This window comes from Natator depressus, chromosome 1 (assembly GCF_965152275.1).
Source record: "Natator depressus isolate rNatDep1 chromosome 1, rNatDep2.hap1, whole genome shotgun sequence".
Lineage (NCBI taxonomy): Eukaryota > Metazoa > Chordata > Testudines > Cheloniidae > Natator > Natator depressus.
This window is the reverse complement of record NC_134234.1, coordinates 284500770-284644948: the sequence shown is the minus strand read 5'-3', so window position 1 is coordinate 284644948 and position 144179 is coordinate 284500770. Positions and strand designations below refer to the sequence as shown.

At 42.9% G+C, this 144179-nt stretch overlaps 1 protein-coding gene and 2 long non-coding RNA genes across 3 annotated transcripts in view; all 3 read left to right on the top strand.

Moving 5' to 3' along the window:
• The first annotated feature begins 55471 nt into the window (after positions 1-55471).
• On the top strand, positions 55472-106934 carry CAND1 (cullin associated and neddylation dissociated 1). The gene is made up of 15 exons (XM_074942090.1): positions 55472-55689; positions 59918-60061; positions 81629-81783; positions 89634-89757; positions 90252-90508; positions 90587-90692; positions 91677-91822; positions 94247-94539; positions 95723-95864; positions 96815-98308; positions 99300-99395; positions 102898-103067; positions 103159-103323; positions 103631-103738; positions 105980-106934. The coding sequence occupies exons 1-15, from the start codon at positions 55622-55624 to the stop codon at positions 106202-106204; spliced, it is 3693 nt and encodes a 1230-aa protein (XP_074798191.1). The 5' UTR covers positions 55472-55621; the 3' UTR covers positions 106205-106934.
• A 2061-nt stretch (positions 106935-108995) lies between these two features.
• LOC141986791 (uncharacterized) lies at positions 108996-125366 on the top strand. The gene is made up of 3 exons (XR_012639366.1): positions 108996-109190; positions 114342-114407; positions 124924-125366. It is a non-coding gene; the product is annotated as an uncharacterized LOC141986791 (long non-coding RNA).
• A 17580-nt stretch (positions 125367-142946) lies between these two features.
• LOC141986787 (uncharacterized) overlaps positions 142947-144179 on the top strand; it is a 5576-nt gene continuing 4343 nt past the window's right edge. Inside the window, exon 1 of the long non-coding RNA XR_012639363.1 lies at positions 142947-143004. This is a non-coding gene — a long non-coding RNA (uncharacterized LOC141986787). The remainder of the gene's footprint in view (positions 143005-144179) is intronic.

The following is a 144179-nucleotide window of genomic DNA, read 5'->3' as shown; positions in this document are numbered from 1 at the left end:
CCCCCAATTTGTGTCCTGGATGACATAAAGATGTATGATAGAGGATTGGATGCAACAAACAGAAAAGTGGCAGAGTGGTGACATTTAGCCAATGCCCATTGTGATTTTGTGGCTGTGCAAATGGTTACTTAGTCGACCTCTTTGCTGAGATGCCACATAAATCCACAAAAAAATGTCAATTTTCCAGCAATCTTCCACTCCTCTGCATGTCTGCCTGCCAGTCCTTCTCCACACGAAGAGGTGTCTTCCATAACCGGGAGAGTTCAGTGGATTTTCTTCACCTGCTCTGTTCAGTGAGTTTCTTTTACCTGCATCTGCCCTTTCAATAATAGAGTGGGAAGCAACAAAAGATTCAACCCACTAAGGACAACAGCAAAGACAAGAGTGACCTGTTCTATCAGGCCTTCTCTAAGAGGCAGAGTGGGCAAAAGCAATGAAAGGGATCACTTACGGGAGCAGATAGAGAATGAAGGAAGGAAGTGGTTGCTCTCCAGGGTTCCTAAATTATACAGGAGTGGAGTTACTCTTGTGGCGATTACTCACAGTGTATGCTGTGGACCTTCTCTTGCTACTCAGTCCCGAAGTAAAATTTTCAGATCTATGCAGCTGACAAGGGTGCCTGCCTTGTGACAATCTAAACCCTGCAAGAGTGGACCCTTGCTCCTGTGCAGGTTAGGAAATGCGAAAAGGGAAAGGTCACTGCCATGTGGAACTACTAATCTTTAGAGATCTCTGCTCCTTTTCATTTTGGAAACTGTAGTATGTAGTTCGTCATGTTGCTGTATTCTCAACTTGTCTCTCCAACCAGACCAAACAGAATCCCCTCCCAAAGAGCTCCCAAACCCCAGAGGAGAAATATTCCAGTATTACTATTCCAATAAATAACCTGCAGTGGTTAGAGTAGTATGCTTTTAGAATTAATTCAATATAACTGAAAGTTATAAAATAATTTTGTAATCAATTAGAACCAGTGCATAATGTGGCATGGCTCTGCTGGATAAATCAGCGGACTTTGACATATAATGTAGTCCTAATGTGCTTCACAGTACTAGGGGCTTTGAATTTAGCTGTGCATCTTTTTAATTCTACAATGTGGTGTTGACCTTTCTCTCCCTTGCATTTTTGCTAATGCTTCCAACACAAAGGGAGGAGTCAGTAAAAGAAATTGCCATTGTAAACAGAATTAGAAAAAAGAGTTAAGTACATAGAAGAAAGAAGATATATAAGATACACATGCTGGCTAGATAGATAGACTTTAATGGCCCACGTGAGCTCCATCCTTCCAAACTGTTGCTATTTCTCTTTACAAAATATGTGTATTGATTTTCTAACTGAATATATACAATGATGTGATTAATATCAATTCTGCACATCTATTTATACATAAGCCTCCACAATAGCTAGGATTTATAGTTTTATAAGGATGCAAAATAGAAACAGCGAAAACAATTCTTCCAAACCACCTTACAATATCAACAAAATGAAGTGATCTGTAAGTATATTAACCTAAGGGCAGCCATATGTTAACCAAAACTCTGATAAAAGGAGTACTTGTGGCACGTTAGAGACTAACAAATTTGTTAGTCTCTAAGGTGCCACAAGTCCTCCTTTTCTTTTTGCGGATACAGACTAACACGGCTGCTACTCTGAAACTCTGATGTCTCCTTCACATAAAGAAATCAGAATGAATAAGCAACAATGATGGCTTAGTAGGCTTTTATTCAGTGTTAGATGGCTTTTGGATGATTCTTCTAACTGGAAAGATAACAAATTAATTGTACAGAAGGGCATAGTGGGAAAGGAGTAGAGTATTTAATAGGAAGGCAAACTAATTAAGTTGGTAACAATTATAGTAGTAGGCCTCTCAAGCTGTGATCTAATCAGATATCACAACCTAAGCAGGATTGGGCTGCATCAGTATTTGGATGAGAAAACCCAGATGCTGCAGGAAGTAGTGTTGATGATTCAGAAAGTGTCAATCTGACTCATTAATAAAGCAATACCAAGAATGATTATAGGACACACTATGGTGCTTAGATGTATTGGCTTTCAGATGAGATGTAAAACTAACAATTCTGGTGTCTTATGGTCATTAAAAATCCTATGCCACTTTTTCTTAAAGTTGAACTGTCAACTTGTTGCCCTAATGCCTAACTCAGTTTCAGTCTGGGTACTTACATTCTACCTATCTACATCCCCGCTGTAGTTTCAAGTAAATATGTTACTTTTCACTCCCGGGCCTAAACATTCATGTTGTATTCCTGAGAGACGTTAAACAGGCGCTGTGTTGCTTCTCAGAGGTGGTTACACTTTAGTGCCTAGCACAGTGATTCGTATACAAATGCCCAAACCTGCTCACCTAAATAGGCCCATTGCAGTTGATAGGACTGTGAGAAAGCACGTAGATTTTGGCCTGTGGTTTGTGCAATCAGGATGAAATGCACCCAAACAGAGATTGAACACTAGGCCTATGGACCATGTATGTCCCATGTAAACCTTGTATTGACTTGAATGTTGCGTAGGCTTTGGACATGTGCCCAGTGCTGGATTTAGTGTTAGTGGGGCCCTGTGCGCAGCTTCATTTTCAGGGCCCCGACCTGGGGACCCAGCCAAGAAAAAGAACATTGTCTCTTATCTCCCCCCGGTTTTTCATTCTTTTTTTCTTCATCCTCCTCCTATATTATAAATAATGGGAAGTAAATGAAATAAAGTGAGATACCTTGATCGGGGCAGGGGGTTGGGGTGAAGGAGGGAGTGCAGGCGGTGGGCTCTGGGAGGAAGTTTGGATACAGGGTGTGGACTCTGGGCTGGGGCAGGGGTGCGGAAGGGGAGCAAGGGGGCAGTGCTTACCTCAGGCAGAGGGGCTCCCAAAGTGACCGACACACACCCCCCTGGAAGCAGCCCCTAGGTGAGGGGGAGCCAGGGGGTCTCCACGCGCTGCTGCCCACAGGCGCTGCCCCCACAGCTCCCATTGGCCACAGTTCCCAGGCAATGGGAGCTGCAGAGTCGGCACTTGGGGTGGGAGCAGCATGCGGAAACCCCGCCCCCAGGGGCTGCAGGGACATGCCGGCTACTTCTGGGAGCGAAGTGGCGTGGAGGGAGGGAGGCAGAGCGGGTAGGGAACCACCTTAGCCCTGCTGCTGGCACGTTTCTGCGGGCCCCTTGAGGGGAGGGGGGCAATGGGTCTCTGTGCACTGCCTAGGGTGGGGGCAGTGTGCAGAGCTGCCTCCCCCTCTCCCAGAGCGCGTAGAGACATGCCACCAGCCAGCTGTTTCTGGGAGTGGCGTGGGGCCACGGGCCACGGCATGCAGGTAGCCTGCCTGCCTGAGCCCTGCTGCGCTGCCGGCCGGGACTCGGGGGCTGGTTGTCAGATATTTGTCCGGCATTTTGGGGGGCCCCCCGTGTCATTGGGGGCCCTGTGCCACCGCACGGTTTGTTTCATGCTCAATCCCCTCCTGCCACTGTCACTTCAGAGTCCACTTGTTCAACTTTTGCAGTCGTCGTCATATCCCCACAACTTGTCAAGTGATCAGATAATTCAGATGTTTCCTTGCCCATACTTTCTGATGAATGTCCTCTATTCAATACTTCAAGCTTATTAAAATAAGATGACAAACTGTCTTTTTGCTTAGCTTCATCTTCTTGCCTTGCCTTAATTTTTTGGTGTTTTTGACTGCCAGACTGTCACGGACTCACAGATTGTGCTCACTCTTGGCCCCGTGCGGTCCGTGGTGGGGTGCCCCTTTCAGTGAGACAGCCCTTCTCCTGGGGGTCCACTTTCTCTCAAGGTTAATCCCCTCCACCTCCTGGAGCCGCACCTCTGTGAGCCTTAGCACACCTGTTTCTCGCCGTGGGCCCCCTCAGGGAGTCCACTCACTCTGGACCACCGGGGCCTCCACCCCACAAAGGGGATGATGCAACCCTGTTCTCTAGACCAGAGTGACTCTCAGCCAGCATAAAACAGGAGGGTTTACTGAGCGCTGAACACAGCACAGGAAACTCTCAGGGCCTCAGGCCTGGCCTCCCTCAGCACAGCACATCCAAGTCTCCCCTGCATCCAGGTGGCTCTGCCAGCTCCCTCCCTCCATCCATCCCAGAGCCCGGCTGCTTCCCAGCTGGGCATCTGATATCACCGGCCCCAAGCCCCGCCTCTGTCCATTGTCTTATCTCCAGGTAAACAGGGTCGTAAACAGGGTCGCCTAGGCCTCCTCTCCTCTCTTTGCAGCCCACTGTCTTCCCACTGGCTGTGACTCCTGAGCTGGGCCTCCAGGTCACAAGTCGCTGGGGTCTCCATTCTCCACGCCAGTGGTTGGGGTCCCAAGTTCCCTCGCCGCTCCTCTGTAACAACAAACTCCCTCTCCCATCACCTTGTTAAATCCATAGCACTTAGGGAAACTGAGTCCCACCCCCTCTGCATGCAAACCATAGGAAAACCAAGAAAATCCCCCATAGGAAACAAGGAAAAACAAGAAACTCCCCCACTTCGTCACACAGACTCATAGGGTCACTTCATTATTGCTAAAAAACTGACCTCGATTTTAGGCAGATTAAAAATGTCTGAAAGAGCAGGGGCGTAGCCATGGGTGGGCCGTGGACCACCCAGTTAGGTTTAATGCCAGTGGTGCTGGAACATTTTTAATAGTGGGGGTGCTGAAATCCAGACCCCTGTCCAACCCAGGCATGGGTCCAGACCTGGGCGTGGGCTGTGGGGTGGCAGCCGGGACCATAGACACGGGAACTAGGGATGTGGGCAGGGCTGCCGACAGAATTGCTGGGCCCCTGGGCAAGGTGGGGGGGCCTCAGGCAGAAAGGGTGGGGCTCGGGGGTCAGCCTCCTGCAGCCAGCCCTTCAGCGCTGCCCGGGCTGCGCTTCCCGAGGCTCCGGCAGTGATTTAAAGGGGTCAGCGCTCCAGCCACTGCTACAGTAGTGGCAGTGTTGGCTGGGAGTCCCAGGCCCTTTTTAATCACTGGGCCCCGGGGCAGCTGCCCCTTTTGCCCGCCCTAGGTGTGGCCACATTTGATGCAGGGCTCCGCTGCTGTCCGCGCCACTTATGTTAAAACATATTGTTAGGAGCACAGAAGCACCCAGGGTCCTGGGGAGACAGGGAGGTGCCCAAGCCCAGCCATGGGGACTGCAATGTGGCCCTGGCAGCTAAGGGTGATCGCAGCCGCCTGCTTTGCAAGGACCCAGCGGCCAGGAGAGGCGAGCAGAGATCAGCGCGCGGAGGCAGCAGGGTGCTCAGGTGGCCGCTGATGGAGCCGTGCCCCACCCATCACCGTCAGGTGGGTGTTCAGCCCATGCAGGTCTCTGCCCACTTCTACGGCCCGGCCAGCAGGGTGGCAGCAGAGCCCACAGAGCCCTGGGCATGGGGTGGCAGCCGGGACCCCAGGCGCCCTGGAGGCAGCGTACAAGCGGAGCCGCCATGGGGCTGGAGAAGGACACAGGAGGCACCAAGATCTTCATGGCCGAGCAAGGCTTTGGGTGCCCCGGGGAGGCAGCTGGGACACTGGGTGTGGGGAGGCAACCAGGACCCTGGGCATGGGGCAGAAGCGGAGCCCAAAGAGCCCGGGTGCGAGGTAGCAGCGGAGCCCTGCATAAAGCATGGGGGTACTGCAGCACACCCCACAGCCCTAGTTGCTGCTCCTACATTTTGGGGGCCCCTGTCATTGAGGGCCCAGTGCCGCAGCATCATATGTTTCGGGGTAAATCTGCTCCTGGATGTGCCTCTGCATAGGGGTGAATTTCACTCTCAGATTGTAAAGCACAGTAAAGATACCACTTAGATAAAAATCTCTATACAACTGTAAGATTATTAACATCATAGAAAAAACGGCACCGATATCTAAAGAGACCAATTAGCAATGTAAATACATTTAGAGACTCAAAGTTTTCATGAAGGAACATGTTGTGGAAAGTAGACTGAAAGTATTAGGCTCATGGTGTAGCATAATACATTATTACATTAGAGCAAAGGTAATAATTCATTCTACATCTGGGAGATAATGTACTGGAGGGCAATAAATGGACCACATCAGTCAAGACTGTCATATGAAGTATAGAATTATAATAACCACGTCTATGCTGGGCGATGGCGCCTTCCAGGAAATAGCAATGCGCTAGTTAGCAAAAGAAGCATAGACTTGAATTGAAGTGGGAATATTTGTTTAAAACAAATAACAAAAAAAGTCATGATAGTTGAGTGAATGTGATTAAATCAGGCTGTAGCGTATCTACAATGACTTCATTAAACAACCAGAGTATATGCTAGAGTAAAGCTTCATACATTTTTAGCCACGTGGAATCCGTCCTGTGTTGAATGTATGTATTATTAAACAGGGCGTCACTCAGATGATATGCTGCAAAGAAATGCGTAAGCCTGTGTTTTGAATTCTATGATATGTTCTCATTGAAACACCAGGATATTTTAAACTCAAAAAGATGAATCTCAAAGCTGTTCTTCACCAATTTCTTTGTAACTAAGTTGTATAAAAGGAAAATTGTGATAAATTCTCAAGAGTCTAAAATAAAAGGTATATAGGTGCCTCACTCACACTGATTTCAATGGAAATCAGGTGCCTAAATACATGTAAAAGTCTGGGCCACTGTTGCAAGATGTTCAGGGTGACAGAGTTTGGTTTTTTTTTTTTTGTTTTTTTTTCTTTTACAGTTTTTCCTGACCATCAAAAGATTTAAATATGATAGAAAGGAAGTTTTATCTTGGAATGGATTTGAAAAGCTTAGCAAAAATCCTCAAACAGTTGCTTGACTTGGGATGGGATGATTCTATTATTTGTAGACATACTGGATGCTAAGCATTTAAGGATGCAGATTTGCCTGGTACTGATTCCTAATTCAGTATATATACTAAAGTGTATATGAAAGATACAATCCTTGGGTCTGGCTGAACTATACTTAGTGCAGGGCTTGAGAGGGGTAGGGAAAGAACACTCAAACATTACTGTGTGCCACCCTTATGCCCCCACCAGTCCCCTGGGACCAGTCTTCCTCAGCGCTGCTCCAGCTTGCAACTGCTGGTAACAAATCTGACTAGGTAGGGATTTATTCATGCCAGATTTCAGAGTAACAGCCGTGTTAGTCTGTATTCGTAAAAAGAAAAAAGAAAAGGAGTACTTGTGGCACCTTAGAGACTAACCAGTTTATTTGAGCATGAGCTTTCGTGAGCTGTTAGCAGCAGGACAGTGGGGTGGGAGGAAGTTTTGTTTCATGGTCTCTGTGTGTATATAATGTCTTCTGCAGTTTCCACGATATGCTATGCATCCGATGAAGTGAGCTGTAGCTCACGAAAGCTCATGCTCAAATAAACTGGTTAGTCTCTAAGGTGCCACAAGTACTCCTTTTCTTTTTTCTTTTTATTCATGCCAGAGTAACACTCAGATGCCCAGGTAGGGCAGCTTTATGTCCTCTTTGCATTGCCAGAGCAATGGCTAAGAGGTTAGCGTGCTCTGAATGCTATTCATGTCACCAAACTCCATCACTTCACTGTTACCTTCTCCTCCCACCCATTTGTTAGTTTTTCACCACCTCTTATCTCTCATCATATGCTTAAGCTGCTGGTCTGTGGGCCCCCAATTCCCAAAAATACCACTGCAATACAAATAATAATAATGTTGTGGTGCAAAGGGGCCATATGGGAGCCAAGATGAGACTCCGTGTCTTCAGCACATAAATATTTCAGAGTCTAAGTCTTTAGTCACTGAGCTAAGAGTTCAACATTTAAAGTCCCTAATCCTGCAACGTGCTGAGCATCTCCTAAAGTAAGTGAGAGTGGGGGGCATTCAACATGTCTCACAATAAAACCCATAGTCTTTAACTTCTCAGTTGTTTCATGTTCTGAAGACATCAGCAGGTATACACTTCTCCTCTCCCTTGTTCTCACTTCCCCCCAGCCTTGTGGCAGCTAGAAGATGTGGGGTTGGAAAGACCTTAAGGTAGAAGGGGGGCAGCAGGGATTCTAGACAGATGGAGGGAGTTACCTGTGATGGGACCGCAGGTTTCTAAAATGGCTAGCTGCTCCAGTGCTGTAATGGCTAACTGGTCCAGTGCTGAAGTCTGTATGTTTGGAAGACTAGAATAATAAAGATGTGCATAAACATTTACATATGTAAAGTGTGAAGGTCATCAACATGTTTCTCTCTCTCTCCCATTCTGTCTTCTCTGTAGCCACCCAAACTTGTGGAAGACAACCAGAGTGGAGAGGGTAGGGGTCTCAACGTAAAAGTCTGAGAGAGGTAAGAGAGATTTGGATAGTTTCAGGAAGCTGTGGGAAAACGGTGCCAAAAACAGTTCAAGCACTTCACAGCATCTGGGTTTAGTATCAAAAAATACATCTTTCCATTTGATGTATAAATAGAGATATTGACAAGATGCTGGCCTTCATAGGGATATGAATTTCATATGTAGAATCATCCCTTTCCCCCATTAGTTAATGTGATATTTTCTCCATGTAGTAAATCCAGAGCAATATAGAACTAAGGCTCCATTGCTATTTCCTTACGTCAGCCTACTGACCAGATAAGAGTTTCTTTCCATATTGTACATTTCATTCCATATAGAAATTCTGCAAAGAACCAAGGGATTATAAGGGTGATAATTTTCCTTTTCCGCTATTTTGAGTTGGAGGTGTGAGATTTGTTTGAACCTAATCACAAAAGAAAAATTGGATTTAAGAGACAGAATTGTTTGATCTAGCCTGGAGCCTAAATAAGAAATTTTAAATTCAGGAAGTGATAAATACCTTTTAATTAACTCCTGCTGGTTCATGATTTTTTAAAAAATCATATAAGAATCTCTTAATAAAGATTTGTATAGGAAAACAGGGCTTCTGTTCAAACAAAAATAAAGATGTCTGAGGCTGAGAGATATATTCACTTTGGTTACTTGTGTATGTGACACAGACTAAGTAAGGGCAACAATTCCAATTTTGATAGATCCTCTATCACATAACAGTAATTCAGATTGGAAATCACTTACAGAGAGTGAGAAAGTGAGAAACAAATATCTACCAAAGTTGAATCTGAAGGGTAGTTAGACTGGAGAATAGTTTGACTACCCTCAGGAAGCGTGACTTCACATTTATATTAAATAAACACAACTTTGATTTGCTAGAATTAATTTTGAAACCAAATAAGCAAACATATTATTTTTGATGATGCAAAAGTGGGTAGCATGGGTGGTAAATGAATGATGATGATCACATATAATTAAAGCTTATTAGAAAGCAAATAGCTAATCCATTAAGTGCCGCATTTGCTTGTTTAAATTTCTCTTATTTCAATTAAAAGATTAAAGATACATTTTAAAAAGCTTTTCTCATTAAACAATTCTATTTATCTTTAGGAAAACTAAATAACTAAAAATCAAACAAAAACACAACCATTTTTTCATAGATACAAGTAATTAAAATGTTCCATACAGCCACAAATTTGTGTGGGGGTTTTGTTCAAAAAGGGACAGTGTCAGGTTTTCAGCTAATCCCCATACAATAAGCAATAACTCTATGCATCTATTTTACATAAAAACCAAACACAAAAGGCAAGTTGACAATTCCAAATATAAAATTATATTATTTAACAACTCAGGTGAGCACTTATTCTTTTTTTCCCCTTTACATTTTCAGTAATATATTCGCAGGCCATAAAAGAGCTCTGATTATAACAAAAATTTCTTGACTATCTTATGTTCTTATAAGCAAACTCAGTTACCTGTTAGCAGCTAGTTCAACATACAGGTGCACTGCAGTTATATCTCTTAGATACTACCCTGGAGCTTTTAACCCCTTATTTATGCACTTCCTAATATACACCATTACATACACTCAATCTTTTTCAGGGAGCTGAATTGCCATGGAAAGATAGATCAATGGATGCTATTTAATCAAGAGAGAGGCACAGAAGAATCTTTATCAGTCAAAACAGAGGCCAAAGAAGAATCATAAAAAGCACAGCTCCAGTTAATTGTCTCATCATTGACATTAATCTTGTGCACAATACAACACATTAATTTCCATTTAACTCTTTCAAATGCTTTTGTACTTACAAGTAGCAAGAAAAAGAAAGGCTAGTATGATGCCTAAACCATTCTTATGACTCTAAATTAGATACTGTATTTCATTTTTACTAAAAAGAAGAAAAATGACTGGAATACAATGACTTAAGGAAGAGGATATGAAGTTTTATTCTAACATTTTACAAAAAAATCCTAGAATTTGGCCCAGATCCACAAAGAAACGTAGGCACAGAAACTCCAGATTTAGGCACTTAAATATTGGGTACAGGTGCCTATGTCCCAGTTTTGGCTTCACTGTGGTCCACAAAACTCTCTCCAAACCCTGTAGGTGTCCAGAGTGAGCACCTTCAGCTGAGCCTGAGGACAAGTCAGCCCAACCACCAAGCGTATTAATGAGTGCAACTGTATTGCAGTATTGAGTCAGATTGCTTGATTGGCCAGCCCACCTGATTGGCCTGCTTTTAAGCTCAATGGCAGCAAACTGCTGGCTGCTCAAAGCTTTGGCTTGTAGCTATGGTTGCTTTTGTTCCTGTTCTGCATGAGTGCTGGTCTTGATTCAGCCTTGTTCCTGACTCTGGTTCCCACTCCTGGCTCTGGTTTCTGGCCCCCTTAGCCTGGTTCTATTCATTGAGCGGTTCTGTCCCCCTGACAGCAGGTGCCCAAACTCACTCAGGGCCTAAGTTCCTGCTTCACTCTACTGTCCAAACACTATCTCCCAGATAATTCATAACCTGGGGAAAGATAAGCATTCATCCACCTAAGTTGCAAGTGGGGCCTGATCTGCTAGCTGTGCTCATAGGCTACCTATCAGGTCATGTCCTATTCAAAATCTGGCCAGAACAGATAACTTATAGTCCAGTGGTTAGAGCACTCACCTGGGATGTGGGAGATGCTGTGTGAGGGGGAAGAAGGGTTTTCAACAGGGGTCACATGCACTGCTTGGGAAAGTGCTCTAACCACTGGGCTATGGGATATTCTGATCTGAGGCTCCCTCACTCTCTCCTGTTGAAGTTGTTCCGCTGTGGATACATACTTAGTCACTGGGCCAGAGAGACAGACAAAATGACTCTGTAGACTAGTGCTTAGGACATGCACCTGGGAATCTGAAGGCCACTCCTACTGCTCCATCCATTCATTCATTCACTTTCCACAGTGGAACAGGCTTGACAGGAGAGACTGAGAAAGCCACAAATCAGACTATCCTATAGCTTTGTGGTTAGAGCATGTGCCTCAGAAAGGGAAGAACCCTGTTCAAATCCTTATTCCCGCCTCAAGTAGAAAGGGGTGAATTGAATCTGGTTTTCCATGTTGCAAGTGAGTGCGCTAACTCCTGGGCTTAGAGTGATAAGGTGAGCAGCTCCTCCAGCTGGTTTGTGTGGGGCAAGGGAGACACCTTGCTCACTTCCCCAACAAATGCCTTATGCCCTGGAGGGTAAAGCTGCATGGCAATAAAAGACCCATCGTTGGACTGGGTCAGTTGACTTGGGTTTGTGAGGTGCCAGCTGTAGGTCTAAAAATCACAGTGTAGACATTCAGGCCTGGGCTCTGAGACCTACCCACCTTGTGGGGCCTCGGAGCCCAGGCTTCAGCCCAAGCCTGGATGTCTACACTGCAATTTTTAGACCTGCAGCCTAAGCCCTATGAGCCCAAGTCATCCGACCCAGGCTCTGAAACTGAGTGCCATGTGTTTTTTATTGCAGCATAGTTGTACACTTAGCTGCCTGACTCCAAGGGGCAGGTTCCGGTTCCTGGATCGCTAAACTGAGATAGGCACATCCTTGCAGCAGGGACTGAGTTCTCTCCATCCGTGAGAGGGGTGGGACTTAGCATACACCCCTCTCATTGGCATCTCCCATTGGTCAGCTTAGGCTGCTAGCTTTGCACATTTTTGTGGATAATATTCTAAAACACCTCCCTCTCCCCATTCATTATATAGGGAGCCTAGATGCCTAACACAGAATTTGCAGACTGTGGTGTTGTTCCAGTGATTTTCTATGTGCCTATAAGTTAGGCATTACAACACTTAAGTCCCTTTGTGGATCTAGGCTTTAGTACTTAACAGAGCGTTGGTGCGCTATCCAGCACCATCCTTAGGTCAGTTCTAATTCAGAGCCTTACTCTTAGCCCAAAGATTGTTTAGTTTATGAAGAGAACACCTGTAGCCAGAATTATCTGAACTAAAACCATTTCCTCCTAAAATGCTCTTATTGGGCCCAGTTCACTGTTGCACTGCAATTTGTGTAGTCATTTATACCAAAGCAAAGTGGATGTACCATTGTGATCTGTATTGACTTTTGACAGGCATTAATGATCCCACATGCTAGAAGTAGTGGGGGATCAAGCTTCAGAATGTTATTTAAACTACTTACTGAAAGAAATGGCTAGTAATGTTGAGCCTTTCCTTGATTATCTTTGTCATAAATATAAAGGGAAGGGTAACCACCTTTCTGTATACAGTGCTAAAAAATCCCTCCTGGCCAGAGGCAAAACCCTTTCACCTGTAAAGGGTTAAGAAGCCTTACAACTCCTGTAAAGATAGTAAGTAATCTAGCTAGAAAATGCATTAGATTTTCTTTTGTTTAATGGCTTGTAAAATAAACTGTGCTGGAGGGAATGTATATTCTTGTTTTTGTGTCTTTTTGTAACTTAAGGTTTTGCCTAGAGGGATTCTCTATGTTTTGAATCTGATTACCCTGTAAGGTATTTACCATCCTGATTTTACAGAGGTGATTCTTTTACCTTTTCTTTAATTAAAATTCTTCTTTTAAGAACCTGATTGATTTTTCATTGTTCTTAAGATCCAAGGGTTTGGGTCTGTGTTCACCTGCACCAATTGGTGAGGATTCTTATCAAGCCTTCCCCAGGAAAGGGGGTGTAGGGCTTGGGGGGATATTTTGGGGGAAGATGTCTCCAAGTGGTCTCTTTCCCTGTTCTTTGTTTAAAACGCTTGGTGTGGCAGCATAGGGTTCAAGGACAAGGCAAAGTTTGTACCTTGGGGAAGTTTTTAACCTAAGCTGGTAAGAATAAACTTAGGGGGTCTTTCATACAGGTCCCCACATCTGTACCCTAGAGTTCAGAGTGGGGAAGGAACCTTGACAATCTTACAGTGAGGATTTAAAGTATTCAACCTCCATCTCATGCTTGGTCCACCAGGGCAAAGCTAAGTAAGTCAAGATTCACCTTATGAGTACGAGTACTTGTGGCACCTTAGACACTAACCAATTTATTTGAGCATGAGCTTTCGTGAGCTACAGCTCACTTCATAGCTCATGCTCAAATAAATTGGTTAGTCTCTAAGGTGCCACAAGTACTCCTTTTCTTTTTGCGAATACAGACTAACACGGCTGTTACTCTGAAACCTGTCCTTATGAGTAGGATAATCAGATAACAAATTGGACCAACTGTTTGATCAGTCATTCCACAAACTTAATAGATTCCATTCTGGAATAGGTTTTATGCATGGCATGTGTGAGTAATACATATGCAATGGCCCTGGGGAGAAGAGTCCCTTTAGATATCTGTCAGAAGCTGAGCTATCTCAGATATAAATCTATTCATAGCTTCAGATGACCAGCAGTGTGCAGTAAAAAGAATAATCCTCTCCAAAGAGAAGGTTTAAACTACTGTACAACATAAATCAACTTTTGTGATAAAAGTCAGCAGCCATTTTTAAGGTTCATAATCTTAGAAGAAAATAAAGGAAACTCCTATAAATAAGTACTTTAAAAAGTCTAATGACATGTTAGAAAAGGTACTAAGTTATCAGAAAGAATTAATGTGTTATTATCAAAGTATTAATTGTGGATCTCTGTTTTACTTTCCATGCATATTTTGGAGGGGGACCTGATGGCTCAGAGTATTGGTAATGGATTGGGGAGATTTTAACTATCACTTTAACCCCATCAAGTGTTACTAATAACCAAAGGCTACTAACATCTAACAGCTGTTCAGTGACCTATGTGAAATGAGCTTGGTGGCCTCCATCCACTGTCTGTAGGAAAGTCCCCTCCTCCCCCCAGCACATATTTGATACTAAGGCTTGGTCTACACTACCAATTTATGTAGGTACAACTACATCACTCGGGGTGTGGTTATACTGACCTGGTGTAGACAGCGCTATGTTGACAGGAAGGCCTCTCCAATCGACATAGCTACCACCTCATGGGGAACTGGAATATCTACACCAATGGGAGAAGCTCTCCCATCAGCATAGGTAGAATCTTCACTAAGTGCAACAGTGGAGCAGCTACACCACTGTAGCGCTGTACATGTGGATAAGCCCTAACTACTAATCTTATTGGCAATCTTGGCAGTGAAATCAAGGATTCAGTGGGCCACAGTGAACTATCCTCTCACCCCTCCAGAACAGTCTTGAGGCACATTGGAAGACAGCAGAGGAAAGCTCACACTCTTACTGCCTGCTGTGTCTGTTCTGTGGATAAACAAAAGCTTTTAGTCACCAGGGCTGTTAGTGCACCATCTTTCATCAGCACTAAAATTCACACACAACCATTTCATGGAATGTGTACCATGTGTTTTACAACCCCATGACTGGAACTGTCTGACTCTTATGTGAACAGAGGACAGTCTCCATTTTAATTTAAGGTGTGTGTATGTGTCACTTTTTAAAATAAGCATGAAAAATGTCATCACTGTCTCCCAATATTAACTGTCTTTAAAATGCAATCTTTGATGCGTTACCAAATGGATCTACTATGATAAAGGGTTTCCCTTTTCTCTTTCACAGTCTCACACTTCCCAGGCTGGCAGATGCTCAGCATACTGCAGAGGCTGCACTCAGCCACTAGAAGAAGGGAACTGCTTCATATTACTCAATAGCAACCCCTTCAGCTGATTTAAAGCTTTTGTTAAATAAACTGTGATCACTAACCCGCAAGCCTATGTTAACTAACTCATACTCTCATTCTGAATGTCCTACAGGTCTTGGTGTGAAATATCTTTAGTATTGCACAATAGGAGTTTTCTGAATGGCTGCTAATAGTGTTATAATTGTTATAATAATAGATTATTATTATTATTATTATTATCTTACAGCAGTGCCTAGAAATCCCATGAGATCAGGGCCCACTGCATTAGGTACTAAAAGACAGTCAGTCCTTACCACAAAGACCTTACAATCTGAATAGACAAGACAAAGGATGGGAAAAAGGGAGTACTATTATTAGCCTGGTTTAAGTGTGTCAGTATTTTCCCATGAAATACACATGTATTACTTTTCCTCTTTCTAAGTTAATTTCCATTTCATAAGTACAAGATAGTCCCATACTCACTGAGTTTCATATTGCATCCTGGTAAACCAAGTTCACTGAGAGATGCATTCAGGCCCTGATTCAAGAAACAATCCCTATTCAGGACAGACCAGTGGGACTTAAATTTAAGTGTTGTGCTGAGCATGGATGGATTAGCAAATGCTTTAGTGCAGTGGTTCTCAAACTACGGCTGCCGCTTGTTCAGGGAAAGCCCCTGGCGGGGCTGGGCCAGTTTGTTTACCTGCCGCATCTGCAGGTTCGGCCGATCGCAGCTCCCACTGGCCGCGATTTGCTGCTCCAGGCCAATGGGGGCTGCAGGAAGGGCAGCCAGCACATCCCTCGGCCCATGCCACTTCCCGCAGCCCCCATTGGCCTGGAGCAGTGAACCGCGGCCAGTGGGAGCCGCGATTGGTCGAACCTGCGGACGCGGCAGGTAAACAAACCGGCTCGGCCCACCAGGGGCTTTTCCTGAACAAGTGGCGGCCCTAGTTTGAGAACCACTGCTTTAGAGCTTTCCTGAACTGGGGCTTTACTAACTATGGTCTGGCTGTCAGAAGTACTGAAAGACAAGTGGGGGTGAGGTAATATCTTTTACTGGACCAACTTCTGTTGGTGAAGAGAAGTTTCTGAGCTCCACAGAGCTCTTCTTCAGAACACACACAAACCCCATCTAAGTCCATGGGACTAAAGGTGCTCATCACCTTGGAAATCTGGCTATATATTATTCGCTACCCAGAAATGTATTCAGATTTGTAGGCCTGCTAGCTACTGTAATTTCACATAAACCATAAGTGTGCAGTCAGAGTAAGTCTGTTATGTAAGCGAAAGCCATTGAAAGTGTGTAACTGCTGGCCTCTGGTATCACTGAGGGAAGGACAAGTGTCTTGATTAGCAAAGATTTGTTCTTGTACTGATATTTCAACAGTGCTGGAGAAAAGGGAGGAAATACAGGTCATCCACAAGTGCTGTGATTTCCAGCAAACCTGTATTTATACAATGCTTCAGATTCTGTGATTGTCGTGGCAGTTTCCCTCCCTCTCTCTTGAGGTCTGATTCTACAACCCTGATTTACAGTGACTTCAATGAAAATACTCACAAGAATAGATGCTGCTCAGCAGACACAGAGCTGCAAGGCCTGGCTCTTTGTATTGAACATCTGGTGTGCCGCCGCTGCTCGCCTCCCACTCAGTTGTGTTATAATCTGCTGACATTCCAGTTTGAACCGATGGGCAACAAGCATAGGCTTCTTTGAATACTACAGTAAAGCTCAGAACACCTGAAACTATATATGCACAAGGAAGAGCCTCTGCCGGAGGGTCTAAACTTTAAAGCAGTTGGAAAAGCCATGATAAATCCCAGCACAGGATTTTTTGCTTGCATCTCATTTCCAATGGAACAATACTTTCTTGCCAAGACATATTCCACTTCTTTTATTTTCCCATGACACTTCCTGCACCATTCAGCCTCTCCGTTCTTCCTCAAATCCTGCCTTACATGTGCTTCTTTTGCTTTCCCTTTCATAGATTCATAGATATTAAGGTCAGAAGGGACCATTATGATCATCTAGTCTGACCTCCTGCACAATGCAGGCCACAGAATCTCAACCACCCACTCCTGCGAAAAACCTCTCACTTATGTCTGAGCTATTAAAGTCCTCAAATTGTGGTTTAAAGACTTCAAGGAGCAGAGAATCCTCCAGCAAGTGACCCGTGCCCCATGCTACAGAGGAAGGAGAAAAACCTCCAGGGCCTCTTCCAATCTGCCCTGGAGGAAAATTCCTTCCCTACCCCAAATATGGCGATCAGCTAAACCCTGAGCATATGGGCAAGATCACTGATCTCCTCTCCAGCATGTATCTCACCACTTGTAGACTGTAATCTCCATTTAATACAGTAATTTTGTCTTCCTGCATTTTGGTAAGGACTGTGCATGCTTATGTTGCTATATAAATAATTCATAATAAACATTCCCAAAGAGGACCATTCCATTTATCTTAAGTGGTCCTCAAGGAAGGGGATGAAATAACAGATTATTCCTTTACAAAGAATCCTTTACACTTTTTTTCTTCACTGTAAGAACACTGAGCATGTTGGCAGTAGAGCACTGTGCTTGAATTGAAGAATCTGTGAAAGGGATAGTGCACTTGCAATTTTGTGGGTTCAAAATTATGGATTGGATTGAGGCCCCTTTAAAACCGTGGCCATAAATGTTGCTTCTGATCAGCTAGGAAATTTTACTGAACATAAACTCAAAGATAATTTTCCATCAAGAGCTGAGAACACTGCTAATATCATGCTTCTACAGAATGTTTGGTACTTAAAAGGCCAGTAATTACATTTTTATACAAAAATCAAAACTGGAAGAGCCAAGAAGATCATTGATTCAAAAGGATGAGCTTTACAGACAGGTTTTAATAATTTGTTGCTTCCTAAAAAGTCAAAATTGATCTCTTTACAACAATCCTGATACTGGCTATTAACAGAGTATAACTGATCATTCCAAATTTAAAAGTCAAAACCAAATACTGACATTTTAAAAAATTGCAACAACAAAAAATATATATAGTCAAGTGACTTACTAGCTACTGTCCATTTTGTGGTTGACATTTAAAATAGTATACCTCTCTGCCAATAGAGGAGAATCCAATTATACTGAACTTTAGGCTAGAAATGACATAATACTCTGATGGAAAACTTTATAAAGATGATAGTCACACTAAGAAATACATTAGAACATGTTGTGCCAAGTATATAGTGACCTTATTATGTTTATATTACTAGAGAAAACCTGCTTACTTGTTTGTAAGGCTTTTTGATATTTTAAAATAATCAACTCAGAGTACATGGTATTCATGAGTATGTTATATACTGTTTCTTCCTATAGTGATCAATGCTTTATGTTTCTGCTGAATCCATCTGGTCTTGGCTCTGCAGTATAAGTGATGAGTCCATGCTTTCTTCTTTGGGTTGTCAGCTATACACATTTTAAATACGGAAACCTAATTATGGTCCCTAAAGGCATGAAGCTTCTTTAGGTCCTGTATGTTTGCAATTAGTAGTTGCTGAAACTCCTAAAATGCTATTAGTCACACACTTGCTTAGCTTATCAGCATCCCTTTAATCTCCCAAAAATATACATGAATGTTCTAAAAATGAATTTAAATTAAATCATATTTAAAATAAGGCAATTTTCATTTCCAGTCTCCAAAGAATGGAACAAACAGAAATCCCAAATTGAAAGTTAGTGTGTTCTACTTAACTTTTTAAATAGACAATAATGAGACAAGTCATTCATCACCATGGGTGAATATTGTAAGAATAGCTGCTGGAGGCAGTGGCTACTCTCCCCTGCCTCATGATAGCGATATAGTCTTTGAAACTATGACCTATGTCATGAGGCTAGTGCCAAGAAGTACAGAACAGTCTCTTACACACCTGTGTGTCATACATTAGAAATAAACATATTATCATTAGATATTTATCTATTCCAAACACCTAAAAACTGGCAAAGAAAATAAGAACATGTCCTCAGCTAGTGAAAACAGATGCAGCTCTGTTGAGTTCAATGGGGCGATACCCAGAAGCTGAAGTTCTGGTCCAAATTTGCTGAATTTTGAAGATTATGGTAATGGCAGAAATGCACTGGCACAGGGGTCCCAAATGCTGACCTCTGTACTAGTAAAGCTACATGAGTCTTTTCTTCCTGGGTAGTCTAAAGTCTCCCTCTTATGGACCAGTCCAAAGTCCACTGAAGTCAGTGGCTCCTAAAGGCTTTGATCAGCTTTGGGGTAAGCCTTTAATGGATAACCTTCTCTACTTCTGTTGCAGCACCACTGCCTACCTCCCATTTAGTTGTATGTGCTGTAAACCAGTAGTTCTCAAACTAGAGAGAGCCCCTGGCTGGCCAGGCCAGTTTGTTTACCTGCTGCGTCCGCAGGTTCAGCCGATTGCGGCTTCCACTGGCCGCAGTTCGCCGCTCAAGCCCCAATGGGGGCTGTGGGAAGTGGCGTGGGCTGAGGGATGTGCTGGCTGCTCTTTCTGCAGCCGCCATTGGCCTGGAACAGTGAACTGCAGCCAGTGGGAGCTGCGATTGGCCGAACCTGCGGACATGGCAGGTAAACAAACCGGCCCAGCCCGCCAGGGGCTTTCTCTGAACAAGGGCGGCTCTAGTTTGAGAACCACTGCTGTAAACCACAATAAGTCTTGGTAAATGGGTATAGTTGCCCTGTATGCCTGGGAAAAACGTATTCATATATATTTGGAACTTTTTTCTTTGAACATTTGATGTTGGAAGTATAAATAATCACTTCAAGGTGGCTGTCAGCTACTAACTATCATGCTAATCAAAGCTGGTTTCAAGATGTGGTTTAGACTCATTATCATTGTGGTATCCCAGTAACTTGAAGACCATTCAGGTTTAAATGCAAAGAACAACAAATTTTATTCCAGGGGTCTTACTGGCACCTTCTCTATGTTTCTGTTCCTCATGACATAGCCTTCCTCCTCCTCACTCCCCCACCCACAGCCCCCTTCTCCTCCTCCTCCTGGTTTCTTAAAGAAGCCACATCTCATAAACAGTCATTCACAAATGCTGTCTTTCCCCTCTCCAAACATTTTTTTAACAGCCATACAACAACAAATTATCCAATTTAAACCTTCAAAATTCAAGTAATTCCTTTGGATGTTAAACTACAAAGTCCTGCAGCCAACATGAGGGCCCACTGGAGCATAAAAGGCTATGCACATCACCTTTGGCACACCAGCAGATGGGGGAGGCAGAGTTGGAAGTGAAATTGGAGCCACTGCTGGGACAGGAAAAGCCTCTGTTGGGGGCAGGCATTACCTCTTCAGCTGCTGATTGTGCAGGGAGGATTTCCAGACCTGCTTCACCTGTGATGGTCTCCCATACCTGCACTAAATTACTGATATGCCAATTTCAGAGTAACAGCCGTGTTAGTCTGTATTCGCAAAAAGAAAAGGAGGACTTGTGGCACTTTAGAGACTAACCAATTTATTTGAGTATAAGCTTTCGTGAGCTACAGCTCACTTCATCGCATGCATACTGTGGAAAATACAGAAGATGTTTTTATACACACAGACCACGCAGCCGCCATTGCGGGGGGGAGAAAACCTGGATTTGTGCTGGAAATGGCCCACCTTGATTATCATACACATTGTAAGGAGAGTGATCACTTTAGATAAGCTATTACCAGCAGGAGAGTGGGCTGGGGGGAGAGAAAATCTTTTGTAGTGATAAACACCCATTTTTTCATGGTCTGTGTGTATAAAAACATCTTCTGTATTTTCCACAGTATGCATCCGATGAAGTGAGCTGTAGCTCATGAAAGCTTATGCTCAAATAAATTGGTTAGTCTCTAAGGTGCCACAAGTACTCCTTTTCTTTTTGATATGCCAATGGGACCCATCGTGCAATTCATATGTTAGCGCTCCTAGATGCCACGTAACCTGCATTGGAATGAAAGCTATGGCCCGAACTTGGACCCTCTGTGTGGTCTGTGTGCACATATATATTGCCCCACCACCAGGGTCTTCACTGTAGCCCTCTGTTTCTCATTGGTGTAACCTTTGTAGTGTGCCTGAAACTTCTGTATGTGGTTGTGAATCTCCCACGGACCTGTATTCCTGGGATCTTTAAGAAAGGGGAGTAATAAGTCTAATGATAAGCACAAGTCTCACCCCAGCAAGCTAGGGACTGACCTGTAGCTCTCTGGAGTACAGGCTGGTAATGTTGTAATAGTGAGCAGAAAGCATATGGAAAAGGCAGACCCTGGGACAGATGAGCCCGAAGCTCATTCTTCAATGTGCGATTAAATCTCTCTACACCCCCATAAGCCTGAGGGTGATATCTGGAAGTGCAGATATGCCAGATCTCTTTATCTGCTAGGAAGTAGGTGAAACAAGCAGAAACAAACTGCAGTCCATCATCAGTAGTTATTGTGCAGGGATAACCCCAACTAGAAAAGCACTCCTCCAGTCAATCACAGATGACTTGTGCTGTTACAAGGCTATAGCTGCTACCTCTGGCTATTTAGAAAAAAATATTGCAGGCTACTTAGAGAAACCACTGATGCTGTGGGGCAGGAGTCATTTCTCCACATATATCTAACTGTATGGACTGCCACAGCAGGGTATGGATCATGGGTGCACCAGCTGGTTTATAGAATTTATCACTAAGTAAACATCGTTCACAATTCCTGACCAACTTCTCAATGTGCCTGTCAATTCCTGGCCACCATACCACTGTGTGAAACCTCTGCTTCATATGTAGCACTCCAATGTGCCCTTTGTGGGCTGTGGCCAGAACCTCTGCCTGCCTGGCCTCTGGTACTACCACCTGGGAGCCCTGAAGTAGACCATGATCACCTCATGGCAACTACAATTCATATTTCACAGGGAAATAAGCCCCCAGATAATCTGGAACAGTTTTTGAGCAAAACTGACCAAGACTGACGAACATGTCTGAGAGCTTCTTGTAACACTTCTTCCTGGGTCAGTGCCCCTGACAATGATTTGAGAGTGACAGGAGAGAGATCAGTCTTTACTGCTTATCCTCTTCCTGGCACATAACCCCCACCCCCATTTCTGTGGATTTATCAGGTAGAGCCCAGGACACGTGATCAGCCACCTGATTGAGATTACTTGGATGGTACTGTACTGAGAAGTCATGCACATGTAGGCAATCAACCCATCTATGAATACAAAGGGGGGTCGATGCCCTGACCCACATGATGTTAACAGTGTGGTTAATGCCTGGTGGTCAGTGCTTAATGTGAAAGTGGGGCCATAGAAATAAAGATGCCACCTTTCACATGCCCACATGCATGCTTGTGTCTCCCGCTCCCCTGCCAAGTATTTCTGCTCAGCTGAGGAGAGCGCCTGGGAGGTGAATGCCTCTGGGTGTTCCACCCGCTGGAGAGCACGGCACTGAGAGCTCCAGGTGAGGCATCACATGTGACAAAAGTAGGGGCTCATAAGGCGAAGTGTACCAGTGTGGGATCTGATGTAATACGTGGTTTGAGCTGTCACACTGCCTGTGAACTCTCTGTTCCAGACCACATTCCTGCGTAATAGGGCCCGTAAGGATGAAGTGAGCAAAGCATAATCTTGCACAAAACAAAAGCAATAGATAACTCAAGAAATGATAGTTCTGACCTGTCTGGATTCTGGCAGTTGAACAATGGCATCCACACTGGACTCCAATGGGGTCCACTTGCCGACAGATAATGACCCACAAAATCCTGATGAAAAACACACTTCTCCATTTTCAGGATCAGATGATGGTCCTTAAATGGGGTTAGTATTGCATGTAGGGAAGCATCATGGTCAGAAAGAGATGATCCGTGAACCAGGATGTCAACTAGATAGATGACCACCCCAGGAATGCCTGCTAATACGGAGGCCGTGGCTTTTTGGAAATGGCTAGGGGCTGAAGATAAACCAAAAGTCCTCCTTTTAAACTGAAAGAGGCCCCTAGGGGTGAGAAAAGTCATGAAGTTCCTTGAATAAGGGGCTAATGGTATCTAGAGAGATCCCTGGCATAGATCCAAGTTAGAGAACACAGTTGAACCATGACATTGTGCTGCCAATTCCTCCTCAGTTGGTAGAGTATAGCAGTCGGGGATGACTGCCTTGTTCACTTGGTGCAAGTCCACACATAAGCGTAGTTCCCCTTTCTTTTTTGTAACAGCAAGGTTTGACATCCACAGTTAAGAGTCAGTCACTTCTGTGATATCCTCCTTGAGCAAGCAAGAAATCTCTGTGGCTATGGCTTCCTTTAATGTCTGCAGAATGCTTGTATAATTGGGAAAAAGAAAAGAAAAGGAGTACTAATGGCACCTTAGAGACTAACCAATTTATTTGAGCATGAGCTTTACCCGTGGATGATGCTCATTGCTACAGCAACTGCTGAGTCCAGAGGAGATCTTGGGGAGCATGTTTCGCCAATCATTCCACACAAGGTGGATTTCTGTGTTCTGCAAGTCTAATACTTTAAAGCCCAGTGCCTGGAACAGATCCAGCCCAAGAAGGTTGGCCCCAGAATGGGCCATGTGAAATGGGAACACTCCCACTTCTTGTTGATAATACGACACAGGGAGATCTATCATCCCCAGGAAAGTGATTTTTGCATTACCATATCTGGATAGTGTGGACTGCACAAGACAAAATAGGCAAAATAGGTATAGTATATGATATAGTTTATGAGTGAGACTCATGCTCCATTGTCCACCAGCAGCAATATCTCCACACTTGTTAAATGTCAGGGGCAGATTTTAAAATTCTCCTGGTCCTGTGTAAACTGAGTTGATCTCCTCAGGCATGGAATCTTCCTCCATCCTGCAGTCATCGATATAGGTGACGGCTGGGGCAGAGAAACACCATCTGGCAAAATGGTTATGTTTCCCACATCAGTGGCATGTTTATCCCTGGGCTGAACAATCTCAGAGCCCGACAGTGATGGGCTCGGTCACAGTTGCTGCAGTGAGGACTCGTGCCGGCACTCTTCTCCTGCAACCGCCAACGATAGGGAGCAATCCCCTCTGGTCACCCACCTGGTTACCTGAACCTATGTCAGTACTGTACTGGGGTTGCTGCAGCAGTGGATGGTGTGAATGATGCCCTTGGAGAAGAAGAAGAACTCAGAGAGCTCTGAGTCTGGGAAAAGGTCTGAGCCTCTTAGGCAGCAAGTTCAAATTGACAGCCAATCTCCACTGTCCTGTGGAGTGTCAGGGAATCTGGTTCCATCAGGAGGTGCTCCTGCAAGTGTGGGGATGAAATCTGCTCCATAAACTGATCCTGAATCATCTCATCAGTTAGGATTGCAAATTTGCACATAACTGCCAGTTTCCGGAGGCTGGCTACAACTTGGCAGACCGATTCCCTGGGGAGCTGCACTCACTACCAAAACTTAAAAGCACAGCATTGGGTGTGGGGTGAAAGCGTGCTGCTAGTGCCCTTACTGCCTCCTGATACGATGTGTCAGTATCCAGAGTGGAGAAGATCCAAAAGCCTTTGGTACCTAGTGTGTGAAGAAGCGTGCACTGGTGAGCTTCTGGTGCCACTTCCAGACCAGTTGCCATCAAGTACACCTCAAATGCTGCGATCCATCGGGTCCATAGCAAAGGTGGGTCACCATCGGATCAGGAATGGGGCAGGTAAATGCTGTTACAGAGGCTGGGAATTGCACAGTAGCCAGAGGGACATTTGGTCACAGACGGAGTTTAAATCTTCTGTCTAGAGGATGAAAATATCATTGATGTATCTCAGGTATGTAGTAAGAGGAATGTAGTAAGAGTAGAAAGAGGGCCTGAAATATAAGCCTTGTATCAGAGGCCTGGTATGAGGCCTGAGGCCTGGGTTAAAGTAGTCATGTTAAGTTGGGAGCAAGATGCAAGGCCTGCTCACAGAATCTGGCAAGAACAGGGCTGATACTGCAGAAACACATTCCTAAGTAGTGCTAGGCACAAGAATATATATATAAGCAAATACATTCCAGAAAGGTGGTACCAGAACACCTCGATACCAGCACATTCCCCAAAGTTAACAGGAACACACTGATCCATCCTAAAGATAAGGTCAGGATGACAGCATGATGAATAGAGATGTTTTGTTCGAACCTACAGGTACAAGGCATTGGGTGGCACCCTAATACGTCAGAGTGTGGCACCCTGATATGTCAGAAGCAATACGTAACCTGTTTGTATTGGTGTAATAAGATGTATCTCAAAGGGAGTGTCTTTGGCCAGCTGAGGGGGGAAGGGAAAGTCCCACCATTCATTGAGTTGCATCCATTGTCACGGGCATACATGTGCTAGTATAACTGTAGACACTGATCCTGGGAACTTCATTGACAATAAACCTGGCTGGATGCCTTCACACCTTAACGGATCTTGTGGTCATTGAGCAGTTCACTCGAGGTCTGCTGTGCCAGCTGTCTGCGAAGAGCTGGGACAGCACACAGGGAGAACACACACATGCAGCAGAACATCTGAGCACAAGGTATATTGTGGGTTTTGTGAAGCATTTTCCTGGCAATTCTTCCTTGAGGTGGCCCATGAGGAGGATGGCATATTGGAGAACCATCCTAGTACCCACAGGTGTTCCCATGAGTACTAGGAAAAGACATAAAAGACAAAAAGACCATATCACCTGTGGGCAAACCCTTTTCACAAAGTGATCACTCTATAACTGATTTTTCTGTACTTGTGCTCAAGGGAAACCTGTACAACATCTTCAAAATGCAACCCTGGAAACTTAAAATCATAACTCTGCTAGACACCAACAGCCAAGATGTAATAGAATCCTTGGTAGGTTAGGTGGCCTAATGCTGCCTCCCACTGGGCAGGCCTTACTGTCCAGACCCTCTTTTAATCAGAGGTGCAAGGAGGTGGGCAAAGGTAGGGGAGCCCAAGCCCACCCACTCTACTGGGCTCCGACCCACGGCACTAGGAGGATCGATAGTGTCTGACCCCTGAAGCTGTCCTCCGAGTTATCCACCCTGGATCATTTCCTACCATATGCTATTCTCCCCCAGCTTCCAGTCCAATATAAGATGAAAAGAAAAACAAAAGGCAACCAAGCTGTCAGCTCCAACCAGGCTCACCGTACAGTCTTAGTCTCTCAGGGAGGCTTTTCTGGTGCCCTTGGCAGGAGCCTTCAGGGTAGGTCTGTCCTCCTCCCCAGCCTTCCCCGTCTGAGCTGGGATGCTCCCTTTTCAATCCTGTCTCCAGTTGGAGCATGCTTGCAGGGCTGGAGGAGCAGAGCTACTTGGGCCCAGTACTGTCCTTTAACCCTTTCCTGCCCAGGGTGGGGGTTTAAGAAACCAGAAATTGGAGCCAGGAGGAGGAGGAGAATCCCCAATGGGGGTCACGAGGAAGAGAAACATAGAGGTTTGCAGGGCAGACTGCAAGAAACAGGGTGACAATTCCAAAAAATTGATGGTTTATTCTATAATTAGATTAACCAAACCATTAACAAAAGAGCTTCTGTAGCACCACACTGGTTAACAAGAAGCCAAACACAGTCCCCTTTAGGCATTCCAGCCCATGGTTCCCATCCAGACAAATTGATCTAATATACTGAGAGGTTACTGAAAACCCAGTTCACTATATGTGAGGTTCTATCAATCCCAAGGGATCAGACACTTACCCGCAGGTCAATATGTATCTCGGATCTTATTCAAGTATAACTGTCAGCCAATCCTTAGTAAACTAACTAAAGATTTATTAATAAAAGAAAGAAGAGAGTTATTGAATGGTTAAAAGATTATATATATTACAAATGCTTGCTAGGTCCTTATATCAGATTTGTAGCAGTGATGGATGAGTCTGCTGGCTTGCAAAAGTCTCTCTGGAATCATCCCAAAAGGTTAGAATCCAAATGCAGCTTAGATATAGAGTCTATTAGAGTCTTTCCTTGCATTTTCCAGAGTATTCCAAGAAAGTAATTGGAGATCCCAGTCCTACGGCTTGAACCATGGGTGGTAGGTGAATGCGCCCTTGGGGGAAGCTAGCCCCCAGTCCCTCCCTCTCTGCCCGAGACCCCGCCCCTTCTGCCCACCCCCACTTCTGCCAGAGCCCAGAGCGCAGCCCCCTCCCCACATGGCTGCCGCCCACCCCCACACACCCCAAGCCCCAGTGCACTGGGAAAGCAGCATGGCCAGAGCACCCTGAGCCCCAGCACTGGGCCAGCAGGTGGCGTGGCCGGAGTGCCCCCAGCCCCAGCACTGGGAGGGTGGGCAGGCGGTGTGGCCGGGTACTCCCAGCCCCAGAGCGCTGGACGGGCAGCGTGGTCCCAGAACTGGGAGGATGGGTGGCATGGTGCAACATGGCTCCAGCCTGGGGGTCTTGTGCACCGCGGCCGCTGCCTGCCTCAACATCTCAGCCACAAAAGGGAACAGCAGGCAGGAGGGGGCCTGGGGGTGGAGTGTGGGTGGGGCCACACCAGGCTGTTTGAGGAGGTACAGCCTTCTCCTGCCTATGATACCCACCGCCCCAGCTTGAACCTTTCCCTGTTTAAAGTTCAGCAGACTAGAAATGTGGGATCAGGCCCAAGGCTTCACTTGTATAGCTGAATCAGGCTGTCAAGTGTTTTGAGCACAGCACATGACTGAGGATTCTTTTTTGTTGAACACACACTGATCCACTACTTTGAACTTAACATTCAATTTCCTGTGCATACACAGGTAATCTAGTTACACTCATTTACATAAGGCAACAGCTGGGCATTCATTCTAACAGGGATAGATAAGCTGAAGACAATGTAGATAATATTATTAGTTTCCTGGAGTGTCTTGCATCTTTGATCTTAAGGTTAACTGAACATAGTTGCATACATAATGTAAGGCAATTAAGACATGAAAAAGATTTAGCATCTAAAAGCTAATTTGGTTACATTGGCAAACTTCTAAACAAGGACACTGCCAAGGCAGGAGAGGGGCAGCTGCAGGGGGCTAAACTACTAAACAAGGACACTCCACCTGAGAAGTAGATTGCAGTATGGAAAGGACAACCCAAATACACCAAGAGAACCTGCTTCAATACAGAAAAAAGAAACTCATTGACTGCACACTCCTAGTTGTCACCACCCACCTCCCACTAGAACCCATATGGGGTGTCATCAAACAGTTAAAACCCATGATGAAGGAAACCTTTCCTGAACCTCCTCTTCTAGCCTTCAAACAACCCCCCAACCTCACCATGCTCATCATCAGAAGCAAGCTCCTCATGGACCAGGACACACCAACTCAAAGTGGCACCAGCCCCTTCCAGAATAACAGTTGCAAAACCTGCAGACATATCTCCACTGCTACAATGATCAACACCCCCACAAAACACCTTTCAAGATTCACGGGTCCTACACATGCCTATAACAACATGTGATCTACCTCATCCAGTGGATGAAATGCCCCAGTAACAACTTGGTAGGTGAAGTCAGACAATCACTACGCGTTTGAATGAACTCACACGGAAAAATGATAAAAGACAAAAACACCACATCACCTGTGGGCAAACACTTGCCACAAAGTGATCATTCTGTGACTGGTTTCAGAGTAACAGTCGTGTTAGTCTGTATTTGCAAAAAGAAAAGGAGTACTTGTGGCACCTTAGAGACTAACCAATTTATTTGAGCATAAGCTTCGGATGCATCCGATGAAGTGAGCTGTAGCTCATGAAAGCTTATGCTCAAATAAATTGGTTAGTCTCTAAGGTGCCACAAGTACTCCTTTTCTTTTTGCATTCTGTGACTGATTTTTCAATACTTGTCCTCAAGGGAAACCTGCACAACCCCTACAAAAGGTAGGATTACCATACGTCCGGGTTTTCCTGGACATTTTCTCTTTTTTGATCCTCCGCCCTCTTTCTGGGTGGATTTTTCAAATAACAGGAAGTATCCAGGATTTTTGTGGAGCAGACATTGCAGTGCAGAAAGAGCAGGCTCCGTGTCGCGATTGGTCCCTCCCCTGCAGCTGCAGCTACCAGATCCCACCCACTCTGGCCCTGGCATCCAGTTCTGGGGATGGGGAGAGGCAGGGAGGCACTGATGGCTGGCTGGTGCTGTGTCCTGGGCCTGCATGAGCTGCCCTGCCAGCATGACAGGGAGCAACACTGCCCCCCAGCTTAATGGTGAAGCCGCAGGTACCCCCTCCAGCAACCCCAAATACCCTTCCCTGTACACACATCCCTCCAGCACTCCCTAAATACTCCAACACCCCCAAATACCCCTTCCACTACACATACACCCTTCCTACATACCCCCAAAACTCCCTCCCCCACACCCCAAATACCTCTACCAGTACACACACCACTCCAGCACCCTCCCAAATACTCCCTCCAGCATCCTCCAAATGTACCCCTCCTCCAGCTGCCTCTCCCTCTCCCCCTCCCCCCCCCACCCCCTTGGCAGTGTCCTCTTTTTGAGAACCTGAAAGATACAAAAGGCAACCCTGGAAACTTCAATTTATAATTCTGCTAGACACCAAAAGCCATGGATTTAACAGGGCAGGGACACTGGTTTTATGGCTCTTTACAACAATTTATAGCACAAGGCACTGACAGCTACCCTTAATTGCCCACTTCAAACCCTTATGCATAACAATCTAACCCCCAAATGCTCTCTCCATTTCAAGTGACCACCTCCCGCAGGTAGTGCCCATTCTGCTTAACAATCTGTCCCTTCTTGTATTTAACTCAGAGACTCTGCTTTCTTCCCCAGCGATAACTGAAGAAGAGCTCTGTGTAGCTTGAAAGCTTGTACCTTCGGCCAACAGAAGTTGGTCCAATAAAAGATATTACCTTACATACCTTATCTCCCTCATATCCTGGGACCAACAAGGCTACAAGAACACTGCTAATATATAATACTGCAGGTCTAAGTAATTATTCTGTTAATTTTGTGCCTTGTCACATACTTTGATGTAGGGATCATCATTTTGCTTTGACCATGTACAGTGCCTAGCAAAAGGGGGCCTCAGTCTCTGATTGGGCCCCCCAAGCCTGAATGTAATATAAATAAATAGGCTAGCAAAGATTTCCAAAGTGTTTGTCAAGGCGTCTATGTCTTTAGCTGTCTTATTTTAGGTTCTCTGTCTCTTTCTGTAAAATAGCCAATAAAAATTTCCTTTGTTTAAGCCAAACTAAACTGGGTGTCTGACAGTTACCTCTGGTATCTGCTAGCAGGCACAACCAAGCAAAAACTGAACTGAACACTGGTCTCCAAGGAGGTAAAGCTAAGTGATTGTAACTCTGCCTATGCAATGGGTCATAGGCTCGAAGATTTCAAACTTTTCTGAAATGGTACCACAGAACAACTGACAAGTCCATTGTACGTACAGGGAGGGGCAAATGATCTATGGCATATGAAGCAACAGTTACAGTCATACCCAAAACTCCCAGGTTCCTACGTTATGACTTGAAAACTTATTACAGAGCCACAAGTTGTGTCTTCATAATCAGTGCTGCAGGAAGCTTTCCAATATATTTCTCTTTGCTTGGTACGGTAACTGTTTCCTATTATGTAAAACAGCTTGATAAAATACAGCACATGAGTAGGTAAGTTTAAAGAATACCACAGTCTCACATCAGATCTTCACTGCTATCCTATTGAAGGCAACAGCGTATTTGTTCCTAATAATTGACAATCATGTTCAAAGCTGAATGTTTCAAATAGACGCTAATGTAAAGAAGTGTGTGTTTTTGTTTGTTGAGTTCTGAAATAACACTAGCCATCCCTCCTGGGCCTTGGTCATATCAGATCTCCTGAGATAAGCAAGTATTATTTAGAGCATTACTTAGGTGGGATATATTCATGAAACTATAAGGTACTTAGTGAAGGAGTTAGTTAATCAATAGATTGCACACTTTCTGTGAGTACTGAACCAGTGTTCCTTAAGGTCTTTTGAATGAGTGATACCATTAATATCCACAGGTTTCAGAGTAGCAGCCATGTTAGCCTGTTTAACCAATTTATTTGAGCATAAGCTTTTGTGAGCTACAGCTCACTTCATCAGATGCATTCAGTGGAAAATACCACTGAATGCAACCGATGAAGTGAGCTGTAGCTCACGAAACCTTATGCTCAAATAAATTGGTTAGTCTCTAAGGTGCCACAAGTACTCCTTTTCTTTTTATTAATATCCACAGGACTTTTCACGAGAGAGGGTATTAACTGGTGCCCTGGCTAACTTCCACTATGAGTAATTACATTTGACCTTCCTAAATCTGCAGTTTTAAATGGATATAGTATTACATTCTTCACTTAGTGTTCTAAACTGATGTGTACTGTTACCATGCTAAATAGTTTCTGTATTTCACTGCAGATGTGGCTGCATTTCAATGACAGATATACTGATCCTACGGTTCTGGTGGGATGACTGAGCACAGAAATCCTAGCATTTGTCAGTAAGTTTACTAAGGAGGAGAGATTTTTCATAAAGACAAATCAAAACAAGGCACAGTGGTAAAAAGTGTCACAAACTAAAGCCTCTCCCCTCAGAGCCTAGGAGGGAGCCCTGCCTTCCCCAGGCACTCTCCCCCACCCTTTCTGTATCTTCAGTAGCCCTTTTAGATCCTGTCCCCTGAAAACTTGTGCAAGACAGGGCCAAGGAAACTTGAGTTAACCTTCCTGGACAACTGGGGACAAGGTAGTACTGTTGCATCCTCATGCAGGTTTGTATTTTAATGTGCAAAGTGCTTTGGAACCCTTTGGGATGCAAGACACTGTATAAATGTAAGTTATGATTACTGATGTTGGTATACTGGAGTGGTATTTGAAAATCTTTGCTAAGCTTGTCATTCAGGATGGCCAGCTTTTCATACCACTACTATTCATCTGTTTCTTTTCTTCTTTAGCGCATGAGTGTCCCATACCCACTATTCCAGTGACTGTGCTTCCAATTGGAATACTATTTTCAGAACCCGGGAGCTATTTCTCTGGGCAGGTAATTAAAGTTTCTATTAATAAAAGCAAAGAAATCATCCATGATCTTCCATCTCTGCTGGCATTCTGCAAATAAGAAACGTAATTTACACTTAGTAATGAAACTTGGACTGGAGTGGAGATAGTGTGCACAGGTCATTCAGACACAGATCAGTGTGATTAACATTGGAGCCAGGTTTGGCCTTCTGGCAGCAGCTGACTTACCGCATCCCCTCACTTAGGTAATATACCTACTGGGAGGGGACAGTTTTAAAGACCTGCTTAATATAAAGATGTGCTAGAGAATTAGTGAATTAAAAATGGTAACCTCAGCTGGAAGCTCCACAGGAACAATGTCACTGAAATTAAGTTTAAGTTGCTGCACTTTCCACATCTATTTCTAGGGCCTCCAACACAGTAGTACCGGGGCTCCTTCAACAGGCTGGTAACAAGTTGTCATCATTTCAAGTCACTTGTCAGTCATAAACAGTTCAAATGATAAATGCCTCACAATTAAATGATCTGGTGCTAATTGCTCTTTTGCATGTAATTATCCGTGCAGATTTAATCAGTATGGAAATATCACTACATGCCAAAAAGTGAAAATAAGGCTGGGGAAAAAATGCCTTAAAAAACAACAACAAAAACCCTTGGTGGTCAGACTTTTTAGTTAATGCTGGAACACCATATTTGCTTATCTCTCTCTCAGTGAGCGTCTCTGGCCAAGAGAGCTTTTGTAAGTGTAACCTTTCTGCCAGGTGGAGTTAGCTGCAACAAGGGCTGGGTTGAGTATCGAGGGGTTCCTTTTCAACAATACAGCACAAAACCGTCTCAAGCCCCCACCCAGTGAACTGCGACAATTACACACAACCCCCCTAGTGCCTCTAAGAGGCAATACTTCCCCTCTCCAAGCCCAGAGTCTGAGTGTAGCAAAAACTTTTAATAAAAGGAAGGAATTAACTGAGCATTAATTTGGGAAGACACCACAACTAGGGTTCATAAACACAAACCATGAACAAAAGACTCACCCCCAAGTAAGTTGGGCAGTGTCCTCTTCCCCTCAGGTTCTTAAGTCCAGCAACCCCAAAGTCCCTTTAACGTGCCCGTCCCTTCTCTGTGCCCCACTCACAGCTGCCATCCTTGGCCAGTGCAGCCCCAGACTTCAGAGATTCATCCGCAGAGTTCACCTCCCACGCTCTGTGGAAGGTGGGGAGGAGTAAGGAGGCACCTTTCAGGCTGCACTGCTCAGGCACTTGCCCGTCACCCTAACAGCTGATTGCCGCGCCTCTGCTGGCCACTTGCCACGCCTCTCTGCCAGCCACCCTGCTAGCCACTTGCCATGCCTCTCCACCAGCCGCCCTGCTGGTCACACCTTTCCACCAGTCACCGTGTTAACTATTTGCCACACCTCTCCGCCAGGTGCCCTGCTAGCCGCTTGCCATACCTCTCCGCCAACCACCCTGCTGGCCACTTGCCACGCCTCTCCACCAGCCACCCTGCTGGCCACTTGCCACGCCTCTCCATCATCTGCCCTCTCACCAAGATGTCTTCAAGGCCTCCCCCACACTTAACACAGCTCTCAGTAATCTCAGCTCTCAGTGATTTCAGCTGTTAATGGGGGAGCCTCACTGCTGGTGCACACTGGGCAGTCTCTTGCAATAGAGACACTATCCCAAAGTAGGTTTAATACTTAGACCCTAAGTATCAGTTATTTCAGCTCTGCAACATGTAACAAGACTCTCAATTGACTCTAAATTAGCTCTTTTATTATACCATGGAGAGAAGAAGGGTCAAATGGTGTCTGGGATCCTTAAACAGGGCCCACACCACCATGCACAAGTACCTATCCCCACCCTCTCTCACCTCATTGGGCTTTGGAACCCATGTCCCCTGCTTAGCGAGAGCTGTTCAGTTGAGGGTGAGTCCCCCCATTGGGGTAGGCCAGGTACAGTTCTGCTGCCCTCAGTTCACACAAGGATAACAACCCTTTATTACTCCTGCCCCAATAACAAGGAGACTGGGGATCCAACACCAGCCACAAGTGATCATTTGGGCAAGCAATCCCATCGTGCTGAGCACCTAGGCAGGGTGGGTGTGTCCATGCAAATGAGATCAGCTTTTGAGGTCTTTTTCCAGAGCTCATCACTAGATGTCAGGGGAGAGCTCATCCAGACTCTGTTTAAGTATTCCTTAAAATAGACTAAATGATAAGCTGCCTTTCAAAGACGGAAAAGTTTGGGCCATAGCCTCTGGGGTTAAGCATCTGGAAAGGAATGTTGATGACACTGAGAACAAGGTTGAACATGTGGAGGAGAATATACAAGATCTTAACAATGCTTAATAAGAATGTTCTATGTTGGTACAGTGTCTACCACAATGGGGTCCTGATCTATTATTGGGGCTTCTCGAAGTAATGATCATACAAATAAATAATAATTATTTAATTAATAAAGGACCAATTACAATTGGTCAAAACCAAGGAGTGGTTTTGGATTTGGTTCCACAAAATATTGTCATTGAGGTTTTGGAGCTGCTCTAACTTTGCCTCTGCTATACGGCCCCTTTCCTACACACCCAGACGAGTATGTGGTGGTTGTTAAGCAAGCTAATGACATGGTGCAAAAGATTAAAAAAGAAATTATTACCAAAAGAGTGAAGCAGAATCAAGGCCTGATTTTTATTTTCTTGAGGAGAGAAAAAAGACTTTTGCTTTGTATCTTTTTAATTTTTATTGTTAATGATCTCAGTTAATGTTTAATAGTACTAGATAGATTTGAGTATGCCTTTTCTATAGTGACCCATTTCCCACAGTGAAGTAATGATGAAATATGTAATTCATTTGACTAAGTAAAAAGTTGATAGAAAGGCTGTGGGTGGGGAATGGCGTTGCAAACTTCCTTGTGCTGCCCAGCCAATATTCCACAACCAAAAGAAGGGGGAAGCATCTCAAAGATTGAGAAGGTCTTTCATTCTCTATGTCTTTTTCAGTCTTTCCTCATTCAGAGGAGCTTACAAAGGGTGACAATTATGTGGAGAATTTTGTGTGCGTGTGTGATATGCACACTTCTTCACTAGGAATCCTGAGAGCAGGTCACTAAATAGCTATCAGATGGCAACAGAATTCAATCACTATTGTATGAACTTGGGCTGGATATGAACCAATGTCATGTTGACACAGGTTCCTGAGCTCATTACGAATCCACTGAGCTCTCTAAACTCTAATACTTTATTATTATTCTATACGGACACACACACTTCAACATCTTTGTATTTTATCAACTGGACATTGAAGACATTCTTTGTGCTGCATTTATGCCAGGAAGATCATTTGGACACTTTTTGGTCTGGAGATCATGTTTTTTTCCCATCATTACAGTGGAGTGTTTTATAGTGAGGGTTGTTATTTAGATTTATATGGTGTGAACTAGTATTGAAACTTATTTATTTCTGTTTTTTGTTGGCTTGTTACGAATGCCTCTGACAAAATATCATTAAAATAATAATTATAGAAATGATCATAATGATGAGGTAGATTCAGTATCTATTTTCTGCCCTGAAAGTTGTCTGCACTCCATCCTCAAATGATTTTGTGATAAGTTAACTCTCTGGAAGGCATAGCATTATTTTTCTGATGCATGCTCAGCTTTTCTACACTAGAACAGAAAAAAAAAACAACCCCCCTGACCGATTGGATCTCCTTAACAGTGTATTTCTTCAGGACTTCTGAATCACAGCAGATCAGATCATTCTGAACTGATGTGATGTATAATGCCCATATCTGCTATGCAGTCAGTTCCTCTCATTTTGTTTGAAGAGATAAGAATAAAGCTCCAGAATTTGGGTGAAATTGTTTTTATTACTGGACTCACAAGATTTATTATGGGCATAAAAAATTTGACTGCAACTGTCACAGAGCTCTGGTCTACACTAGGAGTTGAGGTTGAATTTAGCAGCATTAAATCGAATTAACCCTGGACCCGTCCACACGACGAAGCCCTTTTTTTCGACTTAAAGGGCTCTTAAAATCGATTTCCTTACTCCACCCCCGACAAGGGGATTAGCGCTGAAATTGGCCTTGCTGGGTCAAATTTGGGGTACTGTGGATGCAATTAAATGGTATTGGCCTCCAGGAGCTATCCCAGAGTGCTCCATTGTGACCGCTCTGGACAGCACTCTCAACTCAGATGCACTGGCCAGGTAGACAGGAAAAGGCCTGCGAACTTTTGAATTTCAATTTCCTGTTTGGCCTGCGTGGCAAGCTGCAGGTGACCATGCAGAGCTCATCAGCAGAGGTGACCATGATGGAGTCCCAGAATCGCAAAAGAGCTCCAGCATGGACTGAACGGGAGGTACGGGATCTGATCGCTGTATGGGGAGAGGAATCCGTGCTATCAGAACTCCGTTCCAGTTTTCGAAATGCCAAAACATTTGTCAAAATCTCCCAGGGCATGAAGGACAGAGGCCATAACAGGGACCCGAAGCAGTGCCGCGTGAAACTGAAGGAGCTGAGGCAAGCCTACCAGAAAACCAGAGAGGCGAACGGCCGCTCCGGGTCAGAGCCCAAAACAGGCCGCTTCTATGATGAGCTGCATGCCATTTTAGGGGGTTCAGCCACCACTACCCCAGCTGTGTTGTTTGACTCCTTCAGTGGAGATGGAGGCAACATGGAAGCAGGTTTTGGGGACGAGGAAGATGATGACGATGAGGTTGTAGATAGCTCACAGCAAGCAAGCGGAGAAACCGGTTTTCCCGACAGCCAGGAACTGTTTCTCACCCTGGACCTGGAGCCAGTAGCCCCCGAACCCACCCAAGGCTGCCTCCCGGACCCGCCAGGCGGAGAAGGGACCTCTGGTGAGTGTACCTTTTAAAATACTATACATGGTTTAAAAGCAAGCATGTTCAATGATTAATTTGCCCTGGCATTCGTGGCTCTCCTTGATATACTCCCAAAGCCTTTGCAAAAGGTTTCTGGGGAGGGCAGCCTTATTCCATCCACCACGGTAGGACACTTTACCACTCCAGGCCAGTAGCACGTACTCGGGAATCATTGTAGAACAAAGCATTGCAATGTATGTTTGCTGGCATTCAAACAACATCCGTTCTTTATCTCTCTGTGTTATCCTCAGGAGAGTGATATCATTCATGGTCACCTGGTTGAAATAGGGTGCTTTTCTTCAGGGGACACTCAGAGGAGCCCGTTCCTGCTGGGCTGTTTGCCTGTGGCTGAACAGAAATGTTCCCCTCTGTTAGCCACGGGGAGGGAGGAAGGGAGGAGAGGTTAGCCACGCGCTGGGGGGAAGCAAAATGTGACCTTGGAATGAAAGCACATGTGCTATGTATGTAATGTTAACAGCAAGGTTTACCCTGAAAGAGTGTAGCCACTGTTTTATAAAATGTGTCTTTTTAAATACCGCTGTCCCTTTTTTTTTCTCCATCAGCTGCATGTGTTTCAATGATCACAGGATCTTCTCCTTCCCAGAGGCTAGTGAAGATTAGAAAGGAAAAAAAAACGCACTCGTGATGAAATGTTCTCTGAGCTCATGCTGTCCTCCCACACTGACAGAGCACAGACGAATGCGTGGAGGCAAATAATGTCAGAGTGCAGGAAAGCACAAAATGACCGGGAGGAGAGGTGGCGGGCTGAAGAGAGTAAGTGGTGGGCTGAAGACAGGGCTAAAGCTCAAATGTGGCAGCAGCGTGATGAGAGGAGGCAGGATTCAATGCTGAGGCTGCTGGAGGATCAAACTAATATGCTCCAGCATATGGTTGAGCTGCAGGAAAGGCAGCAGGAGCACAGACCGCCGCTACAGCCCCTGTGTAACCAACCGCACTCTTCCCCAAGTTCCATAGCCTCCTCACCCAGGCCCAAGAACGCGGTGGGGGGGCCTCCAGCCACCCAGCCACTCCACCCCAGAGGATTGCCCAAGCAACAGAAGGCTGGCATTCAATAAGTTTTAAAGTTTTAAACTTTTAAAGTGCTGTGTGGCCTTGTCCTTCCCTCCTCCACCACCCCTCCTGATGCTTCTCTCCTCCACCACCCCTCCTGGGCTACCTTGGTAGTTATCCCCCTATTTGTGTGATGAATTAATAAAGAGTGCATGAATGTGAAGCAATAATGACTTTATTGCCTCTGCAAGCGGTGATCGAAGGGAGGAGGGGAGGGTGGTTAGCTTACAGGGAAGTAGAGTGAACCAAGGGGCAGGGGGATTTCATCAAGGAGAAACAAACAGAACTTTCACACCATAACCTGGCCAGTCATAAAACTGGTTTTCAAAGCTTCTCTGATGCGCACCGCACCCTCCTGTGCTCTTCTAACCGCCCTGGTGTCTGGCTGTGCGTAACCAGCAGCCAGGCAATTTGCCTCAACCTCCCACCCCACCATAAACGTCTCCCCCTTACTCTCACAGATATTGTGGAGCACATAGCAAGCAGTAATAACAATGGGAATATTGGTTTCGCTGAGGTCTAACCGAGTCAGTAAACTGCGCCAGCGTGCTTTTAAATTTCCAAATGCACATTCTACCACCATTCTGCACTTGCTCAGCCTGTAGTTGAACAGTTCCTGACTACTGTCCAGGCTGCCTGTGTATGGCTTCATGAGCCATGGCATTAAGGGGTAGGCTGGGTCCCCAAGGATAACTATAGGCATTTCAACATCCCCAATGGTTATTTTCTGGTCTGGGAAGTAAGTCCCTTCCTGCAGCTTTTGAAACAGACCAGAGTTCCTGAAGATGCGAGCGTCATGTACCTTTCCGGCCATCCCACGTTGATGTTGGTGAAACGTCCCTTGTGATCCACCAGTGCTTGCAGCACTATTGAAAAGTACCCCTTGCGGTTTATGTACTCGCTGGCTTGGTGCTCCAGTGCCAAGATAGGGATATGGGTTCCGTCTATGGCCCCACCACAGTTAGGGAATCCCATTGCAGCAAAGTCATTCACTATGACCTACACATTTCCCAGGGTCACTACCCTTGATATCAGCAGATCTTTGATTGCGTGGGCTACTTGCATCCCAGCAGCCCCCACAGTAGATTTGCCCACTCCAAATTGATTCCCGACTGACCGGTAGCTGTCTGGCGTAGCAAGCTTCCACAGGGCTATTGTCACTCGCTTCTCAACTGTGAGGGCTGCTCTCATCTTGGTATTCTGGCGCCTCAGGGCAGGGGAAAGCAAGTCACAAAGTTCCATGAAAGTACCCTTATGCATGTGAAAGTTTCGCAGCCACTGGGAATCGTCCCAGACCTACAACACTATGCGGTCCCACCAGTCTGTGCTTGTTACCCAGGCCCAGAATCAGTGTTCCACCACATGAGCCTGCCCCATTAGTACCATGATGCCCACATTGCCAGGGCCCGTGCTTTGAGAGAAATCTGTGTCCCTGTCCTCATCACTCTTGTCACCGTGCTGACGTCGCCTACTTGTCCGGTATCGCTTTGCCAGGTTCTGGTGCCGCATATACTGCTGGATAATGTGTGTGGTGTTTAATGTGCTCCTAATTGCCAAAGTGATCTGAACGGGCTCCTTGCTTGCCGTGGTATGGCGTCTGCACAGAAAAAAGCTGCGGAACGATTGTCTGCCATTGCCCTGATGGAGGGAGGGGTGACTGACATGGCTTACAGGGAATTAAAATCAACAAAGGGAGTGGCTTTGCAAGAAACTAAATGGCCCCCTCAAGGATAGAACTCAAAACCTCAAGGACAGAATTCAAAACTGGGTTTAGCAGGCAGTTGATTTCACAGAGGGAGGGAGGGAGGAGAAAATGAATGCAAAACAAATCTGGTCTATTTCTTGTTTTGAGCCACTTCATCTATCTTTATACATCTTTCTGGCAGCAGACTGTGCAGTACGACCGCTAGCCATCGTCATCTCCTGGGTGCTCAGCAGAAGACTGTGCAGTATGACTACTGGCCATCGTCTTCTGCTAGCTGCAGATTAAAAGACAGTGCACTGCCGGTAGGACTCAATCGCCATGAGACGAAACAAGGGATATGACCTGTCTGAGTCACTCCCATGTTTGCCCAGGTGCCTGGTTAAAAGAGCACCCAGGACTACGTCGACGAAGGCTACCAGTCATACTGCACTGTCTGCTGCCAAAAGGCAATAAACTGCTACTGTATAGCAATGCAGTACCATGTCTGCCAGCACCCAGGAGACATACGGTGACGGTTAGCTGAGTGGGCTCCATGCTTGCCGTGGTATGGCATCTGCACAGGTTACTCAAGAAAAAAGGTGCAAAATGATTGTCTGCCCTTGCTTTCATGGAGGGAGGGAGGGAATGGGGGCCTGACGATATGTACCCAGAACCACCCGCGACAATGTTTTAGCCCCATCACGCACTGGGATTTCTACCCAGAATTCAAATAGTCAGCGGAGACTGAGGGAACTGTGGGATAGCCACCCACAGTGCAACGCTCCGGAAGTCGACGGTTGCCTCGGTACTGTGGACACGCTCCGCTGACTACATGCACTTAGAGCATTTGTGTGGGGACACACACAATCGACTGTATAAAAACGCTTTCTACAAAACCGACTTCTATTAATTCGACCTAATTTCATAGTGTAGACAAGAGAGTGATAAACTTTACATATTGGGGTCCCTGACCCTGGCAGCATGAACTGGACTTGAAACACATCTACTGCTGTGGGTCCTTATTTTCATATAGTCCTACTGTCAAACAGAAAATATTTAATCCTTGGAATTCAGTGTGTACAATTTTATTATTTTCTTTAAATCTTCCCCTTGGTTCAATTGCTGTTTATTAAGTGTTCTTTTGACATAATATTTTCCTTTCTAAATGTGCCTGGGCTCATGAGGTGACCACAGTGGAGGCAAAACTGAATCTCTGACTGGAAACTATTTACGGACTGCAAGTAATGAAAAAGCAATGACAGATGAAATGGTGACTGTCTTTAGCATTTGGAATCCAGACTTCGTTGCACTTGTTGATCAATTCTGAAAAATGAAATATGAACTGTAACAGAATATCACTTTCAGTGAGTTTTCTATCATCACATAAGGGATTAGGACTGCTACATAATTCTGCTTCTTCTGTAAAAGGGGACACTGTGACATAAAGAGGGGCTGATTGTTCCATTAGTTCTTGATATCATTTTGTACTTATGACATCATCGGTTACGTGAATTGATATTTGCAGTCTGTAATCATCGGAAATGCTTTGGAACTGCTTACACAATTTGACATCTAGCCACCTTCCCATCTTCAGAATTTGTTGACTGCTGGACTACTGTACTTCTCCTCCCTCCCCCACCCCAAAAGAGTGGTCTTTTTATTCTTTGGAGATTTGAAACAGATATTGTCTTTCGTGTGACTTAATTTGAATTTATTTTTGGAGTTTTCATATACTTTGGGGACTCAAAGGAGTTGCTGATAAATTAAGCAAATATGCAATAAATAGCTATCTACTGGATTTCAGTATGCATTAATTGTGACTGGACTCCAAGAGTGAGCTCTTATAAGGTGAACTTTCATTATAAGGTGCCATCTTGTACTAGTACCCTGATTATTTCTTCATAGAAATCTTAGTTCCTGGTGTGAAAGAGGACTACAGGCCTTGTGGCTTACCAGTATATCTATACTAACAAGCTACTAGTGGGTGCCAGATGATTTACTAGCAGGTATGTTGAGTGCCTGAAGCTATCATCTCCTGTGATGACCTATCTGCCCATCAGTTTGTTCAACACCATGGCATGCATCCATGATCCACTTCATCCTGCTGTCAAAGGCTCTGGTTAATAGGTACCTTCATGTTTAGAGATTTCCAAGTCAGGTAGGTCCATTTCTAACAGATAAATTTCATTTTAGAGAATTATCAAGTGAAGAAGGTAGTCCTATGGTGTCCTATAGTCCTGTAGGGCTTGTCTATCTGGGCAAGTTATTCTGTAGTTTATGTTTGATGGGATAGAGAAGGAGAAGCCAGTGGAAAATTTCAAAGTGATGGGCTAGGAGAATGATCTTTGCAGCAGCATTCGGAATGGTTATGCATGGAGCAAGATTGCATTTCTTAATAGACTGCCTTTTTCTGTTTTATCTTAAGTCATTTTGGAAGTGACTTAAAATAAACCAGAAAAAAGCAATCTTATTCTGGAATAAGAGTGTCCACATGGGGAGCTAGTGTGGAATAGCTATTGTAGAATAGTTATTTGGAATAGCTATGATAGTCAATTATGTACAAACCCTTATTCAGCAAAAAGCTCCAGCTGAGCTACATTTCCCAGTTTCTTATTGCTCAACTGTTTTTTTAGGATATCACACTCAAAGAAGGGTGCTGTGTTGGTGCTTAATATAAAAATAAAATAACAATGTTAAAAAGGTGCAGAAAATAAACAAAGGAGCCTAATACCAAGGCTGTCTGTCCTTGGAGGAATGAAGGATTCAGCTGTGGAAACCAGAGAGCAGTACTTTCCTGTGTGGGGTGGGGACTGAAAACTATATTGTTGTAGAGAAATTTAGGAATAATCAGGCCATTTTCTCCCTTTTCCCCAGCTGTAAAGCTTGCCAGGCTGGGCATTTTCACTGGCTCCAGAGAACAATTTTATAGCAAGCAGTTTATTACAACACAAAGAGAAAAATGTGCTAATTCTGTACCCTTAGCTGCACAAATAAAGAAAACATGTAATTGATTAACTAATGTGATCCCCAAAGCCTGTTTCTTTTTAACAGACATGGTTTAATCTTTGAGCGGCAGATGCACAAATTGTCTTAAGGCTGAAACTACAAACAGTGTGATTTTGTGAGGAGAACTGTACAAGGAGGGGGACTATGGCAACAGTTGCAATTTGCTCTTTCTCTCTCTCTCTCTCTTTTGCAGCACTGCACCAAATCTGGCCTGGTGCCTTGCCTTGAAAGACACTTCGTTTCAAGCGCCATCCCCTGAGAGTATGGTTCAGCATTTTCTTTGCTGCGGTGATCAATGTCTAGCAGTTCATGTGAAAATGGAGCTTCATTCCAGTTCTATTTCTAATCTTTCAAATGCGTAAATTAGTTATGAATTATTTATCTAGAACATTCAAGTGGGCACTAACAAAGGAAAATCAAATGTGCTTAGTACTGCCTTCCATGAAACTTTGGAGCTTTAGAAATTTATCCACCACGTCTCCAGTCATGGCTTCATTTTTTTCTGAAAACTTGACAAGTAGGGTTCACCTCTGCAAGGTTCTGAGCACATCTTGTGATCTGCTTACATCATTGCCTCCCCTTTGATTCAGTGTTATGCAGAATTGGGTCCTTAGTAAGGGAACTAAAAGGTGGTGATTTCTATTGTGCTCTGAACTGATGTGTTCAAACCACTGAGCAAAGCAAATATATTCATTAAATAAAGCTAAACCTCTCAGGCTCAAATATAATATGCTGAACAAGAACTGAGAGATTTTTTTCTCTTTGCTTTATGGACCTGCAGTATGTCCCTGATCCAGAAAAGCACTTAAGCAGGTGAGTAACTTCAAGCACATGAACAGTCCTATTAGCTTAAAGCTAAACACATGCTTAAGTGCTTTGCTGTATTCAAGTCAGTGGGTTTCAGTATGATGAATCAGCTGAATTGGCTGACACACTCTGACCCAGTTATTTAATCCACCTTTTTCTCAGCAATACAAAATACCATGGATCACTGCCAATCTATTTTGACCACCTTCCAGATATTACAATATTAGACAACTCACTGCATGGTAATGTATGTTGGGAACTGATTTCCTGAAGCTAAAGTTCTCTTCTTTCGTTTGTGGACAAATGTCTTTCAATTGCTTTGAAAAGAAAACTGACTCCCACAAATAGCCCTGGCCTCCTATAGATCTCCTGGCTTGTGCCAATTGCAAAATTCTGACTTTTTTATTGTAATAAACTAGCTATGTGTTCAACTTGAATTTTATATGTGTACAAACTACCTCTCTGAGATGGCATCAGAACCACTTCGCTGTATGCCTTAGGCCCTATGCTGCTGAAAGCTAGTAAAAGTTCTTCTTTAGCCCAAGAGGCAGAGGCCTTCTGCTTTTGAAGAAGGAAAATGTGGCTTTTACGCTATTTCTAGGCCTCTGCTAGAGTAAAATATGGCCACTTGGGGAAGTAGAAGGCATATCATGACTGGGAAGGACTTCAGGAACCACACTGAGAGCAATAAGAATATTTTAGTGCACAGAGTTTTTGAAAGATGTTTTTTGCTTGTTTTTAGAGCTGCATTTTGTGTCCCAAACAATATCATCAGATGTGACTTTCTGCTGGAAATGATTAATACATGTCAGCTCTCAATGCGAACTAACAACACCATTAACACTTATGGAGATATTGAAACAGCAGCAGGTATTTCTGAACATTCTTTTGAAATTTAAGTATGTATTTTCACTGGGGGCAGAGCTGCACGACTACCCAGCGCATCCACAGGTGGCAGATCGTGGTAAGCTGTTCAAACTGGGCTGCTTGTGATCCAGAACCAAAATGTTGCCGCCCCTAGTCGTTAAGCATCAGTATGCTGATGACGCTGTAGTGTTTGCTCACTTGGAAACAGGTCTTCAGGAGATCATCGGTGTCTTTGCTGAAGCATACCAGAAAATGGGACTGACACTCAACATCCAGAAGACACAGGTCCTCTTTCAGCAAGCTCCTGGGCACAACTCACAGCACCAGCCGTACAGATCCACGATCACCTCCTGGAGAATGTTGTGCATTTCCCATACCTTGGAAGCCACCTCTCAGAGGCAGCTGACACTGATGAAGAAATCTAGTTCCGGCTCAAATGTGCTAGCCGAGCTCTTGGTTTTCTGAGAGAGAGGGTGTTTGAAGATTGCGACATCAGAATGAAACCCACACTTATGGTTTACAAAGCTGTTGTGATCCCCACCCTATTGTATGGGGCTGAAACATGGACAACATATAGGAAGCATCTTAAGGCTCTGGAGAAATATCAATGTTGTATGCGTAAGATTCTTTGAATTAAATGGGTGGATAGATACACTAACATCAGCATCCTCTCGCAAGCTATATCACGAGCATCAAGGAATGATTATCAACTTTGCTGGGCAGGTCATGTTGTTCGGATGCCTGATTCCAGGCTGCCAAAACAATTTTTCTGTTCTCAAATCAGCCAAGGCAAACATGTTAGAGGAGGACAGAAGAAACATTACAGAGACATCCTCAAGGCTAATATGAGGAAATGTAATATTGACATCAGCTCATGGGAATCTATAGCTCAGGATTGACAACATTGGAGGAATTGCTTGAGACAGGGAACTCGGCACTTTGAGAACCAGATGTGACTACATGTAATGGAGAAACAGGACTGACTGAAAGAGAGTGTCATGGCTCGAACCAACTTCCCAGGTTCACTCACCCTGCTCGGTAATACATGTCTGCAATGTGGCAGAGTCTGTGGCTCTAGAATAGGCCTTATCAGCCATCAGCAGATACAGAGAAAACTTGAAATGGACAATCCATGAAAGATAATCATCCTCGACTTTGAAGGATCGCTGATGATAATGTATTTTCAATATACATTTATTCTTATTTAACACATGGTTGTTTACTGTTGAAGACAGTATAACTAATCACAGCAGTATTCCTCTAGGAGGCTTTTCCCACATCAGTAATAAATGGGAGATATGAGAGATTCTTGGCTATATGGTTTTGCATTTTTGATACCATGTTTTGTATTTGTCATTCATATACATAAATTCACAAATGAGCCACCAAATTTATACATATGTATTATGGATGGACCAAGTTTAACACACACCCTCAGGGCTTAGGAATTCTAACAGTGGCCCTGGCAGCTTTAAATATTTACAGTTTAATATTATCCTGAGAGGGCTGGGGAAGTGGATTGTTTAATCAATCCTATACTTTGTTCCTATTGCCAAAGCCATAAGAGAATCATCATCAAATGGATTTCAAAAACTGTTCATATCAATGTTTTTATAATTATCTATTAACACTTGAATATGCAAAGATGGACTCAAAGGGCTGTACCCAAGAGGAAAATTAATTTTGAAAGAAATCATGACCCCAAGGTGTGCTATAAGGAATTAGTTGTGTGGAGTCAGAGCTCAGATTTTCCCAATTAAAAATAATCCTGTATAGTATCTGGATGGCTGCTAGGATCCATTGGAACCCAGAGTGAAAGGCTAATTGAATTTCTCCATTGTCCTCCTATAGGTACAGCTTTCCCTTCCCAGGACAATCACAGAGCGTTTAGATTGCTGGCATGCAGCATGTGCAGAGACTTTTGTGGGTGGTGGTCAAGCAATCAGTCACCCCAGAGGCCTTGTCTTTGCTAGGAAAAAAGGTGTGTTCTTAATTTGTTAGCTAACTCAAGGTAAAATCGTAGCAGTAACTAAGACAAGGCAGTTTGTAGATTTGTAGATTTCTCACAAGGTAGCTGGTTGAGTTATAGACTATTAACTTGACCTGCTAACTCATAAAAACTACAACTGCCTTGTCTTCACTTGGATTTTACCATGAGTTAGCTAACTCAAGTGAAGAGCACACCTTTTCTCCTAGTGAAGACAGAGCCAGAGATTGTGTGTGTGTGTGTGCACGCACGCACATTTTTCTTGGTCAGCAGCCAGAGACATGACTGGGAGCAGTGAGACAGCTGCATTTTAAAACTTTGTTTGCATAAGATGCAAAGGATTCTTGGCTATGGGAGCTTGGGAGGAAGAAATGGCAGTTTTGGAGTCATGGATGGGAAAAGGTAGGGAAGCCCTGCTCTAGTCTCATATCATAGTCTCAGTCTACTATACTGTTCTGTCTTTGTTCTCTACACAACATTAATAATATGAGGAAACCTAATGAACACAGTTGGGTTCCAAATAACTGTGTTTACTAACTATATATAAATATACAAGGCCTAGCAGGATTGTGGTGGCTTCTGCAACAGAACACAGGGAGGCCCACTAGATGCCTTCCAAACTATTCATACTGGCATGAAAAAGGTTGACTAGAGCTAGAGAGCTCACTTAAGGTACCTGGACACTTTGGGTGGGTTGGCCAGCCCCATATGATGATGAATCCCAACTGAGGGAGGAGCTGGGGGTTACTATAATGAGAGGAAGTTTGTAATAAAAAGGGAGCTGTGGAGCAAGAGACAGGAAGTCTGCAGTCACTCTCTGGGATCATCAATTCATAGACTCAAAAGCCTGAAGGGACCAATGTGATCATATAGTCTTACCTCATGTAGAACATAGGTCATAGAACTTTCCCAAAATAATTCCTAGAGCAGATCTTTTAGAAAAACATCCTTAAATCTTGACTTAAAAATGGTCAGTGATGTAGAATCCATATAGCCCTTGATAAATTGTTCCAATGATTAATTTCCCTCCCTTTCAAAAATGTATGCTTTATTTCCATTCTGAATTTGTCTTACTTCCAGCCATGGTATTGTGCTATACCTTTCTCTGCTAGATATAAGAGCCCATTATTAAATATTTGTTCCTGACGTAGATACTTGTAGATTGTAATCATGTCACCCCTCAATCTTTTCTTTGTTAAGATAAATAGATTGAGGTCCTTGAGTCTATCACAATAAGTCATGTTTACTAATCCTTTAATAATTCTCATGGCTCTTCTCTGAACCCTCTCCTATTTATCAACATCCTTCTTGAATTGTGGGCACCAGAACTGGAAACTGTATTCCAGGAGTGGTTGCACCAGTGCCAAATACAAGGTAAAACAACCTCTCTACTCCTACTGAGGATTTCCCTCTTTATGCTTCCCCAGATCACATTAACTCCTTTGGCCACTTTATTAGTCACATCAGTGACCTGGCCACTTAATTATTTACCACGTCCCAATTTTTGTGTCATCTCCAAATTTTATCAATGATGATTTTATGTTTTCTTCTGGATCATTGATAAAAACTGTTAAGTAGTTTAGGACCAAGAACTGATCCCTGTAGAATCCCAATGGAAACATACCAGCTCAATGATCAGTCACCATTTACAGTGTCATTTTGAGACCTATCTGTTAGCCAGTTTTTAATCCATTTATTGTGTGCCATGTTAATTATATATCATTCAAGTTTTTTAATCAAAATGTCACATGGTACCAAGTTAAACGCCTTATAGAAGCCCAACTATGTTACATCAGTGCTATTTCCTTTATCAACCAAAGATATCATGTTTGTTTGCATAAATTAAATTACCGTCCTTTAATTCTTTATTAATCGAGTCTCGTATCAGCCAGTCCATTATCCTGCCTAGGCTCAGTGTCAGGCTGAAAGGCCTATAATTACCTGGGTTATCGCATCTACCCTTTTTTTAAAATGGCACAACAATCATTTTCTTACAGTCTTCGGGAACTTCTCCTGTGCTCCAAGACTTATTGAAAATAAATATTAATGGTCCAGCAAGCTCCTCAGCCAGGCCTTTTAAAACTCTTGGATGCAAGTTATTTGGACCTGGTGATTTAAAAATCACCTGGTGATCTAACTTTAGTAGCTTTTGTTTAATGTCCTCTGGAGACACTAGTGGAATAGAAAGAGTGATATCATCACCATATGAGGAGACTGTATCATCTGTTTTTTCCCAAACACAGAACAGAAATATTTATTGAACACTTTTGCCTTTTCTGCATTATTATTGGTTATTTTATGGATCCATTTCCATCTAGTAATGGACCAATAACATTGTCAGGATTCTTTTTGTTCTTCATATATTTGAAAAACTCTTTCTTATTATCCTTAACTCTGGTGGCCATAGACTTCTTCTTGTGTTCCTTTGCTTCCCTTGTCAATTTTCTACAATTTCTAATTTATGATTTATATTAATTGCTATCGACTTCCCCATCTTCCATTTGTTGTATTTATTTATTTAATTTATTTATTATAGATACCTTCACTTCCCCTCCTATCCAGGTCATTTTTAAACCAGCACAGCCTTCTTCCTCAATTGTGTCTTTTTGGGCATCTAGTAAGGTGTTCTTGAAGGATTCCCCATTATCATTCACATTTTTCTAATTAAGTGCTTCCTCTCAGCTGATTTGGCTCACAATTATTTTCAGCTTTGTGAAATTGGCCCTGTTAAAGCATCAAGTACATATAGTACTGGTCTGGACTTTATTTTGCTTGCATATTATAAATATGATAATTTACCTCATGATCATTGTACCTAAGTTACCATTAATTTTTAGTTCTGTGATCAGTTCTTCGTTATCTGTTAGGATAAGACCTAATACAGATTTCCCCTTCTTTGGTTGCAACACTTTTTGAGTTAGGAAATTGTCATTTTGTAATGTTAAGACATTCCAGAGATGTTTCAGAACTGGCAGCATGAGACCTCCAGCATATGTCATTCAAATTGAAGTCTCCCATGATCACACAGTTTTTTCCCCTACACACTATAGATAGATAAAAAACTGGTCATCCTGTTCCCTAATGTGATTTGGTAGTCTGTAGCAGACACCAACTAATACCCCTCTTACGCTTTTGTTAGGACCTTGATCCATCAGTATTCAAGATCAGTTCCTTCTGAGTTATCAGTGACTCAGAAACAGATAATGCCAACATTACGTGAATCATCCCACAAGTTTTCAGTAATACTAACTAGATTGAATTTATGTTCTTAAATGAGCAATTCCACTTCCTCTTGTTTGTTACCCAGGCTCCTAGCACTGGTGTATAGGCAATTCAAGAATTTCTTCTCTTCATGTCCTTTAGTTCCTTGGTTAATTTTAATTAATCAGAGTGAAAAGAGCCCGAGGAAGGCGGAAGGGTTTTTAAGTTTATATTTACATGCTGGGACTGCTTCAGAGATTCCATGGGAGAGCTCTGCAAATCTTAGTTCTGCACGAAAGATAAGCTTGGAGAATCCTAAGAAAGGCTGAGTAAGAAGAAGCCCAGGAAGCAGCAGCAAGGAGGTGGACTGACCACACCTTGACTGCTGGCTATAGGGCCTCTGGGGTGGTACCCAGAGTAGTAAGAGGGCCTGGGTCCCCCTACCAGTCACTGGGAAGGTGGCCTGAGTCTAAAGAGGGAAACAAGGATGACAGAGTGCCTTGAGAGAAGGGTGGGAGGACAATGGGGCCTGGAATTTGGGCTGAAGACCTTGTTATAAGGGCACTGGATTGTTCATTTGTGGGACTTTGATACCCTGGAAGGGGAGAGACTTTGAAGTGACTTGGCTGCTGGGTCAAGCCACAAGAAGGGAGACCACTGCAGGGCCAGAGCAGCTGTTGGCAAGGAGGCAGGAGACAATGAATGAGCAGCTATGCCAAGCCCAGCTGCAAGGGGCAAACCTGAGGTTAGCATACTCTTCTACAGGAATACTACCCGGTTCCTAGACCTATACATTACATGGACTTTTTCCATTAGTCCAAAAATTCAAGAAAATCTTGATTTGGTCAGAACTACAATGAGTGTTGTAATCCCATTCTTGTCCCTAATGAAGATAAATGTGAAATTTAATTCACATAATTAAATTGCCATTCTAATATGATTGGCAGGTCTAGATCTCTGCTCACAAGGTGCAGAATAGTACAGGCGTTAGATGTTAGGATTAAGGCTCCCTGGGAAATGTGCATAGAGATGCATGCAGTGATCTTATACGCAGATGAAAATCCACTGACATCAGTGGAGATTCTTAGATTTACATTTGTGTCACTGAGGGCTGAATTTGGCTCACAGTGCCTAATGAGTTAATACTACTTCTCTGAGTTTTTTCTCAAATAACATTTTTAAAAGAAACAATCCTGAATATAGTTTTACCAAGAGAGAAATTCTTCCCTTCTGGGCTGTAGATGAATTGTGAGCTACTATATCCCTTTTTTGAAACATCCACGGGGAATGGAAAAACCCCATGAGCCTTCTTGTGACAGTGAACAGAGACACATCTTGACAAGCGATGGACTACCTTTATTGTTCAAGTGATGTATGCTGGCAACTAGCATCATCTGCTCTTGAAGTAACGTGGCACTGAGTCACTTTACCTTGCGTGATCCTGTTGATGAGTCAATTTTGCTCCCCGAAGCCACGCTCCAGATGCTGTCTAGTTTTATCTGAATTATACATTCCAATTTATTTTTAGTCATTTGCATTCTGCTTGATTCATGAAAGTGTACTTTTGGTGTATTTTGTCGTCTTTACAGGCTATCAGTTGTAGCCCCACAAAAGAGGTGGAAAGCATACCCGTATCCCCCTCACATGAAGCATCCCTAATTTAGAACCCAAACTAGCAATTCTTTAAAAATGCTAGCCCGTAAAGCAGATTAGTCCTGAGACGAGCTTTGATTCACACACTGGCTATTTACATAGGATTTTCTAGGGACAGGTGTGGCCAAACCTTTCTGACATGTGGAACCTAGAATAATAAAGAATGAGACTTCAAGTTAGAGCTTACAGAGTTCTTCTATGTAAGCTTGAAAGCTTGTCTCTTTCCCAGCAGCAGTTGGTCCAATAAAAGATATTACCTCAATCCCCTTATTTCTCTAACATAATGGGAAGTCAGCTGAATTGCATAGATATAAATGAAAGCATAATTTGGCCTTTAGAAACTCCAGGTTTAGAGGTCTTACAAAGAGTGCAGATGCAAGTGGTTGGTGATCAGCTGATGACGTGTGTGAATAAAGAACCTGGCTTGACTTTCAGAACCCAGGACGAGTTTGCAGGGCTCACCCTAAGAAAAAAAATCTTTGTGTCAGTAAACTGAACTCATCTGGTATAGAAATAATTGAGCAATGTCAACAATGGAACTAAAAAGAAAAGGAGTACTAGTGACACCTTAGAGACTAACCAATTTATTTGAGCATAAGCTTTCGTGAGCTACAGCATCCGATGAAGTGAGCTGTAGCTCACGAAAGCTTATGTTCAAATAAATTTGTTAGTCTCTAAGGTGCCACAAGTACTCCAACAAATTTATTTGAACATAAGCTTTCGTGAGCTACAGCTCACTTCATCGGATGCTGTAGCTCACGAAAGCTTATGCTCAAATAAATTGGTTAGTCTCTAAGGTGCCACTAGTACTCCTTTTCTTTTTGCGAATACAGACTAACACGGCTGCTACTCTGAAAAATAGAACTATATACTGTATTCCTGACTCCAATTTTAGAGTAAAATTTTATTTGAAAGGTTTCAAATTTTATTCTGGATGATGTATATTTGAAAAGTTTTGGATGGTGAACACTGCGAATATACATACTTTTTTTTTTTTTTTTTTTTAATAACCAGAGGGTGGAACCACTTCCAGACCTCTTGTCTAGAGCCTTCTAACTTCTCTCTTTATGGTATTTTGTTTGCTGAAACTTAATTTGATGATGAAAAGTTTATTGTAGCTGGATACTTTTGCAAATCAATTTCAGACATTTTGACAGTCCCTTTCAGTCAATTACTTAATCACATGCATTTACTATTTTCAGCACTTTGGTCCTGATCTTGCTTCTTTTGAAGTCAATGGAATCACCAGGCCCCTCAAACAGTTTCCTTTGCTTTTGAAAGGGGCGTATCTGGACTAGCTGGATATGACATTTTTGTTTAAAGTTGTGTGAGTTGCTTCTTTTCCTCTGTAAATTTCTAGAAATCTCTTACTATCACAACATTTTAAAAGCACTTCTGGAGATAGAATCCCAAAGTATATCATCCTAGCTTTCAGATGAATAATTCATTAGCTTAAGGTAGAGGCTGTGCAGGAGAAAGGAAAACTTAAAATGACTTTTCTTTAACAGGTCAAAGGAAGTTGTCAGGTTGTTTAGTCCTATAATATGGCCTACTTTGAATTGTTGTGATTCGCCATGGTATGTAGCCTGAGTACAAAAATAAGGAAAATTTAAACAAAAAAACCCCCTAAACCAAACCAAATGAACCCTCTACAATGTGATGTTCTAGCTGAGATGCTAAAGTCAGGAAACTCAGTTATTGTTGCTATACCTATTCTAACTCTGTTTACTGGCACATAGTATTCTATATAGTATGTTAACCATAATGCCTATTTACTCAGACACCTACAACAACACACATGTACCCTACCCAATATAGCATTCTATTACTGGTGATTTTTTGTTTTAGCTTAGATATTTCTCTCTGTATTCTATTTTTCCAAACTATTTTTTTTCAGATTTAAACCTAGATAATTCCTTAGTGTCACCAACAGAGAAACATTATTGTAATAAGCTAGAGTTTCCTAGGTGTCTTATCAAGATTCAAAATTCACACTTACAAAGCAAAACACCTTTATAAATGACAAAACAAGTTAGGGTAACATTTTCTCTGGATCAAAATTGTAGCGGCTAGGTGCATTTGACTTACAGCAATAATTTCTTTTTATTCCTGCACAACCAGTTGTAAAAACTGATAACCAGCTTTAAATTTGTCATCCTAAAGGATTAGCTTTAAAGCCTTATACAGAACTATAGATTAATTCTTTACACAGATCTACAGAGATGCAGTGCATCTTTTTCTTTCCTGATTGGTGGATTCAGAGTTCTTGTAACAAGTGAAAGTGCAAGCGCCTGGGTGTTCAAATGTGAACTCCGTGAATGTATCTGTAAACCAACCTTACTTTTCACTCACCTTCAACACTTTGTAAATATATTTCAAAATTTAAGACAACATAAATCCTTTCAGGGTCCAGCATATAATTAAGGTTTGAAGTATCTCTGAGACTAAATGGACAACATCTAACACTTGTGTCCATCAGGAGCAGATTAGGGTCCCACTCCATCTGTTAAGTTGTTTGTGATCATTTGGAAAATAATCTCTTCCACATTTAGCCTTATCCATTTCTAAATTGCCCTAGAATAGTTGCATCTACTGTAGCTGATCTCCAGTTGTAATAAGTGGTCTTGAACAGGAAGCACTGTCTCTCCACAATGGCTTATGTTTCCTGGAGCAGTATTAAACAATATTTTAAGCAGTGCCCTGACTTTAAAACTAATGAGTTACTGAGGCCAACATACAGAGAGACGAATGATGTTAAAACCAGTTTTACAAAGTGTTCAAGACTAGTGTGCTAAGGGCACAGGCCATATCTACATCTGGTGCAGGGAAAAAACATGTTTCCCCTCTTCTGCTGACCTCTGAGAGGCAGCTACATGCTGCTCCAGCAAAGACTCCCTTTGCTCCAGCAAAGACACCCTTGCCAGGTGTCCTGCTGCTCCTTTCCCCTGGCATGCTGGGTTGTTTTTGTCCACCCTGGCAACATGGTCGGAGAGCATGTAACATAATCTGAAAAGGAAAAATATTTGGGATTGAATCCTTTTTTGTTTCTTTTTCTTGTATCAATAAAGCCTGAAAGGTATTTCTGTTTTTTTTTTCTTTTATAAATGGTTGGAAAAGGTGAAGACGGGTGTTCTCATGTTTTTACATTGGAAGTGCAGGTATTGTACACCTTAGAAGACTAGCTTGATCTACATTAAATTAGGAAGTCTTCACAATATTTCCCATCAGTTTAGACTAACAGCAGTATTAACACCACCAAATATTCAAAAATAATGGATCAGGCTCATACAATTTACAAGAGTCACTTATATAATTATGAGATTTAAAAAAATAATAAATGTTGTGTTCCTTTCATTTGACTGGTCTTGGAACCTTTAGGGTTCACATTTTCAAGCTTTTCTCCTCAACCATGAGGGTTAGAAACATTTAGAAGCCTCACAATAAAATCATGAGGATTAGGGATGCCGTGAGACAGCAGTGCTGCGATAGAGGTGTTCAGCCTACCAGGCTGTAGACAATGTCTGAACATAAGAGTGCTTGAAACGGCACCCACCTCCAGGAGTTCTGTCACACTAGAGTACCACCATTATTGCCACCAATGAAGCTAAATCAGGGATAGTAGTGGTGAGAGAATTTTAGCAATGAAAACCCCGTGTAAACACCAGTATTATGATCCAGATAGTCAAAAATCACGAGTCAGCTCTTCACAAAATAAGAAGATAAAATAAATACATTGGGTTTCTTTTGATTTGCCTTCTGGTTTCTGACCCCTTAAACTGCACTTGGGTCAGATTTTCGAGCTCCAGTCTCGCCAACCAGAAGGTCTAGAAAGTTATGTTTGTTTTTAAATGAAAGTTGAGGTGCTCAGGTTAGCACGTGTAGGCTAGAGCTGGGGTTTTAAAGACAAAAACAACTGTCAGGAACAGAAGGGAATTGATTTTATTCAGACTGTTGGAAAACGTTTTTTTGGGTTCACAGCTTTCGAACACGGGCAAAAAGGTCGGGTTGGTTAACACCTCCTCTCCCAGCTCCCTCATTTCCTTTTTGCCATCACAATAAATGGACACCCAATACAAATCCATGTTCTAAACCAGAAAAATGATCGCCCCGCCCCCACACCAGTGGGAGACTACAAGTCCCAGCATGCAATGCTCCGCCAGCGTCTCACAATGCAACTTCTATACCGCAGCGTGCAATGCGCCTCATGTTCTAGAAAAACTACAAGCCCCAGCGTGCTTTGTTATAGATCACTTCGCGCGCTTCGGCGCATTGCATGCAGGGATTCGTAGTCTTCCAAGCCTACACTTCTTCCCTCCGCCTCTTCCCCTCTGTAACCGCTGCTTCAACGTCCCGCGCACGCTCTGCGCCACGTACGCTGTGACATCGGCCGAACAACAGCGCAAGCCTGCCGGAGCCAATCAGCGGCTACAAAATCGCGTCGCTCCGGCGGCTCGCGAGAGCCTACTTGAACTTTGACCTCGCTCCAAGAGCGAGCTGTGGCCGTCTCGGGTTCTGTTCCTTTCCCCTCCTCCCGCCTGAGCGAGGCCGCTCCCTTCCCCCCCCCGTGTCACCAAGTGGCGATGAGCCTGCCCCCCCGGCGGCGGCCTCACTGATCCCCCTCCCTTCTCGCTCCGCGCCGCCCCCGGGGACACAGCCGCCGCACCCAGCCAGCGCCGTCCCCCGCAGCGGGCGAGGTGGAGCCGGCGAGGCCCAGAAGACGCCCCCCACCGGGACCATCAACATGGCGAGCGCCTCCTACCACATCTCCAACCTGCTGGAGAAAATGACATCCAGCGACAAAGACTTCAGGTGAGCGCCGGGCCCGTCCCCTCCTTGCTCCCCGCCCGCCCGGAGCTCCCCGCGCAGGCCCCTTCTCTCGCCCCTGTCTGCTGAGCCCGCTCTCCGCCTGCGACCCGCGAGGCTGCTGCTGCTCCTCCTCGTGTCTCAACCCGGGCCTGGCTGTTGTGCCCCCGCGGCAAGAGGCCGCTGACTCCGGGGCCTGTGGCTCGTGGGCAGAGGCCCGGCTGTCAGAGCCGCGGCGGGGGCTGGCCAGGAGGGATGTGCGGAAGGAGCGCGCCATTCCCCCGCCCCCCTGTCTGGAAGCATTGCAGGGGGCGGTGAGCGGGGGTCTGGGCTCAGGGAGAAATCCCAGCTTCCCCGCCCCCCAGGGTTGCCCCGAGTTTTCTGGCGCCCAATGAAAGTTTAGTCTCAGTTGCTTGGCTTCTTCTCGGTGTCTGTGAAGTGGGGAGACGAGAGCTGAGTGCGCCGCGCTCAGAAGTCCTGCTGGGTTGGGAGGTGGGGAGCCACAAAGGGCTGACCTCAGTAGTTGGTGACCTGCCTGTGATTTCAGTCCATTAGTTCCATCGGGAGGCTGTCCCACGAGGGCAGGGTTGAAGTGGATAGAAAAGCGTTGGTGTCTACTAGCCTTGTTGCACCTGTTCGGTGGGCAGAGGGTTCCTTGCTCCAAGACCGACCACGAAAGTCCATGCTTAAAGTTTTTGTAAAGGAAGCCTAATTGAAGATTATAGCTGATGGAGGGGAAAGTAACTTACAGTTTAGGATTTGTCACAACAGAACTAGAATTGTGCAAGTGCACTCAAATAGTAGCTGTTTGCTAGTAATCATAGTTGTACATCATTATAGATTAAAGAAGTTGTGCATATAAACTTTGAATATTTGACAGTGAAATTATAATTTTCAGTACGACAAAGACATAAAATATTTGATTTGTTTCATTATAAATATATTGTAGAAAACAAAGTTGAGGTTTTGTCTCCATGCATTAATTTTTTTAAAATAAACATTTCTTGAACCAGCAGTGGAAGGCTAAATGTGTCAACTACTGAATACATCAGGTTAAAAATCATTAAAAAAATTTGGGCATAAGCTTTCATGGGTAAAAAACCCACTTCAGACATCTGAAGAAGTCGGCTTTTTACCCATGAAAGCTTATACCCAAATAAATCTGTTAGTCTTTAAGGTGCCACCTCCTATAATTAAAAAAATTATTCCTTTGCTTGTATTAAATAGCTTAGAAAATCAAAGTTAAATCTAATTTACATCTTGTGTATATGGTACATTTGCATTTAACTCAACATGGACAATAGATTAATCACTTATTTTTGTTAACAGGAGTTTTCTGGTAAATCTGATTCCTGGTTCTCATGGATTACCACAGTGCTACATTGTTTAGCTTGCAATCACTGAGAGGGAATACATACATCCAAATAAAACTATTTCAAAGATCATTTAATTAAATTATTTCAAAGATCTTTGTGTAATAAAGATGGTAGGTGAGCTCTGGTTTTCAATTTACAGTATATAGAAAACTTTGTGCACTCAATAAAGCATTCATAGCGTTTAGAGACAAGTTTTATTAGATTTAACTATTGATACTTAGTGTTCAGATTCTTCAGGTGAGTCTTTTGCCTGATTAGATAACTGGCCTAGAATGTTATTTTCAGAATAAAGCTATAGCTCTACAAATCAAAGGAGTGATGCTATGTTTAATATTTTTTTCCTTTCTAAATGATTTAGAAGACTAATATTGTAACAGTACAATCTAACATGGAAAATGGTGTTTCAAATGTTTTCTGTTAAATCTTGTTTCTTCATGTTAAGAACTGTTTAAGTTAGAGCTTTTCCAAATTAATTTTTTTCATGCGATTAAATGTTTTATATTTTGGATTGGTGAGGAGAGTGGGTAGCTTCTAACAATATAGCTTACCACTATACATACCGATTTTGATGGGTTTAAAGTTTTCACAAAAAAATGGCCTGTGTGAAAACTGACATACAATATTAGCCTAGAAAGTGCATTTTTCCAGCCAAATGTGTTTAAAGTTTCTTTGACAGTTTGAGTACAAACAGTAGAAGTATATTTGTTCTAAGTGTTTTTTACATTTTATTCATTTGTCTATATTGAAAAATAATTTTGGACTGTTTAGCATGTTTGAATTCCCAAACCATAAAAGATATGGTTAACAATTCAGGTTTGCAAAGTGACTTAAGTACTAACAATTTTCTTAATTCAGTTTTATGTATTGTGAATCCAGTAAAATATTCGGAATATGTATTTGCATATTGAATGGAATCGTACATTAAGAATCTGCTTTTTAAGTCCCCCAGTGCTGTAGATTTTTTTAGTAATGCTTAAACCATACCTTAAAGAGGGATGGTGGAGATGCACACTTTCTATTACCAAGGAAGGACAGAATTAACTACATTAAATTGATTACTTGTTACATTAGTAGTATTTTGTAGCCATTTGCTTTAACTGTCCAATCAAGATTTTGTCCTAAACTTTATATATTTTGATACTAGAGAGACAAGGCAGGTGAGGTAATATCTCTTTTTGGACCACTTTCTGTTGGTGAGAGAGACAAACTTTCAAGCTTACACAGAGCTCTTCTTCAGCTCCTTTTTGATACTGTCATTTGTCGTGTTTTGATCTCAAAATGCTCTTTTTAGAATTTGGAGCTCCTGGATGCAGCCCATGCTGTAGCAGGCAGATTCTGTTCCCCAGGAAGTGTGGGATGACAGCTATGGTGAAGGTGATCTTTTTTGCAGCTGGGAGTCAAGGCTGCTGTTGCACTGCTGAAGTGCAAGATGAGTTGGGCATTGGGAAGCTGCTGGGGACAGGTGCTGAGGGAGTCTATAGAACCTGGAGCTGAAATAAATGGGAGCTGCTAATAAGAAAAGCGAACCCAAATAGGTGTTAAGAGGGCTTAGGGGAAAGATGTAGAAAGGGCGTGAGAACTTGTGTACAGTTCACTTGACTGTCTTAAGCCTGGTCTATGCTGGAAAATTAGATTGAGTGATTTAGCTAGGTTAAAAGAAAAGGAGTACTTGTGGCACCTTAGAGACTAACCAATTTGAGCATAAGCTTTTGTGAGCTGCATCCGATGCAGTGAGCTGTAGCTCACGAAAGCTTATGCTCAAATAAATTGGTTAGTCTCTAAGGTGCCACAAGTACTCCTTTTCTTTTTGCGAATACAGACCAACATGGCTGCTACTCTGAAACATAGCTAGGTTAGTTCTCTGAAAAATCTTGTGTCCGGAGTGGCACAATTAGACTGACCTAACCTTCGGTTGAGATGCAGCTGAGTCAACAGAAGAGTGACCTAGCTGCTGTCTCTCAGAGAGGTGGATTAACTACATGGATGGAAAAATCCCTCCTGTTGATTTAGGAAGCATCTACCCTGTGGTATTACAGTGCCATAACTGCATAGACATACCCCTGGTCAGCATGTCCCTACTTTTCCATTTCCTTCACTAAGTTCCAGCCTTGGCCTTCTTCATGTTAAAGTAGGTTCCCAACAGGTCTTTCCCTGGTTCTGCAGGATCCCAGTGACATATTCAGCAACTTGCCACATGCAGCTTGAAGAAACTCTTTCAAGGATACTTTCTAAAATAAAGACTTGTAGCTACACTTCTGTTGGTTTTATGTTTATAAAAGTTTGCTTTTACAAAATCTGTTTGCAGCAAATGAAAGTATTGTTTTAAACCTTGATACATTTCTGTCTTCACGCTTCCTGTGAATTCCATTTTGGATAGTTATTCAGACCTTTACTTTAACATAGTATAAACAGTAGAAGTAAATTAAGTTTGTGATTGCTTTTGTTCTTGAGGAGAAATTACAAGATAAATGAAAGATTATTGCTGTTAGAAATGTTGTAAGAATCTTTTCTTGTATCAATTTGTTATATTCTAAAACTATAAGTAGTTAAAACTGGTGCTTTTTACCCCAGAATAGTGGTAGCATTAAATGTTAATACTAAATTTGATCATTTTTCAGAGTAGCAGCCGTGTAAGTCTGTATTCGCAAAAAGAAAAGGAGTACTTGTGGCACCTTAGAGACTAACAAATTTATTTGAGCATAAGCTTTCGTGAGCTACAGCTCACTTCATCGGATGCATACAGTGACAACTGCACAAATTTGATCATGCGTGACTGAAACTGATGAGCTTGGGTTGTAGCACATTGTGAATAGTCCATATCTGTTTAGCTATAATGGTTTGGATATTCTTTTGGATAGGTTTATGGCTACAAATGACTTGATGACTGAACTACAGAAGGATTCCATCAAGTTGGATGATGACAGTGAAAGGAAAGTAGTGAAGATGATTCTGAAGTTACTGGAAGATAAGAATGGTGAGGTGCAAAACTTGGCTGTCAAATGGTATGTGTTCTTTTTGCAGTATAAACAATTGTCTAATCTTTGAACAATATAACTGACTTCTAATTTCATTGCTCAAATTAAGTTGCATAGCAATATTCTTCTTAAATTTAACATCTCTTCAAGAGACCCTTATAAGTGATTTGCCTTAATCCTAGTCTTACGCAGCTTTTTGGTTTATGTCAGTGATCCAAATTACAATCCAGAGATCACAAATAGTTTCCATAGCACTTGCTGGTGGTCTGTGGAGAGCTAGCTGGTTCAATGGTGATGGCTCTCCTAATTTTCAGTTGCTAAATATCATTAAAAGAAGCTTAGACCTCCTATTGTCTTTCCATGTTAAAAAATGCTGCATTTGCCACAGGGATGTTGTTTGATCTGTGGGAAGGTTCAAATTGCAGTTGGGATTTGGGGAGGTGAAGTATGGTATTGTGAAAAGTTCAGAATAGAAACCTGAATGCTAACAAATGACTAGGTTTGGGTATCAAAACGCACAGTTAATAGATTCAAAACTTAAAATATTTCAGGCTTAGGCTTGGATAAATGCATGGAAGAGTAGGGGAGTAGTAGCAGGAGCTCAACTGGTCTGGTTTTAGGTACCTCCATTGCCTCAGTCTCCCTTTTTCCCCAATTAAGGAGTCTTCACATTGTGGGTGTTTTCTCATTAATTCTCCCTCCCCCTTTTGGAGTCTGGTTTATTAACATAGATTTCAAAACAACTTACATTTTTCTACCCAGCTCTTTTTAGTTGGCTCCTGTTTCCTTCAGGCTTATACTCCCTAGGCCTTCTAAGGAGTGAGTCTGTGGAGTAACTCACACAGTCTTCCTGCTCCTTTAAGTCTTTTCTCTGACTGAGCCCAGGTTGTCTTTATACCTTCCAACTGGCTTGGTTCCTAGTCAGATGCTTGTATCATGTGACTCCTTTACTGAGAGGTAAACTTATTACAGGTGAGGCTGAACCCAGGACTCCCTTACACAGCCAGTTCGCCCTGTGACCTGGGTGTTTGGCTAGTTTGTTTGAGCTTGATCTTCTTTAGGCTTTGTCAGCCTTAGTTTGAACAAGGTATAAAATTTAATGCATACATTTACTTTCTCTTAAATATTCTGGCAGTGATGGAAGTTTCATCAGTTGTGATATTTAAAATTAGGCTGGCCAAAACAGTGGAAAATGAACTGTAGGCAACAGTGGAGGGAACATGAACTTTGTCACAGACATATGATTTTATTATAGTAATACAATTATCAATATTCTTTTCACTGTAGCCCACAGAAGCGGCAATGCTAGGTTAGCATGTTATATAGTATTACTGCTTTCTTCAGGGGAACGAAGAGGTTGCCATTTTTTTGGCTGAATTTTGAACTTTTGAAATATTAATTTACCTGTGGTAACTGAAGCTGTACCCCCTTCCAATAGAGTCTGCACATTGTATTTATGACCAGATTTGACAACTGCACAAAGAAAATAGCTTCAGAATTTGAAACACAAATAGTTTGTTTATGGGAGTTCAGTTGAGGCCTGGAAATGTGCTATTGTGGAAACAAAAATGAAAAAACAGCTGCATATTGTGTACATTTCAACACTTTGGTTGTAATTTCCAAACCTGGGGTCTGGAATTAGGAATTTGACTTTATTCTCACACATTTGAAAATTGCAGCTTTAATTTGTGTTAATGAGCATTGTTGGTGCAATAGAAGGCAATCTTTTAGGAAAGGTGAAGGATGTGAAGCTATAATGGGTTAAATTGTGCATGGCATGATGGAAGTAGCTTTTTCCAGGTATCTTCTTACATTTTCCATTAACTCTGGTACACCAGCATTGGTAGCAACCATGTAAAACTGATCTTGATCCCATTTTTCTAGCCAATTATTTGTTGTTTGTTTCCTTAGAAAAGGGAAGAAAAGTGCTTAGACACAATGGTGTTGAAAAATTAATGTTCATGCCAAAAGTGTCTATTTCTAAACTGCTTTGGGAATGGGTGAATATGTGTACTTAAATGCTTAAAAACAAGTGGTGATGGTTAAATAGAAGGGTGCAAGCATAAACCTTGCGCAGGGAAAGACCCGAGCATAAATTGAAAGGGAACAACAGAGATGCAAGTACATGTAAACCAAAGGTAACACACTGTAACTAAAAGGCTCAAATGAAATCTCCGCTTTTCCTACTCTTTCAAATCCTGGACATATTAAACACAAGGATTCTGGAGGAACCTGCTTCAATAACCTGCAAATCTAATGTTTAGCAGGCTGACCTTTTACATTCTCATTCTTTCTTAAAGAAGTAAACAGAACAATGAAATATAAAATCATTAAGATACTGCTTGTTTCTTGCATTTTTACTGTAGCAGCACTTGCAGACAGTGAATGGAAGAAAATTTCTGCTCGTGTCTTACCTTATATTCTTTGTTTCACATATGCAAATAACATTGTAATATTATGGTAACTGGTTTATGTTAGAAGGTCTTATTGAATTTACTCTTCAGACATCTTCAGAGGTGAAATGGAAACAAGAATGATGTAGCCAACTTAGTCTCTAAGGTGCCACAAGTCCTCCTTTTCTTTTTGCGAATACAGACTAACACGGCTGCTACTCTGAAAAGTAGCCAACTTTGACTTCCACAGGATCAAGCAGAGTGTTAGCAGCAGTTTGTGTTTCAGATAAAGCAATTTTACAAATGTCTTTGGACCTCAGTGTTAATGCAAATGATTTTGCAGGTTAGGGAATTTAACTAAATCATTGCACTGACCAAATATTCCACATTACCGCTGGTGTAAGTGAGACACTACCTGCATAATATCTCTTGGAATATTGGCAGTCGTTGCACAGTTTGGGCATAGTTACCAACCTACCCTTTTTAAGAGCTTCAGCCTGTTCAATTGGCATAATGCTTGTACCTGTATTTTACTTTATTTAATTAACTCTGTGAAATGGATTGTAACCTTTTGTAGAACAATCAGTCTTACAGAACAATATTCAATTTATCATAAAGGGGAAGAGAAACATTAAAGAAAAGGTTATCAAGCAATTGCAGAACATTATATTAATTCTGCTTAATTAACATTATATTAATTCCTGCATGAGGCAGGAAAGAAGTTATAAACTCTTATGATATCACTTTCCTTTAAAGGGGGCTCTCTGACATGTCCTGCTCAGTGGTTTTTTGTCTCTCAGCAGATTGAGGCCCTCTTCCTTTGGAGGGTAGGCTCAACTTAACTTTTTTAACTTTTTGTGTTGGTTACTTGTCTGCTCAGTCCTTTCCTTTCTTCCTAGGTTAGATAGTTTTATGTGCGTCATAGTGAAGTTTCTTCTTTTATTCTTCTGCCCCCGGAGCTCTAAAAACGTGCAGCACTACAGTGGTATCTTGTTTGCTGGAATCTCCCCACCAAAATTGGTCCTTCGGGTTGTGGTTTCTCACTATTGGGGTAAATAGGCTCCTGGATTTCATTGCTGTACATTATGGAAGAGTAATCCATTGGCTAACAGCCAAAGGACATTTTATGCTAAGCAGTCACTGTTGGCTCTGTAATAGGTGCAGTGGTTCTAGGAGGGAGTGGCATGCTTTCCCGAAAGGACCTCTTTCAGATGTGATTGTTGCCATTTTTCCAAAGCTGCTTGGTGCAGGGGCAGATTAGGGTTTTGTGGGGCCCCTGGGCCAGAGCAAGTGGGGCCTCTCCCTACCCCTTGCGCCTGCAGTCATCCCCCTGCCCCCAGTGCTCCTGCCAGGGAATGGGTCAGGGCATGGGGACTCACCCTCTGTGCCCGGCCCAGGCAAGCCCCCATGCCCCAACCCTACTCCCTGACCACAGTGCTGGCCAGAACAGGGCAAGCCCCTGACCCTGCTCCCTGGCTGGAGCACTGTGTGGGTGGAGTGGGTTGGGGTGTAGGGGGTGCCCATTTTTCCAGGGCCCCCCGATTGGCTAATCCGCCACTGGCTTGTTGTACTGCTCGTGGAAGGATAGGGTAACCAGATGTCCTGATTTTATAGGGACAGTCCCAATTTTTGGGTCTTTTTCTTATATAGGATCCTATTACCCCCCACCCTCTGTCCCGATTTTTCACACTTGCTGTCTGGTCACCGTATGGAAGGATGTGTGACCATATTGTCTGTCGTCATTATTTGCATTACAGTAGTGCCTAAAGGAGCTTTCCTTTCCAGATAGACCAATATCCTCATGTGGACACAGTAGATATAAATGATGTCACTGATAACTCTGAAGAGGGGAGAATCTCTTGAGACTTCTGAAGTTAGTATCTCTTCTATTACACATAGAATCTAAAACGCACCTCTGGAGCTTAGAGGAGGGCTATTTCTGGTTAAACGTAAAAGTGACTCATATGTGCAGGGCTCCAAGTTTTCCCCCTGTTGACCATTCTATTCAGAACATTTTGAATAGGAAATGAATTCTTTTGATTCAGAAACAAAACTCCTTTAAATATTTCAAGCAGCTTTTTTTCCACCTCAAAGTATACGTTATTAAGGTTCTTATACTGCTCAGGTGGATGCTAATATTTTGTGGCTGGTTGAATAAATGTCAAACTCTAAAGAGAGTTTACAAGTGTTCTGGGGGCTCCTTCCAAGATAGTTGTCTGTACAACCCAATTCTGGGTAAAATGTGGTTACAAAAACTGGCTTTTGGGGAACATTCCTTCTTTCAGGTTGCCTCATTTCTGCATTTACCTGTATCATCTGTGGTGTAATTCAAATTCCTTTCTGCTGCCTCTCTTTTAGTTATAGCCCCACAGGCCCTACAGTTGTTTGGGTGACCTTTCATCTGCACCTGTTTTAATAGTGCTCCCCTACAAGGGAAAAATGTCGTCTTGGGGTATGTCTACACTATAGTTTAAACCTGAGGCTGGCCCAAGCCAGCTGACTCGGGCTTGTGGTGCTTGGGCTAAGGAGCTGTTTAATTGTGGTGTTGACAGTTCGGCTCAGGCTGGAGCTCAGACTCTATGACCCTGTGAGGTGGGAGGATCATAGAGCTCCGGCTGCTGCCCAAGCCCAAACATCTACTGCAATTAGACAGCCCCTGAGCCTGAGACCTGCAAACCCAAGTCAGCTGGCACAGGCCAGCCATGGGTGTTCAATTGCAGAGTAGACATAAACTTGGGCATCCCTAAGGGTATCTTATGAAATGTTTTTAAGAATAACTTGATGGTCACCTCCCAAAGGTTAAGTCCTTTAATATGGTAACTCTTTGGACAAAGCGTTGATGGATGATCTGTTTTTCAGGTTTGAACCCTACAGGCCAGGGCGAAAAGAACCCTTTGTCTCTCCTCCACCCAAACCCAGTTATTTTCAGAATGAGGCTGTTCTGGCTCCTCTAGAAAAGGGACAAGAATGGCAGCAAGACTCTGATATGTAGTCACATGTAAGACTGATATTTAGGGCCCTGCGCAGATACAAATTTATATCTGCAGATGCTGATATAAATCGGTATATGCGGAACTGCACGGCTCTCCCAGGAACTGCAGCGGCGAAAGGAGTAGAACGTGGGGCCGCCTCTCCCAGGAGCCAGCACCCTATGCCAGTAGCTCCTCCTGTGCGGCTGTACCGCACCCAGCCTCAACCTTGTCCCTTCCATGCAGCTTTCTTCCTGACTGCATTTCCTGTCTGGGGTCTGTACAGCCACACTGGAGGACAGGGCTGGGGGAGGTATAGCTGTGCTGGAGGAGCTGCCGGCGCGGGGTACTGGCTCCTGGGAGCGGCGGCCCCATGTTATACTCCTTTCGCCCCTGCGGTTCCCAGGAGAGCCCTGCGGTTCCGCGGATACCAATTTATATCTGTACAGGGCTGTACTGATATTGTCTCAGTTTTGCTGGGTTTTTTCCATAATACCCCCAGCAAGGCTAGTACTCCTCTCCCTCCCTATCCCCAAGGATCTGCTCAGAGGAAGACCATTAAGGAAATACAGGAGCATCCTTTAAAGCTCAGAATAGTGTCTGATGTCTTCCCTCACAAAGCAGGCTCCAAGTGCATGTTTTCTGTGCTTTGTAATCCCCATTGTTTCTGTTGTTTTTCATGTTTGTTTCTAAATTACTTTTGTATGAGATGCGCTCAGTTGTCAGGAAAATGCCAGCACTGCAGATTCAGCCTGGGATCTGAATGTCAGACTGGGATCTTTACTTGTTGCACACAACAGTACCAGTTAAAAGGTTCTGCAGGGCACTTTGTGCCTTCCTTTATACCTGTGCAACCCTATTATGTTAAGTTGTACAGGTTTAATTGATAGAACATTAATTAACAATTCTGTTGATACAGTGCTGGAATAAAATACAGCCTACCTGAGTTGTATTGGCTCTGCGGAGCAGACGTGAGCGTAAATGCAGTAAACCCTTATTAATGAAATCAACAGGTAGAACTCTGACAATGCACCCGTAAAAAAAAATCTGATTATGGTATGCACAGTCGCTTTTTGGAGCACAACAGCACTTGGAACATCTTTGGTGTCTTTTTGTATGGCGATCCTTCATTTACAACATTCATGTTGTCAACCAAGAAGTGTTTTATGTGCTGCTGACTTGCAAAATGTTATGATAAATTCTTGTTTGTTATTTTGTTGGCACTGTAGCTTAGGCCTCTTCTTTTCAGTCTGCCTAGGCATTCTGTACTTCTCATAAAGGTGGTGGCGAGTCTGGCTATGGCTCTATCTGTCAGTGCCTTAACAATTGGTTGGCGTAGATGAGAGGATACCTGACAGTGAGAAGGGTGCTGTCGTCTTGGAATCTCACAGCTGGGTGATAAATTGAGCCAAGAGCTCTTTTCCCATCTCTGCAATTAATCCACATTGGGGGTAAGCTCATTAAGTTGACAAAGTGTTCCTTTCAGATCCTCAGTGAAATAAGTAATTACCTTGAGCCTGCCAATTTTGTTGCAATTAGATATCTTTGCATTCTAAGCCCCATGATATTGAGTCTGGGTCTAATGCATTGGCATGTTTTCATCACCAGCATGTCCAGCTTTGTATACGTAAAGCTTGGATTGTGTTGACCAGTAACTATCTACTGGCCTGGCTCTTTGTCCAGCATCCTCCTTCAGACTTTAAATTCTTTGAAGTGATGGTGGCAGGCCTAAACTATCCAGTAAGGTTGATCTGAAATTTTTCATGATTAAATGACAATTATGATGGGCTCTTAACTTGTTGGGGAGCCCAGTGTATCCACAAAACAGCACTGAACTGTCTGTGCATGACAAAGAGGAGTCTTCAGAAAGATCAGTTTAGGTTCCATTCACAGTCTCCATTTGCTGGGACTGAGACCACTATAACAAATCAAATTTCACATATCTTGTGTGGTCTCAGATTCCAAATGTTTTTGACAAGGCAGGTTGAAACGGAAACTTTCATATTAATAAAAATGTCAATTTTTTAATCTTAAGTGTCATCTAAATATAATTGAATGTCATATTGTCAGAGCAGCAAAAAACACCCACTTTTGCTTATGATTAAGGGTACAATTTTGTCATGGATATTTTTAGTAAAAGTCATGGACGGGTCACGGGCAAGGACCAAAAGTTCACAAAAGCCTTGACTTGTCCCTGACTTTTACAAAAAAATATCCCTGACAAAATGGAGAGGGAAGAGGATCTATCACCCTTCCCCACTGCATGCAGCAGCAGGGAGCTGTGGACCCTCCCGCCCCTGCTTAACGTGCTGGGAGGGATCCCTGACCCTGGGGCAAGGAGTTTTTGGGGGGATTCCCTGCTGCCGTGAAGGGCTGGGAGCAGGGGTCTGTCCCCCTCCGTCTGCATGACTGGAAACAGAGGGTCTCCCACTGCCCATGGCAGCTGGGGCGGTGCGGGGCCCCAGTGTCACAAAGGTCATGGAACTCACGGAATCCGTGACTTCTGAGACCTCTGACATACTCGCAACCTTACCTATGTTTGGCTCATCTTCCCTTCTATTGGTCACAGATCTGGCTATGATGATTCATGCTTTTGTAAATTCTAGGCTTGATTATTTATAATTAAATGCTTGTCTACATGGGGATGTTATATTGGATTAGTTTGTTTGCTCTAAGTGCAGCAAAGTAACTATATTGATTTGAAGTGCATCCACACTGCTTTGTTATACTGGCTTAAGGTACTTTCCTTGTTAATCATTGTGTCCACAAACCTCTGCGTTTGTTCTGATTATCTGCTTAGAATGCTGCACCGTTATGGTTCAGTATTCTGCTGATTGGTCTGTGCACTGGGATTTTTCTTGCAGTACATGGTGAAATGCCCACCAGAACCTGCAGGAAATATGGGGCATGGGGTCAAACTAACACGTATTATTCCTCTCCTGGCATGCCATCATCTAACTATTTTGCCAGTGCCATTTTTGAACTGTTATCAGGCAGCATGGAAGATGCAATGCTGATCACTGTGATCATGAGTCATTAATACAAACAGGATGATGATGCACCAGTATTGGCAGTCATGCAGGTGGATATATTTGGCTTGGCAGCTTTGAAGGTCTTTGAATTATGTGATATGGCTACAGGTTGAGGAGAAGCAGGAAGATGAAATTGAGCAGGGCATTTATTTGGATCAGCTTTACGCAGTGGAACAGCACTTCTAAGGTTGGCCAACTAGCACTGGCTGGTCAGACAGGCTAGTGATGAAGAGCTGGGACATCCACTAGTTGCTGCAGAACTTCAGGATGTGGAAGACTGCTTTTGTAGGGATCTGTGTGGAACTCACTCTGGAGCTGCAGCAGCAGAAAATCAACATAAGAGTTTCCCTCAACATCTGGAAGCTCACCACCCTCAATTGCTACTCATCAGTAGCCAACCAGTTTGGAGTTGGTAGATCAACTGCTATGGGTGTGGTCATGATGGTTTCCAGGGCTATTAAGAGCATTGCCAAATCATAAAGCTTGGCAATACACAGGTGATTGATGGTTTTTCAGAGAAAGAGTTCCTGAACTCTGTAGTGGTTATTGATGGGCCCCAGATGCCTATTCTTTCCACACACTTCCCTCTCCCCAGCATCAAGCTGAACACCTTAAGGAGGGCTATTTCTCCAGGGTGCTGCCAGGCCTGGTTGCTCACTGTGAAGGTTCCCCAGTATTAATGTGCATGATCTGGAAAGATCCGCAATGACAGGATCTTTAGAAACTCAGGCCTGTTTGCTGGAAATAGTCAAGGGAATTTTTGCTTCCCAGACCACTTTGGACATTAAAAGAGTTATTCCTCCTTTGATTCTGGGAGACCCAGCTTATGAAACCTTTCACTGGACACTTTGACCAAAGGAAAGGAGTGGATTAACTGCAGTAACTTCTCACTTAGTCATCCCGGTTAACGTTGTTTCGTTGCTGATCAATTAGAGAACATACTCATTTAAAGTTGCGCAATGCTCCCTTATAATGTTGTTTGGCAGCCACCTGCTTTGTCCACTGCTTGCAGAAAGAGCAGCCTGTTGGAGCTAGCTGGTGGGGGCTTGGAATCAAGGTGGACCAGCAGCCCCTTGTCGGCTCCCTGCTCCCCTAAGTTCCTTGTGCGGCAGCTGCCCAGCAGGCTATCAGTTGCCAGCAGTTCGGCTGTCCCTCCCCCCACTGCCATGTGCTGCCCCTGCCCTCTGCCTTGGAGCTGCTCCTGGGAGCCTCCTGCTTGTTGTGCGGGGGGTGGGTGGGGGGAGGAGCGGGAGAAGGGTGCTAATGTCAGGGTATGCCCCTGCTCCTGCCCCCCGCTTACCCCATCTCCATGGCGGGGAGACGACAGGGCTCAGGACGGAGGGAGCTTGCTGGCAGCAGCTGCTGTCTCAACTTGCTGATTTACTTAAAAAGGCAATGTACTTAGAGTGGGGTAAACAACTTAAAGGGGCAATGTGCCACACACACACACACACACACACACACACGGAGTGTCTCTCTGTCTGTCATACTGTCTCCTCTCCCTCCGTTTGTGCTGCCTTGTAGAGTGTGAGGCTACATTAACAACAGTGTGTTAACTCTTCAGGGCTTAGCTGAGTGCTAGTTCATCATTTAGCAGTAAGGCATTCCCTGGGAAATATCCCACCCTCTGACTTCACCACCTCAACCGAGCTTCACAATCATCATTGCTGTGCACAGTATTAAATTGTTTAAAACTTACACTCTGTGTGTGTGTGTGTGTGTGTATAAAATATAGTCTTTTGTCTGGTGAAAAAAATTTCCCTGGAACCTAACCTTCCCCCCCATTTACATTAATTCTTATGGGGAAATTGGATTCGCTTAACATCGTTTTGCTTAAAGTCACATTTTTCAGGAACATAACTACAATGTTAAGCGAGGAGTTACTGTGTATCCTGAGTAGCTCCAGAATGACAGTGGAGGGTGTGTTTGGAAGACTGAAGGAAAGGTGATGGTGCCTCGTGACAAGTTTGGAGGTTTATCATCATTATGTGACTCATGTGATAAGTGCTTGCTGTATTTCTCACATCTGTGAGAGGAAGCAAGAGAGCCTGAACAGTGGTGGGCGGAAGCAGGAGGTAGACAGACTTCTTGTACCTTATGGGAAGCTGGAGAGTGTCTCTTAGAAAAATGTCCCAAGCAGCCAGGAATGCATTGTGTTCTTATTTGGACCAGGGATAAGCTGCGGGTAATTAATGTACTGCAACCAAGGAAATGACCGTAATGTTTGTGTGTTGGTTTTATAAGGAATTGATTCTATTGGGGGATGGGAAGCGGAATGTTCCTCCATGAAATTTTTCATTTGAGTTGTATAAAAAAAAAGTTAACAAATGCCATAGGTAACAAGTTACAGGAATGTCATGTAAACTTAAGATCTGTAGAACGGTGTGCAGTTAGGTTGATTAAAATGGATGTCCCAATATGGTATGATCACCAGGCTTACCAGTACAGTACAGTGAAAAGTTGGGGTGCAGTGCTTGACCTTTGTAGCTCATTACAGCTCTTCACCTCTGCATTGTCTGGATCATGTCCCCTTCCAGGGCAATGAGGTTCCTTTGAAGTCTCTGTGATTGCTCCAGGAAACCATTTCTCCACCCTTCTGCCTTCATGGCCCTCTGTCAGGATGCAGTCAGTAGTTCCTTGAACATTTCCTCTTGTCAGCTCCCTCCCCCCTCCCCCCCCCCCAGCAAACAAACAAACAAAAACGTTTGTTAGCCTCAGCCAGGCAGGTAGAGAGATGCTTCTGTCTCCACTCAACATGGTGGCAGACAGGTACTACGTGGGGAAAAAATAGTTTAAATCCTCCTATACCATTGTATTGTAATATAGCACGTAATACTGGTAGAATTCCACTCTGCATTATCATCAGGCTGTTTGCTCGTAGAGCCCTCCTCCACAGCAGTTTCAATCTGGCTGTCTACATGGGGTTCTTGTGTAATCTCTGAATCTGCTGTCATAATTTTTCTGGGCAGCCAAGAACCCTTTCTGGTTGGGCTCAGTTGTACATGTGAGGTCAAGGGAACTTTCTGTGATGTCTTGGTTGTATTCTGTATTGTCTAGAGTGCTTTGTGGAGAACTGTCCACCATATCAGTCTGGGATGCAACCACTATCCAGTCGGAAGCAGAGCTCTTTCCATCAGCTCAAAGCTGAAGTTCAAAGGAGGATCCGATAAATTAAAAACAATGATGGGAGGACAAAGCAAAAGAAATCTAAATGTTCACTGATAGCAGAGGTGAAAGTAAGCTGGTACGCCCCGGTTCGGCGTACCGGTAAGAGCTGGTGCGCCGTACCAGGTCCGGGTTTCCGAGAGGGCAATTTAAAGCCCTAGCGTAGCTGCGGCGGGGATTTAAAGGGCCCTGGCGCTCCAGTCGCCGCTACCCCCCCCCCCCGAGCTCTTTAAATCCCCGCCAGAGCCCTGCTGCCGAAGCCCTGGGGTAGCGGCGGCGGGGCTCTGGAGGGGATTTAAAGGGCCGGGGCGGTAGCAACGGCTGGAGCCCCAAGCCTTTTAAATCCCCGCCTGAGCCCTGCTGCCCGAGCCCCCGGGTGGGGGGTGGGGGGGCTCTGGCGGGGATTTAAAGAGCCCCGGAGCTCCAGCCACCACTACTGCCCCGGCCCTTTAAATTCCCGCTGGAGCCCTGCTGCCAAAGCCCTGGGGTAGCGGCGGTGGGGCTCTGGCGGGCATTTAAAGGGCTGGGGTGGTAACGGCAGCTGGAGCCCCGGGGCCCTTTAAATACCCGATGGCGCTCGGCCACCGCTACCCCAGGGCTTGGGCAGCAGGGCTCAGGCGGGGATTTAAAGGGCTCGGGGCTCCGGCAGCTGCTACCACAGCGGAGCCCCAGGCCCTTTAAAGCTCTGCCAGAGTCCTGGGGTAGCGGTGGCAGCCGGGAGTCCCCAGGGCTCCTCAGTGATTTAAAGGGCTCCGCTGCGGTAGCGGCAGCTGGAGCCCTGGGCCCTTTAAATCGCCCCCGAGCCCCGGGGCTCCCAGCCGCCTCTGCAGCTGGTAGCTCGGGGGTGACTTAAAGGGCCCCGGGCTCCCAGCCGCCACTACCGCAGCTGGAGCTCTGGCCATTTAAATCAAGATTTAAAGGGCCCGGGGATTTAAGGCCCTGCCTCTTCTGGTTGAGGCCACACCCCCTGCTCAGGACTCCAGCGTACCGGTAAGTCCTCTAACTTACTTTCACCCCTGGCTGACAGATATGATATGGGGAGCTTTTTTTGTGAGACAAAGACGCCGTATGGACCAAGCTCATGTGGCCTCACATCTCTGATATCTGAAGATGGTAGTACCCTTCTTAAAGATAACAAATCAATCGAAGAGTGCTGGAAGGAACATTACCAAAAGTTTCTAAATCGAGAATTCACTGTGACTGACGATACCATCGACTCCATCCCTCAGCACCCAATCTGGGAAACTCTTGCCAACCCACCAACACCTGAGGAGGTCTGCAAAGCAATTAAACAAATGAAGAACAATAAAGCACAAGGTCCTGATGGCATACCAGCTGAAGTATTGAAAGTGGGGGAGAAACACTAACAAGCTTCACTTGTTGCTTCTCAAAATCTGGTGCACCAAAGAAATCTCTGCTGACTTACATAATGCTAACATCATTACCATTTTCAAAAAGGGAGACAGGGCTGACTGTGGCAACTATGGAGGCATTGCCCTCCTCTCCATCCCTGGGAAGATTCTTGCTAGAATCTTACTGAATTGCCTGCTCCCTCTTGCAGAGGTAGTACTTCCAGAGTCCCAGTGTGGCTTCAGAACATCACAAGACACCACCAACATGACATTTTTCCTGGATCTGCCTGACTGCGCAAATCAAGAACAACACCAAGAACTGTATATGGCCTTTATCTATCTGACCAAAGCCTTCGACTCTGTTAACTGCTAGGCTCTGTGGAAAATCATGTCAAAGTTTGGCTGCCCAAGCAAATTTATCACCATTGTAAGACTCCTCCAGGCCAGATGACTGCCTCCATCCTGTGCAGTGGCTCTACCTCTGTGCCCTTTGTCATTCGAACTGGTGTAAAACAAGGTTTTGTACTGGCACCCACCCTTTTCTCCATTTTCTTAGCAGCTATGAAAACATTAACCCCAGACCGTCTACCACAGGGCATTGGCATCCAATATCGGATTGACGGCAGCGTCTTCAACCTTTCTCAATTCCGTGCCAGAACTAAAGTAATATCGGCAACAATAACCGAACTCCGTTATGCAGATGATTGTGCTGTAGTTGCACGCTCAAAGGAGGATCTACAAACAGCCATTAATTGCTTCTCTGAAGCTTACAAAAGCCTAAGGCTAACTCTGAACATTGGCAAAACAAAAGTTCTCTACAAGTCAGTGCCCAGTCAATCATCAGGCCCTGCAAGGAAGATCTACATTGACAAAGAAGAACTGGAAAATGTAGAAAACTTCGCGTATCTTGGCAGCCCTCTTTCACAGAGGACAGACATAGACATCGAGATTCAGCACAGAATGTGCTGTGCCAGCTTTGCCTTTGGCAGACTGTCTCACTGGGTGTTCAACAATCACAACATAAGAACACATACTAGACTTTTAGTTTCTAAAGTGGTGGTAATCCCAACTCTCCTCTATGGGTGTGAGACTTGGGTGACCTATAGAAAACACCTGAAAAACTTGGAATGCCAGCACCAGCACTTTCTTCGGAAGATCTTCAACATAAAGTGGGAGCACCGTTGCACTAATGTCGGTGTCCTCACAGAGGCCAACATCTTCAGTGCTGAGGCCCTGATTATCCAGCACCAGCTGAGGTGGAGTGGGCACTGTGTGCGCACGCCTGATGGACCCTTACCAGAATAACTGCTGTATGCCCAACTCACCAAGGGAGAAAGGAAATGGGGAGGCCAAAAGAAACGCTTTAAAGACATCCTCAAGATACACATCAAGAGATGTGGCATCAGCAGCACACACCAGGAGACAGCAGCCCAGGATATGGTTAACTGGCCAAGACTTGCCAGAGAGGGAACGTCCACTCTTGAGGAAGATCACCTTGCCCTGGTCGCAGAAAAACGCCAGAAAAGAAAGGAAAGAAAAGACAACTGTCATGCAGCAATCACGGCCCAACCGTGTATTCCAACACCACCTGCAATGTCTGTCAACAAGCCTGTGGCTCAAGGATCGGACTCCTCAGTGACCAAAGGACCCATGAAAAATAAAACCTGTGAAAGATCATTCTCGACCTCAAGGGATTGCAGACAACAGTGGCATCTCTTGGGAAAAAAAAATATGGTACAGTTCCTCATAGTACAGGCAGATAGTGGGAGTTTTATCAGAGGTTCTTTCCTTCTAGTATTTCTGCTGGAGCCTTTTGCTTTCACTTGGCACTGGGACTGGGTATGGGAGTGCCATCTTCTTCATTTGCTCTGACAGTGTGTTGTAGATGTCTGCCTTTCAGTGACTCTTCTCCAGGTGGGACTACAGTTCTCCAAAGAAGACATTCAAGTTCAGGAGCTTTGCAGGGGGTCTACATGGAAGCAGGGTGTCAATCTCTCATAGGTGGCTAGATCAAGGTCTGAAAGGAACTGGACTCTGCCCATCCAAATAGTATATCTTTCTAGTAATCTCAAAGAGTTATAGCTCAAGTATAGAAGTGTTTTGTTTGTTCACTAGATCTTACTGGAATTGTGTTGCAACATTCAACAAATCAGATTAAATTCTGTATAACGATCTTGTAATTCCAGTATTATTTGTTAACTAAAATTTATGAGGTTGACATTTTCTACACCTACGCAACTTGTGGTATTAAAGTTTTTTTTTATTTTATCTTGATTTTTCTAGGGCTCCCATTGTCAAATGCTGTGATACGTAAATGAAGCAAGTATCACACTTTAAATCAGATAAAACTAATTTGTGTCTGAACTTACTTTCCAAAAGTGTGATAGTTTAATCACTGTTAAAAAGAAAAGGAGTACTTGTGGCACCTTAGAGACTAACCAATTTATTTGAGCATAAGCTTTCGTGAGCTACAGCTCACTTCATCGGATGCATACTGTGGAAACTGCAGAAGACATTATATACACAGAGACCATGAAACAATACCTCCTCCCACCCCACTCTCCTGCTGGTAATAGCTTATCTAAAGTGATCATCAAGTTGGGCCATTTCCAGCACAAATCCAGGTTTTCTCACCCTCCCCCCCCCCTTTTCCAAAAACCACACACAAGTGAGTCTGTGTGTGTGGTTTTTGGAAAGGGGGGGGGGTGAGAAAACCTGGATTTGTGCTGGAAATGGCCCACCTTGATTATCATACACATTGTAAGGAGAGTGATCACTTTAGATAAGCTATTACCAGCAGGAGAGTGGGGTGGGAGGAGGTATTGTTTCATGGTCTCTGTGTATATAATGTCTTCTGCAGTTTCCACAGTATGCATCCAATGAAGTGAGCTGTAGCTCACGAAAGCTTATGCTCAAATAAATTGGTTAGTCTCTAAGGTGCCACAAGTACTCCTTTTCTTTTTGTGAATACAGACTAACACGGCTGTTACTCTGAAACCTTTAATCACTGTTGTTGTCCTTTGCATGATGTTTATTACTGTTTTACGGTAGACCTCAGAAAGTTGGTAGGAGCTTTTCAAGCATAGAGGAGGAAATAGTCACTGCCTTGACTATGCTTGGAGCCCTGCAAATCTGTGGATATACACTATATATGCAGATATCTGTGGACCAAGTTTGCGGATCGGATGCGGATACAAATTTTGTTTCTGCACAGGGCTCTATACGCTATAATCTCTATTTTATTTTTCCATAGATATCAGCTTGTTAAATTTCTGAGTGCCACACGTATTTTAATAAGCTTTTGACTCACGGTGTGGGGATCAGACTTCTTTGCAGTATCAGGAGTATGAAATGCTTTAGGAAAGAGCAGGTCAAGGTTTGAAAATTTAAGCTTTGTCTTTGTGTTTTCCTTATTGTTAATCTTAATTGCTTTGATCACTGTGTAGTTCACTCAAGCTTCATGGTGGTTTTCAGTTCGACTGTTACTGAAATAAAATAAAGCGACTCAAAATTAATGTTCAGTGCCCCTACACAACTCAGAAAATATTAGTTTTCTGACTACCTCAACTAAAACAAACGTGTGTGAGAAGCAGGTATATAGAGCTGCTATTCTGAGTTCAGTGTGAAAAAGAAATCTTGCTTCCATCCCAACATTTGTAACGTGGTCTCAGATAGTGTCTTTAGATTGAATTGCTTTGTTATCGTGTTCCTCTCTTACAGTGGTTGTACGTATTTTGATATCAGCAAGTTACAGTTCTTTGTAGTTGTGATCTTCCCAAGGAGCGACAATGGCAACAAAGTGGTGGTGGAAATCTTTGAGAAATACTTGGGTAAAAATCGTGACCTGGCAAATATGTCAGACACTGTTCTTCTCCCCTCCTGTATACTCACCCAAAGCCTTAACCAAACTGTTTACACCTGTTGAGCAGTTGTAAGCTCTCTGACTTGACTTTACTGTCCTTAAAGATAGCATTGTGTATGACCTCCTTGATTGTCTTTTGCCTCCTCTAGTTTTGGCTTTAGTTGCTCTGGTGTAGATACATATTAACTGGGAGTGCAACTCGCTATTGTTGCCAGTCCTGGGTGAGTCACATCCATATGCTCTTGAACTAACCCATAGCATTTCTGCAGAAGTGGCAGCTGCAAAGCACAACTACTAGGGGAGCTCTCTATATATGGGCAGCCAAAACAGACACAATCATCCACTCATTTGGAGGGAGAAAAACAAATACTAGCTTGAGGAGAGCAGCATTGGCGTGAAATAAGTTTTGAGTCAAGTGTATACTATGTGTCTGCAGGCGTGGCTGACAAAGGGCTCTGTTCAGAGTAGCACTGTAGGCTTGATCTTAAGGAGAGAATTGAAAATTGGCAGTGATAAGAGGTGTACTGAAAACAACGAGGGGGCAGGAAGCTGACAAAATGAGGGGGGAGCTGTGTTACTTACAGCCTGGTTATTGTGTGTGGTAATTGGGGACCAAACTCTCTCTTGCTGTCGGGACCAATTTGGGTTTGGAACACTCTGGGGAATGACACTTGTTCCTTGGAGTGAGGTAGGTTGATTGTTATGCGGTATGTTTGACAGTAGTATGGGAGGTTAAAGAGTTGGTAATAGGGATCTGGAAAGTTTTCCTGTTTCAAAGAATGGGGGTCCTTTATCCACAAGGTAGGTTAACTACTTGGGAGAGACATCATGCATTGATGGGGGGCACTAGCAGAAATAAGAAGGCGAAGAAAATAAATGCACAAATCCAAAACAGGAAGGGGGAGACAGAAAGGGGTGACTTGACAAATCTTATGGGGGAGAAAGTTTTGTCATTTGCTAATGCATTGTTGCTGCAGATGAGTAGAATTTTTCAAGGAGTCTTTTAATAGGTGGTACATTACTTTAGTAATACATTACTAAATACTAATACTAGTAATACATTACTCTCCCCCCCCCCTTATTTCGAGACTAAGGGTATGTCTACATTGCGCCATTGTTGACAAAACTTTTGTCTTTCACTGGTACTTAAAAAAGCCCCCTGCAAAAGACAAAAGTTTTGCTGATGCAAGTGGCAGTGCGAATGCGGCTTTGTCGGCTGGAAGTATTTTGTCGGCAAAAGTGCCGACAAAATACCGACAGAGTGTTCACACACGCTGACTTTTAGCAACAAGGCTGTGTCGACACAGCCTTGTCGCTAAAAGCTGCATAGTGTAGACAAGCTAGATTTGCTTTGTATGATTCTAGTGTAAAAAGTGACTATGTAAAAACAGCATTGTGTTCCATGATTGTCTCAGTGATTTACCTAATCAGTTTTTCTCTGTATTGAAGTATAAGGTTTTTTCCTAACTATCAATACTTATAATTTGCATTGCCATAGTGCCCAGGAGCCCTAGTCATATACCCAAGACCTCATTGTGGTGGGCACTGTACAAACAAAACAAAAAATGGTATCTGCTCCAAAGAGTTTACAATATAATTATAAAACGAGAGGCAACAGATTGCTACAATCAGAGGACTACAGGAACTCCTCACTTAACGTTGTAGTTATGTTCCTGAAAAATGCAACTTTAAGCGAAACGATGTTAAGTGAATCCAATTTCCCAATAATGTAAATGAGGGGGTTGGGTTCCAGGTACATTTTTTTCACCAGACAAAGAATTTAATACAGCTACACAGTGGTGATGATTGTGAAGCTTGATTGAGGTGGAGGAGTCAGAGGGTGGGATATTTCCCAGGGCATGCCTTACTGCTAAATGATGAACTAGCAATTGGCTGAGCCCTCAGGGGTTAACTCTCACACACTACAAGGCAGCAGGAAAGGAGGGAGGGCAGACAGAGACACACACCCTGTGTGTGCTTGAGAGAGAGATGCACATTTCCCCTTTTAAGTATGAAGAGTGGGGTCAGAAGTACACTGCCTTGTGAATTAAATCAGCAAGCTGAAACCGGACTGCAGCTGCAGTTGCTGCGTAAGGCAGCAGCTCCCTATCTCGGTGTGTCCCCCCCCTGCTCTATGGAAGATGGGGTAAGTGGGGGGAGGGGGACACCCTGACATTAGCCTCCCTCTTCTTCCCCTCCCACCCCCCCCCCCCCACAGCAAGCAGGAGTTTCGGGGAGCAGCTCCAAGGCAGAGGGCAGGAGCAGCACATGGCAGTGGGGGGAGGGATAGCTGAACTGCCGGCAATTGATAGCCTGCTGAGCAGCTGCTGCACAGGGAACTTAGGGGAGCGGGGAGCTGGTGGGAGGCTGCTGGTCCACCCTGGTTCCAACCACCCACCAGCTAGCTGCAAGGGGCTGCTCTTCCTGCAAGCAGTGGACAAAGCAGGTGGCTGCCAAAGGACATTAGAAGGGAGCATTGCACAACTTTAAACGAGCATGTTCCCTAATTGATCAGCAACGTAACAACAAAACAACTTTAACGAGGACGACTTTAAGTGAGGAGTTTCTGTACAAGCAACAGTGAGACCTAATTGATCAGCTTAAGTAGATAGTGGTCTCAGCACACCAGTGGTGTAGTCAGCCATGCAAACTAAATCTGAAAGTCAAGCTGGGATTTCTGGCTTGGGTTATCACTAGTAATAATGATTGCAGCCAAATTCTAAAAGTTCTGTGTAATTCGGACAGAACTTGGCCATGTAGTTGGAATGTGCTGAAGCCTTTTGATAGGCAAGTAAAAAAAAATCCAGTTAATTCTTCAGCTGTCTTTTTTACTTTGGAATGTTAAGTAAAAAGTAGAAAATTAATATTTCACTGATAAACTGATGCATTTTAATGTATGAGGGAAATAGAGCTGTTAAAAACAGCAGCACCTTCTTACTTTACATTGTAGCCTTTTGGAGAACCACCACATCAATTATGGAAAATACATTAGAAGAGGTAATAGTGTGGGGAAGGCTGGGAAAATGTTTAAGGAAGGCATGCTTTACTTTTTACCACTATACTAGGTTTTCCAGTAGTAATGCTAATTGGCCCATTAATACAGAAACTCATGATCGCAACATTTTGTGCAAATAGATGTTGCTGATTAAAGAATAAGGGATGGCATCACCACCCAAATGGGTAAAGCACTGAGTAAAAGAACCATCACAGATTCAATAAAACAAAGAAGGCATGTAACCAGACAACCACTCCACCAGTTACAGGGCTTTCTTTGGAGTTAACAGAACTTGGATGCAAAGTTTCATTGCCTTTGTTCTTCCATCTGTTTTATGTTGACACACATTAAGGCACTGGAAGGAGTCTTTGTGTGGTTATACCTCGCTCGGAGCATGTCTAGAGTAATGACACAATCAAATAATTCACTGTTACCCTGCTATGTCTATATATACTTGATTTTGTGAATCTTTCGGGGGGTCATGGTGGATAATTAGCTGAACATGAGCTCTCAGTGTGATGCTGTAGTTAAAAGGGCTAATGTTATCCTTGGATGCATAATCAGGGGAATCTTGAGTAGGAATAGTTCGGTTATTTTACCTCTGTCTTTGGGATTGGTGCAACCACTGCTGAAGTACTGTGTCTAGTTTTGATGCCCACAGTTCAAGAAGGATGTTAATAAATTGGAAAGGGTTCAAAGAAGAACCATGAGGAGCATTTGAAAACATGCCTTAGGGTGATAAACCCCCCAAGGAGCTCAATTTATATAGCATAGTAAAGAGAAGGTTAACGGATGACTTAATTACAGTCTATAAGTACTAGGCATGTAAATATAATTTTAAAAGTTAACTGTTTAAACAATTAAAATTATATCTTTTAATCAGTTAACTGATTAAAGAGAGAGGGCTGGGGCTGCTCTGGCCAGTCTGGGGCTGGGGCTGCTCCAGCCGGTGTGGCCCAGGGCTGGGGGTTAACAGAGTGGGTGAACCAGTAAGACTAATGCTTACCGTTTAACCATTTAATATTTTACATCCCTAATAAGTACCTGTGGGGCAAATATTTGATAGTGGTCTCTTCAGTCTAGCAGAGAAAGGCATAACATGATCCAATGTTATGGAAGCTCGACAAATTCAAAATGGAATTAAGGTGTACATTTTTGACAGTGAGGATAATTAACCATTGGAACAATTTACCAAGGTTCACTAAATCAAGGTTGGATGATTTTTTAAAAGATGTGCTGTAGGAATTATTTTGGAGAAGTCTTGTGGCCTATTTTATACAGGAGTTTCATACTAGATGATCACAATGGTTCCTTGTAGTATAGGAATCTGTCTGTGAGTCTATGAATATGTTATGTACTGATGGTGAAGCATACAAACTAATGTCAGTGGATATGGTAATTTTGTTACAAGTTGTGGCATTAGCTGACAACTCTATTTTTTACTCCAGGGTTTGAGAGTATGAAGAAGTAACAACACTGATACAACGTCTGTTGGATCTGGAGGGTTTAAAATTCCTGATACAAAGCAAATGTGTCTAAAACAGTGATTCACTGTGTCAGAAGATTTACAGGGGGTGGGTGGGGAAGGATTGTACCCTAAGTAACTCAAACTTGGTTTTTACATTAAGAATACTACTAAATAGAAATAATGCAGAAATAATAGCAACGCTATTTCAACCCTGCAAACATCAGTATTAACAATGGCTCTGTGAATACATTTTTGAATGTTTTGAAGGATTCTTAATATAAAAGTGGTATATGTAGCTGGATATCACTTCTGTTTAAACCTGCAGATTTATTTGCATCATTTTTTTGTTTTATTTCAGTCTTGGTCCTTTGGTGAGTAAAGTGAAGGAATATCAAGTGGAGACCATTGTGGATACCCTCTGTACCAATATGCTTTCAGATAAAGAGCAGCTACGTGATATTTCAAGCATTGGCCTTAAAACAGTCATTGGAGAACTTCCTCCAGCTTCCAGTGGTAAGAAATGACATTCTTCTCCCCTTCTCTGTTTTTAAAACATGAGGTCTGACTTTATTTCTCTATCCAATTATTTCATTGTAAGCTAGTGTCCTTCAGTGAACAAGATTCAGTTGTCCTTCAGTGACTGTTGACTTGAAATTCACTTTTGTTGGAGACAATCATTTGTGTGGTGCTTCTGTTATACATACTGTTACCTATTTATGATATGTAAAGAGATGGGGTAAACTTGAAGTCAAGTCACTGTAAAAACAGCTGGAAGTAATTTCAGATTACATCTGCTATAGATATCTACCTTAAATATTTTCGGGCACAATATTCCTAGGCTTTTTAACAATAGTAGTTAAATCTCATTTGGGTAAATTTTTAAAAAATTGACAATACACTTTGTTCTTTTAAATCTAGAAGGTGCTCAAATACCACAGTGAGTGCAGTATGTGAATTTGACTGGGCTAGAAGGGAATGATAACTCAAAATGGATTTGGGGACTGGAGTTCTTGTGTTAGGTTGATTACAAAGGGCAACCTGCAGAAAAACTAAACAGTCTAACACGGTTATAAGACTGGATAAGTAGAATTGGTTAAAAAAAAAAAAAAAGTGCTGAAATTTTGACTAGTCTATAAACTGGAAGAAAATAAGCAAAAAATTGCTTGTTTTGAAATTTTTCAAATAGCACTGATGGAGAATTTCTATTTACTTTCTTTTTAACCATGGTTTGCAGGCCAAAAATGAATGCTCTATGTTATGTTTGATCCACAGCACAGTTTCTCAACTGTAGTAGCATAAACAGTGATGGTAGAATATGGCCACAATGTAGTGTCTAACATTTTAATTTTATTCAGCATAACTCACTTATGCAGATGATGCAGGGGTTCTTTAGGACTACTTCCATTTCTGTTTTTTTCTTGGCTTCTTTATTCCCTGGTATACAATTTCTTTTGTCTCCTTTTTAGTCTCTTTTGTCTTTCCTCCACCTGTTCTTTACAGGGGAGAAGCTGACTCAAATCTTCATAAAGATTTGAACTTACTTCCAATTTCTCTGTTTTCCCAGGCCTTCGTTCCTACTCTCCTGAAATCTGTAATACGGTAGTCTCTAAAGCGTTTGGGTATCATATGGAGCAAATCTTTTCCCCAACTTTCTCCCCAGTCCTAGCTCAAAAAGAAATTATGGCATCGTATTTTCTTGTCAGTCCCTAGTTATTGGATTAGAACTGGTTTTGTGCCTCTTTCCAGGCCATGCTATGTCTCCTCTCCCACTTACCTACAGCCACTGGATGTATGCTAGGTGTTCTGACACGTGTTTAATTAGACATTAGGAAGCAGTCTCCCTAAATGTTACCTCTTTTGCATTATGTATTGAAAAGTCCTCTCAAATGTCCTATTAAATATTTTAAAATTTAAAGATGTTTTATGCTAAATTACAAGACTCACCATTAAAGCATATGTTAACTTAAAAAATCCTTCCCAGGGATGTGCCTACATCCCTTTATGGTCCTCAAATAAAACAAAAAACAGTCATGCATGTTTAACCTTTAGCAGAAATAAGCATATACAATAATTTATAAGAAGAAAGTTATAGTAAGTGATTTCCAGTTAGGCTTTTATGCTGGTTAATGAATCTTCTGGCAAAAACGCCTAAACAAAGAGCTAATATTCATGAAATGAGGGGGAAAATAGATATTTCATAGATAATAGATTTGGACTGTTTTTTAAAAAAAGATAAGTCAGTTTTGTTGCTTTCTATAATCTAGAGGCAAAGGAAAAAATGAATACTCATTAAACTAAAGGCTCTATTGCAAAGAGTCAAATACAGCCTTATGATTTATAGCTCTTTTAATACAATGCATTTGGACTGCTTGCTTCCTTCCTTTTCCCCAGCCTGCATGGTGATGCAAATATATCACCCAATAGGTGGTTCATCTTACGAGGTGAATTTTTTAGTTTATGTAGTGTTGTTAGGGATCTGTTAAATTAATAAAGAAATGGATTGGCTTTTAAGGTCAAAACAGTAAAATTGTTATTTCTGCCTGATATAATTTTCCAAATTGTGTCTAAAACCTAAGTTTTAAAATTGTTCCGTTTGTAGCTCATAATGTTCCATGTTTACTGAAGACATTGCACACATGGCCAATCAGGTAGCACTGAAAGTTTCAGCCATTGGGTGGCTGTCAATACTCTTACAAATACAAAGCCTCCACCAGGCAATTGAGTACCATCACCACAAAGGATACTTGAGTTCATGCAACTGTACGTACAAATTTAGAGCAGTCCATGCTGGGGGAAGAGCCACAGTGAAGATACAGTGGACACAGTTCAACTTATTCTCATTGTTTAAAAAGGAATTGTTAGCATCTTGCATAAACTAACCACTCAAAACACTCTCTCAGTAATTTCAATTTTACAGATACAATATTTTAAACACCTTTTCCGCTATAAAATGCCCCAGCTAATTGCTATAGGATTATTTCAACTAACTTTTAGAAAACTGAATTAACAGAAGAATAAAACCTGAAAATCAGGGTAGATTTGATTTAAATCACTAGTCAGGAAGACTCTATTTAATCATGGATTTCTACATAAAAGTGCATTCTTGTTGGTTGTTATAACCTTAATACATATTCTTCACAACTCAGAGATAGATTTAGGTTTCATTTTTAGAAGGTACACACTATACATTTTTAAAGTGATCTGAAAAGTTTTCAGATTAGTTTTACAGCTATATCAGAAAATGAATGATTGTTTGGTTATTTCATTTACCAAAGGTAATTGAAGCAGATATTTATGAAGTCATTTGGAGGTGAACTATCTCCAATTCAACAGGTTAATCATTAATATTTGGAGGATTTTCTTGCCATGCTGTATTAGGAGGAAAACATCACCAGAAAGACATTTACATGGTTTTATTTAACTAAAACAACACTGTTATGTATTCTGGATTTTTCTCTTCAACAGCAAACATATAATATTTTAACAAAACAAGCATATGAATTTTTGAATTCAGTTAAACATTCAGGTTTTTTAAAATCAGGTTTGTTTTTGTTAAAATTGTTTTTAACTCAAATAGTTTAAAAAAAAATTTAAAAAAACCAACAACAATTATTATTAAATCGACTATGTCAGCCAGGTCATCATGAGAAACTTAAAATATTGGCTTCTGCAGCTAACTCAGTTGTCTTCAGCTTCATTTTCCCATTTGTTCATAATCTGGAAAAGAAAAACAAGCTTTCCTGCTTTTTCGGGTCCCAAACGATTTCTCAATTTGGAATGAATTAGTTCAAAGGAGGAAAATATTCTTTCTACACCGGCAGAAGAAGCTACTGCTGTTAAAAGTGAGATTATCACTTCAACAGTCTCTGAATCCAAGTGCTTAAGTGACTTCCACCAGTCCACTGGTGTGACTTTCTTTAAAAACATCATCAGCAAACATATATTTCTTGAATGGTTCACCCTTAGCTCTGAAGTTTATTATAGTTGGCATTATGGAGGGATGATTGCTGGATGTCCATATCTTAGCCAACTTCTCTTCTTCAGCGGTTAAGGTTTACCCTGGTACTGAGTATTGAGAATATTTACAAGAAAATGAGATGGAGATAGTGCTTGTCCCATTCATTTTTTTTTAATGCTTGTAATTTAACTCTTATTGCATATTTCTCTTTTTAAGATCTCATTCAGTTCCTTCCAAATTTCAACAGCGTCAACAATAAAATAGCTATTTCCCTGCATTTTGTTCAAGGCTACAGAAATAGGCTTCAGGGCACTCAGCATGTGTTCAACATTTCTCTTAAGCCCAGTGTTGAGAACTTTGACTGTGACAGTGCCATCTATTTTTTCACGATTTTGTTCACAAACTGTCATCAGATTAGGTCAGTCTTGATATACACCTCTACCCTGATATAATGCTACCTGATATAACACGCATTCGGATATAACGCGGTAAAGCAGCGCTCTGGGGATGGGGCTGCGCGCTCTGGTGGATCAAAGCAAGTTCAATATAACGCGGTTTCACCTATAACATGGTAAGATTTTTTGGCTCCCGAGGACAGCGTTATATCGGGTTAGAGGTGTAGTCCTCAAAATAGTCCACTGCTGAGTTCCATCGCACGTCTTGTGGGAGAGTTAGCTTGGTTCCTCCCACTTTTTTCAGAGCAGCTGCTGCAAAGTGGGTTGTTATGGAAGTATTTTGTAATTTCAACAACATTAGACTTTATTTCTGGGACACTGAAGTCTTTGGCTAGGATGTGCATCAAATGAGCACTGCAACTGTATGTTATTAGCTTGGGACTCTCTTCACTCTCTTATAAATTTCTTCTCCTCCTGGATACATTTGCAGTATTGTCTGTGACCAAGCTGCGTACTAGACACCTGAATTTTTTTTTCACCGTTTGTTGTAGTTTTTACTGCTACTTCTTGTAAGTATTCTGCTGTATGTACGTTTCCTGTTGTATCAATTGTTTCTATAAGGAACACATTCCCTTCTTCTGTTGTCACACAAGCACATACAACAGGATCATTGTGGACATTGCTCCACCCATCAAGACTCAGGTTAACAATTTTACCCTCTAGACCTTTTGCACAGTGCTCAATTTCTCTTTCATACACTTTATCCAGCAATTTGCCTGCGACATCTGCACTATTGGGTGGACTGTATCCTGATCTTAATGAATATACCATGTTAATGAAGTGTGGGTTTTCAGTCATACAGAAAGGAGAGTTTGTTGCATAAACAAACTGGGCAATTTTTTCACCAATTACCTCTTTTTGTAATCTGCTTGTTCTTATCACAGATTTATCTATGGTGGTTTTTGGATGATGGAGATCTTTTTTTCTTTTTGCTACAGGTGATATACTGTGGCTATGTGACATACATGATGTGACTGAAACACTATCATTGGCAGATAACTCTGAAACTATAGAAAATGATGGTGATCTTGAAGGTAGATACAGTAACTCCTCACTTAACATTGTAGTTATGTTCCTGAAAAATGCGACTTTAAGTGAAACGATGTTAAGCGAATCCAGTTTCTCCATAAGAATTAATGTAAATACGGGGGGTTAGGTTCCAGGGAAATTTTTTTGCCAGACAAAAGGCATTATATACATTTTAAACAATTTTAAACAAGAAATTTAATACAGGTATAATTTTTAAACAGAGGAGGTGCCCCTGCCTTACCCTACACAGGCACAGCCCACTGGCACTGGAGATGAGGCAGGTAAGGAGGCTGAAGGTGTTGTAGGCTAGGAGAAGCATGTTGCGCAGCAGCGGCAGCTTCCCCTACTCTGCAAGCACCCGGGGGGTTCAACCCTCAGCCCGCCCACTCCCCCCCTTCCCCCAAGTCCCCATCCTTGACCTGCATCTTCTCCCCCACACCGCCTCTCCCTTTACCTTGCATGCTGCGTCCTTGCTCCTCCCTCCCCCCCCCTAAACGCCGCAAGCCAGCTGATTGCCGCGGGCAGGAGGCAGGGGAGGGAGGGGAGAGGCGCGCTGAGTCCTCGCTCCTCCCCCCTGCCCGGGGCAATCAGCTGGCTTGCTGTGTTGGGGAGGGAGGGGGAGCCTGTATGCCAAGTCCTCTCCCCCCCCCACCTCCAAAACGCCACAAGCCAGCTAATTGCCACAGACGGGAGATAGGGGAGGGAGGGGGGAGGCGCGCTGAGGCCTCGCTCCTCCTGCCCGGGGCAATCAGCTGGCTTGCGGCGTTTAGGAGGCGGGGTGGGGGGAGGAGCGAGAACTTGGTGTGCGGGCTCCTCCTTCTTCCCCCCCACCTCCTGCCTGGGGCAATCAGCTGGCTTGTGGTGTTCCAGAGGCAGGGGAGCCTGCATGCCAAGTCCTCGCTCCAGCCTCCAAAATGTAGCAAGCCAGCTGATTGCTGCGGGCGGGGGGAGGAGGGGGAAGGTGCTGATCTGCGGGGTCTGCCGGTGGACGGGAGGCGTTGTGGGGAGGAGGAGAGGGCGGGGGCATAGGGAGGCTGCCAACTGTGGAGAAAGCAGGCAGCCAAATAACGTAAGAGGGGAGCATTGCACAATTTTAAACGAGCATGTTCCCTAATTGATGAGCAACGTAACAATGAAACAATGTTAACCGGTACGACTTTAAGTGAGGAGTTAATGTAGTCTTCAGAATCCTGTATGTTGAGGATGGAGTCTTCGAAACAAAAAAAGGCAGTGCAGTTATTTAATTATTATTACCATACTTCTCATTTAGTATTACTGATTGCATTCACTGACAGTATTACTTCAAAGATGAAATTGTAAACTGAAGATCTGCCGATTTCAGCTATTTATTTTTTTATGACAGCTGCATGTGAAATGATAGTACCATAGAGTAACAACTACAGAATTCAAGAATAGTCCAGAAAGAAGACAGGCAGTCCTTAAAAAGAAGTATGAAATAAAAAAGTTTACCAACCTGAGGATCCTGCATGTTCAGACATGTTCCTTTCATCATCTTCAACACAGCTTCCTCCTGAGAAGTAACACTTCTTATGATGTTTCATTTGGGCAATCAGGCCTTGCATTTCTTTGTTGCACTGTTGGCATTTTGCATGCATGCCTGTCTTATCCACAGGTAGAGGAACTTCATTAAAATATTAACAAACTGGATCTCTTTTACAGCCTGCTGCCATTTATAGGCTTTCCCTTCTAGTGAGAGAATGGTATGGTAGATCTCAAGTCAATGAAGGCTACACTCAGAAAGACCTCAAGACTTCTGGAATATGCTGCTCAAACAGTTTCGGTTTTGTTTCTACGACCTGTCTCTCCCTTCTCACATTTATCTCCAGACTTCTTCTCCTTGTCCAGACCTATTCCGCCCCCAACAATTTCATTGAACTTTTTGAAACTTTGCACTTTTAGAGAGAGGTAAGGGATTGACTCTGTGTACACAAACTTGCAGAGGGACAATAGGGTTGAGGTTTGTTATTTCTCACCTCTATATATTTTTATTTATTTATTTAAAAACATTTTTGCTGTTAACAAACATGTTCTCTCTGGAGACACAAATCCACAGTATGAGAACTGCAAAAAAAACGAAGCATCTCTGGTGGTATCTTCTAGACTGAGCACTGAGTCCCATTGGGTAGATAGAAAGATTCATCTATACAGAAGCCCTTGAAACCCCATAAGATTAGGTCCCCAATCCATGAACTATTGGAACTCATTTACAAAACTTTTCTTAAACGTTATATGAATATATTGTCTCATACTATAGAATTAGAATTTATAAACCCTATTCCATGATGAGATATCTTTAAGCTCTAGTATATCTTAATTAAAACTATCTTTAGATAGGTTTTTTCCTCAAAAAGCATTTTATCAAAAATGGATTTAAATAAAAACCAATTTTTAAAAAAAAATAATTCATTGATTTTATCTGCCCTGCTGAAAATTAATGATGACCTACTTAAACTCCTTGACACTTCACTATACCAGTTGTTCTTCACAGCCAGGTCAAGTTACCTCCCTACTTTTCCCAGTAAACTTTCTTGCTGTTGTTTCTCTTTATTCCCACCTATAATCTACTTCTGGCTTCACACACTTTCAGTCAACAAATACCCCTGTTGCAGGCTTTCAATGGCCTCTACTTTCTGCTGCTTCCATGCCAGCAGCTTTCTGTTCCTTTGAGTTGGATGCAGATTTCTTAATGAAAGAACACCTTGCTCAGTAACTGTTTCTAGGTAGAGCAACCTTTCAGTTTTAGTGTAAAGCAGTCAATTTAGGCTTATGTTGGACAATTAAATAGTCTTCATTGGGAGGAATTTTTGCTAAGTAATTTCCAACTGTTGCAAATATGACATTTGGTATTAGATTTACACATTTTTACTGTCAAAATGCTAAGGTTTCGTTGTACTTTTCAGGATCTGCATTAGCGGCTAATGTTTGTAAAAAGATCACAGGGCGTCTTACAAGCGCTATAGCCAAGCAGGAAGATGTGTCTGTCCAATTAGAGGCCTTGGATATCATGGCGGATATGCTGAGCAGGTAAGCATCCTTGTTACAAAATGGTGATAGAATGTAATTGTTAATGCTATGTTTTAACTGATTAAATCACCGTGAACTTGATTTTTCTAGTAATTAAATTTTAGGTGATTATAATTTAGGCTTTGTAAACGTGAAACAGTTGAGTAACTTGTTTCAAACGAGGAAAATTGAACACAAATGAAACTTTGTACCAGAATACAAATGTTACATTTAAAATATATTTAATTTAAACGTAGCTGATTAATCAAATAACTCATTATTTATCTTTTGAAGCTGTTGAGAACTTCTTTAGTTACCAGTTTCAGTTGTCAGTATACTTTAAAGGTATATCTGAAAGCAGTTAATTAGTTTCTTAGTTTTTCCAAATAATTCTACTTGCACTTGATATATTTTCTGTGGCATTTTGGGAATACTTGGAGTAAGAATGATACAATAGAAGAACAAAATCAGTTCTAGATTCAGTTGGTTTGAGTTTGTGTTTTGTCTGTTTTAAGGCAAGGAGGACTGCTTGTTAACTTCCACCCTTCAATTCTGACCTGTCTGCTCCCCCAGCTGACTAGTCCCAGGCTTGCTGTGAGGAAAAGAACCATCATTGCTCTTGGTCACCTGGTTATGAGTTGTGGCAATATAGTTTTTGTTGACCTCATTGAACATCTGTTGACAGAGCTGTCTAAAAATGATTCCATGTCAACAACTAGGACGTATATACAGTGTATTGCTGCTATCAGTAGGCAAGCAGGTCATAGAATAGGTAAGAGAATTTATATATTTTTCTCTCATTCTGCATGTTTTTAGATGTGAATGATCATTTTTAATTTTCCTTTTTCAGGTGAATATCTGGAGAAAATAATCCCTTTAGTGGTAAAATTTTGTAATGTAGATGATGATGAACTAAGAGAATATTGCATTCAAGCTTTTGAATCTTTTGTTAGGAGGTAAGCTACTTTTAAGGTATGGTTTGTTTTTTTTTCCTTCTTACAAGTTGACTGGTTGTCATTTGACTGACTGTATAAGAAGTCATTGCTAGTCCTTGAGCAATTGAAAAGAGTTGAGGTAAGCCACAAGAAATGTGTTCCTTTCCTGATGGAAGTGATGGTCTTTGTGGTGCAAAATACCTTTGCTGATTTTGAATCAGAGATCATACCTGAATTGCTAAAACAGATTTTTCTATCACTATCTCGTAATTTAACTGATAATCAGTGTAATATGTAAACAGACTGGCACAATAGGCCATGATTTGCTATTCGTATATAGTGACAGATAAGAAAATTGTTTTTATACATATAATGCTTATGGAAAGTGCTAGATTCCCATTAGTGGAGACAGAACCTTCTTATTTCCAAAGGTACATCATAAGATTCGATAGCAGTCAGATTAAAGATCATAATGGTCCCTTCTTGCCGTAAAATCTATGAATATAAATCATAGGCAGCAGCAGAGCATATTTCCCTGTCCCTCTACTTTTGCATCCCCTGAAGAGGTGAGAGGATCTTCTTGTTTCCTTGACCTCTGCTTTGACAGATTGCAACAGCAATAATTGTCACAGTACCTTTTGGGAGCTGAATTATGAGAACTGAACTACAGGACCACAAAGTGGCTAGTGAACTACATTTATATTTTGTTTGATTCTATCTATGGAGGTGAAACTCTGTATTTTTTCCAATCTTCTAACTTACCCTGTGTCAGTTTGGCCTGAGTTCTTGTATAGCAAGTTTCAGATTGTACTGAATGTTTGTAACTGAGTTGAATTCTGAGAAAAAATATGATATGTAATGGGAATTCTGATAGTATTAGATTTGCTAGTGGAATCAGTACTAAAGCATATAGATAAACATTTCTTCTGTTAAAGAAGAATTGTTAATTAATTGTTCAATATTAATATTGTACGTTAAACTTAATTTGTTAAATTTATTATGCAGATGTCCTAAGGAAGTTTATCCTCATGTGTCTACCATTATAAACATTTGTCTTAAATACCTTACCTATGATCCTAATTACAATTATGATGATGAAGATGAAGATGAAAATGCGATGGATGCTGATGGTGGTGATGATGATGATCAAGGTATATTTTCTCTTGGTGTTGGGGAGAAGAACTAGTGAGCCTAAATTGAGAGGAAACGGAAATGATCAATTCTATAAGTCTTAATTCAGGTCTTTCCAAAACTTAAATGATTGTATGGCATTTTCATGTTTTGCTCTTTTATTTTTGCGGGCATGGCCATTTACTACACTCAGTAAGGTGAACAGGATGACATTTTATATAGGTATTTAGTGCATCCATTGTCCTGGTATTGTGAGTTTAGAGGGATTATAGTAAAGAATCTCGTAACTGTCTAAAAGTACTTGAATGGTGTAAACATGAGGAAGGCATAGGAATTCTTTAGTGTGACATGACTAGAAGTTGAAATAAATTTAGAGAATGAATTTAAGATGTATATCAGGGAAGGTGATGCTTCTTTGCATGAGATGAGTATTGTTTTTATTTGTATTACCATAGCATTTAGGGTCTTAGTCAGAGATGAGGATCTCATGCTAGCTGCTGTACAAACACAGAACAAAAAGAATGTCCAGTCTAACTGGACAAAGCACCACAAAATATTGCGTAAAACAATGCTGCAGTTGTAGAGGTGTGGAGTAGAAGACTCAGAAGGTCTTAATACCACTTTGCTGTTTGACAAAGCTGTGAGCAGCAGCAGAGAGATGGAGAAGTCTGCAGGAGATAACACCATCAGTTTACATTTGGTTATCTTATCAGCTATAGGGCTAGAAACGTAATTGTTGTTAAAAATCAGATGTTAAATTCTTCTGAAACAGACTAGGCCACCACTCTTGCCAGGGAAAGTTTCCAAGTTGCCATCAGTGGGTGCATTTCTCAGTTCCTCTTTTGGTTGGGTATAAAAAGTATAAAATGATTATATTGCTGCTGGGTAGCTTGCCATACTTACTGAAACTTTGGCCCATCACTTAATCTGGATTTCAGAGCATAAGAACAGCGAACTCACATGCTTGTGACTCAGGTAGATTTGAACCTAAGCTGTCTCAGGTGGAAAGGTAGAGCATTCTCCTACTGGGCCATCTAGCTCTGCTTTAAATTAATTTTTAAATATTAATGTAATAATCTACTTTACTTCTTGCATGCTCTGCTTCTGTTCTGTTCTCTTTGTGAAAAATAGTGCGGTTGAGCTTGTTGATAAACAAGTGTCTTGCTCTCTTAAGCTGCTAAATAGTTTTACAAGGAGCCTCTTCAGTCCTATAGAAGTTGCTTCAGAGGGCTTTGTTCTCCAATAAAGGAGAGTTAAATGGAATATTCTGATCAAGTCTATAATATAAATGTCTGACTTAGGGGAACTAAATGTTTAGGCTGTAAGAGTATATATTCTAAGAGTTACAAAATCTTATGTACTATTAAACATAATTTAGTTCTTTCTAAATTGGTCAATTTAACTCAAATTACTGCAGTAGAAATTGACTGTAATACGTAGTCCAGAGTGGTACAACAAAGAATGTAGAGGTATAAGGAGAGATTTAACAAAACTGTGGAGTATTTAGGACTTTGAAAGACAATATCTTGTCTCTGTTCACAAAGCAATGTAAATTTTGTAAAATTATTAAAATCTGTACAGTTTCTTACCCCGGAAAGAACCCGAGACTTGTAAGTTTTGGCTTGTAGAAGTCACTGCTGCAGATTGACGTGACTCCTTTTTTATGGAATGGGTTATACACATAATTGTAGTGTAAAAAGAAAAGGAGTACTTGTGGCACCTTAGAGACTAACCAATTTATTTGAGCATAAGCTTTCGTGAGCTACAGCTCACTTCATCGGATGTAGCTCACGAAAGCTTATGCTCAGATAAATTGGTTAGACTCTAAGGTGCCACAAGTACTTCTTTTCTTTTTGCGAATACAGACTAACATGACTGTTACTCTGAAACCTGTCATAATTGTAGTGCGTGTACAAGTGATCGGACCAGCCACACATGTTGAACCCATTCACAATTTTTGCTGGTGTAATAATGCCCCCAACGGGAGTAAAATGTGAAGAGGCTAGTTTTCAGAATTTTGATGTGCTCTTGATTATTGCCTTATTGTCTCATGTGATGAATATATATGAAAACATTCAAAATAAAAAATTTAGTAAGGCCACAAGTGTGGTGGGAATGACTTTGTCCAATTAGCAGCTGAAGTTGAGGAGGGGATGTATGAGAGGGGCTGGTGTGAGGAAGCTGGCAGAGTAGATAATTAGTTTTAGGACTCAGGCAGTTTTGAATGACCTTTTGTATACTTCTGCTTTATCTTGATTATAGACTGCTTCTTAAATTTCTTAAGCTACTATATTATCTGTCTCTGGTAAGTTTTACACATTTAACAATCTGTTGCATCAAATAAATTTGGGTTCTTTACAACAAAACTTTCTGTACAAATCTGCTAGCATGGAATGTCTATTTGTGAATTTGTGTATAATAGAAGTTCATTTTATTTTGTCAAGGGAGCGATGATGAATATAGTGATGATGACGATATGAGCTGGAAAGTGAGACGTGCAGCAGCTAAATGTTTAGATGCTGTGGTTAGCACACGACATGAAATGCTTCCAGAATTCTACAAGACTGTGTCTCCTGCTTTAATAGCCAGATTCAAAGAGCGTGAGGAGAACGTAAAAGCAGATGTTTTCCATGCATATCTTTCTCTTTTAAAACAAACTCGACCTGTGCAGAGTTGGCTGTGTGATCCTGATGCAATGGAACAAGGAGAGACACCTTTGACAATGCTTCAGAGTCAGGTTAGCTGTCAGGATTTTTTTTAGTTCTTTGACTTTGAGAGAAGACCATGCTTGATTATTCATTGTGCTCTGGGTTCATGTGGAAAGTGGTGAAATCACTTTGTCACCAGCTTCTTATAGTTGTACATAGATTATGGGTTCGGACTCTGCTAACTCATATGAGAGGGAGTGTATGGTAAATTGGCTCAGATACCTGCAGCTGCTCTGGAAACTGGAATTACCTGTTGGACTCATAGAGTGCTTATTTTATTTTAATTATTGGTTGCTCATCTCTAAAAATGCTGTGGAGTCTATGAACCTAGTTATTATTTGCCCCATTTTTATAAAACAAAACATTCATAGTCTGCGACCTATTATAGCTGTTTAGCTAAATTCAGAATAGGGGAAAAATTAAATTCTCACAATAAAAAAAGGAGACACTTGATCAGTAGAACACATTTTACCTGCAGAATAGAGAGAAGTGGCGGTACTATCAGAATCACTTTCCAAATTGATTTAATAGGGTATGTATGTAATTAATATATCTGATTCTAGAGATTTGAGAGAAAAGCTACATGGAAAAATGTTTTGCGAAATCTGACCTTAATTTTTCAAGTTAAAATTTCCTGGGATAGTAATTGATTTGAAGATCTGAAACTTAAAGCTGTCAGTGTAGCTAGAAATAAAGCTCTTCTGAAGAATCAAAGCCCAGAGAGACATTTTAGGCTTGAATAGAGACCGGGAGTGGATGGATCATTACACAAAGTAAAACTATTTCCCCATGTTTATTCCCCCCGCCACTGTTCCTCAGACATTCTTGTCAACTGCTGGAAATGGCCCACCTTGATTATCACTACAAAAGGTGTATGTCCCCCCACCCCTGCTGGTAATAGTTCACCTTAAGTGATCACTCTGGTTACAGTGTGTATGGTAACACCCGTTGTTTCATGTTCTCTATGTATATAAATCTCCCCGCTATATTTTCCACTGAATGCATCTGATGAAGTGAGCTGTAGCTCACGAAAGCTTATGCTCAAATAAATTTGTTAATCTCTAAGGTGCCACAAGTACTCCTTTTCTTTTTGCGAATACAGACTAACACGGCTGCTACTCTGAAACCTGTCATTTTATTTTCTGTAATTTAGGATAACTGTAAAGGAAATGCTAACTGCCCAACTAGTTAACAGGTGTGTAATTACTACAGGTTCCTAACATAGTTAAAGCCTTGCACAAACAGATGAAGGAGAAGAGTGTGAAGACTCGTCAGTGTTGTTTTAACATGCTAACTGAGCTGGTAAATGTTTTACCTGGAGCCCTAACACAACACATTCCTGTACTTGTGCCAGGTATGAAAAATGTATTAGTAAATCTGTTATAGGTTAACTGTGACTTCAACTTCAAAAGTTTCTAAACCTTAAATCCTGATATTTAAGAAAAAGCTTTTGAAGTGTAGTTCTAAATTAAGACAATATTACTCAGCTGTAATTGGCAGCTTAGCTTCTTTGTGAATCCATGTGCATAGTTTAGTGGCATTTTTACTTTGGTTAGCCCTGGAGAACCAAAGTAAAAAGTCCTGGGCTTGTAAGCTAGATTCATTTTGTCTAGTCTATAATCAGAATTGTTAACTTGTGTCTAATTAGAAGACCAAATTCTGCCCACATTTCCACTTGTGCAGGGCTAAATACTGCCCTTATTTTTCACCTTTACCACCCATGCAGAATCTTTACCACTGGTTGTGGTGGATGAGCCAAAAAAAAGCTTTACTTTCAGATTTGTTGTAGAATTTACAGGGCTGGTAGCTAGAAAGCTCTTATTGGTAAACTAGACAAATTTTGATAGAAGCTACTGAGAAGCTACAAATATGTAATCTTCTATATCACTTATATAATCACTTTTCAGAGAATAATGACACTTTTTATATAAAATGATTAAGTATGTGTCAGTCTTTAGAAGCAGCTAAAACTTCTAACTTGTTTCAGTCTCATGAAATAGCTAGGGATGTGTGTGTACACATACACGTTTTAAGTGTGGTCATTTTGAGCAGTTGTGTTCAGAATTTCCTCTAGTAGTTAAAAGAAAAAGAGAGCACAAGCCATCGAACGGCCTATGTGTGCTGCCTGAGTGGAAGAAGTTTGGAAAGTGTATTACTTTAAATCAAAGGTGGGAAAGGCTTTCTGGAAGGAAATGTTTAAGAGCAGAAAATGTTAGCATGATTTGGCTGCATTTTTTAGGACTTTTTGTTATTTCTGATGTTAAAAATAAATACATAAATAACACAACCTCTTTTCTTTTACAGGAATAATTTTTTCACTGAATGACAAATCAAGTTCCTCTAATTTGAAGATTGATGCTTTGTCTTGTCTGTACGTGATCCTGTGTAACCATTCTCCCCAAGTCTTCCATCCTCATGTTCAAGCACTGGTGCCTCCAGTTGTAGCTTGTGTTGGAGACCCTTTTTACAAGATAACATCAGAGGCACTTCTGGTTACACAGCAGCTTGTGAAGGTCATTCGTCCTTTAGACCAGCCTTCTTCCTTTGATGCCACACCTTACATCAAAGATTTGTTTACTTGCACCATCAAGAGACTGAAGGCTGCTGACATTGATCAGGAAGTAAAAGAGAGGGCAATCTCCTGTATGGGCCAGATCATCTGCAGCCTTGGTGATAATCTGGGCACTGACTTGCCTACTACTCTTCAGATCTTCCTAGAGAGACTAAAGAATGAGATTACTCGGTTAACTACAGTGAAGGCTTTGACGCTGATTGCTGGCTCTCCTCTGAAGATAGATCTGAGGCCAATCCTTGGAGAAGGAGTTCCTATCCTTGCCTCTTTCCTCAGAAAGAACCAGCGAGCTTTGAAACTAGGCACGCTTTCTGCTCTAGATATCTTAATTAAAAATTACAGTGACAGCTTGACAGCTGCCATGATTGATGCTGTCCTGGATGAGCTTCCACCTCTTATCAGTGAAAGTGATATGCACGTTTCACAGATGGCCATCAGTTTTCTGACTACACTGGCTAAAGTGTATCCTTCCTCCCTCTCAAAGATCAGTGGGTCCATTCTTAATGAACTTATTGGACTTGTGAGATCACCATTATTGCAGGGTGGAGCACTTAGTGCCATGCTAGAATTTTTCCAAGCTCTGGTTGTGACTGGAACAAATAATTTAGGATATATGGATTTATTACGCATGTTAACAGGTCCAGTGTACTCGCAGAGCACTGCACTTACTCACAAGCAGTCTTATTATTCCATTGCCAAATGTGTAGCTGCCCTTACACGCGCTTGCCCTAAAGAGGGACCAGCTGTAGTAGGTCAGTTCATTCAAGATGTCAAGAATTCAAGGTCCACAGATTCCATTCGTCTTTTAGCTTTGCTGTCTCTTGGGGAAGTTGGGCATCACATTGACCTAAGTGGACAAATTGAGCTCAAGTCTGTAATACTAGAAGCATTCTCCTCTCCCAGTGAAGAAGTCAAGTCTGCAGCATCTTATGCTCTAGGCAGTATTAGTGTCGGCAATCTTCCTGAATATCTACCATTTGTCTTACAAGAAATAACCAGTCAGCCTAAGAGGCAATACCTACTTCTCCATTCCTTGAAAGAAATAATTAGCTCTGCGTCAGTGGTAGGCCTCAAACCATATGTTGAGAACATCTGGGCCTTACTGCTGAAACACTGTGAGTGTGCAGAAGAGGGTACCAGGAATGTTGTTGCTGAATGCTTGGGCAAGCTTACTTTAATAGACCCAGAAACTCTGCTACCACGGCTCAAGGGATATTTGGCATCAGGTAGGCTGTCATTCAAAATATATATATATTTAGGCTCTGTGTTAAGAGAAGGGAAGAACTTTTGTACTTCTGATAAAGAGTTTAAGTTATACTCAATAGCTTTCCCTTGAGTTTTATTGTATGAAAAATCTCTTCTTGAATTGTGGACTGCTTCCAGAGAATTTCAGAAAATGAGATCATGCTACCTCTTGACACCTGATTTTACATATTATGCATGAAGGCGTAAGAAATGACATTTAAATTTCATGATACATTACGGAGCAGTGATCTGAAATTTTTGTTAATTATCCAGTTGAACATTGTATAGATTTTATTAGATTTGTACTTTACAAATAAGTATTTGAATGGCCGTTGTTTTTAGAATAACATTTTCCTTACACTGGAGGCAGTAGATAGTGTATAATGTGAATTGCTTCTACACTTTGATAATGAGAATCTGGCTTTCAAAATAATGTAATGGTGGTTTTATTCGTGAAGAGTTGTAAACTAAATCATGTAAATAGTTTTAAAGACCATGGAGACAGCAATGTTTTTTTTTCAAAAGCAGCATATAGTTTTGGGACATAATCAAAAGACTTCTGAAATATAAGGATGATAAGGGTTGAGGGATATATATGGTCATTGTACATAGTTCAATACAGTAATTCCACGTCTAAGGTTGTATTGATATAAACAGATATTTGCATTTGTTTAGAATAAAGAATTTCTTTAATTAAGGCATTCATTATGTAATGACTCTGGTATAGAAGACAAGTTTATTTAATGTATTCCTAATTAACATTTAACATTAATCCCTGTTTACAATGTAATAATGGAAAATTATGAAAAAAACTTAACACCTTGCCAGCCAATCAGTAACGTTTAATTTTAGTATTTTGAAAGAAGACCTATTGTGAAGAGAGAAGATGACTTATGATATTTAAATATATTTAATTAAATTATTTAGCAATTTCAGTATTTTTTTTAACTAAAATGACATGTTTGGTATTAGGGTCATCATATGCTCGAAGTTCAGTCGTTACTGCTGTGAAGTTCACTATTTCTGATCATCCACAACCCATAGATCCACTATTAAAGAACTGCATAGGTAAGTTTCTTACATGTTTTTTAAAATTTAAAACCAAGTTTCTTTTTAAGCAGTTAATATTCAGACTTTTATATCAGGTGTGCAGTGTAAAAAATCCATTTAAAAGAATGCTTTGCAAGTATCTGAATTAAGCAATCACCAATGACAACTATTAGTGAGAGCTGTTATTAAAGACTGCAGACTGAAGCTTACTGGATGCCATTAAGGAAATGGTAATTCTTCAGTATAGACCACTGAGGTCCCAAACTAGATAGCAGTAGCTGCAAGATTGCTAACCATTGACTTTTTTAATTGTTAAATTTCTTTTCAAGTGATTAATCTTACATTAAAATGTATATACACAGTCATGTACTGCATTAGAAACTGAAAGATTTCTATTACATATAATTTTTATACATTATTTGAAGAAACCAGTCAGCTGTCAAAATGTGTTATTGATCCATAAATAGCCAAGATATTTGGAGAATCCAGTAAATGTTTAGGAGGAAAAACAAGCTTTGCATTGTCACATGACTTTCTGATCCTCTAGATCCACTCTTGTTCACGACCCTCTAGCATTGTGTAGTATGGTCAAACCCACTAGAGAGAACATTTATAGAATCTATTAAGTAAGTGTTTAGTACTCTATTTTAGATCTCAGGCTTTTCAGTCTTTATAAAATCATGTATTTTTTAAAGCAAATACAAACCTTGGTCTGATTTTCATATTTCCAAATGGGTTATTTTCTTATGATACGACTGGGCTTTATTTTAGACTGTATCTGGAATAGGTATTACAGTGTATCTGTATTACACTTTATGCTTTATTACTACACTTCCTCAAGTTTTAGGAAAGCCTTTCATAAATTGGTTGGGTAGCCAAAAGAAACTATCGCCATGAATGATATGATAGTCCAAAAGCCTTTATTAGTCTCCTTCTCTGAAATTAAATAATTCACTACCTTCCTTCTTTGAGTCCGTTTTTCCTACAGCCTTACTTGTATTTTGTTCTCCCTTCCATTACTGTTTGTTTTTCTCGAGTTCTCTTTGAGAACTGCATTCTTTGAGGCAAGCGGTTTCATTAGAGTCACTTTTTTACTATTTGTTGTCTAAACTCCTTGCTGCATGGCGTCAGGGCCTCTGGCGTAGAAGTTTTTGAGGGGCCTTCTTTCAGAATCAGCCAGTGTCCTCCTTTCATAGGGCCAGAAGAAATTTGTAGATTCCAAGGCCAGAAGGAACCATTGTACTCATCTAGTCTGATCTCCTGTACAACACAGGCCATAGAACTTCCCCAAAATAATTCCTAGAGCAGATCTTTTAGAAATAAATCCAGTCTTGATTTAAAAATTGTCAATGATGGAGAATCCACCATGACCTTTGGTTAAATTTGTTGCAATATTTAATTACTCTGACCTTTGTCTTATTTCCAGTCTGAATTTGTCTAGAGCTGGGGTGGGCAAACTACGGCCTGTGGCTGGATCCGGCCCCTCGGGGCTTTGGATCCGGCCCGCGGGATTGCCACCACCGCGGGCTCCACGCTGCTCTGGGAAGTGGCCACACCACGTCCCTGCAGCCCGTGGGGGTGGGGTGGCAGAGAGCTCTGCACGTTGCTCTTGCCTGTGGGTACCTCCCCCTAAGCTCCCATTGGCCAGGAACGGGTTACTACGGCCAATGGGAGCTTTCGGGGAGGTATCCACAGGCGAGGGAAACACGCGTAGCCCTGTGCGGCCCTCCCACGCCCCAAGGACTGCGCAGGGACGTGGTGCCGGCCGCTTCCCGGAGTGAGACGGCGCGGGTAAGTGGCACCAGGCTGGAGCCTGAACCCCTCCTGCACCCCGCACCCCAACTCACTGCCTTGACCTGCCGCATCCCGCACCCCTCCTACACCCCAACCCCCTGCCTAAGCCCCCTCCTGCATTCCATATCCCTCCTGCACCTCAACCCCCTGACCTGAGCCCTCTCATACGCCCTGCACCACTCCTCTGCCCCAACCCTTGCCCTGAACTCTTCCTGCACACCGCACGCCCTCCCATACCCGTACCTCAACCCCCAGCCCCGGACCTTCAAGCAATTTCTCCACCCAGGTGTGGTCCTTGGGCCAAAAATTTGCCCACCCCTAGTCTAGAGTAACTCAAAATTATCTTGCTGGGCCAGAGAGCTAGGAACCCAGTTTTTGTTGTGTTCCTGGACATCCAGCCGTGTTCCTCTCCCTTAGTCAGCCTTGCTTCCTCTTTATTTTTTGTTACACAAAAAGAAAGATGGTATCTAGAATTTTTGTTTTGCTTTTCATCCATCCTGTTTTTCCCCCTTTTTACTTTGTTCCTTCATAGCAGTGTCCCATAATACTTAGTAAGCAGTACTGATGCGATCCTTAGTGTATTTATTCTGTCTAGGAAGTACTGTGTTACTGATCTCCACAGGATCTGGACAGCGAATTGTCCGTAGAGGTGTTTTTATCTTAATATATGTTGAATTATCCTTCTTTTCATGATAATTTTAAGAGGATTCCGTGGATGATTCTGCTAGGGTATTTTAAAATATACATTGGAAGGTACTTCCAGGAATTTATATTAGAGAATTCATCTTAAACTCCAGAGTTTACAATGGCTGTCTCATATGTATGTTTTAAGAAAATTGGAACAAAGAAATAAGGAGAGAGATGGCAGTCTTCATGATTGTTTAATACAATTTTCCGTAATTATACAGGGCTTACCTTTCAACAATAAAAACTTACCAATTTAAAAATGAGTATAAATCCTGGTAAAACTCATGAAACTTACTTTTGCATAACAGAACATTTCTGTTTCAACTTCATTACACTAATACCAGTATATTATATATAAGATATAGTTTCAGTTTTACGTCATAGAATTATATCCAGTTCTCACAGTCTTGTGCAGCATTACAGGCATATGCTTCACTATTCCATGTGGAAATTTGCCAGATTTCTTCTCCCATGCCACTCCCCAAAGAAAATAAAAACCCTATAACTAATATTTCTTTCTTCTGTAAAAGTAATGTGATTTTTATGGCCTTGTAGCTGTTTTGAGTGCATATTGTCTGCTCAGTTTAAATATCTAAGGTATAAAACCTTATTTGGTTGGTTGTGTGTCTCAAATTGTGAGAGACACCATAGATTACATGTACATATGTTTTTCGTATTGATTCTTATAATTTCTTCTCTTTTCATATTCAAATATGAATATTACTCGGGATTTCCCCAGCCACCTTAGTGTGCTGTACATGCTTTCTGCAGTCATGCCTTGCATCACACATTGTTCTAGGTAGTTATGCAGTTGTGTAAACTGAAACTTATTAAAATCTTTAAGCTGATTTTAGTTAGTGTATAGTTTAAAGCGTTGCTGCTAAATGTAGCAATGTCAGTTCAATCAAAAACAGTTTGCACAGTAAAAAGCTCTCTGTTAACAGGTAAAAATAAATCCCATGTGGAGAAATATTTCCAGGTTTCTGAGAGTAGCAAATAGAAACATGTCGTGGTAATTAATTTCTTGGCATATTTACAGGTGATTTTCTAAAAACATTGGAAGACCCAGATCTCAATGTAAGGAGAGTGGCCCTAGTGACGTTTAATTCAGCGGCACACAATAAACCATCATTAATAAGAGACCTTTTAGATACTGTGCTTCCTCATCTTTACAATGAAACAAAAGTCAGAAAGGAACTAATAAGAGAGGTAGGTGAACTTGGTGAGACTGCAAAATATTTGTATAAGCTGACTTTAAATTTTAGTAAATATATTCTTGTCTAATGTTTTTTGTGTACAGGTGGAAATGGGACCATTCAAGCATACGGTTGATGATGGGCTGGACATTAGAAAGGCAGCTTTTGAGTGCATGTACACTCTTTTAGATAGCTGTCTGGATAGGCTAGACATATTTGAATTCCTAAACCATGTTGAAGATGGTTTGAAGGATCATTATGACATTAAGGTAAATTATCATCTTGTACATTTACACTTAAACTTGAGCGTTCTGACCCAATTAATATGAAATATTGGCTAAACAGTGACTTCTTTTAAATATTTTGCAATGTTTTTGCTGTGCAAATATTGTTCAGATGACTAGAAAGCTGATATAAATACTACCTGAAAACTGTTTTTAAATATACAATGGGATGTATAGTTAATCATACTTGTACTAGGATGTTGCTGTTTTAAAACTCCTTTTGTAGTGAACTAAAAAAAAGACCTTAATTGTGCAAAACTTAATTATCTCTGAATTGGTTTTCCCCAACTAGATGCTAACGTTTTTAATGTTGGTGAGACTGTCTACTCTTTGTCCAAGTGCAGTACTGCAGAGGTTGGATAGGCTTGTCGAACCCTTACGTGCCACATGTACAACAAAGGTACTGTCTTAAACTGATGCTTATGTTCTTGAATAATACTTTGAACTTTTTGGTTCTATAGAAATGTTAAGAACCTGAGACTTGAATATTAAGTATGTTAGTGTCTGAGAAGCTGTCCATATGAATTTAGTATTACCTGTAGTTCTGGACTACTGATCCACAATAGATTTATATCCGTAGACTTTGTGCATGACTCCACTGCATTTTAAGGCAAGATGCCCAAAGTAGTAGCTTCACTCATGTAAAGTGCACCCGTAGTCTGTTTATGCATACCCTGACATGGTTGAGTTAGAGCATGGCAGGGCAAACTAGGGCCTGCAGGCTGAATCTGCTCTGTCAGGGCTTTCAGTCCAGCCCGCGGGATTGCCAGCCCCGTGGCGCAGCAGGGCTAAAGCAGGCTGCCTACCTGCCTGCCCTGGCCCCATGTCTCTCCTGGAAGCGGCCAGCACCATGTCCCTGTGACCCCTGGGGGAGGGGGATGCAGAAGGCTCCGTGCGCTGCCCTCATCTTCAGGTGCTGCCCTCATCTTCAGGCACTACCCCCGCAGCTCCCATTGGCCGGGAATGGGGAACCGCGGCCAATGGGAGCTTCGGGGGTGGTACCTGCAGGCAAGGGCTGCGCGCAGTAGAGCTGCCTGCCCCGCCCCGCCCCACCCCACCCCACTCCACCCCCAGGAGCCACTGCCGGACATGCTGGCCACTTCTGGGAATGGCGTGGGGCCAGGGCAGGCAGGGAGCCTGCCTTAGCCCTGCTGCATGCCGCTGCCAACCCAGAGCTGCTTGAGATAAGCAGCGCTGGGCTGGAGCCCGAACCCCTCCTGCACCCCACATCCCAAGCCCCTGCCCTGAGCCTCCTAACCCTCTGCCTTGAGCCCCCTCCTGCACCCCAGTCCCCTGCCCTGAGCCCCGAACCCCCTTCATTGAGCCCCCTGCCATACCCCTCTTGCACTCCAACCCCTTGCCCTGAGCCCTTTCCTGCACACTGCACCCCAACTCCCTGCCCCAGCCCTACATTCGTTGCCCTGCATACAATTTTCCCACCCAGATGTGGCCCTCGGGCCAAAAAGTTTGCCCACCCGAGTTAGAGTATGGCTCTTTAATTTAAAATGTTGTTAATCAAAAATAATTTGGGAGGCTCATGTAATACATCATATGAAAAATAGTTCCTAGTAAAATTATAAGAGAAGATAGGGAGGGAAAGAGTATAAATCCCTTTTCTAATCTGAATATACTTGTTCACTTTTTCTAATTTTTTTTTAAATTCTTTGGATTATTTGGTCTACTCTCTGTCCCTCAGAAGCCAGGCTGCCCATTTAAGCAATGTAAAAACTGAGATTTCATTGAAGAAACTGAATGTGGAATATTAAATAGTTTTTAATTTTTAACTATAGAGGTTTAAAAGTTACTAGAAACTTACAACTTGCTTCTAGAAGGTGAAATAAGCAGTTTGAAGGGAGAAGAGCAGTGTAAAATGGTGCTTTCCCCCCGTCTTTTGAAAACTTCCTTATTTAAAAATTTAAGTTTGTTCAGGCAAAGACCATCTTTTGGTTCTGTGCTTATACAGTGCCTAGCACAATGGGTTCCTGGTCTGTGACTAGGACTCCTAAGATACGGTAATTAACTTCCACCTTCATATCACCTACACAGTTTCTTGTTACTCATCTTCCACCAATAATCTGCTCCTTATTTCACTTGATTGATTTAGGGAGTATTACTTTCAATGATGAAGTCCTGTCTGTGTACCATTAACAGTTCTTGCGTAGGAATGATATCAAAAATTTCTAACTGATCAAGAATATGCTTTGGTCAGTATGTCCATTGCTGTATTATAATTTGTGCTTCAGCAACTTGTGGTCATTTTTGTAATGTTACTGACCTTACTAAATTGAACCAGTTTGGCTGCTATTTGCTTTGAATCTGTGTAATGATTTGCTAAGTCAGATTTATTTATTTTTTTGTAAGGAATGTTTTTGCTTAATCTGCAATTTTCAGGCTCTAATCTATTTGTAAGGTTTTTTTTAATTAAGACTGCTAAGCATCAGATGCACTACAGCTGTCCAGTTTCCTGTGGTTATCTTTATATTCTTTTCATCCTAAAAAAAGTATCTTGTGCAGTATAAACTATTTCAAGTGCTTGTCAAATTAAAGTGGTAATATGGAAGGAAAGATACCTTACATTGACTGGTTTAAGAAGAGCTCAGTTTTAAATGTAAACTTCCTACATACACTACTTTTTCTACAGGTAAAGGCAAACTCAGTGAAACAGGAGTTTGAAAAACAAGATGAACTGAAGCGGTCTGCCATGAGGGCAGTAGCAGCCCTTCTAACCATTCCAGAAGCAGAGAAGAGTCCGTTAATGAGTGAATTTCAGTCACAGATAAGCTCTAACCCTGAGCTGGCAGCCATCTTTGAAAGTATCCAGAAAGATTCATCATCCACTAACTTAGAATCAATGGACACTAGTTAGATGTTTGTTCAAAATGGGGACCATTACGTTGAACCATATGATGCACTGAATTGACAGGTTAAGAGTAAGAAACAGAAAAATATCTAATCTTCATTGTTCCACTTTATTTACCTTTATGGAGACAGTTGGCTTTTTCCCATTGTTGCTTTTCTAGCATTTATTCCAGAAATACGTATTTCCATGATCCAGAAGTTGTAAACCACTCATGTTTTAGTGGATTTGGCCACATTTGAAATGAAAATAAAAGATTAAAACATATGGTGTATGGAAATAGGTTCCAACATCCATTTGCCCTGTAATGTTTAGGATTAAAATGTTAAAATTTTGTGACCATGTTTTTTTCTTTTTTTTAAATTTTTCTTCTTTCTGTAAAAACAAAACCACCATGTTTTTGTATAACTTTTATTCTTTTGTGTTTCAGCTACATAAATTGATTTGGCTGGCCGATAAGAAATTGTTCTGTGTAAGATTTATTATATTGCAGAGGGTTTGGGCACAGTTTAAAAAGTGCAGACATAAGTAAATGTCATTTTTAAAGGTGTGGGGATTAGAAAATTAATATCCCTGTTGTGCACACTAACTTTGCATGAGCAAGTTTAAAAATATATATTGTCTGTAAAACAGCATGTGCAGTTTATTCATAATACATGTTAAAATAAGTAATACTGTATCAGTGCAATTTTCAGGTATTTATTTTTACATAGAAAATGCATTCATAGAGGAAGGGGAGAGGGTTAAATTTTAATCTGGTTTTCTAGGTGCAGGTGTGGTGAATTTTTACAGGTATTTTTACAGTGAAAGTAATCTTGTCTGCTAAACCAGTGTTTCCCAACAAGGAGGATGGATTCCCTGGGAGGTGTGGGGGTAGCTAAGCAAGGAGGTTGGGATGGTTGGGCAGAGAATAGTAGGTGGGAGGAAACTGCATAACCGTGGGCCCAGCTCTCCCTCTGTTATAAATATGTGCCAGAGGTGGCTTCTTGAAAGGCTTCTGCTTTCCATCCCTCAGCTCTTAATAGTGCAAGTAATGTGCAGAGGAAACTCTTCTCTTCTCTTTAGTAGTGGTCAGAAGGTATAGCACATGTGTTCTGGCCACCTTGAACCATCAATGGACTCCCATACCTCAAGCATCTGGTGAGTGGGAAACAGAGGATCAGTCGTGAAATGAGACCAAACTGGAAAACTAGATAGCAAAAAGATATGCAAGAAAATAAGTAGTAATAAATGACAAAGATTGCAGCAACTGTGTCAGGGCCTAGTGAAAGGGGACACAGAAGTGGTGGGTGCTTGACCATCAATTCGTTGGAAGTGACTTCATCAGAAAAAGATTGGAAACCCACTGCCTTAAACTGATTAATGTAAAATTCCAATCTCTGTTTCAGGTTTTTCTCTAGTTTCGTTTGGCTTGATAACTTTTCGCCATTTAGAAATTCTTGAAGCCCAATACTACCACCTTTTTGGCACACATTAATTCTTACAGGACTACCTGTATCATGCTTTGTCAAAGAATTCTGTGGAGCTTAGTAGGTTGTCAGGATTTGTTAGCTAACAGAGGTGAATTGTTTAATTTTACTTACCAGATTATACCTTGGTGGAGTTTTGATGCCTTTTACTTTAAAGGAACCTGAACTGAGAGGAAAAGTTTACATGAACTCATACAGTAGTTACAATTTCAAATAATGGTGCAGAAGCATCATTTGATATTGTAGCTTCTGATCTAGCCTCAAAATCTTCAGGCTTATGTAACTGGAAGTTGACTTCTGGAAATGGAGTTTATCAGTTTATCTCCTTGAACTACCAATATATTTAAATGTAGTGGAAGGGGACTAATCAAGGGTGAAAAGTAGTGATGGGTGATTTTAGTGAGAAATTACATATTTGGAAAATGCACCTTTTTATTATTGGAACCATGAATTGAGTATTTTCTCTGCTGTGTACCTTATCTGTTTTAACAACTGTATTAATTAAGAATGTATTTTGGTTATTAGTTAACAGCAAAATACTAGGATCTTATGTTGTCTAACGTGCACTCACAATAAGTGAGAAGGGTTTATAGACTTAGACATAGGAAAGGAATCCAATCTGAAAATTAATTCAAATTTAAACTTAGTAAGGGATACTGAAATAGTAAATTTAGATATAAGTGTAATAAGACTTCTCCTTGGAGAAACTGGTATGCTACGTATTAGTCAGTATTACAAGGTATCTGATGTTGTGGATACTCAAACTTACTTGGTTTTCTTGTTCCACAGTAAATTGCAATACAGCAAGCTCCAGGACTAAGCAGGAGCTTGAGATTCTATTTGGTTGACATTTCTCTGTAAAATGCAGAGTTTCAAGGCCAAACGTTGAAAGATGTGAAAGAAAGTGTAGCCCGTTAAGCGGAACAAACAGTATATAAGCTATTCTTTTTCCACTTTGACCCTTGAAGTTGCAGGTAGGGGAGGAAGAGAGAACTAAATTTTCTTATGCAGCAAAAAACTTTCATAGGACAAAACTACAGAAGTTAAACTTCAGTAAGATTTCTGATCAGTAATTACAAAGAAACTCAAGGTCTTACATCAAAGCAGGAAGTGACTAGATCAGATTTAAACATGTATTTAGGTGCGTAATGATGCAAACAGTCACCTAGTGGGGCGTACAAAAGTGCTTGTCTGCACCTTCAGCACCTCGATACTTTTTGTAAATCTGCCCCCCCATCCTTCTTTCCTAGCATAGTTTGTGATGGAGACAGTGCTATTTATCATATGAAAGGATGATGTAGGAGTTTTTCAAACTTTAAGGTAAGTATTTGACAATATATATATTAAACCACTGTTAAAAAAAATTAAGTAACGTACAACTCTGAAAGCTTATGCTTTGTTTTCTATTCTGATTGACATTTTCTCCCTCAAATTTGTCAGACTTGTTTTCTGCTAGGAAGTATCAGTAAAATGGCAACTGTCGCTGAAGCACCAGCACCATTCAGTTTGAATGAATTGAAACAGTGGTGAGTGTTTGTAAAATCTTTTGAAAAAATCTCCATACGTAGGCTTTGTCTACACTGGCACATTCATCGCTAAAACTTTTGTTGCCCAAGGATGTGAAAAAATGCCTCCTGAATTACAAAAGTTTTAACGACGAAAAGCACTGGTGTGGACCTACTGGTGTGAACCTACTGTCTCTCATTGGAGGTGGTTTTATTTGGTAGCCGGGAGAGTGCTCTCCTGGTGACAGAGTGGCCACACAGCGCACCTTACGACGGTACGGCTGCAGCGGCACAGCTGCGCCATTGTAAAGTGTGCAGTGTAGACATAGCCTTAGTTAGCTTCCTGGTTTGTTTAAATATAATGGCTAAAAATAGCTGAATTGGTGATTGTATTTTCCATTGAATGTCTTAGCATTAGGCTATTATGAATTTGCCTGCAGTAGGAGAATTGGAAAGAGAAACTTAATGAAAGCTTTGGAAAAGTATTCTCATACAATATTTTATTTTTTTCCCCATTGTTTGAGCGATTATCTGCTTACAGAACTTTCCCTATCTATTTCCTCCTTTCAGTGAGTAAACTGACTTTTCAGTTTTTGAATGTCACCGAAACTAACAGCTGTTTTTAGTTATTTTACCAGTGCACAAGGACAGCACAGCTCTGAGAACCCTATTCATTATTTGACTGCTGCAAAGTCTGCACCAGGAACATTGGGATGCAAAGTGTTTTTTGATAAACAATTTAAGGCATGGTTCTCTAAAAAGTGACCATTAAAATGGCATCTTCCTGTTCAACAGGAATACTCCTTCGGTGTATTGTCACTTTTTTGCTTCAGCAACAGGTTTTTGATGCCTTTTGCTCCTATTATCGCTGTAGAGCCAGTGTGTTTAAGAAACTGAGTTGGATACGTCTACTAATTTTGCATCAGTGTTTTACTAAATTCCTTGTTAAACCTGTATGGACTCACGGAAGATACTGGGAACTCACAGGTATAACTGTGAGGACCTTATTTGACCTGCAGAACTTCTATTACTGGTGATATGAGAAGAAAAGAACCCTGTTTCACTATTAGAAGCCAGGTTGGTTTGCAGGACTGGAAGTATAGAAGAAACACAATTTCTAAATTGAACACTTGATATGAAGAAGTCTGAATCAAGAAACTTGAAACTACAGTGCCCTTTTTAGTTACTTTCCAGAATAGAATCTTCTATTGAATAACTTTTACTAACTATTTTAAAAAATATTTTGTTAAAATGGGTTTTCTTCTCCCACATCATCATTAATAAAAGTTCGACAGACCAAATAAGGTCCTTAGTTATACTTATACAATCTTATCATCCATGAATTTGCACATGTGCAATTGACTGGAATTTACTAAAGTGATATACAAGTAGTAGTAGAAGTTGTGAAGAGGCCTGCCACTAGTAAAAATTTGTGCTTAAACTGCTTTTTGTCTGTCTTCAAAATGAGATCATCTCAAATGGGAAAGGTGTTCAGTAACCTCTAGTCTTATGTAGAAATAAAATGTTACATCTGACAATGAGGTCCTTTTTGGAAATAGAAACTGAAACTTACGAATATCTTAATGGTGCCACATTTTCGCTTTCCTCCCCAAAATGGTTGAACAAAGAATAACACCCAATATACAATAGTTGACAAAATCAAAAGAATTAAACTCAGCAACAGCAGTAGAGAAACTGCTGAAACTATTAGGGTTCTATATACTGAGATTTCTATTGGGCCAGGATGCTGCATCCTTTGTCTTCCAGGCCCAGATGCAGCAGCCCTCACCTTTTCTGTTTTGACTTGAAAAGGCTCTCTACCACTTAAAAATCCTTCAGGGTACTTGCCTTACGTACCCTGTATCAGGGACAAATAAGTGCTTCCTGTTTAAACAGGGCTCTCCTCATGTCTGGAACCTGTAAGTTGCCCTCCTCTCTTTTTGACTAGCTCAAAACACCTTAGAGCTTTATTCTCATTTAATCACAGGTTTTCGGATGCTGCTTTGGCAGTGAAGTGAGTATAAATGTGGTTCAGACTCTTTTACACTATTGGAACAGTAAAGGAGCTGCAGAACAAATGATAAGTCCCTAAATATCTTGTTTGTTAAAAAGGTGGTAGTTTATAGCATCTGGGTTGGAGCAGCTCTTTCATAAGTGAGAGTTATTAGAAACATACCTTTCCATTACTCCAAACCTAGTTTCCTGTATGAGTCAGACAGGAATGTCTGACTGAGATCATGCTCACTAGCTACACAACAGATTCAGGCTGAATCCTTGCCTATTTTTTTTAAATGGCTTTATCTCCCATGACTACCTTCAAATAGGTAAACGTGAGTAAAATAGATTCCAGAAAATAAAAAGGGGTCTGTTTTGAGTCTCTGTAGTGGGTTCAAATCAAATGCAGTCTAAACTATACTGCTTTGAGTTGGTCTTTATTTAAAATAAAAAAATAGTGTTTGCAACAGGATTGCTGATAACACTATACAAGCCCTCCATTAAATCATACTGTCTTTCTCTGGTCCTTCAAGTTCATGAGCTTGGCCTATCTGCTAATAAATAATCTGCAATTTTTTCTTTGTACCTAACCTGTGTGATGATACAAAACAATAAGACTATAATGGTAAATACTACATGCTAAGGTTTGACTTATGTCAGCTTTCCATTTTGCTTGTTTACTTAAACACAAGAAAAAACTCAGCTGTAGAAAGCTGGTTCAGTCAGTGTTTGTATTAGGGAACATTACCTCTTTCAAATGAGATGTAATAGTCATCTTCCGTAACTCAAATTGAGACAAAATGAGAAGGTGATACATACAACTATGATGATTGTATTAAAACAACCTGAAAAAAAGAATCAAAAAGCAAGTTAAATTTATCTCAAACTGGCCAAGAATGTGGTCTCTGATCCATCTTCCCAGTGGGAATGATCTTCTAGCCTACAGTTGTCATTTGCATTGTAACTTAGATTATTTGAACTTGACATCTTGAGTATTGCCTGACAGGTCCTAACCAAGATGGTATACTACTCCAAAGCAGAAATGCTTCTGGCTTCCTGCAGACCTTCAGTGTTTTTGGTCTATGCAGGAATATGGGCATCCAGGTCCTCCTACTGATCTTAGCTCCACTTAAATTTCTTTTAAGGAAAATCTAGACCTGTGCCTAAGACCTTTTACCATATCTCCCATTTTATGATTGAGCAATGTCGTAAACGCAAGCTTTTCTAAGTCTCTGGTAGATCATCCAATGTTTATCAAAGTTCCGTATGACAGCATTTCTGCGGCACAGCTTCTCTCCTCATATGTCACAAATGGGTAATGCATCTAACCTGTGGAATTCAGAGTTCGTCCAGTGTTGCTGGAGGTTCCAGGACTAAGGCCTGCTCTTCAACTAGGGCCGACAGAGTTGCTACCTCTGGGTGCAAAAAAAAAGTTACTGGTTCAGTTCTGTCTGACCACATTGTTCTATAACTTTTTATTCATTTTTGGTGCAGTAGTTACTTCATTTGAACTTCTAGCTCCAGTCTCCCTTTCCAGAGCAGAGGAATTACCAGAGCAGCATTTTTCTAGTAGAGTCTCTCAAACTCCCCTGCAGCAGAGAAACATTGCAAGTATCAAATCATAACCCAAGGGTGGGGGGAATGCATGCATGTGTTTATAGGCAGCTTTCCAGGTGCTTCAGAGGGTGAGATATGCACTGCTGCCACAAACTCACTCTTGCTCAGCTAGGACATACAGCTTTGAGACACACTGGCCTGCCAGGGCGTTGGCCCCGGCCCAAAGTCACAATTCACCATAGGAAGGGCCTATCAGGAGCATGGGAATTACCAAGGAGAGGAGACACCCATCAGCAGACCCTTAGGGAAAGTCTTGCACCTTACACAATTAAGAACCGCAAAGTAGTTTTCCATTCATCTGCAGGGGCGTGCGTTGGTAAAAAGGTGTTGCTGGTTGGTTCCCTAATAATTTCTTAAATTACAAAATATATGCTTCATATGGGGTGGAACTTCTGTTTCTGCCGAGTGTATTCATTGAAATTGTGCTCTCCCTCCCCCCCGCTCGCACTTCTGTGAATTACTGCTTGCTACTTTCCATTTAAGTTAAGCATCTGTGCAGCAGAATGAAGGGAGTTTTTTGTTCATTTTTTTTACCTGATTTTCTTTCTGCTAGCAGCTTCCCTCATTATTCAATCAACACTGCTAGTCTGGTAAATGACTAGAATACAAATTGGAACTTTTTTCTAGAGGGGAAACAAATTTATGCCTGATTTAAGATTAGTCTGGTTAATTTCAAGTTGACTTAATACTAATAATTGGTTTCTACAGCTTTGGAAGAACTTTTGGTGGCTTGAGTTGATGGACAGGGCTTACTGAGTCCTGGAGCCTCCAGAAACAACATTAGACTGTCTATGAATTCTATAGGTGAGGAGTGTCTCAGTTTGGGGTTAGCTGCTCCTCTGTCTGCTCAATGTCTCTCCCCTTAAGTCTCAGGCCTTTAGCTGCCCCTCTCCTTCCAAACCAGGGATTTAGTTTTGCAGTTCCCCTGCAATACACTTGAGTTTATTCTGGTAGGTCTGATCTTAGTACAGCACCTGCTGTTCTGCTCTCTCCCTGGGGCTGTGACAGTGGTTTCCAGTGACCAGTCGGCTTTCACAAACCACTGTATATTTATTTTACGACAAATGCAGAGAGAAAACAAAAAGCAATAACCAGTCTACAGCCATGCTAAACTTACACAGTGTAACCATTGTCCACATGGAGATCTTGGCTGGTTTCCAGTCCTTCACACCCTTCCCAGCAGGGTTTTGCCCTCTTGGTTACAGGATCATGTCAGTTCTTTGCTCAAAAAGAGGGTGTCTCAGCCAATTTGGACTAACACTTTATACCAAAGCTTTTTCTTTGTCTGCTAGGGCTCTTGACCCAATCTGAACCAGTATATGTGATTCCCTGGATGGGGGTGGTAATTCTCTGGAGGAGTTTACCTGTCTTTGGATCTGTAGTAATTACCGTCCACTAATTTTAATTCCCAGAGGAAGTTCATTAATCCCGCACCATGGAGCTAAAATATAATCTCTAGCTCACAAAGCTACACATCACATAATAGACAAAAGTTTATGAATAATCTCTGCCTATAGCTTCTGGCCCAATTACATACTAGTCTTTTGACCCTTCTCACAGCAGTCACAAGAGGCCTTACCCATTTCAGATAAATGAGGAGAGAAGCTGCTAACAGAAAATTATCAGGTAAGACATTTTTTGGTCTTTTCAAAACAGTTAAGCCTACATTCCCTACCTGGGGTCTGCCTACAGTACTATAAGTTCTCATCACCCATCCACTTGAACCAATGGCATCTAATTCCCTGTACTACTTTTAATAAAGACATACTTTCTGTTAATTATTGAATTGAAATATCGCTAGTACAAGCCTTTACTGAACTCTTTTTTTCAATATCTCACTGAAGAACATTTTTTCTTCATTTTCCCCAAACCTAAACATCAATAAGAGATTGTTGTCCGTGAAGAACAGTTAAAATATAACTTAGTTGAACCCACTGATAAAAAAAAAAAAATTGTTTCCTTTTATCCAATTGCTGGGTCTGAAAGCATCTAAATTTTCCATAGCTAAGTGGATTAAGTACTGAATTACTGAAGCAGACAGCTACAAACAGATTCCAAAAGGGACCAAAGCCTTCGTTCCATAGTGGTTTCCTGGGTTGAAAGAGTCTCTGGAACCACAGAGGAGATCTGGGAAGCTGCCCACGTGGTCATCCATCATTTCTATAAAGCAGTATGGGCTTGATCTTCAACTCTTTGCAAAAGAAACCTATAGCAGGAAGGTGCCCAAACTAGATGATGGATGGATGGATGGATGGATGTGTTTTTAAAATAGAATCTGTAGGAGTCTTTTGCATTTCTTTTGTCCTTCCAACTTTTTTTCCTTATTGCTCCTAATCCTAAACTAGTTTTGGTCAGGATCCAGAATGGAAAATTTACCTAATTTTCTTTCTGTGGTTGATCTCTTGTCCAGTCTGACCTATTCGTGATTAGTTCTGTCTGCAGTGACTACGCCTTGAGTCCATGTATTGTGACAGGGTCAGGCCGGACGGCTACAGGAGAGTAATAGAAGGCAGATATATTAGTTCCAGGTTAAGTAGGTCCCTTTTCCCTGGGTAAGGTAACGGAAGGTTCCAGAACAATCAGGAACCTTCTGGAGACAATTAAGACAGACAGGGTGATTAGAACACCTGCAGCCAATCAAGAGGCTGCTAGAATCAATTAAGGCTGGCTAATTAGGGCACCTGTGTTTAAAAAAGAGCTCACTTCAGTTTGTGGTGCATGTGTAAGGAACTGGGAGCAAGAGGTGCTAGGAGCTGAGAGTGAGAACGCATACTGTTGGAGGACTGAGGAGTACAAGCATTATCAGACACCAGGAGGAAGGTCCTATGGTGAGGATAAAGAAGGTGTTGGGTGGAGGCTGTGGGGAAGTAGCCCAGGGAGTTGTAGCTGTCGTACAGCTGTCCCACGAGGCACTTTAGGCAGCTGCATTCCACAGGGCCATGGGCTGGAACCCAGAGTAGAGGGCAGGCCCAGGTTCCCCCCAAACCTCCCAACTGCTGATCCGACACGGGAGGAGTTGACCTGGACTGTGGGTTCACGAAAACGGCCAAACTGAGGGTTGCCACGAAGCTCCAAGGCGAGCAAATCCGCCAATAAGTGCAAGACCCACCAAGGTAGAGGAGGAACTTTGTCACAGTGTATAATTAATACAGTTTGAATCAGTAGATATTGTTAAGGGTTTAGATGCCTCTTCTAATATGAATCCAGTGTTGCAGCACTGCTTTGAAAGTACTTATTTGGCAGTTGGGTGAAAGGAGCATGGCCAATCCGTGAAGGCTGGATAAAGTCTGAATTGCCTCTGGAACAGTTAATGCAACCCAAACTAATCTCTGACAGAGATAGAGGTCCATCTGAGACAAGAAATGATCGTTTCCATTCTGAATTTGTCTGCCTGTTTCTACAAATTACATGCAGTGTAGCTATAGCTGTTTCAGTCACAGGCTATTAGAGACACAAGGTGGGTGAGGTAATATCTTTTATTGGACCAACTTCCGTTGGTGAAAGAGACTAGCTTTTGAGCAGCACAGAGTTCTTTTTCAGGTCTGTGAAAGGTACTGCCAGTGTCACAGCAAAATGCAAAGTGGAACAGATTGTTTAGCATAAGTAGTTAGTTAGCACATATTGTAAGGGACCATTCAAGGTAGAATGGCCCATGTACATCTTTGCAGTCATAGGACAAAAGGAGGAGGTTGATGGGTTACGGATTGTTATAAGCCATAAATCCAGTTTCTGTTCAATTCATGATTTTTAGTGTTTAGCAGAGTTATGAATTTAAGCTCTCAGGCACAAGTTTTGAAAGTGTTTGTACAGGTTTCCTTTGAGGATGAAGATTGATAGGTCAGATACAGAATGATCACTTTGTGAAGAGTGTTCACGCACAGGTGATGGGGTGTTTTTGTCTTTTATAATTTTCCTCTGTGAGTTCATTCGAGAGCATAGGGATTGTCTGGTTCCACCTCCATAATTATTGTTGGGGGCATTTATTGCACTGGTTGAAGTACATCACATGTTGTGATAGGCATGTGTATGATCTATGGATCTTGAAAGGTATATTGTGGGGGGAGGGGTGATCATAGTAGCAGTGGAGATACGTGTGTGTGGGTTTGGCATCTGTTCTGGCAGGGTCTTTTGCTACTTTGAGTTGGTGTGTCCTTGTTTGTGAGGAGCTTGCATCTGGGAGTGAGCCTGGAGAGGCTGGGAGTGGTTTGAAGGCCAGAAGATGGGGTTCAGAAAAGATTTCTTTCAGGATGGAGTCCCTGTCAGGTATAGGTGGTAGTTTGATGATACCCCATGTGGGTTCCAGTGTAGGGTGGTAGGTAACAACTAGGGGTGTGTGGTCAGAGGGGTTTTATTTCTGTATTGAAGCAGGTTCTCTTGGGGTATTTGGGTGGTGCATTCCATGATGTGATCTACTTCTCTGGTGGAATGTCCTTGTTTGCTGAAGGCTGTTTTAAGTGTTAGACTGGCATATACAACCTTTCTCCTTGGAGCATATTCTGTGGTATTTGAGTGCTAGCCTGTAGATAATAGATTTCTTGGTTACTGAATCTATGAAGGTAGGTGTGGTGATCTGTGGGTATCTTGTATATGGTTGTCTGTAGGGTTCCATTGTTCTTCTTCGAGTGCTTGTTCACATCCATTCCACATTAGGTGTACGCGCGCCGCGTGCACGAATGTCAGAAACTTTTTCCCTTAGCGGCTCCCGGTGGGGCCCCCGAGTGGCCCCACTGCACCGTGCATATATACCCCCGCTGGCTTGACCCCCTCCAGTTCCTTCTTACCGTTGGTGGCGGCATTGGAACAACCTCTCTCTCTCTCGTAGAAGAGCAGTCCCTTAGCCTTTAGAGTAGCTGTTATCAGTTCGTTTACGTACAGATTGTGTACACTTAAGTCATTAGGTCCTTGGAGGCCTCCAGCACCTGCCCCGGGCTACGGGGCATGCCGCAGGCCCACGGCTTCAAGGCTTGCGCCACGTGCTGCAAACCTGTGCCAGTTAGTGACCCCCACGACTCGTGTCTACATTGCCTGGGGGACGGACATCAAACTGAACGGTGTAGGATTTGGAAGGCATTTAAGCCAAGGACAAGGAAAGAAGGAGACTTTTGTCTAAAGCAGCTGTTGATGGAGGCCGCATTGTAGCCGCCGGGCCCGGAGCGCCTGATGCCAGCTCAGGCTTCCTCGGTGTGTAGTGCCCCGGAGCTGTCAAGAGACCTGGCACTGGCTAAGCACCATAAACGTGCCCTGGAGCGCCAGGCCCTGTAGCACCGCTCCTCCTCCCCGGTGCGGCCCCTGGTGCAGCCCCCTGGCGCAGCCTGAGAAAGGCGCGGTCGTTCCCCGCACAGGAGACCGGCGCCTCCAAGGCCCCAGGCGCCGATAAGAGCGGGAAGGCTGAGGTACTGGCACTGACACTGGTCGTCCCGGCAGCACAAGCCCCACCGAGCCCAGACCTAAGTGAGCTCAGCGCGGATGATGGGCTCGAGGGCATAACGGATCAGCCCTCTATGCCTGGCACCTTTTGAGGCTGCAAAGGACCTCATTGAGCTGTCGGCGGCAAGCTCCCTCCCACATGGGGAGAACCCTCCGGCACCCATGCCTCGGGTGCCGTCGAGGGGTAAGCTGGCAATGGTGTGCCGCTTGAGGACACCGAGAGTTGGTCCTGGTCGAGCTCCGACTCTGCGGACTCACACTTGCCAGGGGCCCATAAGGAGGATGCGGCACCGGCAGTGGGTCGACGTGAAGAAGCACTGGAAAGGGCATGCCATGGCACCAGGAGGAGTTGAGTTGGCCCTCTCCAGAGGACTCCCGCAGACGGTCCCAGTCCAGGGAACGCTGTTCCTGGTCCCGGGTATACCAGTACCGCTCCTGCTCCTGCTTTGCCAGGAGCCGCTCGTTCTCCCGCCGGCGCAGATTGTTGGCACCGCTGTGGCCTTCGCGATCGGTGTCACTGCAGTCCGGCGCCGACTCTGGCCGCTATAGCTACCTGCACTGGGCCTCGGACAGCAGGGACCCTCGGGGAGCTGTAACTCCAATGGGGGCCGCCAGGCCATTGGCCCTTCTGGACCCCCTTGGCCTATCAGGAGCACCAAGGGGCCCCGTCCAGGGCAAGTTACTCAGTGCAGCGGTCCTGGTCCCCACACCGACTCCAGACGGTGCCGTAGGCAACAGCATCCAGGCCTCCAGCATCCCCCCAGCATGGACCGAGAGACCGGCACTGATCCCGGTGCCGTCCCATGGACTCCCTACCCAGCCTGAGCCGGAGGCCCCTCCCACGGGAGATGGGGAGCAGGAGGACCAACCAGAGGGGGTCGAACAGCAGCTAACCTTCTCGTCTTCCCCCGATGAGGCGGTGGCAGGTACAGAGGTGTCCGGCCCTCCGCCGATAGACCATAGAGCCCACCAGGAATTGCTGTGCAGGGTCGCCCAAAACTTGGGGTTCAGTCCGAGGAGATGGTTGAGCAGGAGGACCCCATGGCGGACATTTTGAGCCCCGAAGGTCCGTCCAGAATAGTGCTCCCGCTCATTAAGACCATTCAGTGCAACTATAAGACTATATGGCAGACCCCGGCCTCCAGCGCACCAATGGCCAAAGGAGTGGAGCGTAAATACTTTGTCCCATCTAAGGGCTATGAGTTTCTGTTCTGGCACCCAAGTCCATGCTCCCTAGTGGTCTCAGCGGTAAACCAAAGGGAGCGCCACGGACAGAAGGGCCTGGCCCTTAAGGCCTGGAGGCGAAACACCTGGACCTTTTTGGCAGAAAGGGGTACTCATCTGGGGCCCTTCAGTTGAGGATTGCGAACCATCAGGCCATCCTCAACAGGCACAATTTCAACTCCTGGGCGGCGGTGGGGAAGCTTAAGGACAACCTCCCGTAAGGTTCCCAACAGGAGTTCACGGCCCTGGTGGATGAGGGCAAGGCAGTAGCCAAGACCTCTCTCCAGGCCTCCCTGGATTCGGCAGACGCGGCAGCTAGAACAATCGCGTCGGGGTGGTCATGAGGTGCTCGGCATGGCTCCAGGAGTCAGGCCTGCCACCCGAGCTCCAGAATACACTTCAGGACCTCCCCTTCAAAGGGTCTGGGATCTTCTTGGACCAGACAGACACAAGGCTGCATAGCCTCAAGGACCCGCGAGCTACGCTCAAGTCGCTGAGTATGCACACCCCAGCGACCCAGAGGAAGCCCTTTTAGCTGCAGCCTCCCTGTACGCCAGTACCAGCCTCGCCATAGGCATGAGCCTTACTGTAGGCGAGGCAGGGATAACAGGCGACGGCACAACAATAACGCGCCAGGCCACAACCAAGGCCAACACAAACCCTAGCCGGGCACTAAGCCAGGCTTTTGAAGGTGTGCTTGAGGACAGCGTACCAGACCAGTCGCTGGATCAGTCCCTTTGTTTCCTGAACTGCCTGTCCCGTTTCTCCCGTGCGTGGTCCACCATTACGTCAGACCGTTGTGTCTTATGCATGGTGCGGAACGGGTAGTCGCTACAGTCCGCCTCCCTCCCCGCCTCTCCCCGCCCTTCCCCGTCCCTCTTCAGGGACCCCTCTCATGAACATCTCCTAGAGAAGGAAGTTGGCTTGCTGCTAGAGGCGGGGGCAGTAGAGGTGGTGCCGCACAGCCTAAGGGGGAAGGGGTTCTACTCCTGGTACTTCCTCATCCCAAGGCCAAAGGGGCCCTTGACCCCATCCTAGACCTGTGCGGGCTCAACAAATTCTTGGTCAAGGCCCGGTCCCACATGGTCTCTCTGGGCACCATCATCCCTTCCCTGGATCCGGGGGACAGGTACACCACCCTCGACATGAAGGATGTGTACTTTCATATCGCCATGTGTACTTTCATATCGCCAGCACATTGGCGGTTCCTACGCTTCACCATGGGCCGAGAACATTACCAGTTTGTAGTTCTCCCGTTCGGTCTAGCCGTGGCCCCAAGGGTGTTCACGAAATGCGTGGTGGTGGTGGTGGCCTTCTTACAGAGGCAGAGAATCCAGGTGTACCCGTACCTCGACAGCTGGCTCCTGGCGGGCCGATCCGAGGAGGAAGTGTGGGGCCATGTGGAGGTGGCCCTGAGATTGTTCCTTGAGCTGGGGCTCCTGGTCAACGTCCCCAAGTCCACGCTTGTACCCACACAGAGAGTGGAATTCATAGGGGCAGTCTTGGATGCGGTGCAGGCCAGGGCAAGCCTTCCGGTATCCCGATTCCGGGCTATCCAGCAACCGGTGGCTCCCTGCGCCAGTTTCCAATGACAACGGTGTGCGGCTGCTGGGCCACAGGGCAGCATGCATGCACGTGGTCAGGCATGCCAGACTGAGGCTCAGGACTCTGCAGGCGTGGCTCGCTCGGGTGTACCGCCCAGGCAGGGACCCCCTGGATTTGTTAGTGACAGCCCGAAGGGACGTGCTTGACTCCCTGCTGTGGTGGCAGTCCCAGCCTGTGGTTTGCGAAGGCATCCCCTTTGCCGCCCCACAACCGGACCTGACACTGGTGACAGACGCATCAGACCATTGATGGGGGGCTCACCTGGGGAACCTCATGATGCAGGGGTTGTGGTCCGGAGCAGAGTGGTTGCTCCATATAAATGTGAAGGAGCTCAGGGTGGTTTGTCTCGCCTGCCAGACCTTTCACGCCACGCTGAGTGGTCACAGTGTGACAGTTCTGACAGACAACACTACTGCCATGTTTGATATGATCAAACAGGGTGGGGCTCGTTCCTCGCCACTCTGTCTCGAAGCTCTCCTCCTCTGGGACCTTTACATAGCCCATGCAATTCATCTCGAGGCGTCCCATCTCCCGGGGGTATGAAACAAGCTGGTGGTCGTACCGCATGCACGAGTGGACGCTCAGGGCGGACGTCGTGCTTTTGCCACCAGGGCCAATGCCCAGTGCCCGTGTTTCTGCTCGTTCCAGGGCCACAGCCTGGGTTCGCTCGCGGACGTGTTTGCGATCCCGTGGAGGGGGGGCTTGATGTATGCCTTCCCCCTGCTCCCCTTGGTGCACAAGGTCCTACTCAAGGTGCACAGGGACAGGGCGGCGGTGATCCTCATCGCCCCAGCCTGGGCCCGCCAGCACTGGTACACATCACTCCTAGAGCTGTCCGTGGCAGCCCAAGTAGTCCTGCCCCTACACCGGGACCTTATTACACAGGACGGCGGGCGGGTTCTCCACCCCGACCTACAGTCACTGCACCTGATGGCGTGGAGGCTCTGTGGCTAAACACCCTGGAGAGCCAGTGCTCCCTTCCAGTGCAGCAGATTCTGCTTGGCAGTGGGAAGCCCTCTACCAGGGTGGCCTATATGGCCAAATGGAAAAGGTTCTTGTGTTGGTGTGAACCCTGACAGGTGCGGCCGTGCCAGGCCCCGGTTCAGGCCATCCTGGAGTATCTCCTGCACCTGAAGCAGCAAGGGCTAGCCCTGTTCTCGCTCAGAGTATACCTGGCGGCCATCTCCGCCTTCCATCCGGGGTTCTCGGGGGGGCTCGGTGTTTTCCCACCCAATGGTGGGATGGTTCCTTAAAGGGTTGGAGAGGATGTTCCCGTACTCCCACCCACCAGTCCCTCCACGGAACCTTAACTTGGTCCTCTCTAAACTCATGGGACCCCCTTTCAAGCCCCTTGCTTCTTGTTCCCTCCTCCACCTTTCCTGGAAGGTGGCATTTCTGGTTGCCATTACCTCGGCCAGAAGGGTGTCCGAACTGAGGGCCCTCACCTCTGAGCCAATGTATACAGTATTTCACAAGGACATGGTGCAGCTCCAGCTGCACCCCAAGTTCCTCCCTAAGGTGGTCTCCCAATTCCATTTGGGCCAGGACATTTGTCTGCCGGTGTTCTTTCCAAAACTCCATACGGACTCAAGTCACTGCAGCTTGCACACCCTGGATGTGCATCGAGCACTGGCATTCTATTTGGAGTGCACCAAGCCCTTTCACAAATCCGCGCAGCTGTTTGTGGCTGTAGCCGAGAGGATGAAAGGCCTCCCAGTGTTGGCGCAGCGGATTTCGTCTTGGATTACAAGCTGCATCTGGGCATGCTATGAGCTTGCAGGTGTTCTGGTCACGGCCCACTCGACCAGGGCGCGAGCGACTTCCACGGCGTTCTGGCACAGGTCCCGATCCAGGAGATCTGCAGAGCAGCCACCTGGTCCTCGGTGCACACCTTCATGACCCACTACACGGTCAACCAGCAGGCCAGAGAGGACGTGGCGGTTGGCAGAGAGGTCCTCCGAGCAGTTGTTCCATGACTTCTCCAGAGGTAAGCTCGTGATTCACCTAATGTGGAATGGACGTGAACAAGCACTTGAAGGAAAAAAAAAACTGGTTACTTACTTTCTCATAACTGTTGTTGTTCGAGATGTGGTGTTCACGTCCATTCCACGACCCACCCTCCTACCCCTCTGTCGGAGTCGCCGGCAAGAAGGAACTGGAGGGGGTCGGGTCGGCAGGGGTATATATGCACGGTGCAGTGGCACCACTCGGGGGCCCCACCAGCCTGACGGGAGCCGCTAAGGGAAAAAGTTTCCGACGCTGGGGCACGCAGCGCGTGCACATCTAATGTGGAATGGACGTGAACAACACATCTTGAAGAACAACAGTTACGAGAAAGTAACCGTTTTTTCAAGCTGATCGTGGTATCCAGAAAGCTAATGTTACTGTGGGAGTGTTCCAGAGAGAGTTTAATGGATGTGTTGAAATTATGGTGAAATTCTATGAGGGAGTTTAAGGTGTCTGTCCAGAAGTTGAAAATATCATTGAGGTATCTCAGGTTTATCATTGCTTTCATAGTGCATTTGTCCAGAAATTCTTCTTTGAGGTAGCCCATATAACCTGCAGACATATCTCTACTGCTACAACCACAGAATCATAGAAGCGTAGGATTAGGAGGGACCTCAGAGATTACGTAGTCCAGTCCCCTGCACTCAAGGCAGAACTGCTAATAGCTGGACCATTCTTGACAGGTGTTTGTCCACCCTGTTCTTAAGAACCTCCAATGACAGAGATTCCACAATCTCCCTAAGAAGTTTGTTCCAGTGCTTAATTACCCTGACAGGTATTTTTGCTGAAGTCCAACCTAAACCTTCCTTGATATAATTTAAGCTCATTGCTTCTTGTCCTATTCTCAGAAGTAAAGGAGAACAATTTTTTACCCTCCTCTTTGAAACAACTTTTTATGTACTTGAAAACCGTTGTCTTCTCTTCTCCAGACTAAGCAAACCCAGTTTTTTCAATCAACACTCCTGCTGATACATCCCAAAATGAAGTTTGCATTTTTTGCAACAGTGTTACATTGTTGACTCATTTAGCTTGTGATCCACTGTAACCCCCAGAATCCTTTCCACAGTACTCCTTCCTAGGCAGTCATGTCCCATTTTGAATGTATTCAATTGATTGTTCCTTCCTAAGTGGAGTACTTTGCATTTTTCCTTATTGAATTGATCAACACCCCCACACAACACACCTTTCATGATTCATGGATCTTACACATTCCTATCACAACATATGGTATACCTCATCCAGTGCATTAAATGCCCCAGTGGGTAAAACGAGGCAATCACTACACTCTGCTTCTCATTCCCCTGTGCAGCTATGCATCAGGGACCCTGTGGAAAAATTTGTTAATGCACACTGGGATTTCCCAGGAATCCTCCATAGAGATTACTAGGAAACTTTCCTGCAGATACTCTGCAATCCTCTGCTAAAAGTTCCTTGGCAGAGCTGCTTTGTTTCTTTCCCTGTTGTAGGAAAGTTTGCTGCACCAATCGGCAATTGCTTCTGGAGGAACAAAAGCAGCAACAGGAGAGCAGCATACAGACCAGTCTGAAGCCTCAAGCATGCAGGAGATACACCCTTGCATCATTGGTTACTCTCAGTAGTGAGATGTCAGCATCGATCACCCCCCTCTCCCCCCAGAAAATGGTGTCAGGATTCAGAATAGTGTCCCTAGATGCTTGTGATTCCCTTTTGAAGCCACTCAGACCCTTTATCCCATCTTGCACCTTTCTCCCCTGGTCTGAACTCACCATGTTTATTGCTCTTGCCATGCTACGTGCTTGCCAAGGGAAAATGAGAGAGATGTTTATGTAACTTTTATGATTCAAGACTGTGAGTGCACTCACAATACTGATTCTGTGTATTGTTTCTTTTGGTTCTGCAGATGTGCCCTTGAGGGCCAGCTCCTACACACTGGCAGACCACCTCCATCAAATAAGGAGGTGAACGAGGAGGAGTAAGGAGGACATGTTTCAAGCAGTGCCTCAATTGTCTGATTATGCAGATGGCGAGCACAGAGCATGGAGAGAAACAATAAACAAAAAACTCAGAATGGATAGCCAGGAGAAGAGACGGGGGCAGGCATGGATAATAAAGGGGCAGGAGCGAAGATAAAGTTCATGGAGGACCAATCAGAGCTGCTCAGGTCTCTGTGCTGCAGGCAGAACATATGCACATAGGCACCAACTCTGTGGATGCTCCGGGGCTGGAGCATCCACGGAAAAGAAATAGTGTGTTCTCAGCACCCACCAGAAGCCTATGATCAGCGCCTACCACCAGTCAGTGATAAGCTGTTTAGCAGAGTGTAGGAGGTTTTTGGGGGAAGGAGCAGGGGCAGGAAGAGGCGGGGGAGGGGGCGGAACGGGAGGGAAAGAGACATGGTGGGGCAGGAAGAGGCGGGGTGAGATTGGGGGAAGGGGTGGAGTGGGGACAGGGCCTGGGGCAGAGCAGGGTCGAGCACCTTCCGGGAACTCAGGAAGTTGACGCCTCTGCTTTTGTGTGCTTGACTGACTTCCCCTGCAGCCCATAGAGAACTGCCTTCCTTGCCTTCCCCAAGGTCCCCTCCGCCCATTTCTCACATGTTTCCGGCTCATCACAGTACCCCTTGTACTCTACCCCTAGGCATGTGCTTCATAATGACAGCTGGACTTACACATAGCTGTGAGAGCCTCATTTGAGAGAGTGCTGCTTAGTGTCACGTCCCTTGAAAAAATGGAAATCTGTGTATTGCTGTTTAATAAAAAATTAGTCTTAAAAATACAATGATTTTTTTATTTGTGTCCTACACAGGGTGGGTTGCAACAGAAATTCATACACAGGAGCAGTCAGCACATTTGCAGACTACAATTAATGCTCAGGCAGGAATCATTACAAGGGTCATTCAAAGTGGCAAGTAAAGCCTGGATGAATGCTTTACAGAAAGACACATTACTGGGGCTCATTGTCAAAATGCTGCTTCAAAGCCTCCCTGATTTGAATAGCCCCTTGTTGAGCCCCTCTAATAGCCCTGGTATCTGGCTGCTCAAAATCAGCCACTAGGCGATCTACCTCAACACTCCACGCTTGGGGAAACATTTTCCCCTTAGCTTCACAAATATTATGCAGATCACAGCAGGCTGCAATGACCATTGGAATGTTTTCCTCACTGAGGTCTAACCTGCCAAAAAGGCAGTGCCAGCGACCCTTTAATCTGCCGAACGCATATTCAAATGTCGTTCTGCAACTGCTGAGCCTGTTGAAGTGCTTGCTGCTGTGAAGGTTTCCGGTGTAAGGTTTCATGAGCCACAGAAGTAAGGGGTAGGCTTGGTCTCCAAGGATCACTATAGGGATTTCCACATCCCCTTTTGAAATCTTCTGGTCTGTAAAGAATATCCCTGCATGTGGCTTTCTATACAGTCCAGTGTTCCTGAAGATGGGTATGTCATGCACCTTCCCTGACCACCCTGCCTTGATGTCAGTGAAACGCCCCTGTTGATCCACCAGTACCTACAATACCACAGATAAGTAGCCCTTTCTGTTGATGTACTCTGTCACAAGATGGTCTGCGGCGAAAATTGGGATATGTGTGTCATCTGTTGCCCCACTGCAGGTAGGGAATCGCATTGCCACAAAGCCATCTACTATTTCCTGCACATTGTCCACGGTCACAGTCCTTTGTCGTAGTAGGTGATTAATGACCTGCACACTTGTATCCCTGCAACCCCAATGGTGGATTTCCCACTTCCTAACTGATTTGTGCCTGACCAGAAGCAGTCTGGAGTTGCCACCATTTCTTCAGCAGTAGTGATGGCATCTTCAAATCCGTTGTCTCTGTAGGCCACAACAAAATCAAGGCTACTTCTCAGCAAGGTAGTAGTGGTCACAATATCCATCAACTGAGTTTGTAATGCTTTCTTACGACGTCTACTTAGAACGGGGTATTGTGCCAAACCACAACTGAGACCAGAAATTTGAAGTCAGTGATCTGATTTGCCAGGCTTTTTACCTTGTCGGATTCTGACCTCTGCTTTACTTAACTACATCATTTCCCTCACGGCGTTGTAAACCTCAGTTACTTGGTACCTCACTGGCCTTACGCTGTCAATGCGACTCTCCCAGCGAGTGTCACTCACTGGCTTCATGGACAGTTTTGTAACATTGTCCGTGAGGATCTTCCACCTGATAACTGATGCTGAAAACAGGATGTATGTCCTTTGCAGTACTCTGAAGAGGGATACTGAATCTAAAGAAGATGACGCTGCATCTGACACAACCAGGTGGAGGGAATGGCAGCCACAAGGCATGATGAAAGCTCTTGGATTCAGTGCAAGGATCCTTGCCTGGACACCATTGTTTCTTCCTTCAGTCAGTCAGTCAATCCATTTTGAATTGTTTTGCTGCCATAATGTTTCATAGTTTCTTTAAGAACTATTCATATATACACACAAGCATGGAACAACCATGAAAAAATCTTGCAACTGTGAATCAGTTTATACATTTCCTTTCCATTTTATATAGCGGGTGTATATTATATTATGTACAGACATCATATTAGTCCATGAAATGGACATTTTTCTTTAACAGCATAATCTTGATTAAATCTGTACTTTACAGCTGGTTGATAATGTGGCCAAAGAACAGACTATTCAGTGTGAAGTTGCTTTGTTGGTCTTTGCTTTTGATTATAGAAAAAAATGAATTTTTCTGTCTGATTGTATTCGTGAACAGAATATAGTGGATTGGTAAAGACTGCACAATGCTGAAGATTATTTTGTTTTCAAAAGCTGCTTGCTGCGTTGTGTAAGAGTGTTACAGAGCTAATTTGCTAATTTTATACTGGTTACAGATAAAATTTTGTAGGTGTGGCAGACACTGGGATGGTTACAGAATGGTACACGTTAGTGTAGTACAAGAACTGACACATGTATTCGTTTGTAAGTACAAGTAAATATTTACCAAACCCCGTTTTAGTCATTGCTGAGTATATTTTCAAGTTTGTGATTGTAGTGGGGCAGCTGCCCCACTCCTGCAGAAAAGGGGTTAAAAGCAGCCCTGGAGAGGGCTGTGGCTGGAAATAAGGGGAGTAAGAACAGCTGGGGAAGCTGACTGCCTCGCTGACCAGAGGTGTGGCCAGCTCAGTCAGGGCCCAGCTGGCCCTGATAAGAGGGCTGTGGGCCAGGAGCTGGGGAGGAGTCTCTCTCTAGCTCTTGAGAGAGAAAGACCTGGCTGCCTGGGGCTGAGAGAAAAGGGTACCTGGAGTGGAGCAAGGCCAGGCCTATGCAGGTACTGGGGTTGCAGAGGTGCAGCTTGGGGTTAGGCAGAGGCAGCTGGTCCTACACCCTTGCCTGTGGTGAGTGGCCATTACAGACTGCAGTCTGCCCCAGTGAGCGGGAGCTAGATGATGATTGTCTGTAGCCACTGAGGCAAGGTGGGTTTAGAGGGTTGGGGGTTCCCCTGGGAGGGGAAACCCAGAGCGTGGTGGGGTACTGCTGGGGAAGCACCCCAAGGTAAAGGGCACTGGGGTCCAGGAGGGACATGGGGCCAGTGGCAGGTGAGACACCAGCCTGCAGGGGGCGCTCCAATGCTGGAAAAGAGCTAATTCCCAGATGACAAGCAGGAGGCACCGTGCTGGTGAGTCGTTGCCTCGCTACAGTGATTTTTTTTTTTTTTTGAAGCAAAATCCAATATAGCAACACTGAAAGAGAAGAAATTACCTGCAAATTCTGCTCAGTTCGCTTACCTTGGGGATCAGAAAGAAGAGGATGAATTCACAGACTTTGTTTCTAGCTAGGTAGCAAACATAAAATGCTTAATGCTATATTTAACTAGAAATTGAACTATTACATCAGAGATCTATAAACTAACAATATACAGGTTTAAAATAATAGACCAAAATCCTGAAAGCCATGTGTGGCAAATTTTCATTTGAAGTCAATGTGAGTTTTACTTGAGTAAGAGCGAAGGGTCCAAATGATTAACTATATAGGCTTCCAAAGTCCCATAAAAAGTGCATAACTTGAAGAAAACTCTGAAGTTTCCCTTTGCAGAGTTTTGCCCATATAATTTGGCTGCTCAACTCAGCCGTCTTAGACTCCCCTGACTGTAGTTCCTCATGAGATCCACAAAAAATAGTCTTTGGTTCCATTAGCTTTTCTCCACTTGGTCAGTGAAGGTTCTAGGTGTAATCCTGGCCTGCCTCCTTGCTATTGTACAGAGCCTTTTGCAGGGCCTGGGAAAAGAAGGTAGATAATATCCATTTCCCTGAAGGACGGGGAGATCCAGCCACAAAGGATCCCCCTGGTTCCTGGCTAAGGATTACAGGATTTGGCTGTTTGTATGTTAAAGCACAAGCAAATTCCTTGCCTGTGCTGTTAATTGAGGACCCCTCTGAACACTACAACAACTTCATGTATATAATTTTATTTTCATTTTTTATGCTGTTTTACACTTCTTTCTTCAATATCAAACTTTACAGTTGTGATATTTTTACCTGTGGAAAAGCTGTTTTAGGTATATATTTCATTCTTCCTCTGACTCCTGTGTGGTTGGACATGGTAACTAATGCATCTGGCTATGTAGATGGGATAATACAAAATTAGTGTTTAGAAATGTCTTTAGAACTCTCTCCAGCGTTTCTAAACTAGTTAAATGTGTGGTGCGTACAGAATACTTGATTGTGTGGCATCAAGCTTTACTTTTACTCTTTTGGGATCACCTGCTTTACTGTGTATGAATAACAGTTATTCCAATTTCTGAGCAAACCTTTATGCCACCATCATGGATTCTCTGCTTACCAGGTGGCTCTGCAGTTTATCACCTTGGCATCTCCACTGTCTGTGTCCTTTTCATTCTTTGGTGAGCTTCTGTTAATTTGTAATTTGTTCCCCAAATTATTCTTTTCTGGGTGTGATTCTTTGAGACTAGCAATAACAAATGATCAGTATTACACTGGTGGAAAAGATTTTGCAATGCAAAACAGACCTTTAAAATACATTGAAACATAAGCTAATTTATAATCTTTACTATTTTCATTTTAATTCCCACATTTTAAAATTGAGCTCTGGTTATGATTTTTTCCTCAGTCCAATAATCTCAGATGCAGAAACCCTGATTAATTTGTTTGGAGCAGCTACTGGAAAAATTAGCCCCCTGAGATCAGATCTGTGCTCCCACAGTGTTGCTCACTCCACCAGGATGAAATCTGATGTCACCTTTCCAATATGGAGCATAAACATCTCCTCTCAGAGGATTATTACAAAACATGTACACAGCATCATCACTGTTCTGTTGTAGTCATTGTAATGGTGTGGAACAAATCTACTAACATTAAACCTATTTATAAAGCTTTTTTCCTTTACACTCTGCCAAATTATATAGTCTTGCTGTACAAGTGCTGCATAATTCCAATACCAATTTACATCACAGTGGAAATTTAAATTAGCAACTGAATTTCAGCAGCCATTCAAAACATGAGTTATTTATATTTTCTTCCAGAAGATGGCGATATAACATCATCAACAGACCACAAGCTACTAAACAACTCTGCAAGATTTCTACACCAATAAGTCTAGTGCATGTGCAACCTCAGCCTTTCAGTAAGTTTTATTAAATAAATAAATTATTTTTTCACCAGGCATCTGCTCTTGAAGTTCCTCATTGTGGCTGGCTCATATGAAGATCAATTTCAAGCTTTCAAGAGTAATTTACAACCTTAATTTCTGTAGCGCGTACTAGGCCCACGACACAAAGGTTTTTTGATCTATTAGTTTTTTTACAATTTCCAGTCACTATTACAATGGTTCATTCTCTTTCATAAGCACTGCATTTAAATAATGTAAGCTCCGTTTTTAAGACTAGCCTGTAAAATTGAATTTTATCAGATGTTTCTCTCTCCAAAATGCATGTTCTTCCTTGGATTGTAACCCATGAGACACACTCTTCCATTTTAGTGCCTAGAGAAACTAGGTTAGGGCCATTCCTAAATTCTAGACTAAAATTTGAAAAACAGATGGTAGGAAAAGGCAATTTTATGGCATAATTTACATACTCCCCTTGCTAGTTGTCTTCTCCTCTCCCCCACGCTTTCAGCACTGGACTCATGCATGAGTTTTAGTCTTTAGCGCTAGAAATGATAGCCATCAGATTGTGGTAAACTAGCATTTGAAAACTAACGTCACTAGTGCTTCCTTTGTTAAAAGGTGTATAATATTCCCCTGTTAGTAACTCTTAAAGTTCCTAAGACCTCCCTGATGCCAATGGGTCATTTGTCTCTAGTGGCTCCCGCTCACTCTCCATTCTATACAGCCAGGTCCTGCTCAGTCCGAATCCAGGGATCAGTAGCAGAAAGGTACATGCCCACGTTGAGCCGGCAGACCCTTGCCCCAACAGATGCTCTGAAGTGTAGGTGGAAGAGAGCTTGCCTGCTACTTGTCTCCGACTTTCAGGCCAGAGCTCTTGGCCCAGTTGACCCAGGCAGAGGAGGCTGCTGAATGGATGGCTTGGCAAGCCTCCTCCCATGCCAGGTCTCCCAGGTCCTGGGCCAGTGAGGAGCATGTTGTTGGCATACATTGTGAGGACCAACCACAAGTCTGGCTGCTGCTGCACCAATCCAGTCATCCTCTTGTAGAGAAGATGGAGGAAGGGCTCAGTAGCAATGGTGTACAACTGGCTGGCCAGTGGGCAGCCCTGTTGCACCCCACTTGCCCTTTTTCTTCCCCTGGCTCTTTTGGCTGCTTGAGGGTGTTCCCTTGGTGGTGGCAGGAGGTTTGGTAGTGGAGACCCTGTCTGTGTCTGCTGCTGCCACCCTGGTGGGGGTGCTGGTGGTATCAGCAGTGGTGTTGGTAGCTGTAGCTATGATGATGGAGGGGGGAGAACGCTGAGGTGGTTGGGGATCCCCCCAGATCCAGTTCCCAACAGCTTTGTCCATGGGAGAGAGTAAGCCTTGTGCATGGCCAAATCGGGGCCCGCCCTTGAGGTGGGGTTGCAGGAACAGTCACAGAAGGGAAGGGTAGAAATATTAAAGCGGAGGTCCAAAACTATGGATGTCTGCTTCCAGTGAGTTTCATACAGGTGTTTGCAAAATTGGGATTAATGTGACGTGATATCTAAACATTTTCACACATCTATTCCATGCTAAATAATTAACAGCCCAGATGCTGATCATGTGAGTCATGCAATTGACCCACTCTGCTCTTCTGAATACTTTCACATCTCAGGAAAGTGAGGGTGTTTTTTGGAAAAGTACTGACCCAGAACACTGGCAGCATCTGACTATTAGAGGGTTAAACTCTGAGTGTGAATTTTCATATCAATCGCTAACTAGAACAATTCCTCACTTGGACAGAAGTTATTTCTGTCTCTCTTCTGAGCTGAAGTACCTGAAGCACATAATTTAGGAAATGAAAAAATCTGAGTTTTTTGTATAATCATTTGGCCAAAAAGACACATTATTTCAGTAAGCAGGAGATTTCAAGAGATATTGTAATATGTGATTGTTTTTAAATAGGACCATAGGAACTCCATAATGGATCAGACTCATGGCCCATCTAGTCCATAATCCTGTCTTGAACAATGACCAGCACCAGCTGCTTTGGAGGATGGTTCAATAAACCAGCCTATAATGGCAAAGAATAAATTGGAGCCGTTTAGCCAAACTGCTTTGATTTTACATAACTCTGCAACTCTGAATTATGGGTTGCATGGGTGTAAGTCAGAGCAGAACATGGCCCTTTGTGAGCGCCAATACTGATTTATATGTCAGGGGAAATTCTGCTTTCACTTGTCCGTGTGTAACTTCATTGACTTTTCTAATAATTAATATTGAAGCTGGAATTTTTCCTTCCTCATATTTATATTGATTGACTGATAAAGGAATACCACTTACCTTAGTTAACCTGCTGAGAGATGTCAGAGCAAAACTTTGCCCTATGTGGGTATGCCTGAGGCATGCCTCAATGGTTATAGCAGCCTTGTACCTTCTGTAGGTTGATTGAGTTTGTTTATTTCCCAGCAATCATATTTTGACATATTATCTCCCACTTTTAAATCATTGGTCTTTTGACTTCAGTGAGTTTCGTGGCTGGGAACGGAAACATTGTTCCTCTCTTCTGTCCCCACAGAGCTTATCTGGAACAGATGATACAACCTGGGCCATCTTACCTATTTTACAGTGCCCCCTTCATGGCAGGGATCCTCTATGGGGGGGAAGTCCCCGAGCCAGAGACATGCCACCTGACAGAGAAGGGGAGGTACTGAGGGCATTGGCCTTCTGTGGATCCCCTGGAATCACATGGTTTCTGGGGGGATCCCACGACATTTTCCTTGTGTGGGTGGGTGGGGGGGGTGAGGAAATGGGTGGGAGGTCCAGTCTTCCCTGCTGAATCTCCTAGGGAGGAACTTCACAAGGGAGGTTTACCAGAGATTTCATTGCCCCGGGGCAGAGGTGATCTGGGCCCTAAACAGACAATCTCTGTCAATGGGGGCCAGATTCTCAAGGCTATTTAGGCCCCTAACTCCCATTGATTATCTGGTGCCTCAAGTTTACAAAGGCCAGAGATTGCCACAGGATAATTCTCCCCATTTAGGGGGAAGTTCCACCAGTGTAAAGGTCAGCCGGAGCTGTATTGGGACAGGCAGGGCATGTTGGAACCTGGCAGTGAAGGACAGGGAAAGGGGCATGGTGAAGTGAGGTTCTCCTACACCCAATTTACCACTGGCATAAGTTCCATGAGATAAACTGCTGCTCTGCAGCTTTTAACTTGTGCAGGTGCTGGGTAGCTTGGAATCAGGGAGTCAAGATGGACTCTGATAGGCCCCTTCTCCACTGAACCTGAGCAGAGCTCAGACACCATGCAGAGCTTAAATGTTTCCTGAAAACGGGCTGGACAATCTGAATAATTAAACCTACCCCTTGAGTAACAGGTTGTGCAGTGATCTTGCAGTACCAGATGTAATATTTTCACAAGCATGAACTATTTTGGAGTAATATTTTCCAGTGTTTTAGGCACAAACATCATTCCATTAGCATTAGGCATGCATGTTTATTTGTATGCTTTTCATTTTAGAAATGCTTACTGTTAATAATGCAATGAAAATCTATTCTACACAGAGGAATCAAATAATATTCTTGTGGAATGAAAATATTGATTAGTAGAATTACTGCAGCTCCCTTTATATGCTTCCCTTTGTGTGCTACTCCGGAACCCCTTGAGGTTAGTTTTTAAAATCAACTGAGCTGATTTGTCAAATCAGGCAAGTACTGCTCTATTAATTTTGGGCCCCACCTTTCATTCAGCTGTTGTCATGAAGCATTACTGCACTACTTGCCAAGTCAAGGTCCCTTTAATAAATTAATGCCAGCCTTAAAAGAAGAAAGTGCATGCCCTTAATGCCTCATGAAAAACAGCATTCTAGTTAATCATTTAATATGAAATCTGATCCCCAAATGTGAAGACTATGGTTAAATGCTCAGGAACTAAACCAAGCATTTTTCCTGACATACATACTGGTAGCAAAGAGATGATGATTATTCATGACTCACTTGTAATGGGGAGGTGCCAATGATGGAATGATCAGCTCATTTTGTTGTATTGCCAATTGGGAAGACAGAAGGTTGTCAAGGGGTAATTTATCACATTTAATTAAATTAATCTTATCTTTGCAAATTGTTGTATATTTTCCATTTCCTCTAACATGGTGGGTAAGTAATTTTACAAATAATTGAATATAAACATGCCAGGTTTTTGACGCCTATCTGAACATCGATCCAACTGAGAGATTTGTCCATATCCTGTCTATCCTGTATGAGAACTTCAAAAAACGCAATATTGGTTGGCATCCTAGAATGTTTGAAGCAGAAAGTATAACATTTAAATTATTTACTGTGGATTCATGTTTTCAAGCATTAACAACAATGTTTAGTATTTATGTAACACGTCACATGTCTAAAGTGCTGTATGCACCCGTGAACTCATTCTGTAGGGAGGGCCAATTTTCATTGTTGTTTATGAGCTGTGGTGGTATACGTTTGAGACTAAATACTGCCTTTGACCCAAACCAGAGCCCCCATTGATGTGAAAAGGAGATTTACTCACACATCAAGGGTAGAATATGGTTCTTAGAATAACCAAACTTTTGATTATTACATACCTTCTGACATTGAGCATTAGTTAGCTGGACAATATAGTGCTATTTTTGCCCTTTGTTTCTCTTCCTTCCAATCCTCCTTTCACTGTTTCTCTCTTGCTGGTAATATTTGTATCACAGCATTGCCTAAGGGCTGCAGCTGAGCTCAGGGCCCTGTTGTCTAGACACCATACAAACACATAACAAGAGACAGTCCCTGTATACAATCTAAATAAACAAGAGAGACAAAGGGTTGGGGGGTGGGGGTGGGGGGAACAGAGGCCCCAAAAGGTGAAGTGACTCACCCAAGGTCACACAGCATCTCAGTGGCAGAGACATGACTAAAACCCAGATTTCCAAGAGTCCCTGTCCATTGAAGCACACTGTCTTCTCCTTCCCTGTCATTTTCCTTTGCATCTCCTTCCTTACAGTGACATCCAGATCTTCCCCATAGCCTTTCCTATCCCATTTGCTAAAGTTATCCACACTGAAATACCTAATTTAATGCTGATATTTTAGGTTTTAGAGTTAACCTCAGAGGAGATTAGGAAGTGTTCACACCTCTGAGCTACTGTTTCAGGCTGCTTGCAGACTAAGGAAGCCAATCCTGAATTAGTTTACATTCAATTAACTTTAGGAAGATCTCTTCTTAATCATGAGAATTTAGATTCTGCAGAATCTGAAAGTCATGTGGACTAAGTAAGTACATCAAGTACGGCACAAATTTGACACCACTGATCTTTTTGAATCAAAATAACCTCGTCTCCAACTCCTGAAACTGACAGTAGAGAGGTGACATGAAAAGTTTAAGAAACTGAACCTTTAAAGACTGGTGCTGTGTTATAAATATGTAGGTGTCCTAAACAGGGACATATGCTGTCTCAGTTTTTTCTGTGTGTGGAACTTGTCTTGGACTGTAGCATTATTGTTTGCCTAAAGGTAAAGAGATTGTTCACCTGTTTTGCTCAGTGTAGCATTCTGTAAATTGATGTGAGAAACACTTCTTGACATGCATAAAGCTAAAACTGTTAAGCCATAGTTCAATATAGTGTGGATTTGAATTCAGAACACGATTCCAATGTCCTGTATATTGCAAATACTGTGAAGTCTTTGTTGCTCTTTAGCCTCATGGCTACCACTGGTTTGCATGTCTAAGACACCTCATGAAGCTCTGAAAGTGTTAGTGGTTGTATATATGCAGTATCGCCAACCTTAAACATTCAAGTCATGATTCAGAAATCATGAGACTGAAAACTAACCAATCATGAGTTTTTAAAATTCCAGCTTTCTGGTTTTTGATCCTTTACGGTACATTTGGGTCACTTTCAAGCTTTTTTCCACAACAGTGAGGATTAGAAGCTTAGATAGAGAGGGGTGTGTTGAGATTCTCCCATAATCATTTGCCTCTAGGAGCGAGGGCCTTAAGTAATCAAATATTGCAAGACTCAAAATAAAATGTTGAGAGTTGGCAACATTGCACATCCATGTTAAACATAAATCCCTTTGTTGGTAAAGTGAACTGACAAAATATACATTCATTGTTGTATACAAGTAAGTGACATGTTCTGCAGTGTGCTTTCTCTGTGTGGGTTTAGTGTGTAATCCTTCTGCCAGGCCAAGTTGATAGCAGCGAGGGCCGTGTTCAGTACACGGGTTCCCTCTCATCAAAGCAAATGCAAAACTGGCTCGAGCCCCCACCCAGTGACCTGGGAAAATCTTAAACACACCCCTGGGTGCCTCAAAGAGGCAATACTTCCCCTCTTGCAAGCACAGAGTCTCGGTGTAGCAGAGAATCTTTAATAACATGAGGTAAATGACATCAGCATTAAATTGGGAAAACACCACAACTAGGGTTCATCAACCAAACCATGAGTAAAGACCCACCACAGCAAATTGGGCCATGTCCTTTCCCTCATGTTCTTGAGTCCAGCAATCCAAAAATCACCCAAAGTCCAACAACCCCAAAAGTCCAGCCCCAGCGTTCAAAAGTTCATCTGCAGAGTGTTACTCCCCAGTCTGGGTAAAAATGTGCATGTGTCAAAGGGGGGGGGAGAGGAGGAAAGAAGAGGTAAGGGGCACCTTACGTGACCTGAAGCTGACTGCCCCACAGCGCTTCACTCTGATCCGCTCCACAAGCCACTCTGCCCTGCCAGCTGTCCCACAAACTGCTCCGCATCACAAGCAGCTCCCGCCATTCCATGAACTGCTCCACCAGCCCCTCCACAAGCAGCTCTGCTGCGCCCTAGATCTTCAGGCTCCCCACTACTTGACACAGTGATTTCAGCTTGCAGTAGTGGGAGCCTTAGTGCTGGTGCACCATAAGGCCAAAGTGAATTCAGCATAGTATCTGTAGCTAGACTTTTAATAGACCCAAAATTAGCTCTGACATGCCACAGTGGGGAGAGACAGAGGTGCCGACACCACCAGGCACTAATACCTATCTCCAACCTCTCTCAATTCACAGAGTTTTGGAACCCATGTCCCTTGCCTAGCAAGTGCTACTTACTTGATGGCGAGTCCCTCCATCACAACAAAAGGCCAAGTACAGTTCCACGGTCCTTGATTTCCATAATCAGGGTAATAACAATTTATTATTCCTGCTCCAATAACAGAGACACTGAGGATCCCACAGCAGCCAAAGTGACCATTTGGACAGCTATGGCCTTATTCTAGGCGGGGTGGGTGTGCCTATGCAAATGAGATTGGCCCCTGAAGTTCTTTTCCACAACTTGCCACACCTCACCACCAGATGTCAGGGTGGAGCTCATCCTGACTCTGCTTACATCTGTTTCATATGCTGCACTGTTCTGCCATGCTGGATACAGTGCATGTGTCACTGTTTCTTGGTAAGGTACCTTTGCTTCTCTGTCATGATTTGTAATTAGAATGACAAGTTTCACAGGTTGGAATCTTTAAACTGCAAACAAAATGCTGACTGAATCCTTGTCCATTTCATTAACAATCCAGTTCAGTGCTCTGAGGTCTGTGAAAACAAAACCTGGAACTATGCCAATTTCAAACCCTCCATTTCCACTAGTGAACATGACTATGATTAACAGAGACAGCCAAAAAGAAAAAAGTATCACTAGCTGACGACATTGATTTTCTCATGAAGAGAAACAGTACCTTGAACACAAGCCAAGTCCACTTCCAGAATTCATAAAAAGAATACTTGTGGCATCTTAGAGACTAACCAGTTTATTTGAGCATGAGCTTTCGTGAGCTACAGCTCACTTCATCGGATGCATGTTGCTATGCATCCGATGAAGTGAGCTGTAGCTCACGAAAGCTCATGCTCAAATAAACTGGTTAGTCTCTAAGGTGCCACAAGTACTCCTTTTCTTTTTTCTTTTTACGAATACAGACTAACACGGCTGTTACTCTGAAACCTTCCAGAATTCATGTATTTGTCTTCCCAGTAAATTCTGACTCTGGAATGTAAGAATGGTTCATGTGGATGAGATTTCTCCTTTCACTCTATAAGCAGGTGTAATAAATATAATGGAAATTTGCACATTGCAATGCACTGGGACAATTTTGCTGGGCAATATTAAGTTAAGGGATTACAGCAGTAATCTTATCTACTTGCAAAGGTATGAATAAAAATCAAAGTCATAGCAGAGGCAATGCTGCAGTTACTTTAAAGGGACGCAACTCAAAAATATCACATTTTTATTTGAAAACTTTGTACTGAAAGTTAATGAAAACACATTTTCTTTTTTCTATTTAGTGCATTTTACATCACTTTGTGTAAAGCCAGTTTCACTGTTTTCTGTCTATAATAAGTTTCTTCTTTAATTTTTAGAAATTCTTTCACAACAATTAGAGTACTGTAAGAACTGGATTTTTTCTAATAACTCAATTAAAAATAAATCCCTTTAATTACTTACACAGGTAACTGTATAGATTTCAGTGGCAATCATTGATATGTCCCATCTGCCCATAAGAAAATCATGATATTTCGTTTGCAGATTATACCTTGTCAGGATTTTAATATATTCTATTTTAAGCTTTATTTTATTCATTTATTTTTTTAAACAAAAGTCTCAGTTACAAAGAAAACCAATGGAAATGTAAGAATCCTCTGGCCCATTTCAAGGGAAAACTGTGTACTTGGGTTCCGCCCCAGAGGTCAAACAGAGTACGATATTAGTTATTTCACTTGATGGACAAGCCTCATTTATGCCGTCTCAGTATTCACAGGCAGAATCAATACGTTATTGGAGAATCCTGTACAGAACCAAGACATTTCATCTGAGGGAATATACTTACAAATATCACTTTTCACAGCAGACTAACTCAGCCCCGGCAAGCTTGGGGACAAATTAAGCCCTGGATGGGGAGGTGGGTATGGAAGCAGTCGGGGTCCAGTGGCGATGGGGCACTGGGGGAGGCAGTGTGGGCTGGGGTAATTGTGTATGTGTGGGGGGTGAGCTTGGGGCCAGAGCCCGCCACCAGGCGGCCAGGGAACGGAGCCTGAAGCCCCATGGCTGGAGCCTGCCACCCACCACCCCAGGGCTGAAGCCCAACCCCACCACCCCTGGGAAGGTGAGGAACTCACTGGCTGCCTGCTCCTCCAGCTTTTGTGTCTCCAGAGAGGGGCAGGGCCCAACCACTCCTGGCAGCCCCAGAGGAGGGGCTGTTGCTTTGTGCCCGCCCCTCCCCCCCGCACTGCCAAGGTGGCTTTGGCTGCAAGAAAAGCTCCTGGTGGCTGCATTTGAGAAACACTGACCTAGAGCACGTAACTTTTAATGCTTTGATGAGAAGAGGGGGAAAATTGCCATTTTTAATTAGAACCTGAGCAAGTTTTATTCAGTTTCTGAACTGGCGCTGGACATGGCCTATATTTACAGCTAATGTGGGTTCTGCTCTAGGTCAGCAACACATTGGTAGTTATGCTTGTGTAAACAAAGCCCTAGGGACCTTGCACAGTGCTTAACGCACCGCTGACTATGAATGAAGTTTTCTATAATTAAGTATGGGAAGATTTGATTTTTTTTAATTGATAAATGTCGATGAATGTTAATTTCACCACACGCACAAACCACTGAAAAAATATCTCCCTCAATAATAATTGAAATTTACAGATAGGCAAAGTAAGAAAAATGCTGATTGAAAACTTAGTTTGTTTTCATGCTATTTACTTGTATATTTTGACATAGGTCTACAATATGTGTTTTAATAGTTATAAAGCTTAATCTTTCTGAATTTGTGTCTACTGTTAATCAGTAATTAGTTTTACCTCTCCATTGTCTGACCCCCATAATTTTCCCCGTGACAATTTAAAGATTAAAAAAAGCTAAAAATAAACAGATATTATCCACCGAAATAAAACAAGTAATTGAATTCTGTGAAGCCTGTCAATAATGGACATGAAACTAACAGCACAAATAGCTTCCCACGTTTGAATGTGAGTGTGACGTTGTCTAATTAAAATATGACCATGCAGATCATTGTTGCTACCACTGTTGTATAATTACAACAAATCTTATACAAAGTGTGATGTATGGCCAGAAAGGGGTAAGCATCCTGTACGAGAAATGACACAGAGTCAACCAATAGAGGCAAGTGACTGGTGATTAGAGCCACTCCGTGGTAGACAGGCTAGAACTTTGAAATGCAAACCTATATTGTTAGAAATTAGAGGTGATACTAATTGCATGTGTTTACTTATTAATCTTGTTAAATGTTAGCCATGTAAACAGACCATTCCTGTCTGTCACTATAGCTATTGATTCAGAGATCAAAAGGGAATATTAATGTTTAGATGAATCTTGAATGGTGTCATTATCTATATGTGTCTTTGAAGTTTGTGATAGACTCCCTAATGAACAAATTGCCTTATGTTAATTTGTGTAACTAATTACTGGTGATGCTTAGGAAATGGATCTACTTCAAAAGTTCCCATGAATGCCTACTGTTTGCCTAAGGACTCCGAGCTGTTAAGAGGCTGCTAGAAAACTGTATAAAAGACCCTTGGGACCTGATCATTTTATCTCAGATCTGCTTGAGCTTCATCAGGGGAAGTTTGAGTTGCAAGATTGAGATCCCAGTCCTAAGCTGGAACACCCTGAATAATATACTGGACTTTGGACTATAACCTATGGACTAAATTCTAAAAGAACTCTTTGCAACTACAAAGCTCACCATCTCTGCTATGAATCTGAATCTCAAGAACTGTACACGTCTGTATGTATACTGATCTTTTAACCAGTACTCTCTCTTTTCTTTTATTAATAAATTTCAGTTTACTTAAGAAAAATTAGCTGTAAATATGTATTTGGGTAAGATCTGGAATATTCATTCACCTGGGAGGTAATGTGTCTGTCTGATCCTTTAGGATTGATAGAACTTTTTTATCTGATGAATAAGATTTTTAGTAATCCTCGTCATATTTGACTTGGGTGGTGGCCTGAGGCTGGGTTACTTTAAGGGAACTGTGTTGTTGGCTTCTAGGTTACCAGTAAGGTATTATAGAAGCTGTTTTGTGCTGGCTTGGTAAATCTAAGTATTGGAATATCCACCAGCTTTGGGGATTGCCTGCTTCATTCTTTGCAGTTCACCCTAATTGAGTGGCCTCAGTTGTCTCCCCTGGGACCCAGGGTGAGTAAATGCAATGTGAAAATGTTTTGCATATTTTTGGTTTTTTGTTACCTTTGGTGATCTAGTGGTTAGGTTACAAAGGCTACTAGGTTACAAAGGCTGAGAAAAGGAAATAAGGAATAAAGTAAATCCATATAAAAGCACTGAGTAAAAAAATGTCTTGGCATGTTGATATATTTGGGAATAGTGTCCTAGTATTACATTTTAAAAAAGACATTCAAATTCAATGTTTTGTGGAGAACAGCTGATTGATTTCAGTGAACTCAGAATAAATGTTTTATTCCCTGTTACCAAGCATGTCTAGCTCAATTAAAGATCTCTCTGGGCATTTTACTTTGAATGGTCCCTTGAAATATGTGTTAACTAATTATGCCAAAACCAATCTGTTTCATCTTGTATTTAGCAGTGACACTGAGTAAGTTTCCAGTCCTGAAGATGAGCTCTGTGTAAGTTTGAAAGCGCATCTCTCAGACCAACAGGATTGGTCCCAATAAAAGATATTACCTCACCTACCTTGTCTCTATAATATCCTGGGACCTACGCATGTAGACTGCCTACAGATCTCTATGTATTTGCGTTGTAAAATCTGAACAGGCAAGAATTAGGATTGCCAAATATTTTCTCACTACTATGTCTACGTGAGAGCGAGAACATATTCTTTAGTCACTTTAAAAACATTGGTTTTTTGGCAAAATGTTTGGCTGAAATTAAACTCATTTAATTTTAGATTAATACTTAAGTCTGCTTTTAAAAATAAAATCTAACGTAGGGGTTGACATGGTGTGCCAAGTCTTCATTTATTCACTCTAATTTAAGGTTTTGCGTACCAGTAATACATTTTAACATTTTTAGAAGGTCTCTTTCTATAAGTCTATAATATATAACTAAACTGTTGTATGTAAAGTAAGCAAGGTTTTTAAATGCTTAAGAAGCTTCATTTAAAATTAAATTAAAATGCAGAGCCCCCCGGACCAGTGGCCAGGACCCGGGCAGTGTGAGTGCCACTGAAAATCAGCTCGCGTGCCGCAGGTTGCCTACCCCTGAACTAGCGTATGCTTGTGTCTCACGTCTTTTAGAGTAAAACTGAGAGCAGAGGAAAAAGCATGAAAGATATGAAACGAGTAAGAAGCATGTTCAGTATCAGGAATATGAGAAGCACTTCTGACTCATTGGCCAGTGGACTAAGGCTCAGAAACTCTGGAAGGAAAGTTCAACATCAATCTGATGAACAGTCAGCTCTTTTGGGAGCAAGCCGTTGAAGGTAACAGAATGAAGTGGGTGATGATATAATGACTTACAAGCAATAAGAAAATCACTCTTCATATCTGCAGTTCAAGATGTTACTGAAGTATATCTTTACATCCAATTAATCAGTGTAGCTAATGGTGATTTTATGTTAACCAAGGAGCATGTGTTCCTATTATTCCATGTGTTGGCTAATTACCACATTTACATTCATGGGCGTTCTGCATGCAGATCAAGTGAAAAACCTAGTATCTGTGCATTCTCATTACTATGAAAAATGGCTTGGGTCTTTTGTGGGGTGCAGTATAGAATAAATGGCTACTTGTAGAACTGGGTAAAATATTTGACTTTAAATCAGGAGGTCTAAATCTTCCCTTTGACAAGTTCTCAGTGCCTCTATAAATACCTACAGCCCCCAACTAAAACCTCTCCAGCGCATCATCAAGGATCTACAACCTATCCTGAAGGATGATCCCTCATTCTCACAGACCCTGGGAGACAGGCCAGTCCTCACTTACAGACAGCCCCCCCAACCTGAAACAAATACTCACCAGCAACTACACACCACGCAACAAAAACACCAACCCAGGAACCAAACCCTGCAACAAACCCTGGTGCCAACTCTGTCCACATATCTATTCCAGGGACACCATCATAGGACCTAATCACATCAGCCACACCATCAGGGGCTCGTTCACCTGCACATCTACCAATGTGATATATGCCATCATGTGCCAGCAATGCCCCTCTGCCATGTACATTGGCCAAACCGGACAGTCTCTACGCAAAAGAATAAATGGACACAAATCTGACATCAGGAATCATAACATTCAAAAACCAGTAGGAGAACACTTCAATCTCTCTGAACACTCAATAACAGATCTAAAAGTGGCAATTCTTCAACAAAAAAGCTTCAAAAACAGACTCCAACATGAAGCTGCAGAACTGGAATTAATTTGCAAACTGGACACCATCAGATTAGGCCTGAATAAAGACTGGGAGTGGTTGGGTCATTACAAAACCTAAACTTAATTTCCCCAATAGTAATTTCTCCCTTCTGTTACTCATTGCTTCTTGTCAACTGTCTGTAATGGGCCACTCACATTACCACTTCAAAAGTTATTTTTCCTCCCTTGGGATCCTGCTGTTAATTGATTTATCTCGTTAGACTGACCTCACACTTGGTAAGAC

Excerpts from the sequence above, each read along its gene's own strand:
- CAND1 (XM_074942090.1), top strand. The coding sequence starts at position 55,622 with ATGGCGAGCGCCTCCTACCACATCTCCAACCTGCTGGAGAAAATGACA. Across the intron at positions 91,823-94,246 it reads TGGTGATGATGATGATCAAG|GGAGCGATGATGAATATAGT; the intron begins GTATATTTTCTC and ends TATTTTGTCAAG. Across the intron at positions 98,309-99,299 it reads CAAGGGATATTTGGCATCAG|GGTCATCATATGCTCGAAGT; the intron begins GTAGGCTGTCAT and ends GTTTGGTATTAG.